The sequence below is a fragment of the Castor canadensis genome, chromosome X (genome assembly GCF_047511655.1).
Source record: "Castor canadensis chromosome X, mCasCan1.hap1v2, whole genome shotgun sequence".
In the NCBI taxonomy this organism is placed as follows: domain Eukaryota; kingdom Metazoa; phylum Chordata; class Mammalia; order Rodentia; family Castoridae; genus Castor; species Castor canadensis.
The window spans coordinates 77,654,715-77,798,893 of record NC_133405.1 but is presented as its reverse complement, the minus strand read 5'-3'; the positions used below and the strand labels follow the sequence as shown (position 1 = coordinate 77,798,893).

The window sequence follows — 144,179 nt, the reverse complement described above, 5'->3', positions numbered from 1 at the left end:
AGTAGAGGGGCTAGGGATATGGCTCGAATGGCAGAGCACCTGCGTGGCAAGTGCAAGGTCCTGAGTTCAAACCCCAGCACTGAAAAAGAAAATATACTTGTGACAAATAAGTAGAGAATGTGATGTTAGAGAAAATACCAAAACATGGCAGAAAGGTGAAATGAGATTCCTACTGTGAGCTTTTCACCAAACTAGCTTCTAGAGGGTTATGAGTGTATATATAAAATGACACTATTAAAATACAAGAAGAAGGCTGGGATGTGGCTCAGTGGTAGAAAACTTGCTTAGCATGAACAAGGCCCTTGGATTGATTCCCAGCACCACAAAAGAAAATAATAATAATAAAATAATACTAGAAGATAATGAGTGGTTTTCAAAATGACACCAAAGGCAGAACCTATGGCCAAACAATGATAATAAACAACATAATTGCTGCAAAAATTAAATAACTTGATTGCAGCAAAATAATCATAAAAGTTAAAAAAATGACAGGAAGAAAAAAATTTGTAATACAAATATATGACAGATAGGGTACATGAGGAGAAAATCCATAAAAGAAATACATAACATTGAGCCAGGTGCTACTTGGGAGGCTGAGATTGGGAGGACTGCATTTGAGGCCAGCCCAGGAAAATAGTTCTTGAAACCCCATTTCCAAAATAACCAGAGCAAAATGGACTGGAGGTGTGGCTCAAGTGGTAGAGTGCCTGCTTTGCACGCACGAAGCCCTGAGTTCAAACCCCAGTCCGACCAAAAGCAAAAAACAAAAAAAACATGGTATTGAAAAGATGTCCATGACTTCTATCCACAGCACCACACACACATAAAGAAAAAAAGAAAAAAGAAAGACGAAAAAGGAAAAGGTTTAACTTCACTATTAATCAAAGGAATACAGGTTAAAACATTACCAAGATACCATTTTTCAAGTATTAAGATTGTCAAAGATTAAAAAGAATGATAGCACTCAGAGTGTTGGCTGGGGTGAAGAGAAATGAGTACACTCATAGATTGCCCCTGGAAGCAGAAATTGATATGACATTTCTGGAAGGTAATTTGGCATTATAGATCAAAGCCCTTTAAAAAGCACTTATCTTTTGAAATAGTAATTATACCCTGGTAGAAATTTCCCCTATGGAAATGATCATGTCTATCTACTCAAAACATATTTAAAATAATATTCACCCTTGTATTATTAATTATAGTGATAAATGAGAAACATGCTTAAAGTCAATTGCTAGGAAATTATTTAAATTATGACATGCCTGTACAACACCTTGCTGGCACCAGAAATATTACATTAACATACAAAACTGATCAGGGGCTGGGGATGTAGCTCAATGGCAGAACATCCTAGCATGCAGGAGGCCCCGGGTTCCACCATCAGCATAGCAAGAAAGAAAAAAAGAGAGAGAGAGAGCTATCTAGAGAAAGAGAGGGAGAGAGAAGAAAGATCAGGCTACTAAATACTGTATAAAGTATAACATACTATTGCAGGTAATTCATCCTCTTATAAAGCATCTTGTACTTTCTATAAGATTATTTGCCAAAATTAAATGACTTTTTTTTCAGTGCTAGGGAGTAAACCCAGAAAGTATCTACTATTGAGCAACACCCGGTGGCAACCCCTCTCTCCTCTGGGGATGGAACCCAGGGCCTCATACATGCTAGGCAAGCACTCTACCACTGAGTTACACCCCAGCCCAATGACTACATTTTTTTCCACATTTTTATTAGCATATATTAATTATAAAATGTGGGTGATTCATTGTGATATTTTCATATATGCATATACTTTGATCATGTTCCCCCCTCTTTTACTTCTTCTTATCCCTTTTCCACCCACCTCCTTGCAATGACTAAATTTTTTAAGACCCTCTATTTTCAAATTTATAAATCACTCTATTAAACAACTGTAGGTTCAAAAGGCAAATTACGATTAGAACTACCAACAATTTAGAAGATGAAAACATTTTGCATTTCAACACTTCGAGAATCTACTCTTAAACAGTGGTGGTCAGACAAATGTTTTATTATAATTCAAGATTTTAAAGGAACTACAAAAAAAAAAGCCCTATAGAAATGACAGCATGAAAAAAAGAGATTAAAACAGGAAATTAGAATTAATTTTAAAAAGAAAAAGAGGTGAATTAGTTCCTGCCCTATCCTATGGGGGCTGTGTTGTGGGGGGCTGGGCTGTAGGCACAGGCTGAGCTAGGGCTGCTTACCTGTGTGGACCCCATAGGGGATCAGAGTGGCAGGAATGCAGGGGTGTGGGAAGGTGTGCAGTAAAGAGGGCTCCATAGAGAATTGGCTGATTTGTTTGAGGTCCAGTGCTCACTCTCAAGTATAATTGTCGTTTTTCAAGCAGTGAGGGCACTTGCCCATGTGTGGACAAGGGCCCCCATTCTAAGACTTGTGGTCTGCTGCCCTCTCCCATTCTTCTGTCCATTGCAAACTCAACCTCCTCTAGCTACAGGAGCAGAAAAGTACAACCATCCAGGCAGAGAGCCTGGTGCTGGGTCCACATGGGGCACCTGGGGTGTGAATTAGGCACAAGGCCTGCATTCCTGGAGCTGCAGGCAGGTGTAGCCTGCACAGAGGATTCACAGCTCCTGCTCTGGCCTAGAACAGCCCAGAGGTAGGTCTCTCAGAGGTAGGTCTCTCTGTGCCTCTCCCTTCTCTGTCTTGGGTTCAGGTGGGGTACGAGTACCCTCAGGCCCACTAGAGACTTGGACCAAGCCTTCCTGAGGCTGGGAGGAGGCCACAGGCAGCAGAGAGGATGGTTGAGTTTCACCCAATTGCCTTGCTGGAGTTTTCCTTCATCTGCTCCCCCACCTAAATTTGTACTTTAATTTGACCACCTTTGGAGACAGGCATTCCTGCCTGTTTTGGCTGTTGACAGAAGGGCCCTCTTTCCCCCCTATACTCCAAAGTACTCTTTGGCTGTGATATCCCCTTTTTTGTTTCTAATTTTATTAATTTGGGTCTTTTCCCTCCTCATTCAAAAAGAACCAACTTTTTGTTTCGTTGACTCTTTGTTTTTGTTTTTTTTGTGTGATACTGGGGTTTGAATTCAGGGCCTTGTGCTTACTAGGCAGGCACTCTATCACTTGAGCCACTCCACTAACCCTGTTTTGCATGTATATTTTCAAGATATAGTCTCACCAACTCTTTGCCTGGGTTTGGCTTCCTGATCTCTGTTGTTGTTTTTCTATGGGTTTGAGATACAACATTACGTGGTTTATTTGTGATCACCCTATGCTTTCAATATATGCATTTCATAGCTATAAATTTTCCCTTAGCACTGCCTTTACTGTATTCTGTAAGTTCTGGTAGATTATGTTTTCATTTTCCTTAGGTTCCAGAAACTTTTTGATTTCCTCCCTTATTTCTTTGATGACCCACTGGTCATGCAACAATGTGTTGTTCAGTCTCCAGGTGTTTGAGTATTTTCTGCTGTTTTTTTGTTGTTGTTGCTGAGTTCTAGTTTTATTCTGTTGTGCTCAAGACAGTATGCAGGGGTTATTTAAATTGTCTTATATTTGCTAAGACTTTATTTGTATCCTAAAATAAGATGTAATCTAGAGAAAGTTCCATGGACTGCTGAGAAAAATATGTATTGTGCTGCTGCTGGACAAAATACTCAGTAGATGTCTATCAGGTCCATTTGGTCTACTGCATCATTCAATTCTGAAGTTTCTTTGCTGACTTTTTTTGTCTGGATGATCTGTTGGTGACAGTGGAGTACTGAAGACTCCCACTATCATTGTGTTGGGGGGTCCATCTGTGTTTTTAATTTCAGTAGTGTGTGTTTAATGAAGTTGAATTCACCAACATTGGGTGCATATAAGTTAACAATGGTTATTTTCTCCTGATACATTGCTCCTTTTATTAGTATGAAGTGACCTTCTTTATCTCTTCTGACTAATTTAAGTTTGAAGTCTACTTTATCTGAAATAAGTATTGCTACTCCTGCCTGTTTTCAGAGGCCATTAGCTTGGTAAATCCTCTTCTCCCTTTTCACCCTAAAGCAATGTTTGTTTCTGTCTGTAAAGTGGGTTTCTTGTAAACAACAGGTTGCTGGATCTTCCTTTTTAATCCAGTTTGCCAGTTGGTATGTTTTGATGGGGTTGTTGAATCAGTTGGGTTAGTTCCTGCTGGGGTTTCCATCAGATGTTTTTTTTCTTTTCTTTTTTAGACGGGGTCTAGTTATGTAACTCAGACTGGCCTTGAACTCATTATCCTCTTGACTCTACCTCTGAGTGCTGGGATTACAGGCATGTATCAACACACCTGGCTCAGATGGATTATTTTTATGGAAATGTTTTTGTTGAAATATGGAAAAGGCCTGTGACCCATTAACCAACTGAAAACTTGAAGAAAACCTGTTTGCTTTTGCTGGCTGTAATTCCCAAACACAGGATGGAGATTTCATAGCTGTCTTTAGCTTTTACTACTGTTTCAGAATGGTGCTGCTGCAAAATTCATCTTTATGCCAGCCAGTAGGGTGGGGCTGGGGAGGTGTTGCCATATGGGTTACAGCTTGGTACCCAGCATGATTCTAAAGTGGCAAAATGAGCAGAGTGCTAAAAATAAAAATGAAAACGGCAAGGGTATTTTGATTTTGTTTATCCTGTTTCTTTGAAAAAAGGCAAAGTAAAATTTACAGACTCTAAAGCATCTAGATAACCTGTTCATATTCTAATCAATTGCCTCCATTATTAGGTTTGCATACAATTGTGATTTTTATGTTGAAAAGAAGCCAAATATTGCGATTCTATTTTTAGTAGACAAGAAAAACAACAACAAAAATTAAGTATAAAATGTATATAGCTCAGTGGTAGAGCACTTGCCTAGCATGCACAAAGCCCGGGGTTTCATCCCTGCCACCAGAAAGAAAAAGAAAAGTATAAATATTTTTGACTTGAACATTTAGATGGTACTGGGTATAAATACAGTATTCATCCTTTCAAAGAAATATTTGTAAAAAGGAGATGGTTGCCGGGCGCTGGTGGCTCACGCCTGTAATTCTAGCTACTCAGGAGGCAGAGATCAGGAGGATCGCAGTTTGAAGCCAGCCCGGGCAAATAGTTCCACGAGACCCTATCTTAAAAAACCTTTCACAAAAATGGGACTAGTGGAGTGGCTTAAGGCGAAGGCCCTGAGTTCAAGTCCCATTACTGAAAAAAAAGAAAAAAAAGGAGATGATTGTGGGGGCTGGGTATGTAGCTCAGAGACAGAGGATTGCCTAGCATGCAGGAGGCCCAGGGTTCAGAGGGTTGTTATAAAGGAACAGTTTAGGGCCTGGCCCACCAGTGGCTCATGTCTGTAATCCTAGCTACTCAGGAGGCAGAGATCAGGAGGATTGGCAAGGTTCAAAGACAGGAGGATCATGGTTTGAAGCCAGCCTGGAAAATAGTTTATGAGACCCTATCTTGAAAAAAACCCATCACAAAAAAGGGCTGGTGGAGTGGCTCAAGGTATAGGCTGAGTTCAAACCCCAGTACCACAAAAAAAAAAGAAAGAAAGAAAGAAAGAAAGAAATGCTGGGGGCATGGCTCAAGTGATAGAGCACTTGCCTAGCAAGTGCAAGACCCTGAATTAAAACTCCAATACTACAACCAAAAAAAAAATCAGCTTAATGAGGAACAGTAGTACACAAAACTGCTGATTCTAGAGATTGTATATATAGGCAGAAGTCTTTACAGACTGTTAAAATGTCACATTAAAAAAGAGAAAGAGAAGCCAGTATTGATAATACACATCTGTAATCCCACCACTGGAGAGACTAAGGCAGGAGGACAGCCAACTTGGGCTATATAGGAATACCCTATCTCAAAACTTGATAGAGAGAGGGAGGGGGGAGAATTAAATTATTTTAAAACTAATCTAGAAAAAATGGTTAGCGTTATAATTGCTGATAGGAAGTCAAAACATTTTATTCTGTTTGATAGCTGAATATGAATCAGATAAATAGTGAGAAAGTAAAACACTACTGCATGTCTGTATTAACAATTTAGGCTTTTGCTTTTTCTTCCAAGCACAAATCATCTCCCTCTGGCTAAACTAGTATAAAATCATATAGTGGTAGAAATAAATAAGGAAGAAAATTTTCATCATGAAACCAAAGCTTGTATAACATGTGTCCTGTTTGGGCCTGTGTGTCTGTATGACACCAATAGGGTGTTGTGGAAAGAAAAATGACTGAGGCCAAGCAAGAGTCCTGGGGTAGACCCTGATAGCCACTACCTACCTGGTGCTTGACAATTTGGGGCTGGTTCTCAAATTCTGTTTCATACTTTTAAATAATGTTAGTTTGTGACTGTAACATTAATGTGCTCCATTCAACACAGAAATCCAAGGACAAAGACTGAGACCACAGATTAATAGAAGAGCCGATTCCCAAGAGAAAACTAGTCTTTAAGTCCCACAGTCCCACAGGGCTTTGAATTACCTTTCCAGTGTCCAAATCTTTCTTTTTTTGGGGGGGGCGGTACTGAGGTTTGAATTCAGGGCCTTGAGCTTGCTAGGCAGGCTCTCTACCACTTGAGCCACTCTGGCAGCTCTAGTGTTCAAATCTTAGTATGAGTAGGCAACCAAGTATGCAAGACTAGATTATACCATCCCAAATATGAAGGATTGGGAACTGAAGACAATTAAAAAAGCAGATACAGGAAAACTCTCTGCCCTCCCTCTACTTCCCTGAAAGCAGGACATAGATTTACAAAGACAAAGGTATCCTATCCCCACCTCTTGCATGGAGAGCAAAGGTTAACCACTGAAGATATCTTTAGACTTATCATCTGGAGATTGTACAAAGGAATCCATTAATAAGGTTTTTACTAACTAGCTTTTATCGCCAGTTACTTGCCTTCCCACAAGTTGGCAACCCTAGAAATTCAAAACCCTTTTCTTTTGTCTTGTCACTTCTCTAAAATTTGTTAAAATGCTATATAAGTTGGAATTCAAAGCCTGACTCTTACATGTGGTGTGTATGCCTGTAATTCCAGCACTTGTGAGGCAGAGATCATGAGTTTGAGGCCAATCTAGGCTACATAGCGAGACCCTGTCTCTAAAATAAAACCAGAAAAAAAAGTCTTTGAGAACTACTCATTCCCTGTGTATATAAAATATACATGTTAAAAAATTTTTAGTTGTTTCCCCTATTAATCTGTCATTTGTTGCAGGGATCCATTCCAGCTAAGAACCTATGAGAATTGAAGAAAAACTTATTTTTCTTGCCCGATGGTAGGAGCACCATGAATATGAGGAAAAATCAGTTATGAATAATATAAAAGACAGAGAACAAAATCAACAAAGAGAAGTACCTTGGAAGAAGCAGAGGCCACTCATAGAAAAGGAAATTTAAAGCATCATAAACATTACATTTATCTAACATTTCTTCAACATATTTATTACACAGTTGAAAGTCTTTTTTCCTGGTCCTCACTCTATGAGTCCAGCAAAATCAAGAGCCACCTCCAGACCTGGTGTATGTTAGGTGTATGTTAGCTTCTTATCTCCATTGAATTGTTCCTATATGTGCCTTACCTCTCCAGAAGCAATTCAACTTTCAAAAAAATGCATCACAGTGAAATATTGAGGATTAAAGGGCCATGACATCTACAACTTACTCTTAAGTGTTTTAATAGTAGTAGTAATAGAAATGATTGTGATGGTATAAGGTATATGGGAATTCTTTGTACAATTATTGCAACCTGTCTGGTAAGCTTTACATTTTTAAAAATCAAAAGGTTGGGCTGAGGATGTGGTGGCATGGGCCCACCTACTCTGGAGGCTAAAGCAGGAGAATCACTTGAATCCACAAGTTTGAGGGTAGCCTGGGCACATAGCAGGAGCCTGTCTCAAACATATACACAGCCCTTTGCGGCTACCTTCTCTCGGGATTTCTCATAGGAAGTCCTATTCATAAACTGCTTAGCAAGCCTGGGTCCAATTTTCCACTTGAAAGGCTCCCTAGTTCCCTGAGTTTTTGGTTTTGTTTCGTTTTTGTGGTGCGGGGGATCAAATCCAGAGTGTATGCATACTAGGCTGTACCACTGAGCTATATCCCCAGCACTAAACATTGACTAAAGCAAATAATTCTGCTCTCTCCTATCCATGTCCATCTCCTCAGGAGAAGATTTTTTTTTTTTCTTTTTTTTAGTTCTCTTTTTGGCTAGGCCTCACCCTTAGGTTCTGTCCTGGCCCCTCTTAGTTCAGTTTTAGTAAGAATCCTGTTGGGTCAGTTCAGCAAGATTCCTCTAGCCTTGGTTGCTATCTTATCACCCTGGCCTGCCTTCAGCAAAATACTGTCAAGTCAGTTTAGTAAAAATTCCCCTTACCATGATAATTGATTTTAGTAACTTTCCACCCCATGTTCAGAATGGAGACTAGTTCTATGCTGGGATCTCTTTTTCCGTATTGTAATAGTTCCTGAATACAATTTGCCTTTATGCCTTTAACTTGTGTCCAGCTCTGATTTTCTTTGACACAATCCCTAAGGCAACTCAATTAATTCTGCCTGTCAGTCTTTTTCTGTCTTGGGATTGCTTTTAACAGACCAATCTTGCAGAAAAACTTGCCTCATAAACTCTTTAATAAATTGTATCTTAGGTTTTAAAATATAGAAAAATATAAAGAAGAAATAAAGCACTTATAATTCAATGCCCAGATAAACTCCCAATGACAGTTTTTTGCTTTGTTTCATTTGGTTTGGCTTGGTTTGGTTTTTTTCAAACTATTGCTCTGTTACTGAGCTACATCCTCAGCCCTTTGGTTTGGTTTTTTGAGATAGGGTCTCATTATATAGTCCAAAATGGCCTTGAACTCCCAATCCTATTGCCTCAGTCTACCAAGTGCTAGGATTACAGGTGAGCACCATCATACCCAGCTTCCAATGAATACATGCATATGGCCAGAAAATTCTAACAAAATAGAAAGAGATAAGATTTAGAACACTGTATCCCAAAATATGGCATCCTGGCATTGGAGAAAACTGTAGAAACAGGAAGGTCACTCTCACTTTCCCTTCTTCTCCCCTGAAGCAAGTCATAAACACTAGGATGGTCACTCTTTGACATTCTCTCACTCACCCTAAAGCAGGTCATCTATGACCCTTATTTGAGAGGTGTCCTCCCTATATTCAGAGAAAAGGAACCAAAAGCACAGAGATGCTAAGAATCTAAATACACAGTCCTTGCTAAGTTGCCCTCAGCTTCTTTCCATTAGATCATACCCTTGTTGTCTACTCGTACTTCCTTATGACTCTCCACTCTCCATCGAACTTAAACATGAAAATACACAGAAGGGGCTGGGGCTGTAGCTCATTGGGAATGCTTAACATGCAAGAGGTCATGGTTTTCTCCTGTCATCTTGATTTAAGAGAATGTTCAGAGTGCACTGTGGTCTACAGCTTTCAACAGGCCCCAGCATCAAAACATATGAACAGGGTTCAAGACTTGGCTTAAGTGGTAGAGTTCTTGCCTAGCAAGTGTAAATGGGGCCCTGAGTTCAAACCCCAGTACTGTTGAAAAAAAAAAAGTCTTGTTTCTTTCTTTGGTCTTCATTTTCAAAGTCTCCTGTATCAAATAAACTTTAAATAATTGTTAATCTGTCTTTTGTTATAGGGTACTCTACCATGAATCTAGCAATGGGTAAAGAAAAGAAAATTTTTTTTCTCCCCAAAAAATAGTATAAAAAAGAAGTTTCCTTCAATATCCTGTTCCCTTTCCTTCTCAAAGGTAAATGGCTAGTAACAGTTTCCTGTGTTTTCTTTCAGAAAGATTTTTCATGTATATGTTAGCACAGGTGTACTTCACAGAGATTCAGGACACAGTACCCCAAAATATGGCAACTTGGCACATATTTTAAGCTGAAGAAATTTGTGAAAATAGCAGAAACAGGAAGGTCACAATGACTTTCACCTCCCCCTCCCCAACCTGAAGCATGTCATAAAACCTAGAAAAGATTTTCTGACTTTCTGCTGAAGTAGATCAGGAGACCCTCATATGAGAGGATTCCTCCCTGTAAGTGGAGGTAAGGAACATCCTAGTCTCTTGAAAAGAATCTGAACAAACAAGCAAACAGGACTTGCTACTTTTCACCCAGTTTGTTACCATTTTTTCCCCTATCATATTTGTCCATGAGTCTTCTTCAAAAGTACCATAAAAAAGAAAATTCAGATTTAATCATGTCTTTGGGTCTTCATTCCATTGTGAAGCTTCCTATGTCAGCTAAAAAATAAACTTGTATGCTTTTCTCTTTTCTCTAGTTAATCTGACCTTTTTTTTTTTTTTTCAGTGCTGGGGATTGAACCCAAGGCTTAGTACATGCTAGGCCAGTGCTCTACCTTTGAGCTAAAGTGCCCCCCCCCCCCCCCCCCGCCCGGGCCCTTAATCAGTCTTTTTGCTGTTGTTTTGAGATAGTCTTGCTATGTAGACCAGTCAGGTCCCAGACTTAAGTCCTTCTGCTGGGATTATAGGCATGTATCACAACACCCAGCTCTTGATTTGTTTTTGTTGTAAGGGCCTCAATCATGAATCTAACATAGTAAAAGGGAAAATATCTTTTCTTCCACACAGTATCATCTCAAAAGCTCTACATAACAATGCACTCTAAAAATTCTTCTCCTAAATCAAGATGATAAGAAAAAACTAGAGACAATGTTTAACTGTATAGAAGTCCTTTGCTCCTGGAAAGTAAAGATGTTTGAGAAATCTTCCTTGCCCTTTTGTGTTCTGAGGTATAGGTAACCACAAAAAGCCATCTTATTCCTTTTATATTTCATTGTTTCCTCATAATTTCTTTTTTTTTTTTTTGCCAGTACTGGGGTTTGAACTCAGGGCCTCAAACTTGCTAGGCAAGAGCTCTAGTGAGCCACTCCACTAGCCCTCTGCCTCATACCTTTCCTCATGGTTCGGTTGCTTGCCTGCCTGTATAAAACCCCAGGCCCTCTTTCTCTTCTTTGAGACACTATTTCACAGAAATAAATTTTTCCTTCTGCAATGGCTTGAATAAAACCATCTTTTTAATTGACCTATTTTGTTTTTTACACTAATAGTTGAGAAATTCTGCTATCTTCTTATAAGCAAAAAAAAAAAAAAAAAAAAAAAAAGGACACACTAACCCCCAACACTAGGCCAAATTCTCTGTGTAATTTTTACTATTGGCTGTCCTGATTTCCAACTTTGAACTGCAAAAGCGAGGTGCCAAGAAATACTTTGGTTTCTTGACCAGTACTTTCACATTCCTAAGGATGCCATTCCTAAATCTTTTAACACTATCATATACACATAATGAGTCTCCAGGAATGGTTACTGATTAACAAGTCAGTATCTCTCTGCAAGGAATAATAAATACCACCATTTTTAAAAAGGCTCTTTTTCTGCAATCTCTCTCGCTCTCTCTTTTAAGTATTATTCCTACAGTCTTCAGATCCAGTCCTTCACTGTTTTCTTGTTCCATCATTCCTCCCTCTTCTTATTGGCAATGGCAACAGTTTATGGAGGGCAATAGGAATGACACAGGTCTTGGAGCTATAATCCTAGTTCCAGTGCTGCCCTAGATGCCATCACAAGTGAAGAGGACTGAATTAGCCAGAAATGGAAGTTACCAAGTTTATCACTGTGGCAGCAGAGCATCAATAAGGGTCTCATGGCTATAGCATTCTGAGTGGCCTTCATAGCTTCTGTCCTCTCTGCAAACAGTCCATTCTTGGCACAATTACCAGAGCGATTCAGTTAATGCTACTATCACATGATTTTACTCTTTTCCTGAAATTCTGTAATGGTATACCATTTTGCTGTGAATAAAAGCCAAAATCTTTACCATGGCCACAAGGCCATATATGAATTGACTCACTCCAATTCTCTCCCATTATCTTGTAACATTCTTGAAATACTCATGTGCATCTTTAAAATTTCTTAAGAAATGCCTTGGGGCTGGAGGTGTAGCTCAGTAGTACAGCCTTTCCTTAGCATGTACAAGGTCCTGAGGTCAATCTCCCCATCCCCCCTCCCCCATTTGTCTTATTTTCCTGGAATAAGAGCAAGTATTCTGTGGGCCTTAGTTCTCAGTAATGAGAAAAAAGGGGTTGGATACTGTCAAAGAAAATGAGAGCTGGACACTAGAGTAGTAAAGATAATTTTATTAAGAAACTATTAAAATAGAAGAAAAGAGACCTCACTGTGGTACTGGGCTAAATTCCAAATATGGCAAAGACAGGCAGGAATTTACAGCTAAGGAGCAGTTGGGGGTGTGTGTGTCAATGAATGGAAAAATTACTAAGAGGAGACATCAAGGGATCAAGGGTAGGGAAGATTCTTCAAGACTGACCAAATAGGATTCTTGCTGAGGGTAGAGCAGAGTGGGAGATGAAGAATTTGATTAGATATCAAGCAATCAGTTATCAAGGGTGGGGAATTCTCTGTAAACTGACATAGCAGGATTCTTGCTAACTGACTGGGATGCAAGAATGCATCCAGGTCTGGCTGGGATGGGACCAAGATTTTTTTCTTTGGCCAAACATTAGTCAGGTTCCTGAAACTTCTAAACCCATCTGTGCATGTCCTTATAAAATCCAATTTTCTCAATTCCTGCTAAGTTATTTTAAGAAGACCCTTTACTCCAGCTGACTGCCCTTGATATCTGAACAGGTTCCTTATCCTCCATCATCCTTCAGATGACACCTGATCACCCTGGCCACTTTTCAGCAAGAATCTTGTTAGGTCAGTTTAGCCAGAAATCCCTTAGCCCTGATGTTCCTCTTAAGATTTTTTTCTATCCACTGACTCCCACTATGTTCTTTTGTATCAATTCCCAATTGCTTGTGTTTTTGTTTTTCTTTTTTCAAAACTATGGAACATTTTATGAATTTGTGTGTCATCCTTGTGCAGGTGCCATGCTAATCTTCTCTGTATTGTTCCAATTTTAGTGTATGTGCTCCCGAAGTGAGCACTTGCCTATGTTTTATTCAGCCCAAATTCTCCTCCACTGCATTGCAGTGGTTGCTATACCTGAAAAAAGTTTTCCTTTCCATGCTTTAACATGTCACTAAATAATTTTTTTAGCATTGGTTATTGCAAAGATGGGAAATCAGATTGATCACTAGAAATAAACATTGTAACTGTTATTTTTGACCACTGAATATAGTGTATTCTAGGAGCATATCAAATTCTGTAGCTATTTTTTTTTTCTAAATTGACTTCCCAGAAATTAAGATCTCCTATAAAGGACCTGAGATAGCCTAGACAGCTCTTTATTTCTATGGTGAGAATGAGGTCTGGCAAGGACAGGGCCAAGGTCTAGGCATAGTCAAGAGGAGGACTTTGAAGAATCTGACTAAAGTTTGCAGAAGGAGAGAAGAGAGGATGGAACCTTGGGCCCAAAAGTCTGAAGACCCACTGGGCTCACAGTTTTCCATGACTGTAGGGTTCTTGTCAGGGCCAGCAGCAAAGAGAGAGCACTTGAGTGTATGAGAGTATGCGGGGTCATGCTAGAGACCAGAGGATCCACCCTCTTCTCTTCCAAGAAAATACATAGTGCCGCAACAGTATTTACAATCCAGCCTGAAAAACAAGAAGACCAAGAAACCAAATAAGAGTACTGACCTTACTTTTTCCTAGAAAGTTTCAGGGGAATAAAAGACAATTTTTTTCAGGATCATTGAACTTGTGCCATTTCTTGAGGCCTCTAAACCCTCACTTCACATCACCACAGCCAGTAAGAGCAAGAGCATCCGATTCACATGCAACTTCTAGGGCAAGAGTATAGCTCAGTGGTGGGGCACTTGCCTAGCATGCAGGAGGCCCTAGGGTTAATCCCCAGGATCAAAAAAGAAAAGAATATTATAAGAACTTTTGTAACTCTCACAACAATAATATGATAATAAAAAAAGAAAAATATGCAATTTGTTTGAAAAAAACCACTGAAACCTCAACAATGAGGTTTGAGGATTCAGCCCACTACTTGGAGAACTCTTGGCCTAAAAAAGGGAGCCTCACCTCTTCCCCAAACCCCAAAGCTGCCCAATTCATTGACATGACAGAAATAACCTGACACTCACCCATGTCCTCAGTCTTTCTTGTTTGACCTGAAGAGGAGAGACTAACTGCTCCCAAGGCTGCCTTTCTCAGCCAACCAGAACTGATCGTGGGCACAGCCAGGCCAGTGTCTGCAGCAGAGAACTGTTCCTGAACCCCTGAGATGTGCTCTTCTGGGTTCTGACTGCCTCCTGGCTTCCTTCAGCCTGGGGAGCAGCTTGGGTTGGAATTGCCTCCCTAGCCAGGCTGCCAGCTCTGAGAGGGCGGACCACATGCCTCTTCAGTTGCAAATAACCCGGCTCACTATGTGTTGAATAAGTGAAGCTGGAAGGAAGCTCAGTGGCTTCTAGGGGGGAGGAGTGACATCCAGGTAGAGTTCCAGCTCAGGCATCTGGTAGCAGATATGCTTACGACCTCTTCTGTGTGTGTGTGTGTCCCACGTGTCCTGTGTTCCCCCAAGAGCTACCTGAGGATAGGTTTCACAAACTGATTGTTGTTCATGCCCCACGACTGCTCTTTAGGTACCTGGCTCTCCTGTCTGCCATTCCCACCCCTGTCTAAGAAAGATCCCTCCTGAGGAGGTCCCCAGTTTCTCCTTGCCCCAGGCTCCCCCTGCCACAGCTCTGTGTAATCTAGGGTGAGCTCCTGTTTGCCTGTCTGGAAGACAGGGCTTGTTGAAGGCAGGAGCCGGCCTGTTCCGTGATCACTCATTTATGGGCGGCCTGAACACTGCTGCCCTCCTGAACCATGGGAATCAGGAGCAGGGACTTGGAAGTTGTGGACTCCACTCGCTCACCATTGTCACTTGAGTTGTGGTGATGAAAATGCTTGTCAGCACAAACTTCTGGGACAATCAACATCCTTGTCTAGACACAGGTGTTGGCCAGAGAAAACAAGGCTCAGACACAGTAGGAAGCGGGCAGGACACCTTCCTGAAAGAGAAAGTAACCCAAACCAGCCACCATTATCAAGAAGTGTGCGGGTCTCCTTTTGCTGAGATCATAGAGACTTGGAAGCTAATGGGTTCCTAGAGAGCCTCCTGTGTGGTCTCCACATTGCATAGATAAAGAAACAGGAAATGGAGACTCAGGCAGAGGAAGTTGCCCATCCAGGGTGACAGAGCTGCATAATGGAAGAGCAGAGACTCGGTCTAGTGCTAGGGCTCTCCAGTCAGAGCGGTTCCTTTACTCCAGGCTGAGAGGCCTCCTCAGCCACAGGACAGCTCAGCTATAACTTTGGAGTATGTGATGGCTGGCTCCTGCCTGTGGTCTGGGATCTCTCCTTCATTCCAAAAGCCCCTCACTCAGGCAAGCAGGAAGTTGGTCTCCATTTGGGCAGCGCCTTCCAAATAGCTCTGGGGGAGACCCAGCTGGGGCAGAGCACAGATATGCAGGAACCAAGGTCCCTGCACTCACAGAGCTTCAGGGTCGGGGGAGACAGAGGCTCAAGCATCTAAGGACAGATATCTGGGCTGACAGAATGGCTCAAGTGGTAGAGTACTGTCCTAGCAATCGCCAGGCCCTGAGTTCAAGCCCCCAGGACCATCAAAAAAGGAAAAAGAAAAGACTCAGCACTTAAGAGAGGAAGGGTGACTCTGCTTGAAGAATAAACATCAGGGAGGCAGCAGTCTGTAGCTGAGCAATAGCAGGGCCCACACAGCCCCCTCTTTCTGCAGCATCTCTATGGCTCCTGGTTGCTAGGAGCAGGCGCTTTTGTTGCTAAGCAACGGGAGCCTGGTGGATTAAAATCAATTTCCTGAGCTCACTGGAAGGGGGAGGGAGAGGAGGTGGAATGCAGATGCCTTGCAAAAGCTCCTCCCTGCCCCCAAGCTTTGCAGGAGGATGCAGAAGGGTGACTATGCACCAGGTACTCTGTATACAGACCTCTTAGAAAGATGCTGGCAATTAATGTGTTGATTATGGTGCTAATGATTAGTAATACTGCTCCTTTGTGAAACCCCAGAAAAGGCACTCAGTCCCTGGGGTCTTTCGGAACCGCCTGACTGGGCCAGATAGAACTTGGCAGAGTTTTTCCTCCAAAGACAGAGGTTTGAAGAATTTCAACCTCTATCTCTCTGCTTAGATAGCCTCAGCAATGACAGGAAGCGCACTTCCTCCTAAGGCAGCCCATTGTGTACTTTATATTTAGAAACTGCTTTGTCATGTTGGACCCAAATCTTTCTCTCTCTCTGGCTCCTTCCTGCAGGGGCCTAAGGATCTAGTCTATCCTGCCTTGCAGTAGAGACCTGTAGCCTCTCTATTCTGTAAGCTCTACTTCCTGTCTCTAGTCACCTCTCAAGGGACAGGCTTCAAAGCAGGAGGACCCTCACCATGACTTGTTACCCTTTATTCCCCACTCTCCATCTGGTCTTTAACCACCCTTTATCTCCTTAAAGGCTGAGCCACTAGCTTTGATGAATTTACAAAGAGGATTCAGGACCCAGTCTCCTCTCCTCTCCTCTCTTCTCCTCTCTTTCCCTCTCCTTCCCTCCTCTCCCCTCTTCCTTTGAACTATTTAAATCCAATTCTCATTCAATCACTATTTTTTTTTATTTTTTGCCATGCTGGGGATCAAAGCCAGGACCTTGCTCATACTAGTCAAGCACTCTACCACTGAGCTACACCTGCAACCCTCAATCACCTTTTTTTCATTAAGGGCCAGCTGAGCCTTTTGGTGAGACTTGGTAGTAGAAGGTACTTGGTTGGTGTGAATGATCAGACATTCAAGTGAGAAAAAGAAAAAAAAAAAAAACAATGATTAAAGGTGGGACCAGACTCCAATCACAGTTTCTGGGTCTGGAGGGCAGCTAGTTAAGAGATTTACAGATGTTAGTCTCAAAGTATCTTTAGATTGTGGAGTGAGAACAGCAAGTGGCAATTCAATGGATTTCCTGGCTTGCAGTATGAATGTCTTTGGTGACAGGATAGACATAAGTGTCCCAGTCATGGCTATTTCCTGGAACAGAGCATGAATTCTAGCTTCAGTTTACAGAGCTTCTTAAGATAGTCTCAATAAAGATCTAGGCAGTCAAGTTTTAGCTCTCAGTCAAGTCAGGAAAGTGGGAGAAAATTTGGAAATATTAATTTGGAGAGCAGGACTCAGACATTGGAGGAAATTAGATTTGATAATTTGGTAAAGACTAAAAAAAAAAATGTGTAAAGATGACATGATCCAAGCCAATTTATGGAAGATAATAACATAGAAAATAAAATGGCAATTACCAAGAGGTGAAAAATACCTCAATGGCAATGAAGAGGACTATCATCTAATAACACAGAAAGGTTTATGTGTCCACTGAGAAATAAAAATTCTCTCTATGGTCACCCTTATTTTGATTCTTATTTACAAAATAAGAATCATTATTTTGGTCTCATTAGGTTTGGCTTGATTATTTGCATACATGCAGTGAGAATGGTAATTGACCACATAGGGCTTTTGCTTATTTGTTTTGCTGGAAATTTTAGAAAGGAATCTCAGATTGAACTTTTTATTTTTATCTTTCTTCATTACTGTGGATAAAATCCAGGGCCTCACACATGCCAGGCCAGTATTTTACCACTCACTGAGCAAGCTATATCCCTAGTCCTCAGATTGGATTTTTAAAGCTTCTTAATGTTTAGGGGAAGGGGGTAGCCCAGTGGTAGAGCTCTTGCATAGCAGGGAGGAGGAGGCCCTGGGTTGGATCCTCAGCACCCCCAAAAAATAAAAGCCTCTCAAGGCCAGGAAACCAAAACAGGGCCGTGCCATGAAACTTTGCCTTTGATACCTATATATCTGGGTAAATTCCTCTCTTCTCAAGGTCTCCAAAAATCATCATTTTCCAGGGATTTAAACTTCCTTATTCACCTCTAAATCTGGGAACCTTGTAAGCCAGTTTCCACAAGGGCTCTTCGTAAGCATTGGCTCCATAAATTCAGCCTTAGTTCCTCAAAACTGGAGCTGGGCACTGGTATCTCAGGCCTGTAATCCTAGCTGGTTGGGAGGCTCAGATCAGGAGTATGGAGGTTTGAGGCCTGTCTGGGCAAATGGTTTGTAAGACTCCCATCTCCAAAATAGACTGGAGGTGTGGCTCAAGCAGTAGAGAGCCTGCTTTGCAAGTACAAAGCCCTGAGTTCAAACCCCAATCACACACACACACCCACACACACACACACAAACCCAAACAAAACAAAAACAAAAAACAAAACCCAAAACCGAACCAAACAAACAAAAAAAACTGGATACATCTGATTTGATGTTATAACATACTTAAATATGACATTGTAGTCAAAGTCTTGGTTACAGAACTAATGCTTCCAATTACAATTATGTCTTATTGCTAGAGGACAGATCCTTATTCAAATTACGGAAATAACTCTATTGCCATGAAAATAAAATACTCAGTACAAATTTCTGAATTTTGGAGGGATCAAATAGGGAAAAAAAAGCAATTGTTTCACCTTTGCTGTAAGTTATAGATTGTTTCTTTTAAGGAGAAAATGTTTTCCTTAACTCTGGAAAACAAAACAATAACCAGTAATGTCTCAAAAAAAAAGTTATTAGAAATTATAATGGGACGGGGCTGTAGCTCGGTGGTAGGAGCACATGCCTACACAAAAAAGGACTGCGGGCATGGCTCAAATGGTAGAGCACCTGCCTAGCAAGCATGAGGCCCTGAGTTCAAACCCCAGTGCTGCCAAAAGAAAAAAAAAACAACCAAAAAACCCAAAAGACTTAAAATGATTAAGTTAGAGATCTGATAAGAAGACTAGGGTGTGGTTCAAGTGATAGCGCGCTTTCCCCTGTACCATCCCCCCCAAAATCTGATAAGAGTTCATTTGATAAGGAATTAAGTTATTCTGTGTCTTACAACATTGTAACATAATAACTAGAATTAAGACAGATGATTATGCCAGACTTAACATTACTAGCAAGTGTATTGACATATTCCTACAAACTTCCTATAACTTCTGAAACATTTATATTACTAACATATAGTCGTACACCTATAAAATCAAGATTAGATGTTACTTTCATTTGATAATGCCACTCTTATAACTTAAAACATCATGTAACCTAGTTAGTTTAATAGCTCTTCCTTTTTTCTCTATTGTTGTGCTGGGGATGGAACTCAGGGTCTCATGCATGCTAGGTAAGTGTTCTACCACTAAGCTACATCCCCAGTACTATATCTCTCTTTTTACAGGGAGAGAGAACAAATCTTTTGCATGTTTTCAAGGGTTCTCTGGAAAATGCCTAATTTATTTAGAGGTTATATAATTGTGAACAAGCCTTAGTTCTTCTAAGATTGAGAACACTCAATTTTTTAAAATGTAATCAGAAGACCCGATAGCTATGCTTGGTGGTGTATGACTATAATCCTAGCACTTGGGAGGCTAAGGCAGGAAGACTGTGTGAGTTCAAGGCCAGCCTGGGTACATAGCAAGACCCTGTGTCAAATAAATAAATAAGGCCTGATGAAGACAACATGAAGCACAAGACTCAACATCTTGTTTTCCCTGACATATTACTGACAAGGTAAAGAAAAACTTTTCAGTCTCTTATCAGGAACACTCCAATAATTCAAGGAAACTTTATTCTTTTTTTTTTACTTTGAGACAGTCTCACTATGAAGCCTAGGCTGGTCTGGAACTCATGCTAAGATTGCAGGTTTGTGTCACCACACCCTGCTCCTTTTCACAGTGAGAAGATCCAAATTCTAGTTTTGCATCCATGTACTATTAATACTGTTTTGTTTTTGTTTTGAGGCAGGCTCTTGTGTTATGTAGGCTGGCATTGAGTTCCTGGGCTCAAGCAATCCTCCTGCCTCAGCTTCCTCAGTAGCTGGAACTATAGGCACATGCCATTGTCCCTGGTTACTAAGCCTAATTTTTACAAAAGTGTTATGAATAAATCCACCCAGTCCTAGCCAGCTTTTTCACCATAGGATAAGAGTCCTTTTCCAAGATTGTTTTCCCTCATAAACTTTCTACATTCAAGCTTCTATCCTACTCTACTAGTCATTCTACATTAGGATACAATTAGTCTCTCTTTACCAAAAACAATCTTCATTTTTTACATACAAGTACAAAGTTGTTTACCTTCACCTATGTGTTTCCTTGTTGTGTCAGTTACATTTATTGAATATTATTTTTAACCTGTAATAATGCTAATTTTCAGTGAAAACTAGAAAGCAGGAAATTATAAACTATTATATTTCCAACAGTAGACAGAACTCAATGACCCAGGACCCTAGGATGGGTCCAACGTGTAGATGGAACCCCAGTATTTTGTAGATTAGTAAATTTATGACTATACCATGGTGTAATTTGCAGAGGCACATTCCCTCCTAGTATAATCTTTCAGTGTGGTAAATGACATGTTTACTAACAGATCCAAATACCTTTTGTCTTCCTGTGAAAATTAAGAATTCAAAAGTAGATAAGCTTAAACTTTTGTCCAGCAATTAATGTTTTAGTATTTTATTTTATTTTATTTTTTTGTGATACTGAGGGTCTGAACTAGGCAGACACTCTACTGCGTAAGCCATGCATCCAGCCTTCAGTATTATTTTATTTAGGAACGAGCTAGATTTTTAATGAATAAATATTAGCTCTTCTTCTTTGTGTTTGGGCTTGAACTCAGGGCCTGGAGCATGCTAAGCGAGTTCTCTACCACTGACTCTCGATTAATTTAACTAGTATAACATTAAGGCTGCAAGTTGCCAAAAATATTTAGGAATCTATTTTCTTTTTTCTTTTTTGTGCGGTACTGAGGCTTGAACTCAGGGTCTCACACTTGCTAGGCAGGTGCTCTACCATTTAAGCCACTCTGCCAGTCCTGAGAATCTATTTTTAAGTAGACAGATATTTTTGTTTTTTGGTCTTGAGGATTGAACCCAGGGTCTTGCACATGCATGTGCCCTATCACTGAGCTACACCCCTAGACTTAAATAGGCATGTTATAAAACATGATTATTGTTGAAAAGCTCATTTCTATTGGAGGGACAGAGCAAGGTGGTGGAATAAAGCCCTCCAGCAATAGACTCTGCACAAAAACATCAATTTAAATAACCATGTATGCTTGACAGTATCTTCACAAGAGCTAAGGAAACCAGGTGAGAGGTCATAATATCTGCTTGTAGCATAATCATTAGAAAATACACATTGAACAAGTAGGAAGGACAGAATTGGATTGTCCATGTCACCCCTCTCCAAACTCCAAGCAGTTCAAGATGGAGAGAAATACTACCCACTTGGGGGAAGTAGAGGGAAATAAATGTAGGCTTTTGATTTGGAACACAGTAATGGGCCCAGTACTCAATATGGTAAAATAGAGTATTGAGCAGAGCTCCATAGCATTTGATCCCAGATCTTTGCTCACAGATGGAACGTCTGTGGGACAGTCAGACAGAATCTTGAAACCTCCAGCATGATGGACTTATAGTCTGGCCCATACCACTGCTGGCTGCAGCATGGTCCTGGGGTCTATTCTAGGACTGCCCTGGTCTCAGTGGATGTGGGTTTCAGGTGTGGTCTGGTTTAGTGTCAGCCCAACAGCCAAGAAACTACCTTTACCATCCCTCCCCCAACCCAAGGTAGCATAGCATGGAGACAGATTCCCCTCTGCTGGTTGGAATGAGAGAGGGGAATAAGTGAAAGAACTTGTTACCAAGCTAATCACAGTGAAACTCAATACCAGGAAGAACCCAAATGACCATGGATCCTAGGTTGATGACTATGGATAGGGTCTCTGAACCCACCATGGTGCCAAGAAATGATTCATAGCCTGGGTGGAATGAACTTGTGCTCTGCTCCACATGATCACTGGCCAGCCTTAAGCAGCCTTAGGTCACAAATAAATCTCAAAGGCAGGAGGCAGCAGCATGGGTCTTGGTCTTGTCCCCATGTTCTGCTGGTCTTGGTGGCTGTAGGCTTTGAGTGTAATGAAGTATTTATTGCCACTACAGTTTCTATGAGACTGCCTCATCCTTTCCCCAACACCAGGCAGCACAACATGGAGAGAGGTATTGTTCCCTTTGGGGAAGGAGAGGGAAAAAGTGCAGTTGTTTTGGAATTGAGTCCTGGCCCAGCATTGTGAGGCCTAGCTGTAAGCCAAGTACTGCCTCATATGACCAAGCCTCTGAGTCTTCTATGGCTGCTGACTCATAGAAAACCTGGGCTAAGAGCGCCATCTAGTGAATAACAGTGGCAATGACCGCAGGCTCAAAGAGCATTGTAATTGGCTTGCTTAAAATCTCTGGAAGGACAGGCACAAAGCCAGACTGCAAAGAATAGACTAAATAGCTAATCTTTCTAACCTTTTAATGCACAGTCATCAACATGTTCCTACAATAATTAAGAACGTTCAGAAAACCATGACCTACATACTGGACAAAATAAGGCACCAGAAACTGACCATAAAGTTATGGAGACTGTTTAACCCAGTTTCAGTCAGTGAAATAATAGCACAAAATTCCCCAAATCTTGAAAACCATGAAGAAATAGAAAACCTAAACAGACCAATAATGAGCAATGAAATTGAATTACTAATAAAAAAATCTTTCAACAAAGAAAAGACCAGGGCTAAATGGTTTCACTTCTAACAATTCTTTAAAGAAGAACAAACAACAAATCTAAAGTTATTCCAAAGAATTGAAAGGGAGAGAATTCTTTGTTGTTGTTTCATTTTATGTCTTTTTGAGACAGGGTCTCACATTGTAGCCAGGCTGGCCTGCAACTTGCCATCCTCCTGCCTCAGCCTCCTAAACTCTGGGATTGCAGGTATATGCCACTATATCTGGCCCGAAAGGGAAAGAATTCTTCCAGCCTAATTCTACAAGACCAACATTAACCTAATACCAAAGCCAGACAAGGACATGACAAAAAAAGAAAATAAACATCCAAATGAATTAAGGAAGGCAATACAGGATATGAAAGAATAATTAAATAAATGGGTAAGGACTCTAAAAAAAGAACCAAAGAGAAATTTTGGAAATAAAAACCCTAGTAAATCAAATACAAAACTCAGTTGAAGGGCTGAAGATGTGGGTAGAGCACATTCATACCCCCCCAAAAAATTCAACACTTCAAACACACATGACCAGAAAAGAACTTTTCCACATCATAACATAGTTAAACTGCTAAAAGTACAAAATAAAGAATATTGAAAGCTGCAACAGAGAAGTACCCTGTCACTTCTAAAGGCAAACCCATCAAAATAACAGATTTGTCAACAGCAACTCTAAAAGATGGCAGGGCATGGTATGATGTATTCCAAATGCTGAAAGAAGATAACTGGGAATTAGCTCAATGAAATCTCACTGTGTTATTAATGTAGGGTAAATCAAAAAGAAAAAAGCAGAAAAATAATTGCCAATGTCAATTACTATATCTAGAAAAGTTATCCTTCACGATCGAAGATGAAATAAAGATGTTCTACAGACCTTATAAGATAAACATAAACTAAAGGAATTTGTGATCATGAAACCAGCGTTACATGGTTTCATGTAAGGAATCCTGCACACAGAAGAGGACACAAGACAAATACAATTGCTACACCATGGGAAAGAATAAATTGCACTAGAAGAGTGGCATGTATATGCTTAGAATTGCTATTTACTCTTGATGGATTATTCCCTTTATTAATATGAAGTGACCTGTTTTTGGTCTCTTCTTGTTAATTTTAGTCTGAAGTCTGCTTTAGTAGATATGAGCATAGCTATTCCTGTCTGCTTTCGAGGTCCATTTGCTTTCAAAATATTTTCCCACTCTTTTATCCATGTTTGTTTTTGTCAGTGAGATGTGTTTCTTGCAAGCAATGAGTGGTTGGGTCTTGCTTTTTAATCCAATTTGCCATTCTATGTCTTTTGATTGGGGAATTGAGGTCATTCATATTTAGTGTTACTATTGAAAGGTATGAAATATTTGCAGTGGTTTTATTGTTTTTTTGATGTTACTTTTCTCCTATTCCTGTTTTGCTAATCTACTTGGCTAGTGGGGCTTGTTTTTTCTTGCATTTTCCTGGCTACATTTATCTTCTTCATTTATGTGTAGGATTCCTTTAAGTATTTTCTGTGGTGCTGGCTTGGTGGCCATTAAATCCTTTAATTTTTGTTTACTGTGGAAGGTTTTTATTTCTTCTTCAATTATGGAGGATAGTTTCACTGGGTAGACTAATCTAGGTTGACAGTTGTTTTCTTTTAAGGCTTAACATATATCATTCTATGCTCTCCTTGTATTTAGAGTTTGTGTTGTGAAATCTGCTCTTATTCTGAAGATTTGCTTCATATGTCACTTTTTTTTGAAGCTTTCAATATTCTTTCTTTGTTTTGTATATTTAGTGTTTTAATTATTTTACTTTTATTTTTATTTATTTATTTTTTTGTGGTACTGGGGTTTAAACTCAGGACCTACACTTTGAGCCACTCCACCAGTCCTTTTTTGTGATTTTTTTTGAGTTAGGGTCTTGCAAACTATTTGCCCTGGCTGGCTCCAAACCATGATCCTGATCTCTGCCTCCTGAGTAGCTAGGATTACAGGCACAAGACACTGGTGCCCAGCCATTTTTTAAAAAATTTTTTGATTGATGTTTCTTCCTTATCACTATTGTTTAAGTCCTTTGCTGTGGAGTTGTTGGCTTTTATTTATTTGATGGTAGTACTGGGGAGTGAACTCAGAGACTTGCACTGGCTAGGCAAGAGATCCTACCACTTGAGCCACACTCCCTGTCTGAGTTGTTGGGTTTTGAGGCAGAATGTTGCCATATTGCTTCATGTTTCTTCATTAGGACTTATGCATCTGGGGTCATTTTTGGCTGGAGTTTCAAATCCCCTGTGTCTGTCAGTTGGGGTTTTCTCAAAGATTATTTAGGACTGTGTAGTGGCTGGGTCATGGTGTATTTTCTTGTCTCCAGACTGGGGGTGTGTGGCTCAGTAGTCAAACATTCAGCCTCAGTTCTCAAGATGCTGGGTGCGTGCCCCATTCCACACAGGGAAAGGAAGCTTAGCTACTAAATCTCTCACAGTTGGCAAACTGCAGGCTTGAGATTGCAGCAATCCTTAAAGCAGATCAATCATTGCTGCTGTTCCAGTACCATTAGAAGCATCTGGGAGCAAAGATGAATCTTTGTGATTAGGAAGACCCAAGGTAAAAGGGTAGGAATGGGGAGGACAACTCTAATGAATAATATAAGGTATATCATTTTTTCAGGCAAAATGAGGTGGTGGCAAAGCTTAATAGAAGGGATTAATAAGAAAGTGGAGACCTTGACAGTTGCTGAGTACTGTGTGCTATTGTTGCTCACTGTGAGTTTGCAACCCAGGGGGTGGTGGGTCCATGTCCTGTTTACCACCAGTTGTACTCCATTCCAACTGGGAGTTAGAGGAGTGGGAGCTGCAGGAAGTGGACAGAAACTGACTCCTTCCCTGGCTTTCAGCCTGAAGCATGGTCTTTTGCCCTGGTGCTCCAGGCTAGGCTCCCTTGGTGCCAGGCATGCTGCCCCTGTATCCAGAACAGCCTTAGTTTCTTCTTACTTGTTGTCAGGGCACAAAGGCAAGTGCTCAGCTCCCTTGGGACCTCAGGTCTCTTTGTTAGTGACATTTTTTCATCACCTGTTTGAGTTCTGCATGCTTACTAGCAGTCATTGTTCTAGGTATAGGTTTCTGGGGTGGTGGACACAGCAGCTTTAAGCTAACAGTTGCCTTTGTGGACAAACAAGAGGGTTGGGCGCTCCATGATTTAGCTTGAGACTCTTCAAACACCATTTTGCTTCCATGCCTGGCTTTTATCCTTGGTTCTCTCCCCTGAAACACTAAAACCATAGAAAAAAGCAATCTGATTCCAGAAAATTTGGAGGCAAATGGAGGCACCACATGTCCTGCTCAGAACTTTGATGTGGGAGGTCATGGAGAAGATCTGGTATTTACATAAGGAATTTGCAGAGTCCTGGTCATTTCCCAGATTGGCAGAAGGCTTTGATGTCAGTCCCAGTTATCTGAAGGGTTTTGAAAAGTAAATTCTTACCCACTTTGGAGCAGAAACTGAAGCAGGATCAAAAAGTCCTTAAGAAAGCTGAGCTTGTCCACCAGGTCTGGCAGCTCTGGGGCTCTGGAGATAGCTGGAAGCCACTTATTGCATACCACTCTGTATGCAATAAGTGTCAGGAGATGAAGCTTCATCCAGAAGCATCAGAGTCACAACACAGCTTTGAAAGTGATAGACCTGAGCACTTGCAGTACAAATACACTGAGGAATAAAGAAATCCAAGGCCTGCAGAAGGAAAGCTTGGTGCCTCTCATTGTAGCCTTGGGTTATCGGAGACAGCTGCACAAATACCTCACCAATGATTATGATTAAGAGGAACTGACAGTGATGGATTGCCAAGTGATGAGGAGCTGGAAGAGTTGAAGCCAGGGGAGTCAGGTGACCAGAACTTTAGCAGCAAAGTACTACAGAGGAGGTGGGAATTCTTTGACAGTAAGAGGAACTTCCTGTACAGAATTTTACCTACACCTTCCTTGTGGAGATGCCATGTGAAAAACAGCTGGGCAAGTATATTTGGAGCTACTAGAATTTCTGCATATGATAGTAGGAAATGATTAGCCTGAAATGTGGGCAGAAGGAGTTACTTGGATAGAGTCAAGCTTCCCAGTGCACCTGCTCCCAGTCTGACCCTGATGGATCATCAGTACTCATTTACCTTGTTGCTTGGGCTTTCTGCATGTTGAAAACTAGTGTTCTATGTGTTAAAAGTATTTCTGTGATACTTGTGATATGAAATGAAAAGTTTGCCTTTTGACCTCATTCCCTTCTTGATCACTGAACACTAACACTGGAAATGTCAATTGGTTGTTTCCTTAAGTGCAAAAATAAAGTAAAATGTAGCAGTTAAAAAAAAAAAGGAAAGTGGAACGAGTTAGGTAGAAGAGATCTAGTTAATTGTGTTGAGGGAGAGAGAAGGAAGAGAAATGGGGAAAATCAAACAGACAAACAAACAAACAAAGCCCCTCCCCAGCAAAAAAGATGATCTGGCAATCTATGGGTAACACAGGAGGACCATGGGTGGGTAAACAGAGATAGAAGAAAATATGAGCTGGAGAGCAGTTCTGGTTGTAGATGGGAGGAAAGTAGAAATGGGGAAAGGGCAATAGGAAAGGGAAGGAGAAGAAAAGGTTTAACATTGAATATTGAAAGGCAGGTTTCCTGGCTCTCATGTGATGATGATTGTAGAGAAAAGGAAGCAGGGAAAGGTAGAACTAAAGAGAAAATGGGAGAAAGAGTGCAAAATTGCCCAATTTGATGTACAGAAGACAAAACAATACAAACACATAAAAATGTAAACATCCATAACTTATCAGGGACAAAAGCAAACTAGCATACAATTTCAGAGCAGGTGTTTTTTACCCCTCACTGCCAGAATCTTTCAGTCCATTAGGTGGCAGTCGAGTTGGATACCCAGCTCTGGAATGGTATCTCTTCACTGCCTTCTGCTCCTTTCCCAATGCAGGGGAGAATTTGGAGATCTGAATATTATCTCCAGTGAAGTGTCCTAGAGTTTAGGCCCTCAACTTGCCAGTCTCATATTGTCTCCCTTCACTTGCAGCTTTCCCCTTTCCCAAGACCCTGACTACTTACAGACTGTTATTGCAATCTGAGTGCAGTCCTTTGTCATGTGTCTACTTTGGTGGCATGCCTCTGCAGTGGGATGGGATTGCAACCAGGCAGCTCACAACAAAGATGCACGTTGTTGCAATTTCTTGCTCTACTGGCAGGATGGAATATGAAATCTTAGGTTGTGCTATGTTTTGAATATGTCCCCTCCAAAATTCAGGTGTTAAAACTTAATGGGCAGTGTGATGGCATTAAGAATGGGGCTTTGGGCTGGCGGAGTGGCTCAAGTAGTAAAGCATCTGCCTAGCAAGCATGAGACCCTGAGTTCAAACCCCAGTACCACCGAAAAAAAAAGTGGAGCCTTTAAGAGGTTAATTAGATCATGAGAGTTCCACCCTCTTTAAATGGGGTGAAAGCCCTTATAAATGTGTCTTCACATATCATTTTTCATTTGCCCTTCTGCCTTATGCAATGTGAGGACAGCATTCCTCTCCTCCAGAAAATCCAGCACGAAGACTTGCTGGTTTGTAGTTCCAAACCTTTAGAATTGTAAAAATATCAACTTCTGTTCCTTGTAAATTAACCCAATCTCAGGAGTTGAGTTATAACAGCATGAATGGGCTAGGATGGGTTGTAAGGAGGGTACAAAGTCTATCTGTAGTCCCCAGTCCCCATGTACCAATTAAGGAATTGTATTACCACCAGTCAACTGCTCAGAGGGTTGAGGGTTGGAGTCCATGACCAAGGCCTTTTCTGTCCCCTTTATCCTATACTTCTTTTGTAGTAGCTTGTCTAAAGCACACATTTGTAGTAAGCTGGTAGGGGGAATAGAAGCCATTTTTATCATCTATCAGGTTATAGTTAATGTTTTATATATATATATAAAATATACTTACATTTTTTGGTGGTACTGGGGTTTGAACTCAGGGCCCCACACTTGCTAGACAGGCATTCTATACCTGAGCCACTCTGATAGCTGGTTTGCTTTTGCGTTGGGTAGTTTCAAAATAGGGTCTCACAAACTATTTGCCCAGGTAGGCCTCCTGATCTCTGCCTCCCAAGTAGCTAGGATTACAGGTGTGAGCCCCTGGCACCTGGCAAACTTGCATTTTATATAGAAGCCAGATTCTAAAGGAGATTCAACATTTAAGGGAAAATCATGTAGTTTATCCTTTAAAGTCATTTATGAGAGCCTCATATCTATATAATGTCTATTGACAAGGCCAGTGTTGGAGCAGATCCCTATTTCATCACTTGAGTAGCAGATTCAGTAGCTGGCTTGTGTTTAGAGTCCTTGGTGCATGAAAAATATGTGTACTTAAACACAAAAACCACATTCACAGTGATGAAATACACCATGAGAAGCCCACAGAGCCTGAAGTGAACAGCAGACTCAGGTCTTCAACTCCCGCTTATTCTGAGACATAGACTTACTAAGTGAAATGGTAGGCAGATTCACCTCCATTATTTACATTATTATTTCCCACATTTGTGTATGATAGGACTCTAAAATCCAGAGAAGTCACAGGCTCCCAACAGGATACATTTGGGGACAAGTTCAGAAAGAACTTCTCAAATTGAAATTATTAACAATTAAAAGGAAATGGACATTAACAAAAAATAGCCAACCTGAAGAGATGGTGTGTGCTTATACTAATGTTACTTGAGCCTTTCCCACATTTCCATAAAGAAGATTGTATGTCTTCTGTACATAAAGAAAACAGGATCTTTCTAAGTTCAACTAGGCTAATTCTGAAGTAGAAAAAACTGGAATGGAATTCATTGGGGCAGGAGGAGTTGTCTTGGGTTCAACTGTAACAAGGATGAGGTAATTGTTGTGTTGTCATAACAAAAGGAAAGTTTGCACAGAATCTTGAAAAAGTAGGGCCCAAACCCAAGAATTTGTGTTTATCAGCCCTGTACTAGGAGGAGAACACTGTATGTGGCAGACCAAAGTTTTGGTTCCTAGGGAGGTGCGTATTCCACTACTTAGTGGGAAACTTTCCCAGGCTACTTTGTGCTCTGAAGCAACTATCTGCAAAGATTATCCAATCCATTTGGCTCAGAGTCCACCTGCACCCAGAAGCTCCTGATTATCTTATCATAATAACAGCTAACATTTTTTTGAGCATTTACTTTGTGACAGGCCCTAATCATATTTTGTTTGACTCAACACACTAAATAGGCTGCTAGTCACTTTATTTCACTATTTCAACTTCCTCACTCTTAAAGGACTGAAAGCTAGAGGCAGAGCCCTTTGTGCCCTCTGGTTTCTGAGGAAAAACTTCTTGGCTACTGGGTGAATCCCTTTTAGAGTGACTGTGCACTTCACATATCTCCCATTTTCCATTCATTAGGGTTGGGATCCTTGCAGAGAATGTGCTTTATTACTGCTGTCCCAACTCTGGGCCTAAAGACGAGCCCAGACTATTTAGGAAACACACACATATAAGAGAAGGGGGAGAGAGAAATAGAGATGAGAGAGAGAGAGGGAGTGAGATTTTTCCCTGTGACTGAACCTAGGAAAGTAAACAATAGTAACAATAGTGTCATGGCACTGTGGAGCTGTCTGAGGAGCAGAGAAGCTGCTTACTACAGAGAATGAAGCAAAAAGAAGCATTATAAACAGAAAGAGAAATGATGTTGTCCATTATCTGAGTTTCTGAAGACTTTGCAGTTGTCTTTTCTAGTTCATTCCTGAGATCCAGGATTAACTTTGGGTTTTGTGAAATACCTCTAACTCATCAATTTCCCACCCTGCCTGAGGTTACATTGGTTTCTGTGACTTGTAGTTGAAGAATAATGGTATAGACACCTTAGTTAGTTTGATCATAATGCTTGTCTTTGGATCAATTCCTTTCATTTTTCTTTTATCACTCTGTCAAGAACCCAGAACAATGCCCAGTAAAGCCCTCTAACCTGACTCTGTTCTCCAGAACCTTTCTTTCTACCAACCAACATGCTACTATTGAGTTAGTTACTCCTGCCAGCAACCAAAGGATTGAGCCAGAGCCAAGCCACAGTCAATGCCAGCAAAGTAGCTGCATTTATTTCCATTCTGTGGCAGTAGATAATTTTATGTATGTATTTAAGGTGAATTGGAAGGTTCTTGCAGAGAAAGTGGAAAGAAGGGGAGCTCCAGAGGGAATATAGACCCTGAATCAGTGGAGAAACGAAACATATTTATAAGCCAATCTGTAGGATCTCAGCCAAGGAGCCCAGAGAGAATACAGCCAGGAACTCGAGGACATTTCGTCAAAAATCAAGTTGCCATGATTGGCAAACTGCTTTTTGGTGTATAGTTTTGCTTCTAAGGCAGGGAGGGCAGAAATATAACAAAGAGCTAAAGAGTAAGCAAAAAACCAAGATGACAGTTAGTCTGAGGCATGAAAATGGGGCGGGTGGAAAAAGGTGGGGAGACAACATGTGGGGATGAAAAAGAAGTGAGGTAGAAGGCCCTAGAGATAAACCAGAGCATTCCAAAAGCATCAAGTCAGGAACCAGTAGGGTTGCTGCATGTCATGTTGATACAGCTAGCAGAGTCAAGAGCTTTAAAGACAGTGACTGGGCCTCTCCTAATCATGTCTGTGAGACAACGCCCCCACTCCCATATGTATATCAACATGATCTGGGTGAGCTCCTTTGTAATTGCCATTGTAGGCCCTTCAACCTATTTACATCGGTTTACATATTACATAGAATATTACATATTAAATTAAATATTATGTGTTACATATTACATATTTACATAGAATGATCCTGCATTCTATCACATTTCTGTTTCCAGGCAGAATATTCATAAAGACATCACAACTGTGCTTGCAAATAATATCTAGTGTTGCTTGGTGTAAGCTTTAGTGTAAATGAAGTCCACATTTATGTTTGGCCAATTTTTCCAAATGCTTCATTTTACCCGATGAGAAATTCAAGAAAAAGCAGAGGATGTACTCAGGTTCAGTTAGTTGCAAGAAATCCCCTCAAGCTAGCTCCAATAAAGTGAAGTTTGTTCTAAGGCTATGATGGAAGGAGTAGGAAAGAAATTTAAGAATATAAACTGTAACAAGAATGGACCACACCAAGATTGGAATGGGGATAGTTTGGGCTTCAACATAGCTCTTCTGGCTGTACTCTTAATGACTGTTTTTTTCCATCCTTCCATCACTTGACTGCTTCTAATTACTTTAATTACTTGTTATTAAATCTCATAAATCTCCTTGTACATGTGTTTTTTTTTCAGTACTGGGGGGTTGAACTCAAGGCCTCCTGTCATGCTTGCTAGGCAGGCACCCTACCACTTCAGCCACGCCACCAGTTCTTATCATGATTTCTTCCGCTCCAACTCTACCTTATGACCTTTTAGATGTAATAATTCACTACTTGTCTGTTATTGTTTTGTGTTCCATATTTTAGATATAGGAAAAGAAGCATCAGATTTGGCCCAGCTAAGTTTTTCAAGCCAGCCCCAGACAGGCCAGCTTCTGCCCTTGGAACAGATCTTTCTCCTCACTTCACCACAAAAAATATCTGAAGCAGGAGGAGGGAGAACAGATAGTGATATGATGGAAAACATGGCTATTTAGGCAGCACTGGCTGTGGACAGGGCCATTTTACTTAGAATAAGGTGTGAGTAAACTTGTACTTTAACATATTCATGAAGGAAAATTATAAAGGTTCACAAGAGCCTAAGATAGTGGAATCTAACATGGGGTGGGAGGAAGGAAAATGGCTGAGGCACTGCTGTTTATGGCAAAGAAAATGAACATGGGAAACTAACAGGAATGGATCCCACCAAGGAGTCTATTAGACCTGCAAAGTAGGAAGGTCAGGGCTTCTTTACAGGGGCATTTATTATACATCAACTTTGTGCCAGACACTTTACATTTACTCACTCATTTTTCTGGTCTCATATTATCCCTAAGGCATAATAATTACTAACCCAGTGTACAGACAAACTGAAACCCAAAGAGTAACAGCAAACTATCTAAACTTATGAACAAATAAATGACAGAGAGGGGATACAACCCTAAGGAGCACAAGATCTATTCTGTATGTTATTGTCAGGGAGCAGGAAGCCCCTACAGGTGAGTATAGAGAGTGATAGTTTATTATTATTATTATTTATTGTTGTGCTGAGTGGGGGTACATTGTGGCATTTATGAAAGTTCTTACAATATATCAAATATATCACACTTGAATTCACCACCTCCATCATTCTCCTTTATTCCCCCTCCCCCCATTCTTGGAATAGTTTCAACAGGTCTCATTTTTCCATTTACATACATGTAATACATGTGTACACAGTATTGGCATTATATTCACCCTCTCATTCCCTTTCCCCACCTCTTCACCCCTTCAACAGGTACCAACAACCCCAGCCAGGACCTGTTCTGCCCCCCCCCCACCCCGCCCCGTTCTCCAAGAGTGATAGTCTTTGTGGAGATAGGCCTTCAACTAGAAAAGTCTAGCCCACTAGACTAGTTGGGTTAGTCTTCTGGGATCATCTGAGTTGGCATGGGAAACTGGGGAAGTCATGTAAATTCTAGCAATAAGTCAGATGTGGGAGGATGAGAGACTTGGGGAATATATACTACCAGGCAGAAGATATGTAATAATAATTACGTTAAAACTGGGTACCAGTGGCTCATGCTTGTAATCCTAGCTACTTGGGAAGCTGAGATCAGGAGGATCGTGATTGGAGGCGATCTTTGCGAGACACCCATCTTCAAAATAACCAGAGCAAAAGTGGACTCAAGTGTTAGAATGCCCGAAGCCCTGAGTTCAGACCCCAGTCCCAACCCCCCAAAATTACTTTTAAAATGAGCTTCTACTCTCCCACCCAATAACAAACCCAGACAAAGGACCTTTTGAACAGCAATCAAGGCCCTGAAAATTAGCCCTTGGAGGTGACAATTTTATTGAGTAATGAAAGGACTGAGAGAGAAAAGGCAAAGAGAGCTGATTTTGGAGTTTTACCTTCATTTTGAGAGGGAGAACCCAGAAGATGATGATGCATACTCCCAAGGAAAGGCAGACCAGGGATTCTTAATGCCTCTCCACATGCCCTCCATGGGGGTGGCAGGGGTAGGTAGGTAGGTAGGGTGCAAAGGATTGTAGCTCAGCTTCTGCTGCCCTCATGCCTCCATAGTGAGACTTCCTGACCGAAGACATCAGTGGGCGCCAGAGTGGGCTTGCGAGAAGCAGGTGCTGACTCCAGAAGCAGTAGGCAGGCTTTCTGAGAAGCCAGAGGAAAAGAGAGATTTGCTCACATTCTGTGAAATGGGGTGGAAGAACCTTGGAGTCCACCTGGCATTCAGTTGCCCGGGAGGCCTCAATTCCCCCATGGGTAAAATGGGCATAGGAGCAGCTGCCCCCAGGGTAGAGGGAAGGGCAGTGTGACAAGGAGCAAGCGTGAACTCTAAATTGCTTATCCACAGGTGAAGGAGCCCTAATTACCATTAAAGGGACCTCTATGTCCAGATATGGTTTGTGGGGGAGGCCCCGTGTTCAAGTTGCTGAGGGATAAGGGACCATCTGTGCGTGTTTAGGGGGGCGTGGCAAAGGAGGGACAGGTAGCAGAAAGATCTGGAACTGACAGGAGGAAACGCTGGCCTTTGCAAAGCCTTAAGACAGAAGAATCTGCAAGGCCACCACCACCATCCCTCTCCAGAAGACTCCACCTCCAGAGAGGGAGAGTGTCTGTGGGCGCACAGGGCTGGGGAGCTCGTGGCAGGGCCTCCTTCACCCTCACTAGGCAAGCAGCTGAAAGATGCAGGCCAGTGGGGAGTCGAGTGGAGGGCTTTGGTAAGGAGCAACCTGAGGTGGCGGGTCTGGGGCACAGTATGGCCCGGCACCATTGCCAGAGCTCGGCACAGGTTTGGAGGAGGCTTCTCCGGCCTGGGCAGCCCCTGCCTGCTCAACTGTGCAATGCATGTCAGGGCAGCCGCTGGCCGGGGTCCCCCTCTTCCCTAGGTGGGATCCGGGGAGCTGTGTGGCAGGGGAGCGGGCCTGAGCTGGTAGCTCCCACCAGCGAGGTTGTCGCCCAGAGTCCCAGGGCAGGGCAGGGTTTTTTGTTTTGTTCTGGTGCTGGGGCTTCGACCAGCGCCTCGCACATGCTGCGCACGTGCTGGGGAGGTGGTCGAGGGCTGGCGGAGTCTTTGGCGGAAGTGGCCCGCTGGGCCGACCCAGGTGGAGGAGGCCCCGGGTGGGATGTTGGAGAGGAGGGTAAAGGAGGATGGTTGCCCCTTGTCCCCGCGGGTCCGGAGCCTGGGCAGCCGGTGCTCTCGGTGAAGGGAGGGTGGAGGTAGGGAGGAGGGGCCCCTGGAAGAGGTTTTCGGCGGGCCCAGGCCGGATCACCTGGAGGGCTCGAGACCCAGCGCTGGGGATGGGGACAGGACGCCGTCTTGTCACCACTGCGGCCCCTGGAGCAGGGCGGTGGTGGCGGGGCACGGAGGCGGGGTTGCGCCCGGGACTCATGGCAGCTGCTGTCTTTCCATCTGGCTCGCGGGACAGTTGGCAGGGCCCGAGGCCGGGTCCTCCCGCCTCTTTTGCCGCCCTCTTGCAGGCTCGGCCGGCCTCGCTCAGAGAAGCAGGGCCAGAGGCATCTCGGTGGCACGCTCCAGGCTTGTTACCCTGCTAGATGGGGAAATGGATGGAGGGAGCCCCTGCCTTCCTCTCCACCCACGTAGCTCCAGATTAGCCGCGGCACCGGGAGCAAGAGCCAGGGCCCGGACCCCGGTGCCATCTCCACCCCCAGGCGGTCCCAGAGTGTGGGATGCGCGTGGGGCTTTGGCGGGAAATAGTACTGATTAGCACCCCACCCCGGTCCCCAGGGCCCAGAGGTCTTGAGGGCATATGGAGTGGGTGGGGGATGGGAAAGAACAGAAGGGTGGCGGTCGCCTTGCTGGTCTGTAACTCTGTGTGGTGCGGCGGGGGCCTTGGCCACTGGCAGGAGCCGGGCAGCCAGGAGGCAGCCCGACAGGTGCTGTCGGTCAGTCCTCTGGTTCGAGTGGTCCGGCTCAGCTGCGCCTACCCCTCCCCTTCCCCCCAGCTAGACGCGGGCTCTGAGACTTGTTAGATGTGAGCAATGGGCTAATTTTATCTGGCTTGGGCTCAGCAGGAAACCGACGCTGAGGCGTGTAGTTCTTCTGGGGGGACTCTGGCCTGCGGGAGGCCAGTCGCGGGGGTGGCAGGACATTCGGCTGCCTCTTTCCGGGACGGGGCGTGTGGTTCCCTGTCCTGCCCCAGAGAGGACTGAATTTTGCGACCAAGGTCGGTACACTCCAGGCCTTGGGGCCCAGAAGAGGAAAAGGTATCTTGGAAAGAAGATAATACAAATTCCTTCTGTTCTCATTGTTGTCTCTAAATCTGTTCCATTCATTCCTGAAGTTCCTGGGTTCTAGTAGAGTGCCTGAGACACAGCAAGTCCCTGGGAAATATTCTGATATGTCTGGAAAACCACTGTGCTTGGTGACCACTAGAGAGAGCTGAAAAGCAGGCATCCAAGGGCCTTTGAAGCATGGACTCCTCAATCATTGGGAGAGCTGGGTATCCAGTCCCTTTCCTTGTTCCTCTGGGGTCTCTACATTTCAGCTTATTAGAATTTCAAAACTTGCCTCTTGTTCTAACTGGCACCCACCCTCTCCAAGCACCAGTAGTCAGACACTGGGGATTTGTAATCCCTGTCAGCTGGCCTGCTCTGCTACTGCAGAGAAATGGCAGGGAGCTGGCTGCCTTTTCAAACATGAAAAGGCCCTGGAGCAGAGCATATGCTCATAAAAATTATGGGATTCCACAGCTTTGAAATCTAATGATCCTGAGTGATCAAACACAGACTGAGCCCTTGGGGGTGCTGGGGGAGGGACTGAGGGGGCAGCAGATCTTGGGTGGGAGAGCCTGGGGCCTGGCACCAGAACAGAGTAATTAGCTCAGCATAATCATCTCAGGGAGGAGATGAGGAGGCCGCAGCCTGTCTGCACTGAGGTGGGATAAACAACAATAGCCAAGAGCTGGGTGGTAAACCACACTCTCCCAAGGGAAACTGGCCCCTTCTCTTTCCCCTACACAGCCCAGTGGATGATTAGAGGGAGATGGACTTTATTTGTACCTCTTGGGTTATTGGGAGTGGAAGGGCAGTCAGTGGAACCAGATCTCCAAGGCCAAGGCTGCATGAAGGTCTAGAGTGGCTGGGATAGAGAATAGCAAAGGTATCTGTCGGTTGGGAGTGCTCCCATACTTGTGAACAGGGATGGGGTAAGCTGGAAGTTAAATCTTGAACAGCTTTTTTTTTTTGCTCAGGTCTTATTCTCCTGACATCCTTTTGGAAATGGGCTTACTATGGTGTGGATGAATGAAGTGGGCAAGTCCTTTTTTTCATCTTAGGACCAGTTTCTTCATCTGTAAAACGAAGTGCTTGGCCTGAACTGAAGTCAATTACCTGAGTTCACGTCTCAGCTTGCTCTGTCACTGATGAACTCTGTGAACCTGTAGCAGTCCCTTCCTATCTGTAGGCTTCAGTTTCCCCACTTAAATTCAATGCAGAATATAGACAATGTTACTCCTAGCTTTGCCATTCTTGTAGGTCTCTCTCCTACATCACCAGGTTCTATATTCCAGGCTCTGTCACTGTGGAGTTATATGACCCAGCTAGACTAATCCTTCAGGTTCCCCAGCAATAACATAAAGGGAGACAAAAGGAAGTTGGAGCTTGAATTGTATTATTGCTAAGGTGTTTGCCAATTTTCAGTATGGCATATTTGTAGCAAGGTAGTAGCCTAGCCTTGCAGGGTTCCCACTCTGACTCAGCCAGTAACCATGTTCTGATTTTGTGAAGTAACCACTTTGCCACTTCAGAGTTCCCCCCCAAAAATCAATCTCAAACAGTGTACCCAACCCCAAACCTCCATGTAGCTCCTCACCTTTTCCATTGTCTGCTTTCACAGAGAGCACAGACCCTGGCAGAAATCTGATTTGGAATGAGACTTCAGTTCTGAAGCCAAACTTCCTGGTGTTAACCAGGTTAAGACTATTTTACCCTCATAGGCAACATACATACCAGAACCAAATGTTTAGATCTGTTTATTTTGTTCCAAACCCCTTGAGGAGTTAAACGTCCCAGGTCTGAAGCTCTGAAATTTTGTTCGTTCTCCTAGATTTTACTGTGGTGCATAAAAGGCTGCATCCTACTCTAATATTAATACTGTGCTGCTTTTTTGCCAACCAACATTCTCTCCAAAAGCACACAAGCCCACACATGCACATGTGTGGAAGAAGTAAATTGACACAATGTTATATGACACCTGAATGGGCAGATTTCATCTTTCCTTCATCTGGAGAGAAGTGGGTGGCAGCCTGATTCTTAAGAGCTATCCAGCCATGAGCAACAAAGGAGGCCCTGCAGAACCACCCTCCAGTGACTTGGTGGGGGCAGGGCAGGGAGGAATGGAAGCAAGGGCATTGTTGCTCTGGTATTTTCAGAGGTCTCTCCTGGGAGTTACAGGGCGCCTGGGGCCCAGCGTCTCCTGTTCCACTGCTGTTAGAGCTGACAGGCTAGTAACTAGGCCCCTTCCTGCCCACAGAGCCCAGAACCAGTGGGTTTTCCTTTGGGGAGTTGATAAGAGCTGGACTGGGACCAGTGGAGGGGGGGGCTCAGGACTTTGGCCTTGAATGAAACCATCAAAGGCCAATCATGCCCCAGCTGCCTGTTTGTAACGGAAAAACTCATGTGTGGGGACCACTGTCTTCTTTGGAGCCCCTCAGGGCAACCTCATCCTTCTGGCCCTGGGATGACCCTGGTGTGGGGTGGCAAGTTACTGTTGGCTCCAAGTAACAGCCAGGGATGCCTGGCAAAAAGATGATGGAAGGTTGGGTGACAGAAACACAATAGACAAAGGTCCAGAGGGGAGAAAGAGACACAAAAACAGAGTGAGGAGAGAGGATGAGCTCCTAATGAGGTGAGCTAGCTGGACATAGCCTGGTAGTGCCCTCTGCCCCTAGCTAGGGGCTCTTGGAATGCTCTTCAGTAAGACTGCTGCCCAGATCCTGGGTATAGGGAAGTATCTGGCACTGACTACAGTGGGATGAAGTTGATCCAGAGCCTACCTGTCCTGGCACCTTTAATACCCACTAAGCAGAGTGGCTCAGGATGCCCAGCATGGGGGACACACTGGGTGGTAAAGGCTAGGGTGGTTTCCCCTTCCTAAAAGAAATTGCCCAACCCTATAGCTGCTGCCTACCTTTTGGGGATCCAGGTGCTGAATGAGATTTTTCTTAAAATAGCCAACTTCCTGGCCTGGGTGGAATATGGACCTGTCATGAAAACTGACAGATGGAGGAATTGGTCCTTTACCATGTCAATAACCACTGCCCCTGCCCCACCATGCCAGCACACTGTCATTAGTTCTCCTCTGCCTGCTGAGATGAAAGGAGTTTCTTCACATTTTGACATATGGATACAAGGATGGGGAACTGGAAAGGCCTCCTGGTTAATGCATTTATTGGCTTGGGAGAAACATGGACTCATGGTGTTTAAGGTCTCTTCCCTGTGTGATAGTCTACTCTTCCAGTCTATGATTAGATCAGTTTGAGCCAAAAAAGTGAGATGTGGCTCAGCTTGAGATGAGTAGAATTACTGCTAGTGTTAGGACTGAACTAGGCCAAGATGAAGCTGATTGGCCCAAACTTTGGGTCCCTCCTTTCTCCAAGCACCTATGTGTCTATGACAGTTATAAAAAGAAATAGAGGGGGAAGAGGATAGAGAGGGGACAGTAGAGGAAAAATGAAAGGAAGGGAAGAGAGAAGCCGACTATTAACCAACTGCTTCATGGAGATGCTGCCTGTACACAGCTCTTGGGAAGCCATAGCACTCAGGAATTCTGAGGCTAAACAAGGTTCCTTGTCTTTTTTTAACATCCTTTTTTTTTTTGCTTCCCTTTCCCTACCCCACCCTCAATGGCTCCCAAGGATGAATGGCAATGAATTCCTCAGCAAACAGAGGCTTGAGTCTCCCCACCAGTTTCCTGGGGACACAGTAGCACCTTTGGCAGTTGATTTTAGTGGATGACTAACAAGCTGGGGCCAGAGGTCCCATCCTCCTCTCTCCCAGGGGTTAGAAAGAATAAGGAGAGGATCCAGAGGCCGGGGGTGATCCCAAGCTTTCCCAGATTCTGGGAGAAAAAGGGCCCTGGCAAGTTTAAAGGCATTCATAGGGAGAATTTGGTTAATGAGTTTGGAACACCTAGAGCTTTGGCTCCAAAGGGATAGTCAGGTGGCTGAAATGCTATGTGCACAGGTTTGGGAACAAGTGTGCTGGTGGCAAAAATGTAAATGCTGAGCAGGGTGGGATGAAGGGGAAGGGCTGGGGAGGAGCGCACAATGGCAAGAAAGAGGCATTAAATTGGTTCCTCAGGGGTAGGCGAGCCCGGCAGTAGCTCTCCGTTGGGGTCCAGATCATGCGGCAACATCTTATCCTTGCTGGAATCCCTCTGCTCTTTCTTGAACATTCTTTGATGCATTAGAGGCACAAAAAAGAGGATTACAGCCCCGATGATAGGGGGCACACCAGCAAAGTAGAAGGCCACGTGGTAGTCACCAAAACAATTGCGAAGGAGGCCTGAAACAGTCAAGAGACAGAAGTCAGTTTTGCCCTGTCACCCAAAGATGCTCTCTGCCTCTTCTAGGAATCATCCCAGTGCCTATCCAGACAGCTTGCATTGCCTTGATTCAGGTGCTCCCTCAACTTCAAGGCAGGGGGCTCCTCCCTGAGGTTAACTGGGCCATAGGCCCTTGTGGTAAGTGCTCATTATGAAAGAAACCAATGAAGCTGATTCATTGTGTGTGTGTGTGTGGCGGTGGGCAGAATTGGAAGTTGAACTCAGGGCTTCATGCTTGCTAGGCAGGCGATTTACCACTTGAGCCACTCTGCCAGCCCTGAAGCTTCTCTTAAAGTTTCTACATTTGTGACTTTCGCTCCCAGGGATGGAATTAGGAAGGAATCCAGTTTAAAAGAACTCCACAGAAGACAGCCACGCCTTTTCTTGGTTCATGGTGATAGTCCCTATTCCTACTCCCCACTCCCATATTGTCGTTGTGGAACAATTCAACTGAGTTCCTGTTTGCCTTTTCTCTTTAGAGCCCTTTCTCTGAAGTTCCAGTTGCCCTAGAAGGAAGCTGTATGTGTATATCTTTTTTCCAGTCACAGATATGGTTGGCTTCTTTGAATTCCTCCATGCTGCCAATACCATGGATGTGTTTGGCATGGGATGCAAGGCCTGCGCTGATTAGCTCCATAAGCTAATGTGAGGTACCTCATAGGTAAGATGAGCCCAGAAACACTACACAGAAAAGGCAAGAAGGCCCTTGGCCCTTTGTTTACTCAGTAGATAAAGCAAAATGGAGTTGTGGGTTCTGGGCACTCACTGTTGGTATCAAGGGTTGGTAAGAGTCTCTCTCACTCCCATAGGCAGTATGACTATTGCGTAAGAGCTTTGAGTGAAAGATTTGCCACTGTCACACAGTGCCTTCATGATGCCTTGGATATAATTGTTGTTCAAGGAGTATTTGTGGAATTATTTGACAAGCCTAGGAGAAGCTGACACATGAATTAATGTTTGCAGTAAATCCCTAGAAAGGAAATGTTTCTTTTCATTGGTTTGCCTGTTTCTCATATTCCCTGAGGTACCAACAATGCCCTTTTGTGATGGTGGAGGGAGAAGCTAAGAGTGCTGGAAGATGGCACGATAGCACTGCCTGCTACCTGCTGGAGATGAGCCTCATTGGCTCAGTCCTGGGATGTTTCCTTAATCAAGTCTCTTTACAGGCTCAGTTCCAAAGCCAGCAGAGGAGAAGGAGGAAGGTGTCTCTCAATTTTAATAAAACCAGGGTGGACTTTATCTTTTCCAGTTCTTTTACCCAACTACCTTGAAAATAATCATGTGATTGTGGAGAGAGTAACATAATATTGAATCAGAGCTGGGCACAGTGGTGTACACCTATAATCCCAACCTCAGGAGGCTGAGGCAGAAGGACCATGAGTTGGTCACCAGCCTGGGCTGCAACTCCATTTTCTTTCTACTCTCTGCCATTCTGTCTATAATAGAACCCCAGGGAAGCTTATACAGCCATGGAAAGCCCATCCTCCCAAATGGATCCATGCCTATGTACTGTGTTTAATCTCTTCCACCAGTAGTGGTTAGGAGTTTCATGTATTCTGACATAGAAAAGCAGAGCTACTCAGAAGAGCTACCACCCTCCCGGGGGGTGTGGTTGAAACAAACAAAAAACCCTAAAAAACCCCCAGGACTCTGATTCATGTCATCCCTGGAAATCAGCCTCACCTGCAATTGGAGGCCCAGCAATCATCGGCAGGGCCATCATTCCCAGGAGGTAGCCAATGGCCTGTGAGGCCTGCATTGGGCCTACCAGCTCAAATGCAATGGGGGCCATGATGGTGATGAAGAAGCCATCGCATAGGCCGAGGAAAAGACAGACAACGATGAGGCCCCCGAAGTCCCGGCACAGGGGAATCATCATGGACATGAGGCCCAGGAGCAGGAACGAGAGGACCTGGAGAGCAAGAGACTGAAGTCATGTGCTGATCAGCCCAAACTACATAGCAAATGATATCTTCTTTCTCAGATCTTCATTTCTACTATCTATGAAATGGAGCATGGGGTGGGGTGTCAACAAGGAGAGAGGTTGCAGTAAATAGTTACTCATGCCCCTCCTATATCCCACACTGAAGAATTCAGTTCTTATGACATCCCCTACTTAACTGAACTTAGCAGCATTTTTAAAAAGGATGGACATGCACTATTCACAATAGCCAAGTTATGGAAACAGCCAAGTTATGGAAACAGCCAAGATGCCCCACTACTGACTAATGGATTAAGAAAATGTGGTACTTGTACACAATGGAATTTTACTCAGCCATGAAGAAGAATGAAATGTTATCATTCACAGGTAAATGGATGGAACTGGAGAACATCATTCTGAGTGAGGTAAGCCTGGCCCAAAAGACCAAAAATCGTATGTTCTCCCTCATATGTGGACATTAGATCAAGGGCAAACACAACAAGGGGATTGGACTTTGATCACATGATGAAACGAGAGCACACAAGGGAGGTATGAGGACAGGTAAGACACCAAAAAAAAAAAAAAAACAAAAGTAGATAGCATTTTTTGCCCTTAACGCAGAGAAACTAAAGCAGATACTTTAAAGCAACTGAGGCCAATAGGAATAGGGGACCAGGAACTAGAGAAAAGGTTAGATCAAAAAGAATTAACCTAGAAGGTAACACACACGCACAGGAAATTAATGTGAGTCAACTCCCTGTATGGCTATCCTTATCTCAACCAGCAAAAACCCTTGTTCCTTCCTATTATTGCTTATACTCTCTCTTCATCAAAATTAGAGATAAGGGCAAAATAGTTTCTGCCTGGTAGCAAGGGGCTGGGGGGGTAAGGGAGGGGGTGGAGGGAAGGGGGGAGAATTGACCCAAACATTGTATGCATGTATGAATAAAATGAAAAAAAAAAAAGGATGGACACGGTCCCTGGCCCAAGAAGTTGGTCTTTGCGTCCTGAGCTAAAGGGAGGAACTGCCGTTTCTGCTTTCTGTTTCTGTGTCTGGTTGTCCCCAGGGGTTAGGGTCTAGGATCAGGCCATATTGGTGTTCTCTGATCCAAGTAAGGTATGGGAAGACGAAGGGGAGGAGAGGAGTGGGTAAAAAGGTTGGCATGATGATCAGATGAAGGCTGCAATGGAAGGTGCAGCTTCCTAAATTGAGGAAGGAGTCTAGTGGCCATTTTTGTTATTAGAAAACACCATGGCATGAACGAGACCATTGGAAGGTTCATCCAAGTTCCTTATGCTTTAGAATATGGGACACATCACCTGCTTCAGACATCATGGTTCTGGTGGCCTCTGGGCTTGGCTAGACACCCTGGGCAGGGGGCAACGAAGGAGACTTTATGGAGAACCAAGCCACTAGCAGGGTGTCTACAGATCTTAAAACCAGCCTAGCAGTACTGACTAGCCACTGAGCTTTTTTTGGGCCAAGCAAAATGACTCCAAAACAAACTGTCTTTCTAGAAGCTGATTTTTTTCCCTCTCAACAGGGAGGAGAGCCAGTGGAAACACAGCTGAGTTTCTTGAGGGTGGGGTACTGGCTTTTTTTTTAATCATATTTTTGTTGTACATTGAGGGTACATTGTGACATTTACAAAAGTTCTTACAATATATCATAGTTGAATTCACCCCCTCCATCATCTAAGGTTTGAATTCAGGGCCTTGTGCTTTCTAAGCAGGTGCTTTACCACTTGAACCACACCCCCCCCAGCCCAACACAGCTCTTTTTTTTAATTAAGGTCATTTGCAACCTGTGTCTATGAACCAGAATAAAGACGTGTGTTGGAGGCAGAGCCAGGTCATTCCAGGACCAGGGCTAAGGCATGATCTGTTTACTAAGGCCTTAAGAGACCCAAAGATTTGCCAATAGTTTGTAGTTGTCCAATAGGCAGGCCAGCTTACCCAGGGACACACGGAAGGAGTGGATGTAAGTTTGTTTCATGCCCTAAAAATTTTCAGTGTTGTTGCTGGCAGTGGTTTTGTTAGGTTGATCAGCTGGTTTTTGGAGAGGACAATACCATCTGAGGAATGCCATCTAAGGACATCTCTTTGATGGAGGGCTTCTGAACTTTTCTCAGGCCATTTTGAAGTAGCTAGGCAAAAGCTAGGAATAAGTACCAAGGCACCCCAGTTTCTCCTCTAGAAGATTCACACACAACTATGAGATAAAACCAGACCCACCTATCAACCAAGCCCATTAAAGCAATTAGAGTTATATAACACAAAGAACCCCATTAACTGATTTTAATCAGCTATAATTGCTAGCTATTGTATATAGCTGCCTCTTAAAATCCTCTATGAAACCTTACCAAGGTTTAGAAATTAAAAATCCCTCCTGGAACTGAGAATCGGGCCTTAAAAAATGGCCCAAAGTGAGGCTATCTTGAAGGTTGTCACCATTTCCTTTCCAACAGACTGTGCAAGGTCTAGATGCCAGACATGTGTGCCTGTCTTCACCAGCAGTAGCAACCACAAGGTGTAGTGGGTGACTCTTCAGAACCTGAGGCTAGGTACCCTCCTTTCTTCCCCTAGGCCTGTACTCCTGCATCTGATCCAGAGAGAAAAGGAGGCCGATTCTGGTGATGGAATACCTTGAGAAACCAGTGGGAAAGAAGTTCATCCTTTGTCTTGTTCTCTTGCCCTGAGATGCTCTGTTTCTAAAATGAGGGAGTTTCAGTTGATGAAGATGTTTCAGTTATACTATTTTAAGTTATTCTAAGTGGTAACTGGGTCACTTATGAGTAAAGAAAGGGAGCAGGAGCATAGGGTGAGTAGGGAAAGTCAGCAGAAGCACTGGTCCTAGCCTAGCTCACTAACTAGTTATATGCCTTCCTGTCCCTTTGAACTCCTGCTGAATAATAGAAAGCAAAAGCTGCTCAGGCCCTTCTTCTCACCTAGGGACTGTGATGAGAAGGACAGGAGCTATGTGGCTGGGCAGGGGCTGTTGCGTCTCCTCAAGATAAAGTTTTGGCCCAGTGCCGGATTGCCCTGACTTTCAGAACCCTTTGGCATCTTGGAGCTTCTTATACTGGCAGGGAAGACCTCCCTGGGGCAGGGTGGGAAGAGGCCTGTGAAAGAGTCCAGGAAAGTACACATCCTCCCATGCTTAAAAGGCCACCCAGATAAAATACTTGCTGATATTTGCACAGGAATTCAAATTTTCATAATTAGTTTGTCTCAATCACAAGCTCTTGATTTGACCTTGGTCAAGTCACTTATCATCTCTGAGACTTGGTTCTGCCATCCATCACTTAGAGAAAGATAGAATATGAGAAAAGTGCTGCATAAGAGTTTAGTTCTATTACTATAGCCTGAGAAGCCTTTCCCTCAGATTCTTCATCTTTGTGATGAGAAGCTGGACTGAGTGGACTGGAAGGGCTCTGACAAAGCAGATTCACCAGCTCTTGCAAAGTAGCATAGAGGTAAACACAACAGGAAAAATTAATCATGTCCTTGCCCAAAACACCTAACAGTATTTAGGAAAGCACTTGGCATTGTCAGAGATAGTCCCTTCTGTGAATGTAGTCAGGGTCCCTTGGAAATGCTTTTAGGGCTTTCCTAGGAGATGCATGAGTCCCAACTCAACTACCTTCCAGATGGATTATTTGTGACTATTTGTTTTCTGTGGCTGCCTTTTGCCTTTCTACAAGGTTCTATACTTGGGTACTTCCTGATAAGCTCAGATGCAAGAGGAAAAAGCATGAGCCAAGTCAGGAAGGGAGTATTGCTTCCAGGTAGACAAAAACTAACAACTTGAGTAGCAGGCTATATTTGAACCAAACCAGAGCCCAGTTCACACAGAAACGGGCCTCTGGAGCATCCATGTGGCTTTGATGCACAATATGAGGAAATCAGTGTCACTGTTCAAAAGATTAAACCTGTATTTCTTTTGATCCTCACCTGTAAGTTGAGATAGAAAAGAAGAATTATTCTCATTGCACAAATGAAGAAAGTGACAACCAGAGAGGGGAAATGAAGTCTGGCCTTTTCTGGCACCTTTTTGGTGTCTATTGATAGGATGGCATCTGAGAACCAGTGCCAAGTACTTTTGGAAGTATAGGAGGTGATGGACCTGGACCTAGAGGACAGAGACACCATGCCACAAAGTGCTGCAGATGCATAAGACCCCTCCCCCAAGAAAGTGTAGTCCTTACTGAGGGGCAGCATCTAACTTCTGGTCTCAGTTTCTTACATTAAGATAGAGAACTATTATTAGTAAAAACTTCCTGAAAAATGTTCTAAGAGGTTCCATATGTACCACACGCACTGAATACTCACTCTATCTTGGTGAAAGAGGCAGAACAAGGAGGACTACCTTTGTTTGAAAGCAGGGAGAACTGAAGCTCAGAGAATTTGATTGACTTTCTCTTGTTATACAAAGCTGATGTCAGAGCTGGGGTTCAGTGAGCTGCAGTGGTACACGCTATCATTCTGTCCCAAAGCATGGGGATAAACTCTTCTTTTCCACAGTGAACAAGTGTTCATACTCACCTGCAAGTAGATCTTCTTCAGTCCAGGAATGAAGTCACTGATGTGGCCTGACACGAGACGCCCAAGGCCTGAGGTTGCGCCGATACACACCAAGAGCACCCAGGTTTCCTTGATTTCCAAAAACTCTTCTTCCACATATTTCATCTGAAAAGCATAACACCGGACCCCCAGAACAGGAGGAAGAGGGGCTGACTAAAGGTTAACTGTTGTTATATGCAGAACCCTACACTGCTCACTTCCTTGGTCTAGGACAAGAGCGTACTCCCTTGTACACTTGCCTCCAGGATAAACTCTATGGCTTCTTTCAACATCCTCCAAAAGCTTCTAATTCTGAACCCTCTGCATTTGAGGCTTTTGGGCAAGAGTTTAAGTGGGATGGGCATTTCCAAGCCCCTTCTAAACCCTGATAGGTCAGAATATAGATTTGACAACTAGGAAAATCTAAAGACTCCTACAATCTCCCCATTTCCTGACCCAAAACTGACATGCTGGGGCAACATCAGGTTACCAGGGAGAAGGTTCTTCCAACTTCCAGGTAACTCTTCCAAACCATGTTTTAAGAAACACAAGGTCTAAGAGCTGAGAGTGTATCTCAGTGGTAGAGTATGTGCTTAGCATGTACAAGGCACTAGGTTCAATCCCCAAAGCACACACACACACACACACACACACACACACACACACACACAACCTTGAGACCTGTGGAGAATAACAGTCTACAACCATCAGTTCTATGGTCAAGTAAGTTTGGTGGATGCTCAGTTAAACACAGTTGAATGGGCCCTTCCCTTTCCCTTGTCCTTTCTTTCTTTCCTTTTGGTATGGGGTTTGAACTCAAGGCCTCATGCTTGCTAAGCGGGTGCTCTACCTGAGCCACACCCCAGCCCTTTTTTTTTTTGCTTTAGTTATTTTTTAGATAGGGTCTTTCGTTTTTGCCAAGGGCCAACCTTGGACTGATCCTCTCAATTACAGGCCTGTGCCACCATACCTGGCCTTTGAAAGGGCTTCTTTACTGAAACTTTGGTGACTAATGTAAACGATTACTACACATTATGAAGCTAGGGAGACCTATTATGTGTTATTTCCTAAAAATAATTTGACAGCAAGCACCAGCATTCCCTGAACATAGTCTTTACAAAGGTGGTTTTGGGTCATCCAAGCCAGGCTCCTGCATCCCAGCGATACTTATCTTTAAAAATCTATATAACTTTTACCATGAGGGGAGCCATGACTCATGGGCCTTCCCCTAAGGAACTCCCTTCATTTTCCATTAAGGTTCTCCCTCAACCTATGCTCTTTCCTTCCCTGGATATCTCCAACCACTGTTTTGCTTCTTTTTCTGGAGATCCCAGCTCTGCTCTTTCAGTGTCCTCCACCCCCACCCTCTGGACTCCAGGCAGGTTGAGGGCAGCTTCTTGGGCCACAAGGGGTGGGCCCACTCTGGTCTTCTCACCAGGTGTACATAGGGAACGAAGTAGCCAAGGGCAGCAGCAGCAATCCCGAAGGCCCAGATGCGGTAGGTGCGTTGGCGGAACACTCGCATGTTGAAGTACTTCCTGAGCTGAGCCAGAAAGCGCTGGTGCAAGGTATGGACACCTCTCTTGCTTGGGGTGTCCTGGGAGCTGGGCAGGAGGGGCCGGTAGGTGAGTGAAAGCAGCATAAGAACAAACATGAAGGTACTCAGCACCTGGAAGGTTTGGGCCAGCTTGATCTTATCCCCCAGCATTTTGATGAGGAAGGGGAAGGACATGGAGAAGATGCTACTCCCAGCAGATACCACACCATTGGCCAGACCCAGGCGGCGTTGGAAGTAGTGGCCCAGGATGACGAGGGATGGCTGAAAGGCGAAGGAACAGCCACAACCAAAGAGAATCCCATAGGTGAAGTAGCGCAGGCTTAGGGAGCTGTGGGAGAGATACCAAGAGCTATCCTCAGCCGCCTGACCAACAATATACCTACCTCTCCCCCGCTTCAGCCTCCTGAGACTTCCATTCCTTCACCTTTTACCCACAGCCCCACTTGCCACTGACCTTGACAGCAGATAGGGAACAGGGCCTTCTGAACCCCATTTTGCAGATGGGGACGCAGAGGCTCAGAGAGGTAATTTACCTAAAGTATAACTGGGAATTAAAAAACCTTGGACTTGAATTCAGGTCTGTGTGATTGTAGCATGAATCATAGTACCCTGTGAAAAAGTATTGTTTGAAAGTGAGCCAGAACCAGCCTTTGCAGCAGCTAGATGAGGGGTTACAGACAGTAAGTCAGTGCCTTAGAAAGGACAGTTTTACCTTAATGCTCACCTAGACATCATGGGTAGGCTGGGAGCCAAATCTTTATCCCAAGTGATAACAAAAGTCTGCCAGGAGCCAAGACCCTGGAAGCTTGAGACCCTCCCTAGGGACTCTTCAGCATCTTTCTCCATTCTCAGGACCCTTACTATCTCAGAAAATGGCTGAGGATTTCTTGAAAGACACCCCCTCTCCAACCTTGCCCAAGATTTACATATTCTAAGGTCTTTACCCCAAGTTCTGGATGATCTCCATGGGGACCCTAGGGTAAGGATTCTTTATTTTCCAGAATCTGCTACTATTGCTGGATGTGGTATGGATTAGTTCCCCCTGAGTAGTCTGGCTGCTTGACAAGAAGTGAACTTTTAAAGACATTGTGGGCCTGGCCAAATAAAACAGACCTTGGCTTAAAGCTCTGAGGCTCTGCTGTGGTCATAAGCCTCTGAAACAGAAGGCAAAGTGTCAGAAGGGAAAAGGCCGTGGGAAGGTCAGTGTGGCCAGCCATACGCCCCCGGACAATATTGGCACAATCTAGTGAAGAGTTTTGTTTTCATTTTGATGCCTCCATATATTTTGCAATAATTCTTATCTGACCACTAAATTACTCAATATTCTTTTTGGTCAGGCAGTTCTTCCCCAGGTACAGACCTGGTCTTTAAACTAAGGGACTGGGCCTATGCTATAGAGACAATGTGGTACTAGCCCCATAATTCCCATATAACTATCATCATTGTTGCTTTCCATCTGCTGTATGGGGTATGGGGTTAGTTTCAAATGGGTTACCTCCACTTAGAACATATAGCTTAAGCCAGTTGCTCCTCTTCTATCAGGTTCCTTGGAGTCTTTCTTCTTCCATTAGATTCTGGGTACCCAATGGGATGGGCCTGGGCTGGGGCCTTATCTAAGGTAAAGGAGCTAGACCTTCAAAGAAGGGGCCATGGGGGCAAAATGTGAGATTCAGTTCAGGGTGCTGTGTGGTGAATCTTTTTCTAGGTGGGCTCCAGGACAAGAGGCTCCTGAGTTGTGCTTGTCAAAGCCTCATCAACCCTGTTGTACTCTGCCCTGTTCCATGTCATTCAAAAGAACTCAGGGCTCTCAGCTGAGGCACAGGAAGGATGACTTGGAGCCCTAGCCACAAACAACTATTTTCCACTGGATGTGAAGCCATCCAGAAAGTTTCTTGGCTCTGAAAATGTTCTTGCAGAAAGAGCAAACGGGGTAGGGGGTCAGGGGATGGAGAACAGAACGCCTACTCCAATGTGCCTAAAGAAGAGTGCCAGAAGAAAACACCACATCTGAGCTCATTTTCCTCCTGTGACTGAGCCCATGTGGACTAGAAGGGAAATGAGATCCGTATGTTGCTAATTTGTTTACACTTTGCTCTGCTCCGCCTCAAGAAACAGGCCTCTGCTATGAAATGCTGAGACTGGAGCTGCTTCTGAGGCCTAGGTCCTCACCACAAGGAGCCTGGCACCAGCTTAATGGGAACAAATGAGGTCGACCACCAGAGGAGTCCTGAAAAGGTTTGGAGCTGCTACCTTAGGGGTGCTGAGCAGGTTCCAGGCAGGACATGTTTTTCCCCTCCTCTGTCCCAGTTGGCTGGGATGGAGCCAAGAAATTGTTGCAAGCCAAATCTAAGCTCTGCTGGAGGGTAGGCTGGGCAGCCAGAAATGCCCAAGTCATAAAGAAAGCTGGCTCACCCTCACAGGGCCCAGTCGAGGCAGAACATGTATTATCATTCTCCACTGTGAGTGGACCCTTAGGTCTAGAGAGCCATGACCCTTCTCTGGGGAGCAACTCTTTGACAAGTTAACTCTGCCTCCCTTCCAGACATGTCACTGTGGCCATTTCTGTGTCTCCAGGCCAGCATTCTCCTACATCAGTCCAGGCAGATTGGAAGTAGGAGCTTCTATAACTTGCAAAGAGTTCTTTAGGAATCCCACATTACTCTGGCTGTGATGTAGGGTCTTTATCCTCCCTCCTCTACACACAGGCTTCTGTGGGGCTGGCAGGAAAGAAAGCAGAAGAGGAGGGCAGTAGCCTTCTCCTCGCCTAACACTACCAAGTTCTGCCAGTGGGACAAATGGGAGTAGGGTTTGAGTTTAGCCTAGGCCTAGCTGGGCTGCTGGGTTCTACGTCTGTACCTAAGTGAAGGATGCTGCTAAGCATCCTTCTCATATCCAAGACATGAGTCTTTATTTGTCCCAAATCATCTATCCATCCACAGCCAAAGGTACCCAGAAAAGGGACAGGTATGCCAAAACAGCCTTGGACTCAGTTGACCTGTTTTTTTTTGGCATGAGATTCCTCTGGGAATCCTGGAATGCCAGGTGTTCACATGGGCTCACTCAAGTAGCTCATTCCTGGAATGGAAGACAAGGTCATGAGATGTGTGGCACATTGAAGGAAAACAGAATAGCAGAGCTGGAGGGACCTGAAAAAACCATCTGGTCAAATCCTCTGATGTTAACAGATACAAAACATTGAGGTTCAGAGTGCAGAATGGTACTTCTCAGTTTTCCCTAACCATTTGATGTCTAAAACATGGCTTGAGCCCAGATCTCTTGGGTATTCTTTGGGGATATTCCCTACAAATGTGTCCTGCAGATCCTACATAGATGAGCTCCACAGGGTCATGAATTCTGGGAGCAGGGTTTTTGAGGGCCCTACATGTCCATGACCACAGGAGATTCTGCAATGAGAAAAGTATCCCTAGATGAGCCCAGCGTGAAGCCAATCCTTGGCCTTGGGGGAACCCCTCGCCTTACCTGGTGAAGGAGCTGGTGTGGAGGCCAATGAAAGCAACAGCAGCCCCCGCGGTTGCTGTGATTCGGCAGCCCAAACGGTCAGTGAATATACTCACAATAGGAGAACAGAAGAAGATCATGCCCATCGCCAGGGCTCCTACCCACGCTGCAGAGAAAAGAAGCACAAAGGCACTGTAGCTTAGTGTGACGCTTCTCTAGCCTTTCAGAGGGACATTGTCAGCCTCTTAGTCCCTAATGGTCAGAGGTGTGCAAACAGAGGCTAGATATAAAACAGGAGCTTCAAACATGGGGGTCAGATTTAGATGACTCAACATTTCAGGTCCTTCCAGGAACAGTAAGCCAGATCTGTAGCCTTAGGAACAGAGCTGCTTGCATTCAGGGGAGAGGAGCATGGGGGTAAGATTTCAGGAGCTATGGTCAGGCTTGTTTCAGCTATCAAAACAATCCTGTGACGATGATAACACTAAGGAGCAGGGAAGGTCACAGACAAAAGCCTCCTGAAAATGCACTAGGATATAGAGCAGATTTGGGGGCCACCTAAAGATTTCTAAGGACACTATACAGAGGGCCATGTAACCCTCATGAGGAAATCCTTCATCAAAGCCCATGTTTGGTAAATCTCTGCCTCCAAAGTCAAGAGTTTATCCTGTTTTTACCTGTAGCAACCCTCCCTGGGGAGGAAGAAATTTGCCCCTTTATTTAGATTCTTCCAGCCCAATTCCCCTTTCTCAGTCCCTAGAAGTAAAGTCCAAGTTTTTTTTTTTTTTGTGGTTGTTACTTTGCTTTTGTTTTTTTGTTTTTGTTTGAAGGTTGTATTGAATTTCAGCTTGAGCCTCTCTTTTCTAGGCTAAATAATCTTACTTCCTTTAACTTTTCTTCTTAGCTTTCATTTCTAACTCTGTAATTATTTTCAGAGTTCTCCTTTGAACACCTTCCAGCTCTTCATCATCATCATCAAAAAGCATTCATTGTCATCTGAGCAGGGCACTGAGCCAACTTCTGCCTGTCTCCAATTGTAGAGCCCCAAGTGGGCCAGAGAACTGCAGTCTGACTGAGGTGAGTGCTTACTCCACTGCCTATGTCTTCTATTTGAGCAAGTAGGTTGCTCAGATCCCCATTAAAAATCTTCACTTTGCTGGTAGCCCTGAGCCCTAGCTGCCTGTAGACAAAAATACTGGCCAGGGATGGCAGGTGACCTGGACTTTCATTACAAGTTCACCTCCTATCAGCTGTGGGACCTTTCCTAATCAAATAGCACTTTCCTAATCAATATTCTCATCTGTGAAGTGGAAATTCAAATTCCTGCTGTACCTTTCCCCCTTAAAGTTTTTTTTTTTTAGTGCTGTGAATTGAACCCAGGACCTCACACATACTAGGCAGGCACTTTACCACTTATCTGGATTGTCACCTGGGCCTTCTAGGTTTCTTATTTTTTGGCAGTATGGGATTTGAACTCAAGGCTTCCCGTTTGTTAGGCAGGAACTCTACCACTTAAGCCACACCTCCTGCCCTTTCGTGCTTTAGTTATTTTTCAGATAGGGTTTCATGCTTTTTGTGCAAGGCTGGCCTCGGACCATGATCTTCCTACTATGCCTCTCATGGAGTTGTGATTACAACATGTGTCACCACACCCAGCTTGTTTGTTGGGATGGGGGGGTCTCACTAACTTTTTGCCTGGACTGTCCTTGAACCTTAATCCTCCTGATCTCCACCTCCAGAGTAGATGGGATTATAGATGTGCACCACCACACCCAGGCCAGTTTTTTTTAAAATAATGATCAGATATAATTATATGCATAAGAGACCTTTAGAAATATTAATAGTCACATTATATAGAAAATCAGTGCAAATGGATCATACATGTAAATGCAAAACTTAAAACTATAAAACTTCTAGAAGAAAGTATAGGAGAAAAAAATCTTTCTGACTTTTGTTTAGACAAAGACATCATAGTCATTCATGTAAAGTATGATCCATAAGAGAAAATTTTGCTGCACTACACTTATCAAAATTTAAAAATTCTCTTTGAAAAAAGTTACAAAAATGAAAAGGCAGAAAAAATAGTTGCAACATATATATCTGATAAAAGACTGGTATACAACATACAAGAGTGAATTGATTCTCACAACTCAGTAAGAAAAACACAAACAATCCAAATTAAAATATGGGTACATGCCTGCATACACATGACATGAATAGTAATTTAGGACATGAAAAGATGCTCTACATCACTAATCATTTGAGAAATCATATTAAAGCTACAACAACTGGCCATGGTGGCACCTGCCTCTGATCCTAGCAGTCTGGAGGCTGAGGCAGGAGGATTGTGAGTTCAAGGCGAGTCTAGGTTACATAGGAAGACCCTGTCTCAAAAACAAAACCAGCCAACCAACTAACCAAACAACCAAACAAAACACCACAATGAGGTACCCCTCTACATATGCACTAAAAAAATTTTTTTTTAAATGACAATACCTTAGTAGAGGGGAAGGATATGGAGGAATTGGAAATGCCCTACACTATTGGTGAGAATACAATGTTGGAAAAGAGTTTGGTAGTTTCTTGTAAATTTGTTTATACTCTTACCATGTTCCACTGAAATCCCACTCCTAGGTACTTAAGATAAACAAAAACTTATGTTCACACAAAAGCCTGTGCCTAGATGGTTATACCAGGTTTTTTCATAATTGCCAAAACCTGGCAACAACCCAATACATTTCAACTGATGAATGAACAAATGGGTAAATGGGTATACATATATACAGTGAAATACAATTCATCAATAAACAGGAGTGAACAACTGATACAGGCAACAGCTGGGGTAATGCTCAAAGGCATTAGAGTAAGTGAAAGATAAACAAACGACTATTCTTACAGGAAATTCTGGAAGAGGCAAAACTGTGAGAACAGAAAAACAAATCCATGGATGTTCAGGGAATGGGGTGAGAAGACTGATTACACAGGGGATGAGGGAACTTTTGGGGATGATGGAAATATTATATATATTGACTGTGATGGCACTATTCTTTTGGAGGTATGGCTCAGAGGTAGAGCACATGCTTAGCATGTGTGAAGACCTGTGTTTGATCCCCAATGCCCCCAAAATCATAGAAATAAGCAAATAAAAGTGTGACTATTACCATATGTAAATTATTTCTCTAAATCTGATTTTTTTTTGTGGTACTGGGGTTTGAACTCAGGGCCTCACACTTCCTAAGCAGGTGCTCTTACCACTTGAGCCATTCTGCTAGACCCTGATGTTATTTTTAAGAGAGGGCAGGGCTGGAGATAGAGCTCAGTGGCCGAGTGTGTGTTAGCATGTGTAAGGCCCTGGGTTCAATCTCCAGCACCAGAAAAGGGGAAGGGGCAGGAAAGCAGGAAGTATCGTTTATGGTATATACAAAAATACTTCAGTCATATTGTCAAAAAGGAAAAATACTTAAATTCAGTAAACCATCTTACTGACATTATACAACAAGAGCTCACTTTCACTTGGCCCTTTGAGTATCTAAAGTACAATGAAATCTGATGATTAGCCTTATAATGTATCTTTTTTGGTATTACATTTTTTTTTCACATTTATTTTAGCATATATTAATTACACAATGTGGGGATTTTCATTGTAATAGAATATACTTTGATAATAGTCATCCCCTCTATTACTCTTTCTTATCCCCTTATCAAACCCTCCTTTTTAATCTTTCTTGCAATATTTTATTTTTTTTATGTTTCAAAACGTTCCATTTTCATTTTATTAGTGCAAACCAGTGGAGTTTCATTATGATATTTCCATACATGCATATAGTGTACTTTAATCAAATTTACTATGACTTTTTCTTATACCTCCTCACTACTCCCAGATTTAAAAGTAAATTTTAGTGGGTTTCATCATGCTATTTTCATACATATAATATACTTCCATCATATTCATTCACCATCACCCTCTTCTTTCACCCTCCCCCTCCTGCTAGTTCACACCTCCAGACAGTCTCCCTTTTACAAGCATGTCATATTATTGTTATTTTTTTTAGGTCTAGTTCTGAGAGAAAATAGGTGATATTTGTCTTTCTGAGCTTGGCTTAGCTCCATTAATATGATGATTTCCATTCCACTCATTTTCCTGCAAATGACATAATTTCATTCTTTTTTAAGGATGAAAATATTTCATTGTGTACATAATACCATATTTCTTTCAATCACTCATCAGTTATTGAGTACCTAGGCTGACTTCATAGTTTGGTTATTGTGAACAGTGCTGCAATAAACATGAGTGTGAAGGTATCTCTATTGTATGCTGACTTAATTTCTTCAGATACATGCCTAAGGGTGGTATCGCAGGATCACATAGTAGTTCTATTTTCAGTTTTTTTAGGAAATGCCAGATTGATTTTCATAGTGGCTGTACTAATTTACATTCCCACCAACCATGTACAGGGTTTCTTTTCTCCCAAATCTTAGTCAATACTTATTGTTGTTTGTTTTCTTTTTTCTTCTGATAGTACTGGAGTTTGAACACAGGGCCTAATGCTTGCAAGGCAGGTGCTCTACCACTTGAGCCACTCCACCATCCGTGATTTGTGTTGGGTATTTTCGAGATAGGGTCTCGTGAACTATTTGCCTGCAGTTGGCTTTGAACCACTGTCCTCCTGATGTCTGCCTCTCAAGTAGTTAGGATTACAGGCCTGAGCTACCAGCGCTCTGGTGTTTGTTTTCTTGATGATTGCCATTCTGACAGGGGTAAGATGGAATCTTAGTGTCACTTTGATTTGCATTTCTTTTATGGCTAAGGATATTGAGCATGTATTCATGTATTTATTTGCCATTTGTACATCTTCTTTTGAGAACTATCTGTTCAATTCACTTGTCATTTATTAATTGTATTATTTGTTCATTCGGTGTTTAATTTTTGAGCTCTTTATATATTTTTGCTATTAATCCTTTGTCCAATAAATAGCTTGCAAAGATTTTTTTTCCCCATTCTGTAGATTGCTTCTTTAGTCTGGTAATTGTTTCCTTTGATGTGCCGAGGTTTTTAAATTTGATGCAATCCCATTTGTCAATTCTTGCTCTTATTTCCTGAGCAACTGAAGTCCTATTCAGAAAGGCACCATCTATGCTTATACCTTCAAGTGTTTTCTCCATGTTTTCCTGTGTAGTTTCAAAGTTTTAAGTCTTACATTGAGATCTTTGATCTATTTTGAATTGATTTTTGTACAGGACAAAAGATAGGGGTCTAATTTCAGTCAGCTACATGTGGATATCATTTTCCCAGCATCATTTGTTGAAGAGGTTGTCTATTCTTTACCATATGTTTTTGGCACCATTGTAAAAAATCAGATGGCTGTAGATGTGTGGGCTTATTTCTGGGTCTTCTATGTGTCTGTTTTTGTGCCAGTGCCCATGCTATTTTTGTTACTGTGGATTGGTGTTATAATTTAAGTCAGATATTGGGATACCTCCAGTGTTGCTCTTTTTTATTCAGGATTTCTTTCACTATTCAGGGTCTTTTATATTGCCATATGAATTTTAGGATTGATTTTTCTATTTCTGTGAGAAATGATGCTATTTTTGTGGGGATTGCACTGAATCTGTAGATTGCTTTTGTTAATATAATCATTTTCACCATATTAATTCTGCCAATCCATGAACATTGGAGGTTCTTCCATCTTCTAGGGTCTTCTTCAATTTCTTTCTTCATTATTTTAGTTTTCATTATAGAGGTCTTTCCTATACTTGGTTAAGTTTATTCCTAGGTATTCAATTTTTTTAAGGCTATTGTGAATGGGATTGTTTTCCTGATTTCTTTCTCAGCCCATTCATTATTGTTATATGCAAAAGCTACTGATTTTTTTAATTGTTGTGCTGGATGTGGGTATATTGTGGCATTTACAAAAGTTCTTATAATGTATCAAATATATCATATTTTGATTCACCCCCTCCCCTGCTCTCTTTTATCATAAAGCTACTGATTTTTGTATATTGATTTTGTATCCTGCTAGTTTGTCAAAAAGTGTTTATCAGATCTAAGAGTTTTCTGGTGGAGTTTTTTTTCATTTTTATTAGCATATATTCATTGTACAGGGGGATTCATTGTGATAATTCCAAATAGCCTTATATTGTACATTGGTTAGATTGCCCCACCATCTTCTCCCCAACCCTCTTCTCACTCCACTTAAAGAAATTGCAAGAGGTTTCATTGTCCTATTTTATATATATATATATGAAGCTCATCAACCTTATTCCCTCAAGTTCATCCTCTCCATTCAACCTCCCCTTCCTGTAAGTACCACCCCCACACTGTACCTATTTTATAGTCCTGTCTTTCATTAATTCCAAAGTCAGTGTTCAAAGGCATTTTTAGGGCCTTTGAAATATAGGATAACATCATCAGCCAATAGGTATTATCTGACTTCATCCTTTCCTATTTGTATTCCTTTCATTTCTTACTCTTGCCTTATTGCTCTGGCTAAGAATTTAATCATTATATTGAATAACAATGGAGAGAATGGACACCACTGTCTTGTTACTGACATTAGAGGAAATAATTTCAGTTTTTCACCATTTAGTATGATGTTGGCTATCATTTTGTTGTATATAGCCTTTACTATGTTGATGTACATTCCTTCTACAAATAGTTGCTTTGGTGACATTATTCTGAAGGGATGTTGAATTATTTTCAAAAGCTTTTTTTGCATCAGTTGAGATGATCATGTGATTTTTGTGCTTTATTCTGTTTATATGCTCTATTATGCTTACTGATTTGCATATGGTGAACCATCCTTGCATCCCTGGGATGAGATCAACTTGATCTTGGTGTACGATCTTTTTGATGTGCTGTTAAATTCAGTTTGTAAGTATTTTATTAAGAATCTTTGCATCTATGTTCTTCAAAGAAACTGGTCTATAATTTTGCCTATTCAGTTGTATCCTTTGTATCAGAGTAATTGTGACTGAATAGAATTAATTTGGTAGCTTTCCTTTCCTTTCTGTTTTATGTAATAGTTTGAGAAGTATTGTTGTTGATTCTTTCTTAAAAATCTGGTAGAATTTGGCAGTGAATCCATCTGGTCCTGGGCTTTTCTTTGTTGTGACACTCTATTACTACTTCAATCTTATTGTTTATTATAGTCTGTTTACATCCTCTTTGTTCAATTTAAGTGGGTCATTTGCATCTAGAAATTTATCAATTTTTCTAGGTTTTCAATTTTATTACAAAATAATTTTTTGAAGTATTCCCTAATGATCCTCTGAATTTCATTGGTATTTGTTGTGACATCCCATTTTTTACCTCTAATTTTATTAATTTGGGTCTTCTTCCTCTTTCTTTTGCTTAGTTTGTATAAGGGTTTATCAATCTTATTTATCTCTTCAAAGAACCGACTCTTTGAGTCTTGACTTCTTTGTAATTTTTTAAGTGTCCATTTCATTAATTTATGCCTTGATCACATTATTTCTTTCAAACTACTAATTTGGGGTTTGGTTTTTTCTTTTCTTTTTTTTTTTTAAAGAACTTGAGGTGCATTACTAGGTTATTTAATTGAGATTTCTCTGGTTTTTTTGTTTGGTAGGAATGGGGTTTGAACTTAGGGCTTCGCACTTGCAAAGCGGGCACTCTACCGCTTGAGCCACACCTCCAGTCCACTTTTTGCCCTGGTTATTTTGGAGAAGGGGGTCCTGTGAACTATTTACCCGGCTGGCCTCAAACTGTGATCTTCCTGATCTCAACTTCCTAAGTAGCTAAGATTATAGGCCTGAGCCACCAGTGCCCAGCTTCTCTGATTTTTAAGAATAGGCTCTCATAGTTATAAACTTTCCTCTTAGCATTGTCTTTGCTGTGCCTCAAAGGTTGTGATATTTGTGTTTTAATATCATTTGATTCTAGGAACCTTAAACTACCCTCCTTATTTCTGTGATATCCCATTGATCATTCAACAGTGTGTTATTCAACACATAGAGATGTGTTTGGGTTTTTTCTGAAATTTTATCTGTTGTTGATTTCTAATTTTATTCCATTATGGTCTCATAATTAAAAGGTATTTCAATTTTCTTATATTTGTTAAGATTTTCATTATGTCCTAAGATATGATCTATTTTGGAGAAAATTCCATGGGCTGCTGAGAAGAATATGTATTGTGTACCTGTTGGGTGGAATATTCTGTAATGTTTGTTAAGTCTACTTGATCTATAGTGTCATTTAACTCTGAAGTGTCTGTTGATTTTTGATCTGGATGATTTATCTGATGGTAAGAGTGGCGTGATGAAATCACTCCCTATTATTGTGTTGGGGTCTTTCTGTGCTTTTATGTCCAGTAGTTTGTTTTATGAATTTGGGTGCACCTATGTTTGGTGTGTATTATGCTTACAATTGTTATATCCTCTTCATGGATTGCTCCCTTTATCCATATAAAGTGATCTTTGTGACTAATTTTGGCTTGAAGTATCCTCCCTGCTGCTTAAACTTCTGTGTGCATCCATATCAGACCTTCTCTTTCACCATGACCTCTTAATGGATATGTCCAACCCAGACACTATGTCTGTGTGTCCCAAGAGTATCTGAGCCATGATTGTCCCCAGAGTAGCTCAGCCTCAAACAATAAGCCCCCTCTAAAGATGGTACCTCTCTATAGCTCTAGAAGATATGGGGAGTGAAAAAATTTCTCTGATGCTAGCCTGTCACACAGAATACACCGCCACACCAAATCTCCACACTGGGTTTGAGGCTTGAGGGAAGTGTGGGCTTGTCCCATAGCTAGATCTACTTATCAGTAAGCAAGGCTGCTTACTTTACCTTATAATGGAAGCTTCAGCTTCTCTTCCCCTACATAGGGCTAGGGGTACAACTTCAGACTGTTTCTTAACTTACTCTGTCACATTTCTGTTTCTCTATGCATTTCATCTGTCTTGTGCCTTCTTTCCTGGTTCTCATTGTTCTTCCTCTCTTCAGAATATAGTCTCTCCTTTGTTACCTTGATTCTTCTTATTCATGGAGTCAAATAGAGAAGGCATTCACTCCTTCATCTTGCTCATAGGCTTGTAATGTATCTTTTGTGAACTTCATGAAAGTTTAAATTTTACTTGATGTAGCCTTTAAAAAATTAATCTGGGTCTGGCAATGTGACTCAAGTGGTAAAGCACTTGCCTAGCAAGCACAAGGCCCTGAGTTCAAACCCCAGTACTGACAAAAAATTAATCTGTTTAATTTTTTTTAATTTTGAAAATTTGAAATAATTACTGATTCACAGGAAATAGTCAAGAGTTTAAAGGGGATCCGTGAACCATTCATTCAGGAAATGGCCAGTGGCACAAAGCATGCTTAAAGTTCTATGTCATTTTTATCATGAGTAGATTCCTATAACCACTATCACAATCAAGACACACAACTATTCCAACACCACAAAGAGCTCCTTTGTGCCATCCGTTTGGAGGCACACCCAGCCTATTCGCCCCATCTCCAGATCTTTAGCAACAATCACTAATTTGTTCTCCATCCCTATAATGTTCTTATTTCAAGAAAGCTATACAAACCCCATCATATAGTATGTGATCTTTTGAAAATTCTTTTTACCTGGTATAATCCCCTGGAAATACATATTTGAAGTAAGTTCCTTATAGACAACATATTGTTGGAGGATGGCTTTTTTCTGTCCACTCTGTCAATTAATTTCTGTCTTTTAATTAATGTAGAATTTACATTAATTAAATGTAATGCATAATTACATTGGATATATGCTAGGGGTTGATATAATTATTTATATGCTAGGGTTATTGTTTGTTTCATGTTTATTCTTTTTTCACTTTTTCTGTGGGTTATTTTAACAGTTTTTAGAATTCCATTTTTTTTTTGTGGTACTGGTGTTTGAACTCAGGGCCTCATGCTTGCTAGGCAGGCACTCTACCACTTGAGCCACTCCACCAGCCCTAGAATTTCAATTTAACTGATTCATACTGCTTTTGAGTATATATCTTTGTATGTCTTTTTAAAAGAGGCTACTAAAAAAAACTTGAAAAAAATCACATTATATGTATATAATATCCCAGCTGTTGACATTTTACTAATATAAATAGAGTGTAGAAACCTAACCTCTCTATGTCCTTTCACTCTTACCTATTTATAGTATAATCATCTCAAATATTTCCTCAATGTACATTGATATCCATAGCAGGTATTGTTATAATTTTTCTTCAGTTGTTAAACATAATTTAGAAAACACAAAAAGAGAAGGAAAGTCCATTATATTTGCCTTTTTTCTCATTATTTCTTCCTTCCTGATATTCCAAGATTTCCTTCTCTTATTGTTTCCTTTCTAATTAGAAGACTTCCTTTAGATATTATCTTAGGGTATGTTTGTTGGTGACAAATTCTCTTAGCTTTCATTCATGTGAGAATGTTTTTTTAACTTTTTTATTAGTATATATTAATTATACAAAATAGTGGGTTTCATTATAACATTTTCATATGTGTATTTAATGTATTTTTTATCATATTTACTTCCCCTTACCCTCTCTTGTCCCCTGTTCCCTCATGCTGGTCTACTTCCTCTTCCCAAATAGTCCCCCTTCTACTTTCATGTCTCTCTCTTTTTTAAAATCTAGGTTCTGCATATGAGAGAAAACATGTAATATTTGCCTTTCTGAATCTTGCTTATTTTGCTTAACATGATGATCTCTAGTTCCATACATTTTCCTGCAAATGACATAATTTTGATCTTTGTGACCAAATACAATTTCATTGTGTATATATACCACATTTTCTTTATCCATTCATCTGTTGATGGGCACCTAGGCTGGTTCCATAACTTGGCTACTGTGAATAGTGCCACAGTAAATGGGTATACAGGTATCCACATGAGAACAGTTTGATATAGCTTCTCTCATTACTGAAAGATATTTTCACTGGATGTGCCATTCTAAGTTGACATATATTTTCTTTCAGCACTTAAAAATATTGTCCCATTTCTTCCTTTTGTTCTCCATGGTTTCTGATGAAGAACCCACTGTCATTTGAATTGTTTTTCTTTGGAATTAAGGTATTATTTCTCTCCTACTGTTTGTTAGATTATTTTGTGTGTATGTGTTTGTTTCTCTCTGTGTGTGGCTTAGTTTTCAGAAGCTTGACTATAATATGTCTTGGTATAGATTTCTTGAAGTTCATCTTCTTTGTGGTTTACTCAGCTTCTTTTTTAAAAAAACCTTTTTTAGCAGGACTGGGGTTTGAACTCAGGGTATTGTGCTTGCAAAGCAGGCATTCTACCACTTAAGCCACAACTCCAGTCCATTTTGCCCTGGTTATTTGGGAGATGAGGTCTTGTGAACTATTTGCTCAGGCTGGCCTCAAACTGCAACCCTCCTGAGCTCAGCCTCCCAAGTAGCTAGGATCATAGCCACTGGCTCCTATAGATTTATGTCTTTTGCCTTATTTGGGGTGTTTTTGGCAATTAAGTCTTTGAGTATGTTTTCAGCTCCACCTCTCCTGAGAATCATCTGATAACAGGACTTAGATCTTTTGTTATAGCCATACAGGCCCCTGAGGCTCTGCAATTTTTCCAACCTATTTTCTCTCTGTTATTAAGATTGGATAATTTTTATTGTTTTGTTTTCAAGCTCATAGATTCTTTGCTCTGTCTTCTCTGTTCTGCCATAGAGTCCTTCCAATAAGGTTTATTTGATTTGAGTTGATATATATTTCAGTTCTAAAAATTTCCATTTTAAAATTTTATTTATTTATATTATTATTGTTGCACTGGGAGTATATTGTGACATTTATAAAAGTTCTTACAATATCTCATAGTTGAATTCACCCCCTCCATTTGTTTTGTCTTTGGATCCTTATTTATTTGCTTAGGTTTTTAATTTTTTAACTTCTGTGTCATCTTAGTTTTGGTATCAGTTGGCATTCTTTTTTTCATTGAAGGCAAGATTTTCCCTGGTTCTTGGTGTGACAAGTGATTTTCTGTTGTATCCTGGACATTTTTGGATATTATAAGACTCTGCATCTTATTAAATCTTGTTTTCAGCAGGGCTCCTGGGCAACTTGCCAACAAAGCACCATCTCATTACTGTCAAATGGGGGTGGAAATCCATGGACCTTGCTCAGCTTTCATTGATATGCTGGGGTGCCTTGCTATTGCTGATGGGGGCATATTTCAGATCTCCATTAGGCTTCTTCTGATACCTTACTGGTTGGGAGGGGAAGGGTCTCTTTTTGCTGTTTCCCATGTGGCCTCAACTAACAACTAGGTGATGTTGAAAGTCCCAATGTCCTACTTGGCCTTCACTGATACCAGCTTGGCACCTTGCTGGAAATGGGAGGGGTGGTCAGAAGTTACAGTCTGGCAAAGTGAAAGTCCAGGCTCCCTACATGGTCTCCACTAATACCATGGGGGAAGGGTAGGCCTTGTTACTGCTGAGAGGGAGGAAATTCCTGGTTCCCACTTGGTTTTCTCTAACACCACCTCAGCATGGGAGGGGTGTGTGCACGTTGGGGCACCTTGTTATACTGAATAAGTGTAGAAGTCTAGACTCCCTCCTAGGCCTTCGCTGGCAAAGATTAAATAGGGTGTATTTTCCCCATGGTGTTCAGCTGGGGCAGAGGAATTATTGTCTAAAGTAGAGGGTGTCTGTTTTGGTAGGCTTCCCCTTTCCTGGTCCTTTAGCTAGAGAAACCAGGCTTTTCTTAGGGCTTTTTTGTTTGGTCCCACTGGAATTTCTGGATTGTTGGCTTTTTTAGCTCTAGCTTTAAGATATATGAAGCAAAGAAGAAAGTCTAGGAAATCTACTGCCATGTTATTTCTCCAGTCCTGAGGTCCCTAGCTCATCTACCACTTTTCCATGGTATGTTATGTATAATGTTCAGCATTTTAGCTGTGTTCATGGGAGCAATTGGAAAAAGTGTCTTAATATAGTTATTAATGCTGTATTTTTAATGGAAGCATTCCATGTATGATATTCATTTATTGAACAGTTATTTAATACTGTCATAGGTTCAGACACATAGCTATCCCACAGACATTGAGGATGCCAAATGAGTGACAGAGGGATATGGTCCTTGATTTTAGGTATCTGACAGTAGAGTAGGGAACACACTTTTAAAATTAGCGTATATTAGTTGTACAAAGAAGTTTCACCATGGTATTTCACACGTGCATATATTGTACTTTGATCACACTTTTTAAAATAGGACAATAAAATTTATAAATCCCATGGTTCATGACCAGAATAAAATTTTCTCTTTAAAGATTTTCGGAGAAGACACTTCAAGTGAAAGAACATTTGCTATACTAAGTGAAAGAAATGTAGCCTAATATATTAATAATGGTAGTATAACATGATATAAGGCAATGGACTTAAAAGATTGCTAGTGAAATAGGTTATCAGAGGAAATTTACTAAAAATAATCTGAGAAAAGAACCAATAATCATAATAAAAACAATGGTGACAATTATAACCATATTGATGATATGAGTATTATTGGTTGCCCTTTACTTTATTGTACTGTGTCCTTTCCTTTCTTTTTTTTTTTGAAATTGAAGGAGTAGTAAAAGTTTTCTAGAACACTGGCAGTTGAAGCGAGGGAGTTTTTAATGTTCCCCATAATTACCCCTGCTTTCATACGAAGAAGACAAAGAGATTTCAAAGCAGCTGAGATTGTGGGGGAGTTGAGAAAGGTAAAAAGTAGATTTCAACAGAAAATGTATCATCTTTCTAAACAAACTTGGAAAAATCAGAGGTAGAACCCTATTAACTTTCCATCAGGCAGATAGTATTTTCAACTCACAGTTGTACTGCTAAGCAAGTGCCCACTTCCTGAAAAAAAACCACACAAATGTGCTGTCCAACAAAGTCCTGGACTTTGAAGATGAACTATATGTAAACCTACCATCCACTTCTTTCATCCAGTGTTCTCAGAGTTCTTTTCAACCTCATCCATTACCTTTAGGTGAGTGAAAGAGTTAACCCCAAAAGGCCTGTATGTGAAGTAAACACAATGTCCATATTCAGCAGGCAGCCCCTTCCTTTCCTCCTTTATGCATCTATCACCAGCAGGGCTTCTGTTGGGCCTGGGCAGCGCAAGGTCAAAACCCTGGACTTTTCAGTTCCTTCCTGGAACTGTTGGCCCTCAAGATTCCTCATCCTCAAAGTTTTTTCACTCAAGTGCCCAATTAGTGCCCTGGATCCTTACCCAGGCACTCAGGCAGATGTCTTTGAAGTACAGGGAGACTGCTCAGAAAAGAACTCAAATGTGGAACCAGACTCCTCATTCCTTGCTTGCCAAAAACCAAGCACTCCAAGCTCTCCCCCTGAGTTAAAAGAGGGAAAGAAGGTACTCCACGAGCCAAACTCTCCAAATAAATTACAGGTTTTCATAAATTTGTATTATTGTGGGAAACTAACAAAAACTTAAATAAATGATGGAGCAAAGAAAGCCAAAGGGGCAGAGGTGGGTAAGAGGTAGATGGGAGAAAGAGGAATGAGGGGTGGCATGGGTAGGGCAGAGAATGGCACCATGACTTGGAGTCTGTCTTGTTGGAAATATTCCCCTACTTCTGTTCTATCTTTGCACCTCTTCGGATTTCCCACAACCTGGTGAAGAGTCTAAATATAGCTGGGAAAGGGCTGGGGTGTGTGTGGCTCAAGTGGTAGAGCATTTGCCTAGTAAGCGTGAGGCCCTGAGTTCAAACCCCAGTACTGCACACCCCCCCACCGCGATAAATATAGCTGTGATAAGTGAGGTTGGTTGGAATGGTATAGGTAGGGTGGAGGAGAGTGGGGTAGGCGGCAGGCAGCTCAATACTGTGATGATTGTATACTGGCACATCTGGTTGGGTAGCCAGCACTCATTAGTCACACGACTGAAAGCATTAGTGGAACACATTTAAAAGGAGGCAGGTGAAGGCACTTCTGGACTTCTGGGATCAGCTGGGAGTGTGGGGCGGGGGGGGCGTGGAGAAATACAACACTGGTTTTTCTTGAAGACTGAGCTGTCAGAGCCCTTATCTCCAGTCTCCTGGTTAATCAGGAGAGTGACCTCCCCCTGGGCTTCACTTATTAACCATTTCCCTCCCCTTGTGTGTGGCCTAGAGTTAAAGGCCATGTAGCTGTTTATTCAGTGAATACATGAAATACTCTTGCTCAGGGAAAGTGATTCCAAATATTTTTTGGAATCTTCCTTCCTTCCTTCCTTCCTTCCTTCCTTCCTTCCTTCCTTCCTTCCTTCCTTCCTTCCTTCCTTCCTCCCTCCCTCCCTCCTTTTCTTCCTTCCTTCCTCCCTCACTCCTTTTCTTCCTTCCTTCATCCCTCCCTCCTTTTCTTCCTTCCTTCCTCCCTCCCTCCCTCCCTCCCTCCTTTTCTTCCTTCCTTCCTCCCTCCCTCCTTTTCTTTCTTCCTTTCCTTTCTTCCTTCCCTTTCTTCTTTGTAGTGCTCAGTATTGAACCTAGGGCCTTGGGCATGCTAGGCAAGCACTCTACCACTGAGCTATACCATTAGCTCTCTTTTCTATTTTCTGATAAACATTATGTTAAGAACCTCTTTCTTCCATCTCTCAGTTTCTCTCAGTCTATTTACCCACAATACATCCATTATGTCTAGGTAACTCTGCTCTAGATTTGTAGTAAGCCTTTATTTTTAAAAATCCCAAAGTATTTTCATGTTTATCTTATCATTTAGTCCTCCCAGTGTTTTTATTTTTATTTTTATTTTTTTACTAGAATGTATTTGGCTTTTTCTGGTGAGGAGCAACAATTCTGGAAAACATTCTTTTCCAATCATGCAACACCTAAACAAACCATTTTTATTCTTCCATACTTTGTCTCAACACATGCTAACTTGGATGGGTTGGCTACCTACTTTTGAGTTTCAAGATTTTTCAAGACAGTCACTGAAAATATGTTAACCTGTTCCTTTCTAATTTGGTCATTTGGCTTCTTTCCCCTTGCTGTTATTATTTATTTACTTCCATTTTTAGAGTCAAAAAATCAAGGTGTTCAGTTCCTAATTTTATAGATAGTCAAACTGAGGCCCAGAAAGACTCACACTTAGTAGGGTCCATGCCAAGTCTGATATAGCATGTCAATTCTTGACCCAGTCCTACAGGGCTCTGTAGGACTGGGTCCTACATGGCTCACTGATTTGGTGCCCCATGGTTTCAGACAGTGATCAGTTATTACTCTAGTAGCTTAGCAGAAAATAGGTAGTTATTTGATCAAAACCTACAACTTTGAGTTGAAACAGCTTCTTTGGTTTTCCTTTGAGGAGGCTAGCCTAGCACCTACAGCCTCAGATTGTCAGACATTCACTAGATAGAGGGTTTGGGAAAGAAGGAGGTAGAGATATATAAACAAGAAATAAGGTAACAGGAGAGACACACATCTAAAACAGAAAGGAGGATTGGAGATATGGCAAGTGGTAGAACTCCTGTACTGTAAGTGTGAAGCCCTGAGTTCAAACCCCAGTACCACCAAAAAATAGTGTAGAATCAGGTGCTGTGGTGCACTATTTAGCTCAGAAGTTTGAGAATAGCCTGGCAACATAGCCCCATCTCACACACAAAAAAAATAGTGTTGAAAAGGTTAACTTCAAAAGACCTCAAAAGGGGTACCCTAGTCCTTCAAAGTAAAACAGAAAGGATTTTATTAGAACTGAAGAATGCTAAAGATGAAAGAGCCATTAAGAATCATAGAGGGGTCAACCAGGATGACTTCATGGGTGAATTCTAAACATTTAAGGAAGAAATGATGCCAAGTCTACATAAACTCTTCCAGGAAGGAAACTTTCTATGATGCCAGTATTACCTTACTGCCCAAATCAGATAAAGATATGACAAGTAAAGGAAAGTATAGACATGTGTCCCTCATAAACATAGTTAAAAAAAAAAACCCTTAACAATGTTTTAGCAAATCAAATCCAACAATATATAAAAAAGACAAAACATCGTGACCAAAGTAGGATTTGGCCCAGACATGTATGGTTAGCTCAATATCCAAAAGTCAATCAATGCAGTATGCAATTATAACAAGACTAAAAATAAAAACATATAATCATGTCAATAGATGAAGTAAAAGCATTTTTAAAAGTTCAATATCCATTCAAGATAAAAAGAACTCACAGCAAGCTGTGAGCGGTGGTGCACACATATAATCCCAGCATTCAGGAGGCTGTGGCTGGAGGACCACAAGTTCAAGGCCAGCCTGCTACCTAGTGAGATCCTGACTCAAAAAACAAAAAGAATTAAAATATGAATACATTTGATTTTAAAAAAGATGTGTAAGGTCTCTACACTGAAAATTACAAAATGTTGATAAGAGAAATTAAAGAAGACTTAAGGAAATGGAAGGATTTACTTTGTTTAGGGTCTGAAGGTTCAATACTATTAAAATGTCAATTCTCCCCAGATTGTCCTATGGACACAACATGATCATAATTAAAATCTCAGTTAAGTTGATTTTTTTTTAATTTGCTGATTCTCATTTTTTTGTGTGTAAATGAAAAATACACAGAAATGAGAAAATAATTTTTTGAAACAAGGTCTTGCTAAGTAGCCCAGGCTGGCCTCAAACTTGAAATCCTGTCTCAGCTTCCAAAATGCTGGAATTATAGATGGATGTGTGTACCACACTTGGCTAAGAAGATAATTTTAGAACTAAATTTGGAAGATTTACATTATCTGATTTCAAGACTTACAAAATTAACAACATGTAATCAAGACAGCATGTTGTTGGTATAAAGATAGACATATAGATCAATAGAACAAAATAGAGTCCAGAAATGGGCCCATACTAGTTGATTTTTGACAAAAGTGCCAAGTCAATTCAATAGGGAAAGAAGAATCTTCAGTATTTTGTGTAGGGTCAGCTGGATGTACATATGGAAAAGAATGAAGCCAAATCTCTACCTTACATAATATTCTAAAATTCACCCAGAGTGACTCATAAATGTAAATGTAAGAGCTAAAACTATAAAACATAGGAGAAAATCTTAATTATAAATAGATATGAGGAAACTTTTTTTAGGGGGATGATGCATATGTCCATGACCTTGATTGTGTTGATGGTTTCTTAAGTGTGTACAGATGTCAAATGTCATCAAAATGTACATTTGAAATATGTGTGGCTTGTTGTATGTTAATAGCTCCTCCATAAAGTGTTGAAAAAACAAAAAAAAATTACAGATGAGGAAATTGAGGCTCAGAGAGGCACAAACTACTCAAGGACACACAGAAAGTCCATTGCCAGGACCAAAACCCCCACCTTTGGACCCCTAACCCAATGTACCTTTCACTGAACCATGATGCTGGATAGGCCTCTGTAAGACTGCTCTCCACAGACCTCCACTTCCATTGTCCTTCTGACTTTAATTTGGGTTCCACAAGAAAGTCCCTGAGGTTTCTCCGGAGATTTTTCCCCTGAGATCTGCTTCTCTTCCTGTGTTCACTTGGCCGTGTACTTTGACGTTTCTTTCCTTTCCTTAGACATTAACCAAATCCCAAGCTTGCCCACCTCTGGAATGCTCTTCAGGGCTCAATAAGGCAATGGCTCTAGGGCTTCAGCACTCCTGGATTCTAGGACAGTGCCTCCCAGCCTAGATCCACCTCAAGGTCTCCAAGTCCCACCCCCAAGCTCCCTGCCCCATATCACCAATCTTACTAGGCTTTTGGAGGCATTAAGCAAAGGCTGATCAGTGATGCCACTGTTGTTTGCAAATGACCCACAGACTTAAGTCATGACCATGTAAGGCCAAGGCCTCAGGACTCTCACAACACTGTGCCCCATTTATTCCCCATCTGCTCCTTGCCATTTTAGCATCTCTGCCTCCAACCTTTAAGTGCCGGTTTGGAGTCCTGTGAGGTTGGGAAAAGGAAACCTGAACTCATAGATGAGAAGTGAGTATGCAGTTAGGACTAGGCTGGGCAAAGGAGCCTAGAGCTCACCAGCTGCTTCCTAGTAGGCTAGCGAATCTCCCCACCCTCCTTGGAAGCAGGTGGCTGCTCAAATGATCTGTCCAGCCATCAGAGAACGAGCATCCTGGGTCAGATGGCCAATTTTCTAAGCTCTGCTTTCAGGAAGCATGAGTGCATTTGCAGATCTAAAATGACAAGAAACAAATGCCAAAAAGATGACCTCTTTCTACAACTTAAACTGCAACTAGACTGAGCCCTGTGCTAGCCTTTGAGGACACTTTTGAACTAAGGAGGCAGCAAGTTTAGGTAGCTACTTCTAGCAGTTACCCCAAGGAGACAGGTGATCACTTTGATCTCACAATCAGCTGTCCTTACACTTGTAGTTCAGCATTAGGAAGGAAACCTGGACTAGTCGGCCAGGGGCAGATGACAGGGTAATCTATCTAGGGAAGACTGGCTGCCAGGATCAATACGACTTTAATCCTCAGAGCTGAGCCAAGCATTAATGTTGACTCCACAGTTGGGCCTGCTGCTATGACTTCATGAAGCATCAAAATCCAGAGGCAATCTCAAGAGGTCACATAGGCCATGTTCCTGCCTCTGAGCAGGAATCCACTGACAATAGCACTGTTTGGATTCCTTATCAGAGCAGAGGAACGGAAGTAGGAGGAAGAAGGCAGAGAGACCGGGAAAATATGAACAGAGCAAATTTTAATTCAAAATACCTTTCTTAAGAATACTGCCCCTTTCTGTTGAGTGTTTTCTAAGGGAGATGAGGAAAATGAAGGAAAGATCAGAGAAGGGAAATCAAAAGTCCCTCTAGGACAGGGAATACTCTAATGGTTGGCAAGGTGTTTCCCAGCTGGGAAATTTCCTTAAGCCTCAGCTTGGCCATCCTGGAACCAGACTGGGACCTGTACCACTCCTGTAGTGACAAGAAGGTTCTGGGCTAGACTTGTCTTTCTGTAATATTTCTATAATGTTAAGGATGCAGGCTCTGGAGTTAGATGGATGTGGGTTTGTTTTTTGTTGGTTGGTTGAATGGATTTTGGTGCTGGGGATTGAACTCAGGGCCTTGCACACGCTAAGCATACACTCTACCACTGAGCCACACCCATAGCCCAGACAAGGGTTTACGACCAAAATCTACTTACTGTTTGACCTTGAGCAATTTACTTCACATCGCTAAGCATCAGTTTCCTCATCTGGAAAGTGGGCCTTATAAAAATAACAACTAAATGTTTGTTTTGTGGCAATGAAGTAACGTAAGAGATCTGGCATGTAGAAATTAAATTCTGTCCTGAGGTGAGCAGATGAGGATGGTCACTCCTCTGAGGCTGCTACCGAAGGGGAACTCATCTCCCTAACACAGACACCCCGCTTTGGGTAGCCCAGGTTTATGGAATGGCTGTTATGCAACAGGGTAGCTTTGTGTGCCGAAGTTAATAATTGCTTAGAGCAATAGGTCCTCACAGCACTGCCTGGGCTCCAACACACCCCCAAACCTGATATGTGGCAGGCTTGGTAGAGGGATGGGGTTAAAGTTCTAATCCCCTTCTCCAATTCAGTCTGCCAGAAGAGCCAAATCATCACAATTGCAGGACCAGTGAACACGAGGGGAAGGCAATAAGCACTGAGACCAGTACTGAGCAAGCCAGCGTTTGTAGACCCTTTGGCCAGGCATGGTGGGGCATATCTGTAATCTCAGCACTAGGGAGGCTGAGGCAGGATGATCATGAGTGTCTAGCTAGCCTGGACTACATAATCCCTGTCTCAAAAAAAAAAAAAAAGAGAGAGAGAGAAACCTCTAGGCATGGGGGGAAGGTCCCAAAACCTTTGTCTTTTAATGTTAATCCCACCTCACCTTCGAATAGTTCTTTTACCTTGCAAAACCCCCACTTTTTTTTTAGCATTATCTCACTAGATTCTCATAGTGAGTGTATAAGATAGATAAGCCAGCAAATGTCCTCCTACACATCTTCCTTTTCTTCATAGTGGTGGTATAGCACCATGGTGACAGGCACTGTTTCAAATTCTTTACATATGTTAGTTATGTTATTTAATTCTCACTTTTATAAGGTAGATAATATAGAGAGATTTGATAAGCAGTTTGCATCATTTTTCTTTTTTGCAGACCTAGGAATTGAACTCAGGGCCTTGCACATGCCAGGCAAGTGCTCTACTACTGAGCTCCATTCCACCAACTCTTTTTTCTTGTTGTTATTGTTTCTTGTTTTGTTTTTTTTGAGAGAGGATCTCACTACGTGGTGCTCATTATTGGCTTTGAACTGCCTCAGCCTCCCAAGTGCTGGAATTACAGGTGGGCACCACCACATCTGATTTATAGCTTGGATCTTAAAATGTTCCCCTAAGGCTCATGTGTTGGAGGCTTGATTGCCAATATGGCACTATTGAGAGGTGATAGAACCTTTAAGAGGTGGGGCTTAGTAGGAGGTCTTCAGGTCATTGGAGATGTATCCCTGAAGGGGACAGTGGGAACCCAGCTCTTTCGTCTTCTTCTCTCTCTTTCTCTCTTTTACTTCTTGACCATGAGATGAGTGGTTTTATTCTGCCATGACGTGCTGTCTCTCCATTGTCCAAAAGCAACATGGACTGGAATCTCCAAAATTATAAGCCAAAATAAATCTTCAGTATTTTTTATAGTAATAGAAAGCTGACTAACACATTAGACTAAATCACACAGCTAGTAAATGATACAGGTGGGACTCCAATGCAGTTCTTTTTTTTTAATTAGTTTTTTTATTAGTTGTACCTGGGGTACATTGTGACATTGATAAAAGTTCTTACAATATACCCTAGTTAGATTCACCCTTCCGTCTTTCTCTTTTACCCTCTTTTCCCTTTCTTAGAACAGTTTCAGCAGGTCTCATTGTTCCATTGTCATACATGAATACATAGTACTGCCACCATTTTCATCCTCCTTCACCATTTTCTTATGCCCTCCCCTTCCCACTGATACCAAGCCCTGTACAGGACTTGTTCTAGTTCTGACTGAGTTTAAAGTCCATGCTCTTAGCTATTATGTTATACATACTTTGTTTTGCAAAGGAAGAAATTGGGGCCAAAGAGGTTAAGTGACTTGCCTGAAGCAAACTAGTACCAAAAATAGGCCTAACTCTACATCTTCTGATCCCATCTCATGTTTTTCCCTTATTCCCAAGTATTATCAATGACATGCCTTCCCATCCATGGGTACTATGCTCTAGGTACCCTGTGGCCACCATGACCTTGGAATGCCAGGGCATATAAACATATAAACATGCCATCTTCTATCAAGGACAGAGTTTAATCTTTTCATTATTCGTGCTACCTGCTCTGTAGCTGAGGTAACCAAGGTGCAAAGAAGGCAAACAGCTTACTCTAGGCTTGGCTTCCCACTGTACCAGATCAGAGAAATTCCTCGAAGTTCTTAGCTCTCAAGTCTGGGCTTGTTTCACTTGAATATCTATGCATGTGTCCACAGGGCAGCAAAGAAAGCAGTGTGAGTTTAAAGAAAATCAGACAAGTGAAGTCCAGTCTACTCCCGGTCTCCTTTTAATTGGGTCCATAGAGGCCTTCTGGCAGGGATAAAGGGACCTGACCCATAAGTGAGATGGCTGAAGAGAAGGTCATGGGCCTGCGGGGATAGGGCGAGAAAGTCTTGAAAAATCATATAATTTAGGTAGAGGGGGAGGGAAGGCAATGTTAGGCTTGGAGTATACAAGATACTCCAAGAGTAGAGGCTCTGTAGGGTTCCAGAGGGGGTGGGGTGAGGGCCAGGGCATAGGCAGAGTTTGGAAACATGTTCTCACCCTGGTCTACAGCCATGAAACCCAAACTGAATAAGACCATGCTAGGATTTGGGCCAAGCACTCAGGACTGCAGTGGCTGTGGAGCAATGCAAACCAGAGGTCTGTCCAGTCCAATCAGGAGGCTAATGTACATGTAAATTGAGCTTGTTCAGTGGTCCCAAATGCCAGCTTGTGGACCATGCTTGGCTGCCTGTATTTACACCACCTGGGAAATTCAAGGGAACTACTAGGTTTGGGATGCACTGGATTGGGTCAACTAGCATTGTCCATTATCAGGGTCCCTTCTGGAGATGGGGCAAACAGAAGGAGGAGGTCAGAAAGACCATTTAACTGGAGCTAAAAAACGGGCTCCAGTGCAGACCCCATTAACCCTATAATTATTTGTGAATAGCATACACTGCATTGTATTTGTATGTTGTGTTATAATGTTTAGTTGTTAACCATACATAATTCAAAAGTGCTATAACATTTGATGCTGTGTTCTGACATTTCTCCATTTATAAATATCCAGAAAGCTTCTTGCTGAAGGCAGGCCAGAATGGTCAGATATCAAGGAGGGGAAGATATTTTCTTTTCTTTTTCCCTTTTTCTCTTCTCCCTTCTCCCCTCTCCCTCCTCCCTCTTTCCTCCTCCTCCTCTTCCTTCTTCCTCTTTCTTCTTCTTCTTCTTCTTCTTCTTCTTCTTCTTCTTCTTCTTCTTCTTCTTCTTCTTCTTCTTCTTCTTCTTCTTCCTCTTCCTCTTCCTCTTCCTCTTCCTCTTCTCTCTCTCTCTCTCTCTCTCTCCTTTCTTTCATGGTGGGGATTGAACCCATGGAGTCATTGGATTACTGTGCTCGAGTACTAAGCTACACCTTCAGCTCCCTAAGGTGGGTGAAAGTCTCTCTAAATTACTTAGTAGGAGTCTTCCTAAAATTGAGCTATGCAGGTCTGGCAAGGATGGGGCCAAGGTCTAGGCATACTCAAGAGGAGGATGTTGAAGAGTCTGACTAAAGTTTGCAGAAGGAGAGAGAGAACAGAGGTGGAATCCTGGGCCCCAAAAGTCTGGAGACCCACTAGGCTCACAGTTTTCCATGGCTGTAGGGTTCTTACAGGATCAGCAGCAAAGAGAGAGTACCTGAGTGGATGGGGAGAGGACAGGTTGACTTGTGCTAGAGACCAGAGGCCCATTCTCTTCTCTTCCAAGAGAATACATAGTGCCACAACAGCTCCATATTTACAAAGCAGCAGGAAAAGCAAGAAAACTGAGAAACCAAATAATGGCTCTGATGAGGCAGCTAAAAGAAGGTATTTATTTACTTTTCCCTTAAAAGTTTCACTTAAACATCTCTGCATATCACAGAGCTCATTAAATATAGAATCCTTAGGACACCTCCATGTTCTCCACCAATGACATACATAGGAGAAGTTCAGCAGAGATGGAGAGGTGGACAAAGTGGACACCTTGCTCAGGCACTTTATGTTAATTGTCATAGTCAAAGGAAGTCAAACAACAGACAGGTTTGAGGATGGAACCATTCTGAGTCTGCATCAACAGGGAAAGAAAAGACAACGTTTTTCAGGACCATTGAACTTGTGCTATTTCTTCAGGCCCCTAAACCATCACTTCTCATCACCACAGCCAGCAAGAGATGGGGCATCTGGTTCACGTGTAACTTCTGGGTCAGGAGTGCAGTTCAGTGGTGGAGGCCTAGCATGCAGGAGGCCCTAGAGTCAATCCCACAACCAAAAAGAAAAGGAAAGAAAAAAGAAAAAAGGAACATATGCAATTTGATTGAAACAACCACTGAAGCCTCAACAGTAAGGTTTGGGAGTCCAGCCCACTACTTGGAGAAACCTGGCCTAAAAAAGGGAAGCCTCAGCTCTTCCCTAAGCCCCACAGTTGCCCAATTCTTGCTGAAAGAACAAAAATAACCTATTGGTGACCCATGTCCTCAACCTTCTTTGTCTGACCTGAACAGCCTGAAGAGGAGAGACTAACTGCTCCCAAGGCTGCCTTTCTCAGCCAACCAGAACTGATCGTGGGCACAGCCAGGCCAGTGTCTGCAGCAGAGAACTGTTCCTGAACTCCTGAGATGTGCTCTTCTGGGTTCTGACTGCCTCCTGGCTTCCTTCAGCCTGGGGAGCAGCTTGGGTTGGAATTGCCTCCCTAGCCAGGCTGCCAGCTCTGAGAGGGCGGACCACATGCCTCTTCAGTTGCAAATAACCCGGCTCACTATGTGTTGAATAAGTGAAGCTGGAAGGAAGCTCAGTGGCTTCTGGAGGGGAGGAGTGACATCCAGGTAGAGTCCCAGCTCAGGCATCTGGTAGCAGATATGCTTACCACCTCTTCTGTGTGTGTGTGTCCCACGTGTTCTGTGTTCCCCCAAGAGCTACCTGAGGATAGGTTTCACAAACTGATTTTTGTTCATGCCCCACGACTGCTCTTTAGGTACCTGGCTCTCCTGTCTGCCATTCCCACCCCTGTCTAAGAAAGATCCCTCCTGAGGAGGTCCCCAGTTTCTCCTTGCCCCAGGCTCCCCCTGCCACAGCTCTGTGTAATCTAGGGTGAGCTCCTGTTTGCCTGTCTGGAAGACAGGGCTTGTTGAAGGCAGGAGCCGGCCTGTTCCGTGATCACTCATTTATGGGCGGCCTGAACACTGCTGCCCTCCTGAACCATGGGAATCAGGAGCAGGGACTTGGAAGTTGTGGACTCCACTCGCTCACCATTGTCACTTGAGTTGTGGTGATGAAAATGCTTGTCAGCACATACTTCTGGGACAATCAACATCCTTGTCTAGACACAGGTGTTGGCCAGAGAAAACAAGGCTCAGACATAGTAGGAAGCGGGCAGGACACCTTCCTGAAAGAGAAAGTAACCCAAACCAGCCACCATTATCAAGAAGTGTGCGGGTCTCCTTTTGCTGAGATCATAGAGACTTGGAAGCTAATGGGTTCCTAGAGAGCCTCCTGTGTGGTCTCCACATTGCATAGATAAGGAAAAAGGAAATGGAGACTCAGGCAGAGGAAGTTGCCCATCCAGGGTGACAGAGCTGCATAATGGAAGAGCAGAGACTCGGTCTAAGGCTAGGGCTCTCCAGTTAGAGCGGTTCCTTTACTCCAGGCTGAGAGGCCTCCTCAGCCACAGGACAGCCCAGCTATAACTTTGGAGTATGTGATGGCTGGCTCCTGCCTGTGGTCTGGGATCTCTCCCCAAAGACTGGCCCCTCATTCCAAAGGCCCCTCACTCAGGCAAGCAGGAAGTTGGTCTCCATTTGCACAGTGCCTTCTGGGAAGAGAGAGGTGAGACAGTGATGAGGCCACAAGAAGGGAAAATTGGTCTTTGACAGTTGCTGGGTAGGACCTGGATAGGCCTGGTGGTGACAGTGGTTGCGAATCTTCCCTGTCCCCTTCCTAAAGGGTTTGTTCATCTTACTGAAGGCAGGGAAGGTACGTTGGGCAGAGTGTGAGTGGCAGAGTGCAGGCATCAGGGCACACACAGTTAGGAGTCGGGATGGCTGACATGAGTTGACAACCTGGCCCAGTCCTTTGGTAGCTGGTGATACCCAGCTCTTCACTTCATTGCTTTGAGTCTCAGTCATATCTCAACATTTGGGAGCTGACATTCCCTTAAGCAGCACAAAGCAGAGATCCCTCAGATCTCAGGAGCAGCCTGCAGGTCACTGGTTCTAGGACAATCCTAGTTCCTGTCATTTCAGTCTATTCAGGAAGGGAAACCTATACATCAATTTGTAGCCTTTATTTAGATCCTGACTGAAATAAGCTGGAAAAGGCCAAAAAAGAAAGTAGACATTTGGACACAGGCTGGGTATTTGATGATATGGGTGACAATTAGGTTTTATAATGACAGCATAGCTAAGTTACAAAGGAGTTCTTATTTTTCAGAGCTGTATTCTGAAATTCTTAGGAATACCATGGTAAGACAAGTGGTCAGGAGTTGGGGATCATTGAAGCTGGGTGATGCATACAGGAGGGCTCATGACGCCATTCTACCTGTGCATTGGCCTTGCATTTTCCATAACAACCCATTTTACATATGAAATAGAGAAAGGTGCACAGGAAGGTGTTTACCCAAATGTGGCTTATCTGTCCCCTTGTGGAAGGCATTTCACATGAAGATAACATTCACAGAGGTGAGAGGAGCCTTGCATGTGACCACCACACAGCACTGTGGGTGGTGACTTGAGCCTGGAGACAGTCACTGTGCCCCCTCATCCCAGCCCCCTCATTCCGGCAGCATCTGTGCTGTTCCTCTCAGTCTGTGGCAGCAGGTTTGGTTGCCAGGCAATGGAAGGCAGAGGCCAGAGCCCTTCGTAGGAGGGAGAATAGGGAAGGGAAGGAGAGAAGCAAGATAGCTGCTTGGGAAGGCTTGCCCCTGTCTCAGAGCCTGCCTGAGGGAGAGATGGGGGTGGGGTGCCTCGATGACAGTTTCCCATGGTCCCCACTTTCTGTGATTTACTATCAGGGTGGAGGGTGAGGGTGGGGGTGAGCAGCTCTACTGTCAGAACTGAAGCCCCACAAAGGGGTGAGGGAATATTCACACAGCAGCTCCTGTGAGGGGCAGGGGACTCTGGGATTAAGGAAGAGGCCCTTTAGCACAGAGCACAGAGTCAGAATTCCAGAAAGGCCTCTCCTGGGCATTTCCAAACTCTTCATTATTTTCCCAAATCCTGGGGAAGCAGTTCCTCACCTAGCTAATCTGCACTGGTGACAACACTGTGCTGGGGCCATCCCAGAAGGCAAAAGGCAGGGGCTTCTGTGGGGGTGAGAAAACTGTTCTCGCTGTCCTTTGCAGGAGAGGAAGCAAGTGAAAGTCTCTGTTCTGCACAGTGGCCAGGTAGTGTCAGGGAGGCTGACCATGTTGGGGACCCTGTGTTCTGGCATTGCTCCAGATCCAAGTGTCACTGAAAGGCTGTGTGGGCCAAAGCCAGGCTCTGACTCCCAGTTTCCTGAGCTCTAGGAATGAGTGATCTTGTAAGGTCCCTGGCCCCTTTCAGGCTTAGATGGGCTAGGATTGCAATGTGCCCCCATCCCCACCCAGGGCAGGAATTGCTCTCACCCAAGGAGACAGGAGCCTGACCTCTCCCATTCCCATCCACCAGGCCAGACTAGAGGAACCAACACAGCCAGTGGCCTGTGTCCTTCTTCAGTGTTTCCTAGCTAGAGCCACCATTGTCATCAGGAGCTGCCTCCTGCTGTCCTGAGCAGTGGGTTTTTGAGCACTGACAGTGTGTTGGGGGGTAAGATTATCCAGGTGTCCCAGAAATCAGTCTTTCAAGACCTAGCATCTGGGCTGACAGAATGGCTCAAGTGGTAGAATACTGTCCTAGCAAGCACAAGGCCCAGAGTTCAAGCCCCCAGGACCATCAAAAAAGGAAAAAGAAAAGACCCAGCACTTAAGAGAGGAAGGGTGACTCTGCTTGAAGAATAAACATCGGGGAGACAGCAGTCTGTAGCTGAGCAATAGCAGGGCCCAGACAGCCCCCTCTTTCTGCAGCATCTTTGTGGCTCCTGGTTGCTAGGAGCAGGCGCTTTTGTTGCTAAGCAACGGGAGCCTGGTGGATTAAAATCAATTTCCTGAGCTCACTGGAAGGGGGAGGGAGAGGAGGTGGAATGCAGATGCCTTGCAAAAGCTCCTCCCTGCCCCCAAGCTTTGCAGGAGGATGCAGAAGGGTGACTGTATATACAGACCTAGAAAGATGCTGGCAATTAACATGTTGATTATGGTGCTAATGAAAAGTAATGTTGCTCCTTTGTGAAACACAGGAAAGGCTCAGTCCCTGGGGTCTTTCTGAGTCAACAGATTGGGCCAGATAAAACTTGGCAGAGTTTTCCCTCCAAAGACAGAGTTTTGAAGAATTTTAGGGCTACTGTGAACCCAAGAGTTCTAGGATCTAACCTCTAAATAAATGACAGAGGTCCATCGACATGTAGCCCTCTGCCCTTTGCCTAGATTATAACTCCCATGAGTTATAATCATAACTTCCTCCTGAGGCAGCCCTCTCCAAACCTTCCCCTTAGAAAGCACTTTGTTATATGGAACCCAAGTCAGTCTCCTTGTGGCTCCTTATGAGGAGCCTCTCTGGAGGGACCTGCAGCCTCTCTCTTCTGTGAGTTCTACTCTCCACCTCTGTCTTCTCTTAGGGACAGACTAGTGATAGGGACTATAGGGAGGTGACTTCATTTGCTCCACTTTGATCTCACACTTCCCACTTTGTATTTTGCTTTCTTAAAGGTGAGCCATTAGTATAAACACATTTGAAGGTTCTTGTCTCCCCCTGGAAGACTTCCACAGGTTCTAGTCTTCTCCTGTTGCCCTGCTTAAGTGGGAACTTCCTGGATCAGGGCAGGGTCTGCAGGTCAGAGGGAGAGAAGATATCTATGTGGGACAAGTTTAGAAATTTACAAGAGAGGGTGCATTTCCAGAATGGGCCCTAGATAAACAACTATAACTGGTGAAATTTAGTTTAAAAATCAACCACTTAAAATCTATGGAAATTGTCCTAATTGCCTGCAGAAAACAGAGCAATCTTTAGTTAAGAAACTCAAGTAAATCTTGGTAAGAAGAGCAATAGTCTATAGCATTCTGTGCCCTGATCTGCTCCCATCCCCTTGTCCTGGAGCTCAGTATGATGAAAGTTCTACTCTGGTTGGGTATAGTCAATAACATAGAATTTTCTCTTTCTCTAGCTCCTACTACAGGGCAACAGTTTGATCCAGAAGGGATGGACTTCTGGAACCTCTTATCCCTATCAGCTCTGTGTTGCAGAAACTTCATTCCATTCAGGTGGGGCCCAGAGGACTAGGAAGGCCTTCCCCCATTCAGCTACCCTTGGTAAGCCAGTAATATTGTGTCTCTGATAATCTCTACCCCCAGCTCACTCACGGGATGAAGGTTCCATGCTGGGAAAGACGAGTTGAGAAAAAGCAGGGGCTACCATTCCTACCCAGCATCCTGTCTCACTCTGAGAGAAGTAGGCTGCTTTCCCTGCCTCCAGTTCTAATGCAGTAGAGCAGAGATTCTGCTCTCTGCTGGGAGACACAAACTTTGAGAATAAAGAGCTTCTTAGCTCTCCCTAAGGAGACTGCCTTTATTTGGAAGAAAAAAAAAAAGTGGTGCAGTTTTTGCCTTAAGGAACTGTCAGGAGGAAGGAAGCCCTTAGTCAAGAGCAATTAAGAGGGGACTGGAAGCTCTATAATTCTAGTACCAACTGAAGAATGGTAGGAACTACAAGTTGATTAGAAAGAACCAGAGAAAAAACTAAGAAGAACCCCATGACACCCTGCCCATTCAATGGGCCCAACTTTAATTGGATCAGATGGTGGAATAATTTATACCCCAGGGCATTGTTTAAAAAGCAGTAGTAGAATTAAGAAGCAATTAGTAGAGGTTAATTAGCTGTGTGTGGTATTACTAGAGATAGGATTATCCAGAAGCTAAAAAGAGAACTCCAGGAAGAAGTCAAGAGAACCCAGATAAAATCAGTAATCCATGGTGGCAGATACATACATACCCAAAACTGTGACCTCTGAGTGACAATATAAAGACTATACATTGCAAGGGAATAGACATTATTGAACTCATCTAAAAAGTCAGTAACAGTATCAAAAGTTGCTGCATTATTTGAAATGCCCAGTTTTCATAAAGAATTATGAGATGTGCAAAGAAATAGAAAAGTATGATATATAAACAGAAAAAAAGCAAGCAATAGTGCCTCGAGGGGGCCAGATGTTGGACTTGGAAGACAAAGCAGCTATTATAAATATGCTCAAAGAACTAAAAGAATGTCTTGTTAAGTACAGAATATCAATAGAGATTCAAGGACTAGGAGTGTGGGTCAAGCAGTAGAGTGCCTGCCTATCAATTTGAACTTAGGGCTTCATGCTTGCAAAGCAGGCATTCTACTGCTTGACCCACACTTCCAGTCCATTGCAGAACACTATGAAGCATACCAATATACATGCAATGGGATTCTAGCAAAAAAGGAGAGAAAGGGACAGAAGAAAATACTCAAAAATAATAAAAACCTCCCCAAATTTGAAGAAAAACATTAATCTACATATCTAAGAAGCTCTACAAATAACAAGTACAATAAACACAAGGAGAAACACCCAGAAACACCACAGTCCAAATTATAAAAGCCAAAAACAAAGGAAATTCTTAAAGCAAGAGAAAATGATTCATCACATACAAGAGAAATTACAGTAAGATTAATTGCTGATTTCCACCAGAAAGAATAGAGGCCAGAAGGCAGTGGGATGATATATTCAAAGAAAATAACTGTTGACCAAAAATCATATATATGAATTGTCCAGAATACACAAATTCATAGAGACAGAAAGCAGATTCCCAGTCACTATGGACTAGGGAATGGGAGCTACAGGAAAAACTGCTACTAGGTACAGAGTTTATCTTGGGGGTTATGAAAATTAGGTAGTGGTAACGGTTGTATAATACCAGAAATATATTTTTAAAAAACCATTTGATCATATACTTCAAAGGGGTGAATTTTTTGGTCTGTGACTTTTATCTCAATAAAAAGTTTTGAATTTTTATTGTCATGTATTAAATAGTACATAGTAAGGGGTTGCATCATGACATTTCCATGCATCATATAATGTACTATTACTCTTTCTTAACCTTCCTCCCTCTTTTTCCCTTCCCTTCCACCTTCCTAGTAGTTCCCCTTTTACTTTTATGACCTTGGTTTTTGTTTTGTTTGTTATCCCTAGCTTCCACAAATGAGAGAAAGCATGCAATCAATGTCTTTATGGGACTGGCTTATTTCACTTAACATGATGATCTCCAGTTCCATCCATTTTCAAGCAAACAACATAATTTCACTCCTCTTAGTGGCTGAGTAAAACTGCATTATGTATACAGACCACATTTTCTTTACCCATTCATCAATTGATGGGCACCTAGGCTGATTCCATAATTAGGCTATTGTGAAGAGTGCTGCAATAAACATGGGTATATAGGTATCTAACTGATTTTTCGGGGTATATACCCAAAGGTGGCATGACTGGAACATACGGGAATCCTATTTTTTTTTTAACCATATTGATTTCCATAGCGGCTGGACATTCCCACAAGCAGTAAGTAAGAGTTCCTTTTCCCACATATCCTCAGTATCAATATATTTCCTAAAAAGATCTTAAATTAGTAACCTAACTTTCTACTTAAAGAAACTAGAAAAAGAAGAACAAACTAAATCCAAAGAGGCAGAAGGAAAGCAATAAAACTAGAACAGAAATAAATAAGAGGATAAAAACAATGGACAAAATCAATGAAACTACACAATAGTTCTTAGAAAAGTTCTACAAAATTGACAAACCTTCAATTAGATTTACCAAGGAAGGAAGAGTAAATACTCAAATTAGTAAAATTAAGAATAAAGAGGAGGAAGTCAGTACTGACCTTACAGAAATAAAAAGAGCACAAAGGAATGCTATGGACAATTGTATATTGCCAAATTAGATTACTTAAATGAAATGGAAAAAAAATTCTAGACAGCCTCAAACTATTAAAATCTATGCAAGAGACAGAAAATATGAATAGAACTCAACACATAAAGAAATGGAATTATTAATTAAAACACTCCCCATCCTGCTCCCCCAACCTGCAACTCAAAAGCCTTCATTGGTGAATTTTACCAAACATTAAAAAAAAAAGAATTAAGCAGGAAGGAAATTTCCCAACTCATCCTATGAAGCTAGTATCATCCTGATATCAAAACCAGACAAAAATATCACAAGAAAGGCACAGACTATATCTCTTTTAAGTATTAAAAAAAAATCTCCTCAAGGAAATTCAGTAAATTAAATTTAGTTACATATACAAAATATTATACACATGACCAATTGGGATCTATTCCAAGAATGCAAAGTCGACTTAACATCTGATAATAAACTAATGTAATACACTATACCAATAGAATAAAATGGCAAAAACCACATATCATTTCAAGAAATGTAGGAAAAAGCAGCTAACAAAAACATAACTCTCTTTCATGATTCAAAAAAGCATTCAATGAATCAGGAATATAATGGAATTTCTTCAATGTGACAAAGAACATTTATTGAAAAAACCCAAGGCTAATGTAATAATTATTGGTGAAAGACTGGTTGCTTTCTCCCTAAGATAAGAAATAAGATGACAATGTCTGCTGTCATCATATCCATTCACATTCAGACCAATACAAGGCATCCAGACAGGAAAAAATAAATAAAACTATTTCTCTTTACAGATGACATGATCATATATGTATATGTATATGTATATGTATAATGTATATGTATATATAATACTAAAGAATCCATAAAAAACTAAACCTAATAAAGTCAGCAGTGTTACAAGACACAAGATCAATATGCAAATATCAATTACATTTCTATACACTGGCAATAAACAATCTGAAAAAATTTAAGAAAACAATTCCACTTATACTAGTATCAAAAAGTACAACAAATTAGAGCCGAGTGTGGTGGCACACACCTGAAGCCCCAGCACTTGGGAGTTGGAGGCAGGAGGATGGCTAGCTCAAGGCCAGATTGAACTACATAGTGAAACTGCTTCAAAAAACAAAACGAAAACAAAAAACAAACAAACAAAAAACCCCAAGGGTCAGGATATAGCTTCATGGTAGAGCATTTGCCTAGAATGTGCAAGGCCCTGGGTGTGGATCCCTAGCCCCACAAAAAAGTAGAAATTACTTAGAAATAAATTTAACAGAATTATAAAACACATGCTCTAAAATTTACAGTGTATTGTAGTTCTCTTCTTGAAAGAAAGCAAAGAAAACCTAAACAAATGGAAACATATCTCAATATCATGGATCAGAAGACAATATTGTTAAGATGGTAACCTCTCTAAATTTGCTTACAGATTCATCAGTATTCTTATCAAAATATCAGCTGCATTTTCTTTGCAGAAATTGACAAATTGATCCTAAAATTTGCATGGACTTGCAAGAGGACTAAAATAACCAAGATGATCTTGAAAAATAAGAAAAACAAAGTTGGAGGACTCACATGTCCTGATTTCAAATCACTTCAAAGCTACAGCAATCAAGAGAATGTGGTACTAGCACAAAAGTATACATATAGACTAATGGAATAAAATTGAGAGTCCATTAAAGATTTATGTTTATTGTGAATTGATTGTCTGCAAGGGCACCAAGATAATTCAATGTGAAAAAAATAGTCTTCTCAACAAATGGTGATGGGTCAACTGGATATTCATATGCAAAAGAGTGAAGTTGAACCTTTACATGGCACCATAGACAGAGATTAGCTCAAAATAAAGCACAGACCTAAATGTAAGAACTAAAACTATAGAACTCTTAGACAAAGTCACAGAAATAAATCACCATGGCCTTAGATTAAGCAATGGTTTCTTAGAAATGATTACAAAAAGGGCTGGGGATGTAGCTCAGTGGTTGAGTGTTTGCCTAGCATGCACAAGGCTCTGGGTTCAATTCCCAGTTCTGGAAAAAAAGAGAAATGATTACAAAAACATGAGCAACAAAAGAAAACAATAGATAAATTGGACTCAATGAAAATTAGAAACTTTTTTTCCAGTGGTACATATCCAAAAGAATTGAACTCAGGGACTTGAACTGGCATTTGTATACGTTGTTTAGAGTAGTATTATTCACCATATCCAAAAGGTGGGGAAAAATCATATGTCCATTTACATATGAGTAGCTAAACAAATGTATATACGTACACTGGAATATTGTTCAACCTTAAAAAAGAAGAAAATTCTGGCAAATGCTATGAAATAGATGAATTTTGAAGATTTTATGCTGTTAAAAAAACAGGCACAAAAAGAAAAGTATTGTATGATTTTGCTCATCTGAGATACCTAAAGTACTCAAATTAATAGAGATGGAAAGTAGAATGGTGGTTGTCATGAGTTGAGAGGAGGAGAAAATGGAGGAGATGTTATTGTTTAATGGTACAGAGTTTCAGTATAGGAAGATGAAAAAGTTCTGGAGACAGATGATGGTGATAGTTGCACAACAATGTGAATGCATTTAATACCACTGAAATGTAGACTTTAAGTGGTTAAAATTATAAAGTTTATATTATGTATATAATAAAACAATTTAAAATGTGTGTGTTTCAAAGGACATCAGCCAGAAAGTAAAAAGACAACCCGCAGAATGGGAGAAAATATTTGCAAATCATTTATCTGGTAAGGGTTGAATGTCCAGAATATATAAAGAACTCTTAGCTGGGAGTTGTGGTACATTCCTGTAATCCCAGCCCTTAGGAGGGAGGCAGGAGGATTGTGAGTTTGAGGGCAACCTGGGGTACATAGTGAGACCCTATCTAAAAAAAACAAGCAAAAAAGCTGGTCAGAATGGTTCACACATGTAATCCCAGATACCCGAGAGGTGCAGATTGGGAGGATCTTGGTTCCAGGCCAGCCCCGGTAAAAAGTTCATGAGAGCCCATCTCTACAAATACAAACCTGGGCATGGTTGTGTGCACCTGTCATCCCAGCTACATGAGAAGGATATGTAGGAGGATCACAGTCCAGACTGGCCCAAGCATAAATGCAAGACCCTATTTGAAAAATACCTAAAACAAAAAGAGCTGGATGCATAGCTCAAGTGGTAGAGCACCTGCCTAGAAAGTGCAAGGCCCTGAGTGCAAACTCAAGCACTGACAAAAGAACTATTATAATTCAACAATAAAAAGACAAATAACATTTCAAAATAGGCAAAGATTTCTGGTCTGTCACGTAAGGAGGTTGGAAGTCCTCATTCCATTGTAACAAATAAAAAGCTAAACACACTGAAAAATAAACAACTCTTTTTAGAGCCATCAGAGAAATTACTTCACAGGATAAAGTACTGTACCTAAAATATTACAGAAACAGACAAATGAGTACAAATCACACCACCAGAGCAGAAAACTCTATGAGAACTACACTGGAGTAGGAAAAACTGAACTGTGACTGGGGAAGTACTAGAGGCTTGTTGTACACAAGTCAGAGAATTAAAGCCTCCAGGGAGGGTAGTTATAGAAGGACCCCCACATTTTTGTATTTTACCTCTAGGAGCTCTAGAGGTACCAGGTTCTCACAGTTAAGACTGGAGAAAAATCACCTCATGCTTCCAGCAGAAGCAGAGGGGAAAATAGCTATTTTGAAATATATCAGAGTACTCTGTTCTTAAAAGTCCTGCCTCTGCTCAAGAGGAACTATTTTAATAGAACTTAAACTACTGGAGGTTTTAATTGGATCCTAACTGATCTAGGGAAAGAGAAACTCTCAACTCCAGCCCACTATCGCCAACCTGTCACTTTTAGGGATGAAAAGAACTGAGAGGCACTTTTGAAGTTCACAGCTCAGGATGCAGACTCACTAAAGACAGATTTAATTGTAAGACTGGAGAATGCTTTTTATCCCCTGCATACCTTATTGCCACACCACTAAAGGCCTATTTAGTTGAGCTCTTTTAACCCAGTACATCATGTTCAGCTTTCAACAAAAAATTGTAAAATGCATTAAAAGGTACCTCCCCGACACACAAACAGTTTGAAGAACAAAGCAAGTGTCAGAACCAGACTCAGATATGGCAGGGATGTTAGAATTTATAACCTCTATGGTAAATATGCTAAAGACTCTAACAGATAAAAATAAACGACAAGTAAGAACAGATGGGCAAAGTAAGTGAAAAGACAGAATTTCTAAGAATCAAAAAGAAATGCCAGTGATCAAAAACACTGTAACAGGGTTAGGGATGCAGCTCAGTGGTAGAAAGTTTGCCTAGTACATGCAAGGCCCTGAGTGTAATTCATAGCACTGCAAACCAAACCAAACCAAACCACTATAACAGAAATGATGAATGCCTCTGATGGGCTAATAGACTGGACATGGATGAAGAGTCTGATCTAGAGGATAAGTCAATAGAAACTTACAGAATGGAAAAGCAAAGAAAAAAAAGACTGAAAAAAATGGAGCAGAATATCTAAGAACTGTGGGACAACTACAAAATGTGTAATGAGTAATGGAGAGAAAAGAACAGAAGAAATATATGAAGCAATGATAACTGAGGATTTCCCCAAATTAATGTCAGACACCAAACCACAGAGCCAGGAAACTCAGAGAACACCAAGCAGGATAAATAATTACATGTAAGCATATAATATTCAAACTGCAGAAAATCAAAAATAAGGAAAAATGTTGAAAGAAGCAAAAGAGAAAAAAACCACCTTACCTACAGAGAAGCAAAGGTTAAAATTACATCTGAGTGGGGTGAAATGTTTAAAGAATTGAGAGAAAAAATACCAATCTAGAATTCTATACCCTGTGAAAATATCCCTTAAAAGTGAAAAAGGAAAGGGTTTTTCAGACAAAATATTTGTTGCCAGCAGAACTGTTATACAATAAAATTAGGGATTCTTCATAAAGAAGAAAAATGATATAGGTCAGAAACCAAATCTAAGCCAGGTGTGACGGTGCATGTCTATAATCCCAGCTACTCAGGGGGCTGACGTAGGAGGCTCATCAGTTTGAGGCCATCCTGGGCAACAATAGCTAGACTCTGTCTTAAGAAAAGAAAAGGGAAGAGAAGAGAAACGAAAAGAAATGAAACTTCAGGTTTAGCTCTTTGTAGAGCACCTGCCTAACAAGTGTGAGGCCCTGATTTCAACCCCCAGTACTACCGAAAAAAAAGATAAAAAACTTTCAAGTCTCCATAGAGAAAAGAATAGTACTGAAGAAGGTATAAAAGAAAGTAAAATAAAAACTTCTAATTTTTATTATTAATTATTCTAACATATACCAATTTGTTCAAATAATAATAATAACATCAATAATGTATTTGATATGTACTTATGTATAAGTAAAATGAATGATAGTAATGATACAGGGATGGGAGGAAGAATTAGGATTATTGTGTTATGATAAGGTACTTGCACTACCCTTGAAGCAGTATGGTATTACTTAAAAGTGCACTTGGGCCAGGTATAGCGGTAAAGGCTTGTAATCCCAGAACTCAGGAGGCTCAAGCAGAAGGATCACGAGTTTGAGGACAGCCTGGACTACCTAGCAAGTTCAAGACCAGCCTGGGCTACATAGTGAGAACTCATCTCAGAAAAACAGAGGGAGCTGGGTAGAGATTTAGCCCAGTGGCAAGCATGAGTCCCTAGGTTTGATTCCCCAGCACTATAAAACCCCACAAGACTCAAATATGTGTTGGCTGCAAGAAACCCACTTGTGATATAAATACATATAAATGAAAAGTAAATGGACGAGAGAAAGATATACTACACTAACACTAATCAAAAGCTTGTGGCTAGGCATGGCAGTGCACACCTGTAATCCCAACTACTCAGGAAGTATGGGTACGAGGATAGCAGTCCAGGGCTGGCCCAGGCAAAAGCACAAGACTCTATCTGAGAAACAAACTGAAAAAGCAAAAGTGACTGGGAGTGGCTCAAGTAGTAGAGTGGTTGCCTAGCAAGCAAAAGGCCTGGAGTTCAATCCCCCGTATGCCAAAAGAAAGAAAGCTTGAGTAATTATATTAGTTTAAAATAAACTAGAAATAGTTACCATATGACCCGGTAATCCTACTACTGGGTATATATCCAAAGGAATTAAAAAATATAGCATGTCAATGACCTATCTGCACTCACATGTTTATTGCAGCACTATTTACAATAGACAAGATATGGAATCAATCTAGTTGGATCAGTGGATGAATGGATAAAGAAAATGTGGTACATATACACAATGTAATATTATTCAATCATAAAACAGAATGGAATTGTGTCATTTACAGCAACATGAGTGGAACTGGAGGACATTATGTTAAGTGAAATAAGTCAGGAAGAGAAAGACAAACACTACACATTCTTACTTATATGGGGAAGCTAAAGTTGATCTTGAAGAAGTAGGGAATAGAATAGTAGTTACCAGAGCCAGAGAAGTGGGGGTGATGAAGAGAGTATGGCTAATGGATACAGGAGTGCAGTTGCATATGAAGAACAACTTCTAATGTTCCACAATTCAGAAGGATTACTATGATTGGCAATTAATTGAATATCTCAAAGTTGCTAGTAGGATTTTGAGGGTTCCCAACACAGTGAAATGATATATGACTGAGGAAATCGTTATGCCATTTACCTTGATCTGATCACTATATGTTGTATATAAATGTATGGGAATGTTACACTATATCCCATAAATATGCACAATTACTATGTTTCAATTAAAATTATATATATAAAATAAAATTATATATATAATAAAATTGTATATGGATTTTTGGCCTGGAACTTGCTATATAGTCCAGGCTGGCCTTAAACTCACAATTCTCCTGATCATCCTTCTGAGAGCTGGGATTACAGGTATGCATCATTATATCTAGCTTAAAATATATTTTAAAAAGTTTCAGATAGAGCAAATTTCAGAGTAAGGAAAGTTATCAGAGATAAGGAGGAGCATTACACAATGGTAAGTGGGTCAATTCTCTACGACATAATTCTGACTGGATATCTGCTTAACAACAGGGTATCAAAGTACAAAACTGGAAGAAGAAATAAATAAATCTATTATCATAGTTGAAGACTTCAATATTCCTCTATCAGAAATGGACAGATTCAGCTGTCAGAAAACCAGTAAGGACATTCTTTTCACTTTCACATAGAACATTAACCAAGATCAGCCGCATTCTGGGCCAAAAAATATACCTTAAATATGGATAACTTGTGAATCCTACTGGAACATTCAAGGAAGAAATTATATCAATTCTCTAAAATTCTTTCAGAAGTCAAGGAACTATTTCCTAACTCATTCTATAAGGCCAACATTAGCTTAATACCCAAACCAGACAGATATTACAAAAATAACCATATTTCACAGAAAGGTACATGCAAAAATTCAATGAAACATCAGCAAATTGAATCCAACAATTATAAAAAGAATTATACACCATGACCAAGTGGAATTTATGCCAGGTATCTAAGGCTGGTTCAACATTCAAACATTAATTAATGCAATCCATCACACCAACAGACTACACTATGGCATCAATAGATGAAGGAAAAGTATTTGACAAAATCTAATCCCCACTTGTGATAAAAACTCCAAGCAAACCAGGAATGGAGGGGAACTTCCTCAAATTGACAAAGAACATACATAAAACTGACAGCTAGCTTCACACTCAATGGCAAGGAACTAGTGCTTTCCCACTGCAATCAAGAACAAGAGAAGGATGTGCCCTCTCACCACTTCTTTTCAGTATTATGCTGAAATTTCTAAGCTAATCCTGTAAGACAATAAAATAAAATAAAATGGATGTGATGGGGAACAAAGAAATAGAATTGTCCTTTTTATTCCTGCAGTGATGAGCACTGAACCCAGAGCTACGCAAGTGCTCTACCACTAAGCTACACCCCCAGAAAAACTTTTTTTGCAGATGACAGCATTGTCTAGGTAGAAAATCTGAAGGAATACTCAAAGGGAAAAAAAAAACCTTCCTGACATGGTTGCAGGATACAAGGTTAATTTGTAAATCATTTTCATACATACCTGTAATATACAAGTAGAATTTAAAATTAAAACATAGTATTATTTATATTTGCATTCCCCAAAATGAAATACTTTGGTATAAATATAACAAATTAAGTGTTAAGTGAGTCATGCTGGCATATACCTGTAATCCCAGCACCAAGGAGGCTGAGGCAGGAAGATATTGAGTCCAAGTCCAAGTTACATAGTTCCAGGCCAGCCTGGGCTACATAGTGAGACCTTGTTTCACTATGGCTATGGAGATATAGCTCAGTGGTAGAATGTTTGTTTAGCATTTACAAAGCACTGAGTTCTATTTGTAGTAACCACACACACACACACACACACACGATCTACATGAGGAAAAGTACAAAACTCCAATGATAGAAATCAAAGAACTAAATAAAGGAAGAGATATTCCAAGTTCATAGATGGGAGGACTCAATGTTATGGTGTCAATTCTTCCCACTTTTGCCAATGTAATCCCAATTAGAATCTCAGAAAGTTATTTCGTGTATAATTAGCAAACTAATTCCAATGTTTATATGGAGATGCAAAAGACCCAGAATGGATAACACAGTATTGAAGGAGGAGAACAAAGTTGGAGGGCTGACACTACCCAATTTCAAGACTTCCTATAAAGAAAGCTAAAGCAATCAAGACTGTGGCATTGTTAAAAGAGTGAACAAGTTAGCCAGTGGAACAGAATAGAGAGGAATAGAGAGCCTAGAAATAGATCCATATTAATAGGATAAACTGATCTTTGCTGAAGAAGTAAAGTCAATACAATGGAGCAGTAGTGTTTTCAACAAAAGGTCCTGGAACAATTAGACATCCACATGCAAAAACAAACAAAAATGAATATACACACAGACTTTATATCTTTCACAAAAATTCACTCAAAATTAATTGTACTCCTAAATGAAAAACCCCAAACTCCTAGAAGATAATACTAGAGAAAACTGAGATGACCTTGGGTGATGACATTTTAGATACAACACTAAAGTGCAATCCATGAAAGAAAAATTTGGTAACTGTGCTTCGTTAAAATAAAAAAACCCTCTGTTCTATGAAAGATACTGTCAAGTGAAATGAGAAGTCTCAGATTGGAGCAGGGGTGGGGGATGTATTTTCAAAAGAAATACCTGAAAAAAGACTATTAACCAAAACATACAAAGAACTCTTAAGCCAGGTGTAGTGGTGCACACCTGTGTGCACACCAGCAATGGAAGGCAGAGACAGGATGATCATGAGTTTGAGGCCCGCCTAGGCTACATAGTGAAAGCCTATTTCAAAAATAGAGAAATAACTCTTAAACTCAGCAAAAAGAAAATCAACAACTTGATTTTAAAAAGTGCAAAAATGCTGGGCACAGTAGTGTATGCCTGTTATCCCAGCTACTCAGAAGGCTGAGGTAGGAACACAAGTTCAAAGTTAACTGGGCCAAGTTAGCAAGATGCTGTCTCAAAATAAAATTAAAAGGGGCTTGGGAGTGTAGCTCAGCATAAAGCTCTTGCCTACTAGCTTGTAAAAGGCCCTGGGTTTAATCCCCAGCAATGCCAAATAGTGGGGAGGGGTAGGCAAAAGATCTGGACAAACACCAGAGATGACTGCATAGCACATAGATGATTTTTCGGGTAACTATTTTTGTCTGATACTGTAATGGTGGATACATGTCACCATACATTTGTCAAAACTTATAGAATGTACAACACTAAGAGTGAACCTAATACAAATGATAAACGTTGGGTGAGAATGGTTTGTCAATGTAGGTTGTTCATGGACTGTAACAAACATACCACTCCAGTGCAGGATATAAACGGTAAGGAGGCAGTGCAGGGGTGGGGCTAGCAGTATATGGGAAATGTCTGTACCTTTTGCTCAACTTCTCTGTGAACCTAAAACTGCTCTAAAAAATAGTCTTTAAAACAAAAAGACAGACCAATGATTTTGATAGACAGTTCTTCAAGAAGATATACAAATGGCTAGTGAGCACATGAAAAGATAGCTAACATCTTTAATCATTAAAGAACTACAAGTCAAAATCAAAATGAGATAACACTTCATACCCACTAGGATATTATTTAAAATAAATAGCAAGTGTTGGTGATCATGTAGAGAAATGGAAATCCTCAGGCACTGGTGGTGGGAATGTAAAGTGGTTTAGCTGCTTTGGACAGATCCAGAAAATGTTAGACGTAAAGTTACCATATAACCCAACAATTCTACTCTTAGGTATATACCTAAGATGAAGAAAAATATATATCTAAAAAACTTATACAAAAATGACAGGAAAGTAAAACAGGTCTTGTCTGGGGGTTGGTACCAGTGTGTGTGGGAGGATATAAGGAAAGGGTGTGGGAGGGTGAATATGGTGGAAATATTATGTACTCATGTATGAAAATGGAACAATGAGACTTTTGAAACTATTCTAAGAAAGGGGGGAAGGGGAATAAAGGAGAATGATGGAGGGGTGAATTCAACTATGATATATTGTAAGAACTTTTGTAAATGTCACAATGTACCCCCAGTACAACAATAATATGACAATAATAAAAAATATTCACAGCAGAATTATTCACAATAGCCCCAAAGTGAAAACAACCCAAATTCTATGAATTGATGAATGGATAAACAAAATGTGGAATATACAAACAATGGGTATCATTTAGTCATAAAAATGAACTAATTACTGATACATGCTACAATATAGAAGAACCTTGAAAAATGCTAATGGAAAGAAGATAGTCAAAAATATCATATATTGTATAGTTTCATTTATATAAAATGTCCAGAACATACAAAGGCTGGGAGGGGGTTCTAGGAAAATTGGGAGCGATGGCTAAGGGATATTTCTTTCTTGCTTGCTTGCTTGCTTTCTTTCTCTTCCTTCCTTCCTTCCTTTCTTTCTTTCTTCATTTTTTGGTGGTACTGGAGTTTGAACTCAGGGCCTCACACTTGCTAGGAAGGTGCTCTATCACTTGAACCACTCTGCCACTCTTTTTTTATGTTGAGTATTTTTGAGAGAGGGTCTCCTGAACTATTTGCCCAGGGTGGCCTCAAATTGCAATCATCCTGATCTCTGCCTCCTCTGTAGCTAGTATTACAGGCATGAGCCACTGGTGCCCAGCTATGAATTTCTTTTTGGCTGATGACAATATTCTAAAATGGATTGTTGTGGTGGGTGTACAATTCTGTGAATTTACCAAAAAATCATTTAATTGTACACTTTAAGTGGACCAACTATATGGCAATGAATTTTATCTCAATGAGCCTGTTTTTTTCTAAAAAAGTTAATAGAATAGAAGGTGATCTTTGAGTTGAGCTCTGAAGGAAAGTCAAATAATCAAAAAGGAGACAGAGTTGGTATATCTATCTTTAAACTAGCAAAAACACCATGTTTTTCTTATTATCTTTTATGTTTTTTCTTCTACAAAATTGGAGAACAAGAGGTAGAACACGTTCTGCTCAGAGGCAGGGAGGTGGGGAAGGAAGATGGCCCAAATAATGTATATACATGTAAGTAAATGTAAAAATGAGAAAAAAATTTTTTTTCAAAGTTGGTGATGGAGGTTTAAGATGTGCATGATATAATTTGAGTGAAAAGGGTTATGTGTGGTGGCTTAGGTAGTGGGTGAAAGAAAATGGGAATGTTACCTGGGAACTTGAATGGTGTACTTAACAGTTTGGAATGATTGCTTTAACTCCACAGATTTGGTGAGAATGATAGGGAAATCCAGGATGATGGAGGAGAGGGGTAGGCCCTTAAAGAGCCTTACACCTCTCTTTCTGGATGAGAGCTAGATATATAGTGACCTAATTTAGCTTGGGAAAAGTGAGAGCTCTTCCCAAGGCAAACATGCTTACTTTAAATTGGGAATTTCTACTTTTAAATGCAAAATGAACTTCATAGTTTCCTGCATCCCTAAAACTCAGGAAAGCATATTGCCCAGGAGAGCATATTATTTGGAGTTAAGATAGGAACCCATAGGAAGCATGTCCTTCATTAACAACTTGAATAATCCACTGAACAATGACACAAAGACCAAAAGGGCATTGGAGCTTAGGCTTGAAAGAACTGCAGACTGAGGCACGTGATCCCACTTGGAGAGCAGCTGGGGCACACTGGTGAGTGGAATGTGTGCAGCAGCCTTTGTCCAGCATGAGGTCAAGGATCAAGAAGGCCTTTTGGAACATAGGAGTCTAGGAGTTTTAAGGGGCAGTCTGAGAAGAAGAGAAGGTTCATCCTTCTGGGAAGCCACCAGACCAGAGGTTGAAGGGTCCCATGGCTGCAAAATCCCCCACATGGGACTGCCAGATCCCCGCTCTGCTGGGCTCCCCACCCCTCGCCCCCTCTGGGCTCCTTGCCCCTCAGGCCCCACCAGGCCCCAGCACTGCAGGCTTGCTGGATAGCTGCTCCACTAGGCTCCCGCACAACAGGCCACCACAGGAGGGCTCCAAACCTGCCTAAGAGGCACAGACAGACAGGACTGGATGCTAAAGGAGTAACATCTAACAACTAAGAGTGTAATTCTACTGTTCCAGAACCAGTGATTTTTTTCCCCTTCTTTAAAGATTTGGCTGTCTAGTTTGCTGTTTGATTGTCCACCATCTCTCCCATTTTTTCTCTTTCTCTTTTTTCTCCTTCTTTCTTGGTTTTGTTAGTATTAATATTGTAACTCAGTTAAGACTAAATTACACATAGTCCAGGGACAGAAATGGTACCTAGTGGAAATATGGGAAGATGAAAAAAGGATGGAAACCATTGTCCTCCCAGAAATAAATTAGTACAGGATTCAGAGCAAAATGAAGAAAACAGATACCCAGATCCAGACTCCAACAAAACAAAGATAAACTATACCAAGGAACCCAACAAAGCCCACAAGAACACCCTGAAAGAAATCCTGCAAGTAATCAATGACAATTTCATAGAGATGTTACTAGACATGGTCAACCAAAATAAAGAATATGAGAAAATACAAAAACAAATAATTGAAATCATAGGAGCCCTAAATAAACACCAAAGTTAAACAGAAAACACCATAAACAGAGAGATAAATGAATTAAGGATGAAAATTGACAATATTAAAGAGGAAGTGACCCATGATATGGAAAACCTCAGAAAAAAGAATGAAACAGAAATACAAAACAAAATAGAAGGCTATTCCAGCAGAATAGAACAAATATGAGACAGAAACTCAAAACATGAAGATGAAATGGCAATTAAAAGAAAAACTGAAGACTATTAGTAAAACAACTCAAGACCTATGAAAAGAAAATGCAAGAACTCACTACCTCCATCAAAAGACCAAACCTGAGAATCATGGGCATTAAAGAAGGAGAAGAGGTACAAACAAAAGGAATGTGTAATATATTCAACAAAATAATAACAGAAAATTTCCCAAATCTAGAGAAAACTATGCCCATTCAAATACAGGAAGCCTCCACAACACCGATCAGACTTGACCAAAATAGAACTACCTCATGACATATTATCATTAAAGGAACAAGCACAGAGACTAGAGAAAGAATACTGAAGGCTGTAAGAGAGAAAAAAACCAAATAACATACAAAGGTTATGTCAAAATCACAGCAGACTTCTCAACAGAAATATTAAAAGCAAGAAGAGCATGGAGTGAGGTCTTCTGTGCACTGAATGTAAATAACTTCAATCCTAGGATACTCTACCCAGCAAAACTATCATTCAAAATAGATGGAGCAATAAAAGTCTTCCATGATAAGCAGAAACTAAAACAATATATGACCACCAAGCCACCACTACAAAAGATTCTCCAAGGAATTCTGCACACAGAAAGTGAAAGCAAACAAAACTATGAAAGGACAGGCAATAACAAACCACAGGAGAAGAAAAGGCAAAAAAGTAGAGAGTAACATTGACTCAACTGTACACAATCAAAACCTTAAAACAACAAAGACAACTAAATGACAGGGATCACCACATACCTGTCAATACTAACACTGAATGTTAACGGACTTAATTCCCCCATCAAAAGACACCAATTGGCAAACTGGATTAAAAAGGAAGATCCAACAATCTGCTGCTTACAGGAGACCCACCTCATTGACAGAAAAAAGCCCCAGCTGAGAGTGAAAGGCTGGAAGAAGATTTACCAAGCCAATGGTCCCCAAAAACAGGCAAGGCTAGCAATACTTATCTCGGACAAAATAGACTTCAAACTTACATTGATCAAATGAGATAAAGAAGGACACTCCATACTAATAAAAGGGGAAATACACCAAAAGGAAATAACAGTTATCAACCTATATGCACCCAATGTCAATGCACCCAATTTCATCAAACATACTCTGAAGGACCTAAAAGCATATATAAACTCCAACATAGTAGTAGTGGGAGACCTTAATACTCCCCTATCACCAATAGATAGGTCATCCAAACAAAAAATCAATAAAGAAATCCTAGAACTAAATCACACCATAGAGCAAATGGACCTAGTTGATGTCTACAGAATATTTCATCCAACTTCTGCACAATATACATTCTTCTCAGCAGCCCATGGTACGTACCTTCTCCAAAACTGATCATATATTAGGGCACAAAGCAAGCCTCAGAAAATATAAGAAAATAGAAATAATCCCATCCATTCTGTCTGATCTCAATGCATTAAAACTAGATATTAACAACAAAAACAGCAGTAAAAAACATACAAACAATTGGAAGCTGAACAATGCATTGCTCATTGATGAATGGGTTATTGATGAAATAAAAGAGGAAATTAAAAGGTTTCTGGAAATTAATGAAAATGAAAACATGACCTACCAGAACCTATGGGACACAGCAAAGGCAGTCCTAAGAGAAAAGTTTATAGCCATGAGTGCATATATTAAAAGGACAGAAAGATCTCAAATCAATGACTTAATACTATAGCTCAAACTCCTAGAAAAACAAGAACAAGCAAATCCCAAAACAAGCAGAAGGAGAGAAATAATTAAAATAAGGGCTGAAATCAATGAAATAGAAACAACAAAAAATAACCATACAAAGAATCAATGAAACAAAAAGCTGATTCTTTGAAAAAATAAATAACATTGACAGACCCCTGGCAAACCTGACTAAAATGAGGAGAGAAAAAACCTAAATCAGAAAATCAGAAATGCAAAAAAGGAAATAACAACAAACACCACAGAAATCCAGGAAATCATCAGAGACTACTTTGAGAGCCTATACTGTAGTAAACTCGAAAATTCTGAAGAAATGGACAGATTTCTAGAAACTTACAAACATCCAAAACTGAACCAAGAGGATATTAATCACCTGAATAGATCTATAACACAAAAAGAAATTGAAGCAGAAATCAAGAGTCTCCCAAAAAAGAAAAGTCCAGGACCTGATGGATTCTCTGCTGAATTCTATCAGACCTTTAAAGAAGAACTAATACCAACCCCCCCTTAAACTGTTCCACAAAATAGAAAGGGAAGGAACACTGCCTAACTCACTTTATGAAGCCAATATCACTCTCATCCCAAAACCAGACAAAGACATCTCCAAAAGGACATCTACAGACCAATTTCCTTAATGAATATCGATGCAAAAATCCTCAATAAAATAATGGCAAACCGAATCCAACAACACATCAGAAAGATCATACACCATGACCAAGTCAGCTTCATCCCAGGGATGCAGGGGTGGTTCAACATACACAAATCTACAAATGTAATACAGCACATCAGTAGAAGCAAAGACAAAAACCACTTGATCATCTCAATAGATGCAGAAAAAGCCTTCAACAAGATCCAACACCACTTCTTGATAAAAGCTTTAAGAAAACTAAGGATAGAAGGAAAGTACCTCAACATTGTAAAGGCTATATATAACAAACCTATAGCCAACATCATACTTAACGGTGAAAAACTGAAACCATTTCCCCTAAAATCAGGAACAAGATAAGGGTACCCACTATCCCCATGCCTGTTCAACATAGTACTGGAATTCCTAGTCAGAGAAATTAGGCAAGAAGAAGAAATAAAAGGAATACAAATAGGTAAAGAAACTCTCAAAATATCCTTATTTGCAGACGATATGATCCTATACCATAAAGACCCAAAAAACTCTACCCAAAAACTCTTAGACACCATAAACAGCTATAGCAATGTGGCAGGATACAAAATCAACTTACAAAAAATCATTAGCTTTTCTATACACCAACAATGAACAAACTGAGAAGGAATATATGGACACAATTCCATTTACAATAGCCTCAAAAAAGAATCAAATACCTAGGAGTAAACTTAACAAAGGATGTGAATGTCCTCTATAAGGAGAACTACAAACTTCTGAAGAAAGAGATCAAGGAAGACTACAGAAGATGGAAAGATCTCCCATGCTCATGGATTGGTAGTATCAACATAGTAAAAATGGCTACACTACCAAAAGCAATCTACATGTTTAATGCAATTCCTATCAAAATCCCAATGACATTCAGCACAGAGATTGAAAAATTTATCCTAAAGTTCATTTGGAAGCACAAGAAACCAGGAATAGCCAAGGCAATACTCAGCAAAAAGAGCAATGTTGGAGGTATCACAATATCTGACTTCAAACTATATTAGAAAGCAGTAGCAATAAAACCAGCATGGTACTGGCACAAAAACAGACATGAAGACCGTGGAACAGAATAGAAGACCCAGATATGATTCCACAGAACTATACCCACCTTATTTTTGGCAAAGGGGCCAAAAATATACGATGGAGAAAAGACAGCCTCTTCAAAAAATGTTGCTAGGAAAAGTGGTTATCTGTCTGCAAGGAACTGAAACTAGATCCATGTCTATCACCCTGTACTAGTATCAACGCAAAATGGATCAAGGACCTTAATATCAGACCTGAAACTCTGAAGTTAGTACAGGAAGGAGCAGGAAACACTGTGGAACAAATAGGCATAGGCAAGGACTTCCTGAAGAGAACCCAGGCAGCTCAGCAACTAAGAGAAAGAATGGACAAATGGGACTTCATAAAATTAAAAAGCTTCTGCACAACAAAAGAAATGGTCTCTAAACTGAAGAGACCACCCACAGAGTGGGAGAAAATATTTTCCAGCTATATATACATCAGACAATGGACTGATAACCAGAATATACAGGGACCTTAAAAAACTAAACTCTTCCAAAATCAATGAACCAATAAAGAAATGGGCAACTGAACTAAACAGAACTTTCTCAAAAGAAGAAATTCAAATGGCCAAAGAACACATGAAAAAATGCTCACCATCTCTAGCCATAAAGGAAATGCAAATCAAAACCACACTAAGATTCCACCTCACCCCTGTTAGAATAGCCATCATCAAAAACACCACCAACAGCCTGTGTTGGTGAGGATGTAGGGAAAGAGGAACCCTCGTACACTACTGGTGGGAATGCAAGCTGGTGCAACCACTCTGGAAATAATTTGGAGGCTTCTTAAAAATCCAAACATAGACCTGCCATATGATCCAGCAATCCCACTCCTGGGAATATACCCAAAGGAATGTGACACAGGTTACTCCAGAGGCACCTGCACACTCATGTTTATTGCAGTGCTATTCACAATAGCCAAGTTATAGAAACAACCAAGATGCCCCACTACTGATGAATGGATCAAGAAAATGTGGTGTTTATACACAGTGGAATTTTACTCAGCCATGAAGCAGAATGAAATCTTATCATTTGCAGGTAAATGGATGGAACTGGAGAACATCATTCTGAGCGAGGTTAGCCAGGCTCAGAAGACCAAAAATCGTATGTTCTCCCTTATATGCGGCCTTTAGTTCTAGGGCAAATGCAGCAATGTGGTTGGTCTTGGATCACATGACAAGGGGAGAGCACATATGGGAGGTATGGGGATAGGTAGGAAACCCAAAACATGAAAGCGTTGATTTCCCCACTCCAGAGGAACTAATACAGAAACCTTAAAGTGACAGAGGTTAACATGAGAAGAGGATCAGGAACCAGTATAAAGATCAGTTAGAGATGAATCAACCTGGGTTGTAACACATGTGTACATGAAAGCAATGCTAGGAATCTCTCTGTATGGCTATCCTTAACTCAACTAGCAAAAACACTTTGTCTTCCTTATTATGCTTATGTCTTCTCTTCAACAAAATTAGAGATAAGGGCAGAACAGGTTCTGCCTGGAAGCAAGGGAGGTGGGGGGGGAGTGTTTCGGGGACAAGGGCAGAGGGGAGAAATGACCCAAACAATGTACGCATATCTGAATAAATGAATAAGAAGAAGAAGAAGAAAGAAAGAACTACAGAGAGGATCCTTGCCCTGGTTCCTTCTTGCCTGTCTGTAAGGGGTTTCTGGGTTCCTTAAGTTCCTACTACTAGAGAGAAATGACCCAGAGAAAAAGGCCTACCATTTCCACACTGGGGGGAGGGTGGGATTTGGCTTTGGGACAGAATAGGCAAAGGGAGTGCGAGAAGCCACAGAGCTGGAAGGAGCTTTAGGACCATCACTTGAGCTACTCCTCCAGCCTGCAGTCAGAAGTTCTGATTGGCAATTATGCCTTTGGTTAGTAAGGCCAGGAAATAAATTATCATTTAATCAATATATTTAGTAGTAAGAAAACTCTTAAAAAACACATGTACCAGGAGAAATATTTTAAAGGGTGGAAAAATTTAATAACTACCATTTTACTCATGAAGAAACAGTGAGCCAAGAAAGAGAATCAACTCATCCAAAGTCACATAGTGAGTGGTCCTTTGGACTTGGAGTCCAGATCACTCAACCATTAGCCAGAACCCTTTTCTCTCTACTTCACTGTACTCTATTGTGAGGAACTCCTCATGATAAAGTAGATGCTCAGGAGAGAGTTTCTGAATTGAGTAAAACCCATCAGTTTTGCCAGGAAAGTGTGTGGCTCAGAAACCTGTGGTTCTATGGCCACACAGAGGTCTCAGCTGACAGAATGAAAGCAAAAAAGCAGAACCTGGGTGTCTTTGTTTTCTGTTAATATAACAAGATTCCTGAGGTGGGGTAATTAATAAAGGAAAGAAATTTTCTTTTGGCTGGGAAGTCCATGAACACGGAAGCAGCATTTGGTGAGGACCTTATGTTGCTTCATGCCATGGCAGAACAATGGAAGGGCAAGTGAGTATGTGTCAAAAAGAAAAAATCCAAGGAGCAGCCTCACTTCATAACAGTCTGCTCTTATGGTAACTAATCCGGTTGCACCCAGAGCATGAACTCATTTCAATGAGAATTAACCCGGTCCTTCAAGAGTGGCACTAATAACTCCCATCACCTCTCAACACCACTGCATTGAGAATCCAATTGCATCATGAGTTTTGGAAGGGACACACCAATATTCAATCCATAACACTGGGCTAAAAAGTCTAAAACTTGTCTAGGGCTATGTCACTAGCTCTTGAGCATTGTGACAAAGCCCGGGGCTTCTGGACTATGTTAAACCCGAGGCAACTCTAACTTAGATTAGGACAACACCATGTCTAAACTCAAACTATAGGTTCCAGAAATCTCGGATCCCTTTTACCAGGTGTTTTCTTGTGCCTCTAGTGTACTGAACTGGGTCTCAGAATGACCATGCAGGGGTGGGCTTGATAAAGGAATTCAGAGAAGGGAAACTTTGTTTTTACCAGGTATAAGAGGGCAACTCTTCTGTGGCAAGGAGGGTCACACAGAATAAGAGCCCTGCAAGAAGCATGGATTTGCTGCAGATGCCAAATAAAGTACATCTGGGTGAGCAGAATGGTGAATAGAGAGTCAGGGAAGAGTTATCTGAGAACACTGTAGCTTGAACAGTTGTTTGGCTTTCAAAGCTTTTTAGAAGCCAGGTCTAGAAAAATCTCATAAAAACAATGAAAGCAAAAAATTCACACCAGCCACAAGCACCAGGGCTTTGAAGCATTGGTGGGAGGGTATGGAGTCTGAATCCACCGCCCATCCGGGCTCCTGGAACCCTGGGGTCCTTGGATGGAGTCTGTCCCCTTCTTCCTAGGCTTTCCCCAAGAATGGTGCTGCCTGCTGAGTTATGGTTCTCTTGGCTCCCTTGGATCCCTTCTCCTTTCTCCTTAGAGGTGGTATGGACCAGCCCTCTCCCACCAGTTAAGGAAGTCTTGTTCTTCCTGATCTAGGAGAGCAAAACAGTTCTCATTCCCTGGGGGCTGGGAGGGCCGGAGAGGGGAAGTTCTGATGATTGTAAGCAGATCAGTCAGTGGCCTGGGAAGCCCCAGGGGCTCCTGGTCCTCATATCCTACACTACCTCCCTCTGTGTCCCCTCCCCATCTTTATCCTGCTCCCTTATTGGCCATTTGACTACTTTGTTCATTGCCCAGAGACTTGTAGCAAGCAAAGAACAATGCATGTCACCTCTCTAGAAGTGTCACCCCAACATGAGGGTTGGCTGGGGAAGAAAATTGCAGTGTGCAGCCTCTCTTCAACCCTGTCCAGCCCTTTCCTGCCTTCCAGGGGAGACTGTTCTGGTGCACAAATGCTGTCTCCAATCTACAAAACAGGCCAAACACCACCTCCAGCCTCCCTAGCAGCCAACAATAGTAAAATACCATTCAGGCCCTCCTTGAGGCCCAGGTGAAAGTCTGAAGGGTGGGCAAAGACCATAAAACCCTGTGGCATAGCAGCAGCTCATGGGCCAGTGCTTTCCAAAGGGCTCTGCTCTTGCCTTTCTCTACAGTGATTCTTTCTCAAGGACATGTGCAGGGACTCCAGAGTCAAGGGCAGAGCTTTTGCACTTGGATTCATTATTCCAGGCTTCCCCCTTCCACACTGTGGCAAAATCTCAAGCCACACTCTTTTCATGGCCTGAAAGAGTTGCCCTTGGACTCCAAATAGCCCCACGGGGCCATTTTAGGTTTTATTGAGGAAGTAAATAAGAGTGAAATGAAAGTATGGCCATTTCCTTGGGGAAGCCTAGAAGAAAGACATGAGATGGATCACATATCCTGTTAACAGTTTTTACACCATGCAATCTCTCTCTGAACTCTTTTCCTAAAACAAAAGCTTTTGCTTGGCCATAGGCCAGAGTCCTCTGTGCTGCCATATTCCCTGGCTCAATGGAAGAGTGACAGGTCTGAAACTACCTTAAGATTGTCACTCGTTTACTTGTAGTCTTCTAGGCTCTCCTCTCTAGGTGAAGACTCTAGCTTTTATGTAGGCTGGTAGAATTAAAAGGGAATTAGTATCCTCCATATTTGGTATTATATTTATTGGTTTGTTTTAGTAAATATAAAATATTTACAAGGGTTTGCCTCTTATTTCCTCCCTAGACAACTTTTATACACAGTATAAAAATTTTCTACTGAAATTCTTCCTACGTAGGTTTTCAGAATTCCATTGACAATGCCGAGGGAGGTGCTACTGTGGGATCAACAATGTGTAATAACATCAAAGGATATAAAATATCAAGAACAACAAATGCCAAAATGGCCTTGAATACAAAAGAAAAACACCAATGCAGCATTTGCTAAGTCATTGTCTACTAAAAAACATTTTGAAAATGGAAGTCATCCATGAAATAAAAAAAGTACTTGTAAATGACTCATACATGAATGTTCAGAACAGCTTTATTTTTAATAGCCCCAAACTGGAAATAATACAAATATTTATCTACAGGTAAATAGATAGATAAAACAAACTGTGGTATAGCCACACAAAGGAATACTACTCAACAATAAAAAGAAACAAAATGAGAGCAGGGCACATTGGTACACATCTGTGATCACAGCACTTGGGATGCTGAGGCAGGAGGATCATGACTTTGAGGTAAGCCTGAGCTACATAACAAGACCTTGTCTCAAAAAAAAAAAGAGCAGGAAGAAACTTCTAGGATGATGTCTATGTAGTACATTATTTAGATTATTGCACTGATTTAATGGTTGTATATATTTTGTCAAAATTTAGCAAATTATATACCTTAAATATATGCTGTTTTATTGTATACCAATTATACCTTAATAGGCTGTAAAAAGATTATTATATTTACAGCAAGAAATTCATTGTAGTAGGTGCTGTTGAACTAAATATCCATTTCCAATTCTCTTCTCTATTTTACCACCATTACAGAAGCTACAAAACAAAATGCTTACTTTTCCAGACTCACTTGTAGCTAGAATTTAGAAAGTTAAACTCTTTCTAAATTCATGGAACCCACTTTCCTTTCTACTTGCATAGAAAAGCAGGAATGCTCTAGTGTGATGGGGGTGCTTTCAGCCTAGTAGAACCTCCACTGATTTTTTTTTTACCTTCTCCCCACCCATTCTCTTCTCTGCAGTAATCTCTGGTGATTTCTGAATAATCTTTAGTTATGTAGCGCTCTTATTTCCCAGGACAGCCACTTTCTTGCTCCAAAAGATGATAGATTTTATAGATGGAGAAATTGAGCCACAAAGAGGTGAAGGGAGAAGGCACTGGTGGCTCACGCCTGTAATCTTAGCTATTCAGGAGGCAGAGATCAGGAGGATCACAGTTCAAAGTCAGCCCAGGCAAATAGTTAATGAGACCCTATCTTGAAAAACACTATCACAAAAAATTGGGCTGGTGGAGTGGCTCAAGGTGAAGGCCCTGAGTGCAAGCCCTAGTACAGCAAAAAAAAAAAAAGAGGTGACACGACCTGTACATGGGCTCACAATACAAAAGCATAAGTTGGTGACCCAAATGTTTTAGGTGTCCCAGGCCATATCTGCTGGGCCTGTAAGTGGTGTTTCTGAAAGGCTTTTCTTTTGATGGAATTTTTCTTCAGTTTCTTCACAGGTGTCTTGAGCCCCTAAGGAATGAATCTCAAGCCCCTAAAGGAGCCTGGGCATCAGAAAGCACCAACAATCATGATTCCTAGTTGTTCTCGGGATGTCTGCAAGGGCTCTCTCTACACAAATTCAGAGGCGCACCTCACAACCTTCTTTAAAGACACTGGGTCAGCAGAAGTGGGAGTTCTGCCACTACAGGGAAGAGGAGGCAGGAACGGGGAGTTCAAGGGGAAGGGCGGCTATTAAAGACCTGGTCTAACAGGCTCAGGAAGAGACACTCCCTTGAATGAGGAGATAGTAGAGAATGGAGACCACTGCAGGGGACAGGGTTAGATTTAGAGGAGTTGGGATTAAGCCTGAATGCCTCCTAGGAGGAGTTGTAAGTGATTGAGTTTCAAATTTCTGGGGTAGTTTCTAGAAACACAAAGTGAACCAGAGCTGGAATGCCTTTCAACCTATAATTTCTTTAATTTGCTAATTATACCAGAGCCACAGATCCTCTGTTCCTTATATCTATATCTGTCATTTAGTGGAAGACTCATCCTGGGCAAAGGAGCAAGGTAAAGAAGACTGTAACTCCAAAAAGAGCCTTCTTGCAAAAGTAGGTCACCACGTGTGTTGCCTAGCACTGCATGTGAGGGAACCGCCAAGCAAAGCTGGGAACAAGCTGCACAGAGATGTCTCGCTTTTGAGCTCCTTCTCCCTCTTCTCTCTCCCCTTCCCTGCTTCCAGTCCCTTCTCTTTCTCTTGTCTATCTACTTGCCTGCCTTTCTGTCCCTCTGTCTTTCTCCATTTCTAATACACCACTATCCTTTAGAAGAACTTGAGCACTATAAGTTCTGTGGTAACAGAAAAATTGTAGTCACAAAAAATAAGAGCTGAAGGTCAGAAAGGGAAGGTCCTGGAGAGTGTAGAGACTTGTCCAAGGCAACATGGTTTATTAGTGGCAAAACTGGAGCTAGATTTTCCTGACTCTCAGTCCAAAATGGACAGCAGGAAGAAATTAGTGCTTCTTAGGCAATATACAGTTAGACTAAAGAAAGATCTTCTTAAGAAGGCACACAATACTCTGAGTTGGATAGTTGAGATAGTGATCTGGAGTAAAGCAGAGCAATAAATTTGGATCACTCATAAAGTCTCTCTAAACCATAGGGCTACTTCTCCAATGTTTAGAAACCTACTGTTTTCTGATAGGTAACTCAACGTTTTCCATTACACAGCACCTTGGGTACAGGTTCAGATTCTAGGCCAATACATTTAATTTCAGCTTGGTCAGAATTTGTATTAGTCTGGGACCTCAGAGCAACAGATAATAAAGTGAGTCTGGGAAGGCAGAGCACCATGACACTGGGATAAGCCTAACCCTCAGTGAAGAAGACAGGGAGGGAAGGTTGGGGAGAGGCATCCTAGCCTCCCCTGTACCCCAAAGGAAGATTTGGCAAGGCCATCAGGCTTTCATGAAGCCAAGGTCAGTCAGCACTCAGAGGAATTCTATGTCTCCTTGGAGCAGGCCTACCTTAGAATCTCTGCTGTGCAGCAAGGGTCCTCAGCACAAATGCTGGGGTAGATTTCAGAGTGCAGGGACCAAGACCTTTGGCCAATTATGCTCCCTGTAGTTGGAGGTCTGCAAGGCATATTCTCGTGGGTGCTACAGAGCTTCACCTTTAGTGTCTACCATGCCACTTATTTTTCCAGCTATGGTCATCGATTTCCCCACAATCCACAGGCCCAGTTGGGGCCTTGACTCTTTAGAGGGGAAGAATAGAAGAAGATAGGGACCAGCAAGCCTCTGCCTGAAGCATGAAGTCAGAGCCACCTTGAGCCCTTGCTCAAGTCCTGACATCCCAGTACTTCCTCTGTTGTAGACTACCATGTTCATTACTACCCAAGCTAGTGGTTGAACAAAGCCGTTCAATTCCTGTGGCCCTTCTAGGTACCCTGAATGTATAGACCCTTTCCTGCTCCAGATACTCCTTATTCTTCCTTCCCTATTCTCCTCATCATCTAGGTCTGGAGAACACAGAATGAAACAAATCAGCCAAAGATGTGGAGTGGGAGTTGGAAAGTGTCAGATGCAACTCTTAATTTTTCCAACAGTGGGTATGACTACTGGAACCAAGATAGAGAAAGTTTAGGAAACTAACATTTGGTTGACATCCTCCTCCCCACCTCTGGCATATTTTACCTGCTTTGCTCCATACAATCACCCTAAGAGGTATTAGTATACCTGCTTGATGGATAGGAAAACAGAATATATGTAACTCATTTGCTCACAGTCCCACAACTCTTAGTGGCAGAGCCCCACCAGACTTCACAATGAACCAGAACCCCAGTGGGGGATGGGCAAACTTCCCCCTTCAGTGAGTGTTTTCTCTTCCAAAACTCCAGAAACTGGCAGGACTACAGCCCTCTCTGAAAGCTGTTTCCACTGGAGGCCACCACTAATTGGCCTTTCTGTCCCATGACTGACATGATTTCAACTCAACTCCAGCCTGGATGTGGGAGGGATGGAGACAGGACACACTACCCTCAGCCTCTCCTTCCCAGGAGACCTCTCAGCTGTGGCCTTGATAGTAGGCAGAAAATTCTCAATTAACACAAAGTCAGGACTCAGTTACAGGTAGAAGTCTGAGCAGAGGTCTATAACTGCCATGAGGGGATCCAAGGAGGGTTGTGGTGAACTAGATGGACTTCTGGGCCCTTCAGACCACCTGCCACCACTGCATTGAATAGAATAAGTTATTCTCTTACAACATTGGTCCAACTGGATTCCTTTATTGCTCTTTGATTTTTACATTTAAAAAGCACACAGAATATCAGTCCAGGAGATATAACAAGCACATATTTAAGGCACTGAGTCATAGGTGAAGGAGGTAGAGGAAGGAGCAAAAATTTGACCATGGGAGGGAATTAAAATACCACTTAAAGTTATAATAGCATCAAAAACAATAAAATGCTTAGGAATAAATTTAACCAAGGATGTGAGAGATCTGTACACTGTTAAGACATTGATGAAAGAAATTGAATAAGTGTGTAATTTTGTTTGTGGGATAGAAGAATTAATATTGTCAAAATATCCATACTACCCAAAGCTATCTACAGAGTCAATGCAATTGATTTCAAAATTCCAATAACATTTGTCACAGAACTAGAAAAAAATTCTAACATTTCTATGGAACTACAAAAGATTCTGAATAGCTTAATCAATCTTGAGAAAAAACAAATTTGGCAGCATTATTTTCAAATTATATTACAAATCTATAGCAATAAAAATAACATGATAGCACAAAACAAACACATAGACCAATGGGATAGAATAGAGAGCCTAGAAATAAATCCAGGGCATATATGACCAACTAATCTGACAAGGATGACAAGAATGCAAAATGGGGAAATAATTGTCTCTTTAATAAATGGGATTGGGAAACCTGGAATACACATACAAAAGAATGAAATTTGGGTTGAAGGTATAGCTCAGTGGTAGAACACTTTGTTAGCATACTCAAGGTCCTGAACTCAATCCCCAACACTGTTTAAAAAAAGAAAAGAAAAAGAAAGAAAGGCAAATTGACCCTTACACAAAATTAACTTGAAATGTATTAAAAACTTCAATGCACAATGCATATATGCTAATAAAAAATAAATATTTAAAAAAGACTTCAATGTAAGTTTGAAACTCCTACAAAAAAATAAGGAAAAAGTTTCTTGACACTGGTCTCTGCAATGATTTTTTGAATATGACATGAGAAACATAGACAACAAAAGTAAAAATAAATAAGTGGGACTGCTGTAAACTGAAAACCTCTGTACAAAAAAGGAAAGAAGTAACAAAATGAAAGGACATGTACAGAATGGGAGAAAATATTTGCAAACTATATGTCTGAAAAAGGTTAAATCCAAAATTTGTAAGGAGCTCCTACCACTCAATAGCAAAAACAAAACAACTCAATTTAAAAACAGGAAAAGGAACCCAATAGACACATTTCCAAGAAAACATACAAATGGTCAACAGGTATATGAAATGGTGCCCAACACCACTAATCTGGGAAATACAAATTAAAACCACAATGAAATATCATCTCACATCTGTTGGGATGGCTGTTATCAAAAAAAAACAAGGAATGCCAAGTGATGTTGAAAGTGTGGAGAAAAGGAAATCCTTATACACTGCTGGTGAGAATGTAAAGTGGTACAACCATTAGGTGTAATGGTTTGGAGTTCCTCAAAAAAATTAAAAGTAGAACTATCATATGATCCAGCAATCCTACTTCAGTATATATCCGAAGGAATTGAAATCAGTGTCTTAAGGAACCATCTGTACTCCTGTATTTCTGCATCACTGTTCACAACAGCCAAGATATGGAGTCAACTTAAGCTTTTATCAATAGATGAATGCATAAAGAAAACATGGTACATATATACAATGGAATATTATTCAGCCTTAAAAAATGAAAGAAACCCTGCTATTTATGACAACAACCTGGAGGACATTCTGCTAAGTGAAATAAGTTAGACACAGAAATGTTCTCACCACAAAAAAGAGTAACTGTATGAGGTAATGGATGTATTAATTAAGTTGATTGTGGTAATCATTTCACAATGTGTACATATATCAAATCATCACATTGTAAAACTTGTGTATATGTGATTTTTATTTGTCTATTAACCCTCAATAAAACTGGGAGGTAAAAAGACCACTTAAAATAGCAGAGTGACTACCTGTTGCTAAGCATTATTAATAATCCCTTTCAGCCTCATTATTAGAGGATAGATTTATGGTAGTAGGCTGAAGAAGAAGATGTTTTGTTTATTTAGTATCACTAATGGTTAACTTTACAAGTGCGATATTTCAACAAATCTTGTTTTATGAAAAAAGAAAGACCAGGAGTAGTGGAAAAGACACACATCTCAACTTTCTCATCCCCAGGCAAGTCAAGCTTACACATTACTATGGGCCCAGAGCCAGCAAGTCAGTAAGGTAGAGAGTGGAATGGGCATCTGGGGCCCCAAGGCCCAGTTTCTCCCTTCTCTCTGCTCTGTACTGGCCTCCTTAAAAGTTCAGGGCTTAGGAGGGAGCCCAAGAGAATCTGTGCCTTGCATGGAGACCTCCAAGAAAAGTCGGAAACTGGGGCAAATAATTTACAGGCTTCCCACTGGAGGCAGGCAGTCACTTCAGAGGCCTTAGTGATGAGTGGAAAAAAATAAAGAAGGTCGGAATAAAATATTTCTGAGCTAGGATAAGGGGAAATGCAATGACAAGAGGACCAAAGTGGCTTAGGACAGCACTAATGACCCTGAAACGCACATTTCAAACTCTTAGACCCTCCACATACCAGAGTTCAGGGATGTACTAAGGGTCAGGATGACCTGGATTTGGTGGAGCCCTGGTTAGAAAGCCTGCTTCACTGGGAGACTGTCCTTCAGATCTCCTCACAGATGCTAGGTTTGTTCTCTCTAGAACAGTGATTCTTGATCTTGACTGTACATTAGAATCACCTAGGGAGCTTTTAAAAATATCACCCCATCCCTCAGAGATGATGATTCAATTGGTCTGGGGTAGGGCCAGGATACCAGTATTTTTTTAATGCTCCTCAGGGGATTTCGATGGGCTGCTGTGGTTGAGAACTACTGCTCTAGAAGACGTTCATAGGCATAGTCTGAAGCCAGCTTGGGTGACAGGTCACATAACTAGAAGTTGGTGGAAATGTAGAGAGACAGAAGGTAGAGAGAAAGGGATGCTGTGGAAAAAAGCACAGTGCCTATAAGCTAGGAGAAATTGGTTGGGGCCATTTCTGTCACTGCTTTACTATGTGATCCTGGTCAGGTGTGTATCTGTCTCTTAGCCTCCATCCCTCTACCAGTACAATGAAGTAGTTAGACTTGATGGCCTATAAAGGTCTTTCTGAATTCCTCAGCATGCTAGGAATTTACCAGGCAGAAGGACCAGTGCCTTTGTTCCAGCTGCATGAGTAAGCCTTGGCCTGCAGAGAAGTACAAAAGAGCACTACTAACCTACTGGGAAGGGCTGGTCCCAGGGAATTGCCTACTCAGATTCCAGATCAGATTTCCATGGAAATGGTCTTCAGATTCTCCTCAATTGTGAGTCCAGTAGGCAGGGTCAGTGCCCAAGGGTAGGCTCTTTAGAACGCTGGGAGCTTTGGGGCACCACATGTGTAGTAGTAGTAGTAGCTGCGGCAGCAGCAGCAGTAATAATGATCTTCATTTGTATCCAGCTTTCCCATCCCATGTAATGACAACTGAAATGTGTCTGTGCATCATCCCAAAGAGCTCAAAGCACCTCAACTGCTCGCTCTCTATTATTCCTGCTATCTCCCTCTTGGGGAGATGAAGTACATGGGAACTTATCTGTCAATTTACCGTTTCCCAAGTTCAGGCCTGGCCAAGATTCTTAGCCCACACATTGGACTCTAAGGCTGACTTGCTGCTCGGTTGAGAAGGGAGTGAAGTGCCTTCTCCCACCACCAATCCAACTCAGAGCCTCCTTTCTCTTCTTACTTCCCAGTTGGTATCCTTATGCTACCTGGCAGTTTCATCATCCTCTTCTTTCCTCTTTCTCCATCCTCAGCCCCCATCCTACTTATAAGTTACAAAACACAGTCCATTAAATAGCAACTTCACCATGTAATAACCACAACTCACACATAATCAGCTACAGTCAATTACTTACACAAGAAGCTCCTTGGAAAACACACTTGTTTTCTCCCTTTTCCTCAGTGCCCCATAGCCTAATATAAAACTGAGCGGGCAGTGGGTTCCTTTGAAAGAGGTCACCCGGTTCATTTGACAAGGTAGCCGGGGTAATCAATGGAGGATTGTGAGAGTACAATGCAGTAGCCAAACAGACATGGATTTTGTAGGTAGGTAATTTGGAACATAAGTCTAAATCTTTAACCTGCCACTGCAGGCTCTCTTCCTCTCCTGCACAGCTCACGTCACAGAACTACTCCTCACATGGCCACCATGCCCTGGCATTTTCTATTCAGGTCCCTTCTCCTCATGCTTTGGCCCCTACATTTTACTAGGAGCCATACCTCATGTTACCCACTACCCAACTGGGCGCCTTCTGCCTGGAATGGTTACACAGACCCTTATCAAGGGCATTCTCCTTGCTTCCAGGTCACCATCAGCAAGCTTTCCCTGCTCCCCAGAGAGAAGAGCTTCCAAATTCCCAGAGTGCTTTGTTCCCCTTTCTCATGGCCCTTAGCATTTTCTATTCTATAGTTAATTCCCCAATAACTCTAAAATAGCTCACTTGTGAGCTTAACCCCTCAAGTTTAAAACAGGGATAAAAATCCCTCTTTAACCTCCTCCCAGATCAAATGAGGTAAAATATGTGAAAGCATATAGTAGATATAAAAATAGAATAGTGACTGAAGGCTTATATGTGTCAGGCATTGTTTTAATATATATTTCCTACGTATCAATTCACTAAACCCACCAAGCAGCCATATGCAATTTATTATTATCCTAATTTTTTAGGAAACTGAGACACACAGAGAGATTAAGTAATTTATATAAGGATACACAATTTAGTAAATTAGAGAACTGTAGAATTTTATTGGAACTCAGGCAGACTGGCTTTGAAGTGCTCACTTCTATGACTCGCCACACACCTCTAATGTGCACAATAAAATACTCATCTATATTTGTATGTACTGGTCAGAACAAAGAAGGACATAGTTGTGTTTTCCTCTGCTCTGGACAGAAAGCACCTGCAAGGCTGCTTGGTTCTGAGATCCCACACTTTATTATTCTGTTTTGGCAGTACTGGGGTTTGAATTCAGGGCTTTGAGCTTACCAGGCAGATGCTGTATCACTTGAGCCACATCTCCAGATCTTTTTGCTATGGTTGTTTTTGAGAAAGGACCTTGCTTTCTGACCAGGCTAGCCTTGAACCTCAACCCTCATATTTTATGCTTCCCACATAGCTGGGATGACAGGAGTATGCCACAGCTCCAAGCTATTGGTTGACATGGGATGGTCTTGTGAACTTTTTGTCTGGGCTGGACTCAAACTGCAATCCTCCCAATCTCCACCTCCCAAGTAGCCAGGAGTACAGGCATGAGCCACTGTGCCTGACTGGTACTCCACACTTCAGAACCAACTTGGGTGTACCCAGAGAAGTGTAGATTGTAGGCTGGGGACACCTTAAACTATGTCATGTAAGCATTAGTGAAGGAAGATCTGTATATATTTATATATCTATGTGTATTTCTAAATGAAATAATATATGCATTACATACACATTTATATAGGTCACATATTCATGATATAAAATGTACATATATATCTATATAAAACTGATATATATTTAAACTATATATGTGATCTATTTTGTTTCTTGATATAGGATCTTACTATGTAGCCCAGATAGTATGGAACTCGCAATCCTCCTGCCTCAGTCTCTCAAGTGCTAGGATTACAGGTGTGCACCATCATACCCAGCTCTATTTGTGATATTTATATATACCTTAAACAAATTTCACAAAACAATAATTATCCCAACTCTGTGTGACAAACTGGTATTTTCTAATGTATTTTATTTTTCACATGCAAATTGTGACCTTTCTAATTTCATGACGTGTTAACAGGTTATAATGCACATTTTGAAAACATCATACTAGATGAACATTAAGGGACCAACGTGCATTAGGCCTTACTCCCTAATTCAAAATGATACCTGAGCCATGGGCAAGTTCCTTCTCACTTTCCTAGAATGGAAACTGACAATAGTGCTTCCCATAGAACAAGGGGGAGGCCTGTTACTCTCCAGGCCACTCCCCAAATCCACCCTTCTGAGAGCAGTGGTGGTGGTACTCCAGGGAGAGCACACTGGCAGTTGGAAAGGTGGTGGGAACTGGCTGGCCCAGCCTTAATGCACTTCCAGTCTGGAGGGCACCTGGGGGGCTTGCCAACTCTATTCTGGTCATTTCACTGTGGTCCAAGAGAGTCAAGGACCAACCTGTGCTAGTCATTTAGCTCAAATTGTGCTCTGACAGTGGACCGGGACATTGAACTTTTCCCTTTCTTGAAATAGAGGGCCTCCTTTGGCCCTTTCCCCAACTATGGAATCCTCCAGGCCCCTTACTAATGGTAACACATCTCATCTCTTTCTAACAGCATGACGCATTTGAATCCAGGCTCATTCTCTCCTATTTATAACACCAGGAAGGCTCACATACGTCAAAGGCATTTGATCAGTGTAACACATTTACTGTCACATTCTCCTATGAGACATTTGTCCCATGACAGGTGGGATGGACTCCTGAGGGATCACATTTCAATGCAAATTGGCACATCCCTATAAGAAATTACACACACACAGGATGCTGGTGGCTCTTGCCTCTAATCCTAGTTACTTGGAAGGTTGAGATTAAGAGGATCTCAATTTGAGACCAGCCCAGTCAAAAAGTTCACAAGACCCCCCATCTCAAGCGCCTGTCATCCCAAGGTACATGGGGTTTTGAGATTGGGAGGTTTGTGGTTCCAGGCTAGCCAAGGCAAAAAAGTTTGCAAGACCCCATCTCAATGGAAAAAAAAGCTGGGTATGATAGCATATGCCTGTCATTCCAGCAACAGCAGATAACAGGATCACAGTCCAGGCCAGCTTGGTCAAAAAAGTGAGACCCTGTCTCCAAAAATAACCAGAGTGAAAAAGGGCTGGAGGAGTTGCTCAAGTGGTAGAATGTCTGCCTCTGAGTTCAAACCCCAGCCCTCCAAAAAAAGAAAAAAAAAAAAAAAGAATTTCCACATACAGCCTTACGATCCTATTTTTTTTTTTTTTTTTGGTGGGAGTAGGGTTTGAATTTAGGGCTTATGCCCTTGCAAGGCAAGTGCTTTATTGCTTGAGTCACACATCCAGTCCATTTTGCTCTGGCTATTTTTTTGAAGATGGGGTCCCATGAAATATTTGCCCAGTTTGGCCTCGAACCAGGCTCCTCCCAATCTTAGTCTCTCAAGTAGCTAGGATCTCAAGTAGCCAACAGAGCCAGGCTTATAATCCATTCTTGAGCTAATGTGTCCTTAGAATCCAAATAGTTCTCCCTAACTGACCCCATCACTAACCATTAACCTTTCATGTCACTTTATGGCCAAGCATACCAAGGTCTAGCCACTTTACAGTCATTTGTTCCTTGCCTGGAATCAAACATTAAAATTAACCACAGAGGAGTCACTGGAAAAACACACTGCAAGTCTGAATAATCTCACAGAGTTAAAGAAAGACCATCAGAACCAGAATGAACCTCAAAGATTGTTTAGCCTAAATTTGATGTTTGATCATGGAGTCTAACTATAGAAGGGAGGGAGAGAGGTTAGGATGATCAGTTTCTCAGATTGATTAAACATTTTAGGCTGCATAATTCTTTGTCTGATAAAGAAGTATGCTTTGCCTTTCTCAAATAGCAGCCTCTATCTCCACTCCGAAACTCAAGCAAATACTGAAATAGTCTTTGCCCAACCTCAGATCCAGCCTGACTCACCACACTGAAAGAACATACACAAAACAAACCACCTTTCTATTGGTTACATATTTGGAATCAGAGAACCATAGATTTTGAAGACTGCAAGTTCTCTTAAAGGTCATCCCTAATTTTAAAAAGTTTTTGAAGTTCATGTGCTTTACCCACAGAGCCCTGTGGAAACCCAACCCAGAGGGTAAGAAGGGAAAGGCCAACTAAGAAGGATTCTACCTTCTCTGTTTTTTTGCCTGGTTCTCTTTTAATCCCAGTGAAGTTGGCCTCTGTATATTTTCATGGATGAGACATTCAATATCAAGATCTATAGGGGACAAGGATTTTGTTCTACCACGTCCAGGACTCCCAGGAGCCTATCCTCTGCAATCACTACCGGAGCCCAGTCAATACTGAACACACGTTTTTTGGTTGGTTGGTTGTTGTTTTTGAGACAGGGTCTTACTATGTAGCACAGGCTGTCCTCAAACTTGTTGTCCTCCTTCCTCATCATTCTGACTGCTGAGATTACAGGTGTGCACCACCATATCCAGGCTCACCATACTTTTCATGGGACATCAATAACAGGGTAGAGGAGTCAAAGGTGGTCTTTAAGTCATAAAAGTGAAACTCAATCAGCAACTCCATTAACACGGTGGGAGGCAGTGGCTTCTCTGAAATTCTGAGTTTCATGAAATTCTACTTGGAGCCAGGGAGAGGGAGGAACATGCTCAAAGTTACAAGATGTGTTTGTGGCTGATTCAGCCTTCTAACTCAGCAGGAACTATTTCCTTTGGCCTTTGGGTCTGTTTAGTATTCATTTGTTCAGTCATTATTCACTCAACAAATGTTTATTGAATATCTATTGTGTGTAAGCCAGACATTGTGTTAGGCCATATATGGGGTTCATATATGAGGCATTGAAGTGTTGGGGGGAGTACATAATTTCTCGGTAGACTTAGTGAAAGCAAGGGCTTAGTGAAAGCAATTGATTGGAAGGAGGTGACTTAGAAGACATGTCTTAATGCTTACTGCCTTAGCAAGTGCGTGAGTTTTGCTTAGATTATCTGTTTATTAGTCATAGTTCTGGGGGATGCTAAAGCTCCCCAAGCTAGCCTTTGATGCTATCATTAGTGATGGAAGGAGGGTAGACCTTCCTGGAAGTCTATAGTGTCCTGTTTTAAGACAAAGACCATACCCTTATCCCTGGGAGTTGGGGTAGGAGAAGGGAGGGAGGGTTGTTTGGAGGAGAAGGGTTAGGCAGAGGAGAAATCCTTAGAGCAAAAACAGCTGCCAAACTGAAGAGTTCCCCACAACAGGATGAATCAAGGCCTTTCCAGTCAGAGAAACCACAGGCTTCTGGCACTGAGCCAATGCCAGCAGGTGACCTAGTTAGAGGGGTGTGTGGCTAAAGGAGTCAATGTGTTGAAAAGCCCCATAGATGTTGCAGAGCAGGGCAAGAAAGAACCATGGAGGGGATCATGAAAAGTGGAGTTAGCTACATTCCTGGAACCTACATCTGGAGGGAAAAACAGTCTTCAGTTGCATCTGGTTGCCTTCGAGAAGCTGAAATATTCAGAGCATAGTGGAGCCAGCCTGCACTGTGACATGGCCACTAAAGCCAGTACCGTGGGGAATGAACATAGCAAATTGCTTTGGAGGTCATATCTCTAGGCTTTGGGGATAATAACATATCTTGTCTAAGAGTAGACTCAGGATATGAGATGAATAGGGTATGAGGGTAGAAAATGAGCAGCACCCATTAGGTGTCCACCTCTGCCCCTATCATTTGAATAATTGAATTAGCATCGTTCAGTTAGAACTGGAAGGTTCTGAGTCCAACTTACTCACTGTGCAGGTAAGGAAACTGAAGCTTAAAGGAGTACAGGCGTAGCCCACAGTCACACGGCAAGTGAATGTGACAGTGGTAAGGCTAGAACCCAGGTGTAATGACAGTCAATGCTTCTTCCATTCACCTCTCTTCAGCTTGGTACTGAGCTCATCTCAATGCACAAAAATACACACTACCAAGCAGTTGATCCTGCCTTGCTTCCTACCAGCCATCTTTCCGTTCTCCTGCCTACCTTGGCCCTGAAGAATAGCAGGCCAAGGTGCTGGGAAGCCCTGGAGACTTAGGCACAGACTCAGTGCTGTGAGAGTGATAAGCACAGCTAAGGATGTAGACATGAAGAAACAACTCCCGGGGGTTGTCTCAATGCTGGGTAATTGAAGTTTGAGGCATTTTTCAAACATGTCATTATCCTTGCACTTAAGGCTGCTGCCGGCAATAGTATGATGGGAATGAGGCCAAAATTCCCCGAGATAAACAAACAGACACTCAGCTCCAGCCTGAGCTTCAGGTAGCCTGCTGCCACTAGACATTCCGACTCCCTCAGCACAAGAACTGGGTTCCCAGCTCCCACACAGCTCCAGACAGAGCTGTAGCAGCAAACATACTTGAAACTTTGCAGCCTGCCCTACTTTCTGAAAGACAAGGGACACTATGGCTCCTGCTCTAACCCCGTGCCTCTGGAAAAGCTGAAGTACGGGGTCTATGAATGTGCACCTGCCCAACAAATTAAGAGCTTGGTTCCAAGAATCAAATTCAAAGAGGTATCTGGATCTGACATGGTCCCACTATGAAGGTACTCACAATTCTGAAGATATGGAAAGACAAGTAATTAATCAGGCAGAGTGAAGAAATACAATATGGGTGTTCTATGCAAATAAGGGATGGTGAGAATCAAAGCACAGGATTCAGCCAGATGAATGGTTCTCAAACCTGTCCGAGTAGCTTAATGATCTGATGAGATTATTTTAAATACATAGTTTGGGGTCCCACATCAGCAATTCTGATTCAGTAGGTTTATCATGAGCTCCAGAGAAATTGTATTTTTAACACAGTCTCCAGATGATTTTTATGGTCAGCCAGGGTTTGGAACCATTGGACTGGATGACTACCGAGGACTTTCTAGTCCCAACCTTCTATGAATTTAAGGCAAGTCTGGACCAAGGAATTTCTCATGGCTATCAGTGTCACCACCTAAAAACCTTTTTTCCTATAACTACCTCCACATGACTCAGGGCTGGGCATATCACAAAGGGAGCTAGTAGGCCCCTCTCAAAACTCACAAGGGTTGAAATTGACCACGTGTTCAGACCCAAAACACATACCTAAGGTATCTTGAATATCCAACAATCTTTTATTGGAATAAGTAAATCTTTTATTTAGGAAGAGAAGGGCAAAAGCTTATTGAGGGGTGGCAGAGGAAAAGGTATTAAGTTGCATGTTGGGGCAGGATCGGGTGGAGAGGAACACATTCTCTGTTGCAAACAGTTAGGTAACTCTGTCATTCTGTCATCCTCATCTTCACTGGGCCTTAGGCACTTCCGACAGTAAGAAAACAGACAAGAGACCTTCATTTCTCAGGCATGACTGGAAGCAGGAGGCTGAACCCAAAGGCTTAGGGAGAACTGAATCTGTTAGTGTGTCTTAGAATTCTAAGTTGAGAAATTCTTTCTTCTAGCTTGATTTTCTTCTGCTGCAAGTTTACCTTATGAGCAAGGTCTTTATGTAAGAGGTAGGCAAGCTTAAGTTACCATTCCATGGATAATTATGTTGCTGTTGCAGAATCCACTCAAACTCAGGATGCTATCTGCCTGTCCCATTCAAACTGTCATTGGGCTGGCAAGACAGGAGCTTGTCTCCCTTGTCAGCTTTTCTCCTAAAGGGAAATAATGCAGAAAATTAACTTAGGTTAGATCTGGAAACTGGGTGTGGGGAGGCCAGGCTGCTAACGGAAGCACATGACAGAAATATGGGAAGTCCATCCTGTCCAGCTGCACCTGGAGTGCAGATGAAGCAGATGGTGTTTTGGGAATTCTGGACTTGGTCAGAGGATGGGGAAGAGTGTGGCTCTACTCTGGAATTCAGAAACTTGATTGGCCCCAGGGGAAAGAGAAGAGGAAAAAAAAATCTTGGCCCCCACAATTCACATCAAAGTCCACAGACAGGGCAAGGAAATGGGACAGTCATTTGCCAGGTGTCCAGGAGCAAAGGTGTTCAGGGGCTTCCTGTGGGATTTCTTAGCAGAGGGGTATGGTCATCAAAGGAAAAGTCAAAAACTCTGACCTTGGTTGCTAAGAGCAATGATTTGAAAAACAAATCCAAACATATTTCACTTTAATATAGCCTTGCAAATAAGGGTTAAGAAGTTAGCAGTGGATGCTGGCTTTGGCTAACATGCCTGGAATGAGAGGCATGAGCCACTTGGGCCACCTTGCCCACAGTGCATTAACCTTTTGCCATGTTCTCCCACCTCTGGCCCTCATTTTCATTTCAATACACATTGAAATGTGTACTTACAATGGATAGCGCATTGTGTTAGGTGCTAGAATCGCTATTTTTTCTTCTTTATAAAGCATTATAGTCTATTGTTAGCTTATTATTGTCTGTCATGGTCTAACATGATTCAAGTATGGTGTTTGTGTTCACTGTTTCATACAGATGTGAGGCTTAGTTCTGTTTCTCCCCTTGGCCTTTTCCCATCTTAGCACCTAGCATTATGTGATATATTTAGTGAAATGTAATGAGTTTTCTTAAAGAAACCCAAGCCAAATAGAGGAGGCAGGAAGGTAGTGCACAGTCATTATCTTTTTGTGCTGCCTAATTTTTTTTGTTCTTTCTTTGCGGTGCTGGGGATGGAACCCAGGACCTTGCATGTGCTAGGCAAGCATTCTATCACTGAGCTACATCTCCAGCCCTACTGCCTAATTTTTATTAGGTTTGTTGCCTGGTTTTATTTGATCCCTGGAGACTGATGGTTATCTTAATAGCAAATACAGATTCCTCACCTCTCATCTGCTTTCAAGTAAGCTTCCCACACACCTCAATGTGCACACACACACATACACACACAAAACTTAGAACTTGCCACTTATTGTCTCTGTGTCCTTTATATCACTCTGACTGGACTAATTCTAAGACAAGCCACATCTTTCCAAGTAGATCTGTCCTACTGGTTTGCATCGACCCATGATTTTCACTGCCCCTGTGGGTGAGATAAGAAGGTCTTTCTGTGCAGAAAAACCTAGCTAAATTTGTCCCCAGTAAAGGAAAATGGAGCTTATGCAAAGCCTGTGATTCTCTGCACGGATATCGAGATAGCAGGTGGCCACCCTACTTTTCAGAGCAAACAAGGTATGGGAACAGGACATTAGTTAGAATGGGCAAATTTGAATATTTGAATTCTTATGTGTATAGAAGGGCAGCCAGGGAGCAGAGAATATCAATAATAGCAACTCGTCTTGTGTGAATGGGGCTTCAAGGCTCACCAAACATTTCCAGATCATTCTCTCATTTGATCCTCAAAATAATCAAGTGACATCTAGATAGATTTACCTTTTTTTTTTCATTTAAACTCTGTCAACCCCTTAAAAAATTGAGTGGGTTTTTACAAAGAGGGACGTGAGGTTCAGGGCAATAAAGCACATGGGGGATATCACTGAAATTTGCAGACAGTGGCAAAGCCCATGTTTCTAATTTCTTGTGATGTGCTCCTTCCCCTGTACCAAATAGCAAATGTGGAGCTCAGGGGCAGGATATAGTGCCAGGACAGCAAAGACTGAAGAGGAGACAATGTGCAGCAGGAAAACAGAAAATGAGGACAAGGGACAGTGAAGAGGGAGTGGGATTGGTGTCTTAACTACAGACCCTCCCCCCACAGTAATTTTCCAAGTGCTGCTTAGGGCTCTCCCATGGACCTCATCTTCCCCAGATGTTGCCTCTACAAGAAACTTGGCTCATTCTAGAGCCTGGACACTGAGCACATCTAGGTAGTGTTCTACTGAGCTCAGACAAAAACCACTACCTCTCCCTGGCCCTAAACACACACACACACACACACAAACCAGGCACCAGACCCTAACCAATATCACTTTGTGAGCCAAACTGCCTTACTCTTCTGCTAGAGGTCCAGAAGAGGATGGGAAATCCATCAGCAGCTTCCAAGAGGAAAAGGTCTGATGAGATGGACAGGGAAGGAAATATTCATCTTAGCCCACCAAGGATGATTGTGGATAATACAAAATCAAGGTTGACCTCTGTCTATAATTCCTCCTGACTGTATCACGCATACACACAGACATGGGCATGGGCATAGGCACAACCACAAATGGAATGGAGGCAACTTCCCTGGTGCCCTTTAGCAGGATTTTTCTCATTTGCCAACTTAAGGAGATGCTTCCTGTTTTTCACAGAGGGAATGAGTTACAGGCCCCAGGCCCAGAGCCCTGAGCAGCTTCTGGGTGTTGTTACAGAAAGCATCTCAACTGGGACCTGGGGCCAGGAGTCAGACTGAGTTGACTGGGAACTATTCACCCACCCTACCTTTGTGCTATGCATGGGGAGTCCCTAGTGAGGAGGGGAGAGTGACAGGAGACCATAGCCAAGTGACCCAGGTTACTTGAGTTCATGGGGAAGGATTACCATAGAGTTGCTGACCTTTAGAATGTCAGAGCTGGAAGGGGCTTTAAGAATCATCTAGAAGTGGAATCTGGTTTCCACAGAGGAGCAAGGAAGAGAGGACTCCAGGCATTGGAATCAACAGGTTTGTATCTGAATCCTGGCTTTAAAAAGAGTGCTAGCACCTGACCTTGGATAAGTTACCTAACATTTCTGTTCCTCAATAACCTTATGTGTCAAAAATGGGAGGGAGAAGTATCCCCCCCCACTTAGAGCTATTTTGAGAATTAAGTGAGATAATCCACGGAAAAATTTTAACATAATGCCTGGCATGCTGTGGGTTCTCAATAATTTCTTTTAGCAGAGCTGTGACTGATTCTCACTCCATTACTAGCTATTTTACTTTCAGCAAGCCTCTTTACCTCTTGGAGTGCCTTAATGGAACTAATCTTATTTCACAGGGCCTTTGTCAGAATTCAATGAAATAATTCATATATATAAAAGTCTAGTGTAATGCTAGTTATGGTAAATGCTCAATAAATATTGGCTGAGTCTAAACTGGCATATTATTGGGACAAGAGACCTGGGTAGTTTTCCCAGACCTGTGCTATAGCACCCCATAGTCTTGTCTCATTCTTCATGTATCCGGTCAGACAAATGGGTCCAATTTAAACATGAGGCTCAAGCAAGCTGAATTTGTTCAGATGAGGACTGAACCCTGATTTAGGATTCTGGGCTTCATTAGTACAGAACTATCCTCACTTGCATGATCAATTCCTTACCCACAGATAAAACAGGCCAAGGCTAATAAGGTTACCCCCTACCCTTCTCTTGGGGCATATATTCTCATTCCAACAGCTAACCTTAACCCTCCTGGGACCTATCCTATCTAGCTATTTCTCTTGTCTCAGAGCCCAAGGTGAGAGGACAGGAGCAAGAAGGTCAGGGGTTAGGGGGGAGGTTTTCCTGACTCTTATTGGCCTATCTGGGGGCACTTTCAGCTTCTGTCTGGCCTGCATCCAGTGAAGGCCTCCAGTGGATCTCTAATGGAGATCAAGGTTTGGCTCCAAGGTAAATCACACCTGTAGGTTGTGGGATGGTAAGGAGGACATTAAATGATATTCAAAGCACTGGAAAGCTTCTATTGCTCGACAGGATCCTTCAGGGGGGCAAGTCATGGGGAACAGGCCATCTGTCAAGTCTTCCTTTTGCATTCAAGTCTAGGAAGGCCTAGACGTTACCCAACATCACCTCAATGTTACTCTTAAGAAGTTCTTCTTGCCCTTACCAAGCACCCATTATTTGTAAAAATCCTTAAAGAAATAACTGTACTTCTGCTGTAATTGATGAATTGACAGCTGGCTCCCAATCAGGATTATTGCTAGTCTACCCTCTACCATTGCCAAGCAAATAGCAAAAGTGTGTAAATCTCATTATACATGCCTCAGTTTCCTCACATGTAAAATGAGGCAGTGGGATATACAATTGCTCTCTGGAAGTTCAGTTCCCAACTCAATGAACAAGGGGTCAGGCCTGGCTATATCCTGCATATGCACAAATATACACATCCTCATTCTGTCCATGTTCACACACACACATCTATATGCACATACATACTCATAGTTAAAGTTGGATATACTCACATTCCCATTCCCATTCATACATACTTTCACAACTTTGACACAAACACATAGTACATACTATGTGTACACACACACACACATACATACACAAAATCTCATCTAAAACTGATCAGGAAATAAACACTTGGAAAGGAGCTCTGTTATTTATTTATGGACAGCAATAAAAAAAGGAATTCATATTCGGAGTAAGTAATTCTTAGTCCCAAGGCTGAATCTCTTTGCCTTACTCTCCACCCCCCACCCCAACACCACACACACACACATACTTCTCTAGGCATCTCGTAAGGAGCCCTCAAAGCTTGTCCTTTCCCAGAAATATATCCTAAACCTAGAATGAACACTCATTTTGGTTCTCCAGGGACAATCCTGTTTTATTCCTATTGTTCAAACAAAACATTAATAGTGTCCTCTGTCACCCTCAAAAGCATCCCAGTTTGGATAATAAGTGATATGATAGCCCTACCTGGCCATGACTGGGCTGGAAACCTTGGATAAGGCCTATCATATCAGGCCCAGGTCTGCTCTCTCCCTAGGATATTTTATTGTTCTCTAATTATTGTTACCTCTGCAGCTCTATCACTAGGGATTCTTTTTCGTGTTTCAACCTTGCATATAAGCAAAAATAATTTACTGGACCACATCCTCCTTAAGGAGAGGCTCAGACACTGCCATTTCATTTGAGAAGTTGTTCAGTCACCAAAATTCTAGTTAGCCTCAAAGTGGGAATTAGCCCTCTCCCTTTTGCTCTAACCCCCACTTAATTCTTCAGTTAATGCTTCTCCTGCTTATAATCCTCTATACCATTTCCTACCCTTTTTTCCACTCAAAACATTAGGCATGGATGACCTTAGGCTCTCTCTGAAGAAAATACACTTATGCGACCACACTCCCACAGCCTAGGCTCAGAGATTCTTGGAATAAAAATGAGTGGCAAAGGAATGAAGAGAGAGGGGTGGGGGTAAGGAGAGGGAGAGGAAGAGAAGAGAGATATTCAACTTCATTTAGGCTCTGTAACTAATTTTTTTTTGAGATAGGGTCTTGCAATGTAGTCCAGGCTGGCCTTGAACTTGAGATCTTCCTGCCTCAACCTCCCGAGTGTTGGGATTACAAGTATATACCATCACGCCCAGAATTCTTTGACTAATTTTCATTAAGCTTATTGCCTAATTTCTTTTAGTTTCAGGGTATGTGGGCCAGTGACTATTTTTGTCACTGGATTAACTGTTTTGAAAAAAATCTGAAAATGCTGTCAGCTCTTTGCAAACATGGCTATAAATATATTGTGCAGGATAGAGTTGTAGTGCTATTCACAGAGCAAAACAGAGACAGGGATTCATGTTCTTCATACATGTGTATACCACATACTGCAGTATGAATTTTAGCAGCAGCTGTGCTAATGTGTAAACAAGATGGAGGCTCAGGCAAGGGCAAAAGAGACATTATCAGTATGAAGTGGGGGAACTTATAAATAAGGTCTTTCTCATACCCTTAGAGAACTAAATAGTCCCAGAAAAAGCTGAATGATGTGGTGTGCTCATCTTATAGCTATGAGATTGTACATATACACACATATGCATGTACATGCCTACACATATATTTTTTTCTTGTGTGTGGGTATGCGGGTGAAAGGAAAAGAAAGGATATTCATATGGATAAATGTGAGTGTGTGCCTATGGGTATGCACTTTTAATTGTCTGTCATGAGTCCAGGCATAAAGTCAGATGTATATGTATAGTTTTGTATATAGGTGGGGTTGCTTATATATGTGTGCATCATGGGTAATGTCTCAATCCACCTATACATGCATGAGCACATTGCAAGTCTGCAGACTAACGTATTGATGTGGTGACCATGATGATAATTCATATGGAAGATTCAAAGAAGTTTTCAAAGGATCATCACATCCATTCTATCATATGACACTACCACTGCCTGTGACCTTTTTTTTATTTTTCATTTTTATTAGGATATATTTGTTGTACAGGGGGGATTCATTATGACAATTCTGAATAGGCTTACATTATACATTGATTAGATTGCTCCTACCAATCCCCCCTCAACCCTTCCCTGCCCCACTCAAAGCAATTGCAAGAGGTTTCATCATTCTATTTTGTGTATGTATATGAAGCCCATCAACCATATTCTCATCTTCATCTCCTCCATTCACCCTTTCCCTCCCACAAGCACCCTCCCCCACTGTACCTGTCTTATAGTACTGTCTTTCGTTATTAATTCCAAAGTCAATGTTGAAAGGGGTTTCTTGATGTATCCCCTCTGTGAGCATACTTTACTTTGGTCAGTTCAACCCCTTCTGTTACTCTCCCTTACCTCTGAAAAGAGAATGATAGTCAATAATATCAAAATACTCTGCCTGTGTTTTACAGATAGGAAAGTGAGGCTCAGACTTGGCCAGGATTACAGATCAGGTAAATAGCAAAGCCAGTACTCTACCTGATGTCAGATCCTGTGCCTTACCCAGCACATGGAGAAGTTGTAATGGGAAGATACATCTAAATATACTCACAACTCTAGTTTTCACCTAATAACTAACTCAATTTACTAGCCAGTCTGCTTTTAATTGTGCAAGTTTTTTTTAAAAAAGCTTTAAAAGACATTTTTTACTTTTCTTTCCCTCCTTGCCCCCCACTTTCCCATGAGAGGAAACTCAAGAACATCTTTTTAGCTCCAAGCAAGGTTATTACATTCCCTTCCTTATCTTACTCACCATAGGAGTGAAGAAACATTCAGGACAACAAGTCGTACAGCTTTGGAGACTAACCCAGTACATCAGGAAATAAGCAGGCCCAAGGCTTCCATCTGACCCCAAGTCACGCCTCTCAACGCATACATCCAGAAGCCAAATTCCTGGGCTTTCCCTAAGCATCCCCTGCCTTGGGAAGAGGATGATAGCTTCTGAGATGGAGGTCTTTATCCTCCACATTTTGCTTGGCAAAATTAATAAACTTTTAATTCCTTTTCTCCAAAACCCTGCTCTTGTTATTCATAAGTTGGCATCAAGTCCAGGGGACTGAATTTTCAGTATCAAAATGATGCCAAAGGGAGTTGAACTTTAGGATTTTCTTAATGACCTCTCATCCCAAAGCCATCTTTTATATCAGTGCTGAAATGAATTCCATAAAAAGGAAAAGGGCTCCAAGGCCAGGTTTCGGGTCCTGTCTGGAGATATTAGCCAGGTCCACTCAGGAGGCATAGATGAGCCGTGGCCTCCTTTGAGCAGTGTTCATTGGTGATACCCTGGAGTCCAGGGTTTCCTGGGGTTAGGAGGTGAAACAATATATTTGTTTCCTCCATATTGTCTCCTCTGGCTGTCTGCAGATCTATCTTTCTCTTCCTAAAAATCACAGGCTCCCAACATCTGGTCTGACCGGTTCCACCTGAGCCTTCCATGTTTGAGACATTCTATGAAGAGGGCAGGTAACACAGACCTGACTAGGCCTGAATGTGAGTGCTGCCATCCTCAGGCAAGACAGCAAATGAATTCATCTAGGGTCCTGCTGACCACCCTCACCCAGGCCACCAGATTCTTCTACCTATTTGGCCAGCAGATATGGAAAATGTGCTTTGGATTAGTGTTTCCATAGGCGAAATTTAGGTCAAGGCAAAAAACACTGACTCTTAGAACACACAACTATCCTATTGTTTGCCATTAGGATGGTTAGTACCTGATTAAGCCTCATAGAATAAAAGAGACATTGAAAGTGGATGGTAGAGTGGCAAGCATGATGCCCTGAGTTCAAACCCCAGTGTGACAAAAACCCAAAAGAGATACTGAAAGTGATTCCAAGGTGTCAGGATCACTGACTTGAAGACCTTGGAGCAATTAGGGCTTAAGAGGGACTTGGTCTCCTAGTCATAGTCTTCTCTGTGACCATGATCAGTCATGGTCACAACTTGTCACCAGAGCCTTCACTTGCTAATGTTCAGAGCTTCCCGCCAGGGGCATTATTGGGATTTCCAGGTTATTTGTCCTCCCTGTCTCCAGAAGATAAATCATCCTTCCATAGCAGATGGGAGGCCCAACTGGAAAGAAGTTCATGCAGCTTGCCAGGATAAGCTCCTAGGAGCTGGGATGCAGAGCACTCTTTGTGGATGGAGCCGCCTGGCTTCTGAACTGTTGATTGTGGAAGTGTAAGCCACTCACGGTCATTGGTTCCCTTCAGAACTTGGGAGGAATTTACAGGCTGTGGTGGTCAGTGTAGGATTACTCAATAATGTGGAATGAGCATGACTTAGGGTACTAGTGAAGCAGGACCACTCCATAATTGGAAAAGTATGGATTTAATGAATTTTTTCTCAGAATTTAGCAGTCTCAAAAAAATTAGTGCTTAAGGACTCTAAAGGTCTTAATCTGGTCCTGGGCACAGGTGACATCAGAGCAGCCCAGATGGTGCCTTTTCTTTTCTTTTTTCTTTTTTTGGTGGCACTGGGGTTTGATGGAATTCTCTAAGGAGATAGGCCAGAAACTATGAGATAGTGTTTCCAAAAGTCCTTATTTTTCTTTTTTTAAATTATTGTATATTAATTGTGCAAAGTAAGGGTTTTCATTGTGATATTTCCACACATGCATATAATGCACGTACTTTGATAACATTAATCCCCTCTATTGCTTCCTTAGTCACCTCCTTTTTGTTTTACAATTTTAATGGGTTTCACGATGACATTTTCATAGGTGCATACAATTTACTTCTATAGTATCCACCCCCCCATCATCTTCTGTTTCCTCCCCACCCCTTCTGGTTCCCCTCCCCTAAACAGTCCCTCTTCCAAAAGTCATCTTACTCAAATCTTGGAGGATCTGTTTTCCATTTTCATCAGATAAATTGTTCTGTTCACCACCTCACCATTCTCCATCACCCTCATCCCTTTGCTAGGAAGTACCCAAGGCCTCCTTGATTTACAGAAACCACTGGTCCTAGTGGTTTCTGTAAACCTCCTAGCTAGTATTTGAGAGATCCAACTTTCTCATTACACAAGTAGAGGAATTTGAGGTCCATAAGGGGGAAGGGACTTGGCAAGGTCACAAAAAGACAGCATAGCCATTAACAGAGACAGAACCAGAAGTCAGGTCTCCTGACTCCCAGTCCAGTGCTCACTCTTTCGCCCTCCACTCACTCCCTTCCTTCCTTTGTGCAGGAGATAGCATCTTTCTCTTTTTCTATTTATGTAACATTTTATGTAACTCATACAATGCTGCTTGTATAAAAATTCACACAATGACAATATCTTTCTTGATCCTAGCCAGGAGGCCTTAGCTATATGCTCAGATCCTTCCTTCCGTATCCCCATTTTTATGTCCTTGAACTCTGTGACTCTTGGTTTTTGTTTAAATCACACACACACACACACACACACACACATACATACACACACACACACATACACACACACACACACACACACACACACTTGTATATTGCCCATACACTTAAGCTTCAGGTTGCCACCAAATCTAGGAAAAATTCTATCTCAGCTTTCATTTCTAACCCCACGGAACTGGGAGACCTGGGTTCTGATCTCAGCTGAACTTGTTTGTCCTCAGTTTGCTATCCGTTTTCTGGCCCTGTCAAATGTGGTCATGAATCTCCTTGCAGTAAACTTTTCTCTAACAGATACAAACCACATTGACTTTTCATCTTCTAGACCTCCTCAACACAGCACTTGATGTGACCAAAGACATTGGCACATGATGAGATCCAACTAGTTTATTTCCTAACTGTCTCTGTTACAAAGATCAACAAAAATTAAGGTATAAACCATAATGTGCCACACTCAGAGGGGATTATTGTCACTCAACAGACTTCTCTTTCCTGGAGAAGGATCTGGACACCCATTTGGGACCCAGGGTGAGGGGCTGAGAGCTGCTGCTACTCATGCTCTTCTTCCCCTCGGGCCTCTTACAAAAAGTGCCTGTGCTGCTGACATGGAAAAGCAGGTGGTGTGGACTGAGCAGGCTATGCCACAAGCCACTTGCAGGCACCTCATTTTGTGGCCTGACGCCCAGACATACCCCCGCCCTGTGCCCTTCTCTCCAAATGTCCTCAATATTTTTCTTTCTCCTGCCCCTCCACCACACACCACCTGCTGGGTAAGGCCTAATGGGACACAGTGACTCACTGGGCTCCCAGAGGGCAAAGACCCAGAATCTGAGCCACAATCAAACTGTCTAATTCTCAACTCCTATCCTGCCATCGCCCAGTTCTCCATTTAACTAAATCCCATTTCAAGTTCCACTCTGCCAGCAAATCATGCTGACATCCTCTGGTCCTCACATTCATCTCTCCTTTTCCACATCACCACATGAAAATAGTAACATTCAATTTAATACGCACACATTTTTTACTACTTAGCAAAGAGCCATAGTTGTTTGGAATGTGATGTCTTATCAAGAAATTATAAACTTCTTGAGGGACCCTTCTTCTCTGGCCCAACTAAAAGTCAGCCCCGAATACAGTTAACAACCTGTTGACTTGAATTGAACCAACATTAATCAAATTGAAGGTGGACAGTATGGTGGGGGGGGTGTTATGAGCAGAGAGACAACCAACACTTACTGAACACTTAGTAGGTGCCAAGTTGTATATTAGGTGTTTTACATGTGTCATCTCATTTAATCGCCACACTGGTAATGACAGATGTTATTGTTATCCTATGTGTGAGAAAACTCAGACATTTTCCAAGAAGTTAAAAACTTTGTCAAGGACAGCGATGTAGTAAGGCATCTGAATCTAGTGCTATTTGATTCCAAAGCCCATAGTCAAAGATTGGTAACAGCTTGAATGTCCATTAGTAAGGCATTGATTAAATAAATTATGATATATTCATATAATGATGCCATTGTAAAAAGGAATGAGGGCTTTATGGACTTAATGTATAACAATATCAAAGATACATTTTGAAGTATAAAAGGCAAGGTAGAAAATGATGTGGATTATAGTTCACCACTTGTGAACTATAAAAGTAGGGTATATACACACAATTGCTTGTACAGATACAGAATATCTCTGGGAGGACATACTAGATAACACTGGTGGCCTCTGGGGAGGGAAACAGGGTAGTTAGGAGACAGGAATGGGAGAGGGACTTCACACCATTATACCTTTTAAATTTTGTCTCCATCTCTTTCCACAAAGTACTGCCTGGGGATCAACTCTGGAAAAGTTCAGGGTGAGAGGGGCATAATGCCAGTGATTGAGTTGGAGAATGCCTAACATGCCAGCAGTCCATCCCTTACAAACCAACCTCTACTACAAATAGCTATCCACAATGTTGATTAAAGTCACATCTTTCCACATCTCAGTTTTGCACCTCTAAGATAAGAAGCAGAGGGAGTAGGATTAGGTGATCCCTAAAATACCTTCTAACTCAGACATTTTCTTTCTTCTTCTGCTTCTTTTTCTTTTTTGTTGCATGCTGAGGATGGGACCCATGGCCTTGCACATGCTGGGCAAATACTCTCCCACTGAGCTACATCCCCAGCCCTTAAGCTCAGACATTTAAATAACTGAAAATCAGTATATTTAAAATCTTTGTTTCAAAGAAGGACTTGGAGATTTTGTTTTGTTGTTTGCAACAAATCATTTCCATTCTGACTTGCCAACTAGCTGGTCTTAATGGAGGCTCCTTAAGTGGCTGCTGAAATGCTTGCTCAAACTGCTACTGCAATCCTTTGTAAAGGCCACAATCCAGTGGCTTCTGTTCTTTGGGGCTATCCTGTTTAAAGCACAAGGAAACTGGCCCACTCCAAAGCTGAATACAAAGGAGCAAGTCTTCTTCTATGCTTAATGTCCCCTGGCCCAGACCTTCTGACCCTAAATATCCCTTTCCTTCTTCCTCACTACCTGCAGAACAGAGGCTCTGTGAGAGACCCTCGGGAGGAAGTGACACCCTAACTCCACCCTAGCCATAGCTCCCCCCACCTAGCAATTCCTACTAAAAAACTCAATCCTTGATTTGTAGAGAGGTTTGTGAGTTCCTGCCAAGTGCTGTAAATATTTCAACATGCCTTGTTTCCTTGAATGTATATGACCTGGGATCTGGCCCCTCCTCTCCCTGGGCTCTCAGATTGCTGAGAAACAAAGAAAACACAGCTGAGTGCTTAACTACAGAACACTATGAGTCAAACTGCAGAGTACAGAAGGAAGATGGGAAAGAGATGGAGTGGGGAGATGAGAGGTGGAGAGGAAACATTTAGAGAAACATTTAGAAAAAGGTATAGTGACTCCATTTCTAGGGGCTGGAAAAGAAACATATTATCGGCAGCAACCACTTCACAACTTACGAAGATCTTTCACATGCACACAATCTCATTTGACCGTTCACAGTCTTATCAAAGGAGATACTATTTGTCTCCTTTTGATGGAAAATACTGAAGCCCAGAAAGTTTATGTGTCTTGTTCAGAGCTAAATGACAAAGAAGTAAGTTTCCTTCTTTTCAGACTGAAGGATTATAACCCTTTGCACACTGGTTCTGGGGTAGAGTAAGATGGGTAGTTAGAGGAAGATAGCCCGTATCATGAGACTGTCCATCTTTTGTTCACTAAACCTCTTCTTGGACATCTCTTTTTATTCCTTGGTCATAAGGATGCACAGAGACTACAAGAATGAGAAAGCTTTGCAATAGCTTTCCTTGGTAGCTGCCCTTACATGTGCACTATGTATTGGGTTATATCTAAAAACAGGAGTTCTGGACTCAGACTGTCTAGGTCCAAATCCTGCCTTTGCTATTATGTGTCATACTTAACTTCTGTGGCTCTCTGTATCTACAAAATGGAGAAAATGTACCTCACAGGGTTGTTGAGAATGAAAATGAATTGTTAAGAGTGTTTAGTATAGTGCCTTACACAGAGTTAATTACTAAGTACTAAATAAATATGGGTAATTGCTACTACTACTACTACTACTATCATTAGTAGGGTACTTGGCAGAGGAAAGGAACTAAATGACAAAGAAATCCCACTGTGGAATGCAGCAGAGGCAGCCATCACTAGGCTGTGTGCTTCACATTTTTTCCCAGCAGCAGAGAGGACTTATAGGGAATTATCTCCATTCTTTATTTGTTTTGTTTTGTTTTGTTTTCTTGAGACAGGGTCTCACTATGTAGCACAGACTGGCCTGGAACTCATTATGTAGCCCAGGCTGGCCTTGAATTTGCAATCTTCCTGCCTTGATCTCTTGAGTGCTGGAATTACAGGTATATACCACCATGCCTGGTTTGAGTCATCTCTATTTTTCTACTCGGTTCCCTAGTGATGATCTGCATGAGGGGAACAGGCTGTGAAAAGAAGAATTCTTTTGTTTGTGAGAACCTCAGTGACCTGAACAAGTGGTTGAAACTGTGACCTCAATCTCATAGGCACCATGTTCTAAGCAACTGTGCTAATTGGCCAGATAGACATCACACACCCAGCTATACACACGAACACACAGGTCTAGACACATGAATGCATGCACAAATCCTTTTGGCCTGGATAAGAGGGTAGGCAGGCAGATCCACAGGATAAGTTGGCCAAAAAGTCTGTGTGGGGACTGCTTATTTAGCAACATTTCCCTTCCCCTTTTCCCTTCAACCACATAGAAGCAGGGGAGCAACTAACCTGGGAACTCCTCTCCCGCTCTCCCCATTCCCTTAAAGGGGCTTTTGACTCTAGCTAGGACTTAACTATCTGTGTTCTCCCTTCTCTGACCCCTTTGTAACCAATTGTGCAGCACTTTTGGCAAGAAGAGACATTCTAGAGACTTAAAATAGAATTAATGAGAACCCCTGAAGCTACCAAAACCCAATCTGAAATCTCTGGAGGATCAATTGGCCCAGGAGATGGAGGACAATAACAGTGAGTATTTGAAGAGAAGGGGGTCCAATTGATGAAGATATTTGTTGAACATTATTAAGGCCCCACTATAATAACATCTCCCTGGGCTGGGGTTCTAGGGCATGGAAAAAGGAGGTGTGGAGAGCAAGAACAAGGGAAAGGGAAGGGGAGAAGGGAGGCCTCTCTAGGAAGTACAGAAGTGGGCTGAGACCCAGGTGGAGTTGGCTTGTATAACATCCTAAACTTCCCAGTTGTTCTAACTGAGCAGTTCTAAGAGAGAGAACAATACTGGGAGGAAGGGAAATGGCACATCTAGAAAACCTGATAAAAATGCACCATGAAAATGGGAGGAGCTGAGAAAATACGTAGTTGGGACAGCCACTTTTATACTTTCCTCTCCTGCCAACCCCAGAAAGAAGTGAAGTAAAAGATAGAGGAGGGCAAGAGTGTGCCAGGTGAAGAAGCTGCGCTCTGTCAAGGCACTCATACAGGCCATATTCCCCACCCCCAAGTAGATGCCAAGCGATTTTGCACGAGCAGCCACAGCACCCACCTTCAGAGCAGGTAGTTACATGTCCCTTAGTCCTCTGTCTCCCCTGAAGCCAGAGAGGTATGGGTTGGCCTAAACCCTCTTCTCGGTAATGTTTGAACACTAAGATGAATGCAGGATAAGCTGCCCATATTGTCTCCATCATCCTCACCTAGCAAGTGTCCCAGGCCCTTTGCATAAGTCCCCCATGAGCCCCTACAGAAGCCCGATACATTAAACCTGACTCCATATACAGATGAGAAAAGACTTCTTTCAGGTGGAATATTTATAATCCATGGCTTTGTGCATGTGTGCATCCATGTTTTAAGAAAAACCGTTTCTTGGATTTATTCATTCAATCCCAAGTGAGAGTTCCTTCCAAGACAGGAAATTCCACTCCATCATTCATATAATCTGAAAAGAGTAAATAATTGTTTCTTTTCAAAATGCAACAAAACAAAAAATGCTGGTGGGAAAAGCAGTGCATCCTCCTGGGAAATTGATCTGCTCAAATGGTTGAGATGAAACCAGGAGTGGGGCACAAAGCTATAATCCTGGCACTTGGGAGGCTGAGTCAGGAGGATCAGGAGTTTGAGGGCAGCTTAGGCTACATAGTGAGATCCTGACTCAAACAATAACAACAACAAAAGGTTAGGATGGCATCCTTTATATCTGCAAACGTTGCCAGTCTGGCTGCTTGTTTATTCTTCATAAGGGGAATTATTGCCAGTGACAAGAAACTATAAATCCAAGGAAAAGGAAATAGAGGTCTATGCCTGCTAATTCATTAGGCACACTCTCAGCTAAGCCCTGAGTGAAGCTGAAGTTGACCAGGGATCAAGGATACCCAGCAGGACTTTCTTTAAGGGCAGCACCCTTTCCACCCCCACTACAGTGGGATCCTGAGTCAACTATAAAGATGCCCTGTCTGACTGAAGCCCCCAAAGGGAACCTCTGTATCACATTTAGCAATCTTGGTTTACTCTTGTAGCCTGAACTTACAGCAAACCAAGGTCACACTGACCATGCATTTCTGAGAAATGAGAGCAAGCTGTGGGAAATTAAATTTTAAGAGAGGGGTCCAAACCAAGGCCTGAGGAAATATTTTTCAGTCCAATGCTTTTGAAGAACAGATTCACATGCTGGGAAACAGCAGCGTAGGGATCCACCTTCCTAGCCTGCAGCAGGCCAAATTCAGAGAGTTCTCTTGCAGGCCCAGCTCTCTTCTGACAGGGTATTTTGGAAGAAGAAACTGTATACTCAGAGTTACCTTTACATGGTGGGTAAAAAGGAGTGGGTCTTTTCAACAATGTCTACATGCTGGCTATAGTGATGAGCATCTGTCATCCCAGCTTAGGTAGGAGTGTAAATAAAAGGATCGTGGTCCAGGCTGGCCTGGACATAAAAGTGAGACCCTATTTGGAAAACAATGAAAGCAAAAAGGGCTGGTGGCATGGCTAAGTGGTAGAGCACCTGCCTAGTAAGTACAGGCCCTGAGTTTAAACCCCAGTACCACCACCAAAAATAAATAAATGAACAAGATACAACTGTATGCTTGGGTAGCCCCATAGTTTTCAAATATGAAAGACATAGGGAAACGATGTGTTTATGGCTTTCCATGGTTTTCCAATCCTGCCTCATCCCTATTCAGGAAGCTTAATAAATTTTTATGTGCTTGAATAAGACAAAATTTATGCTAGGTGAATAGTAAAGACTAAGATATTATATAATTCTCAAAGAATATAATGGCAGAACAAGAAAGTTCATATAGTAAAAGCCTATCATTTTATAGATAGATAAACTGAGGTACTGAGAGACAAAGTGCCTGCAAGTCACAGAGCAAGTTAGGGGCACAGATTATCTAACTCCTAATCACTGCCCAACTGCTATCACTGAGATGACCAGCTTTTGTGGTCTAGATTTGGCCTGAGGTCTTGCTGTTTTTACATTTAGAATGAGCACTTGAAGCCATTAGACAGTGAGTCAGGGATCCAGACTCACCCAGCTGTCCCAACTCAAACAAGCATCCTCCTGTCTGGCTTCCAAATGCCCCAACTTCTTGTTCTCATCCTTTCTAGTATCAATCAAAGTTGCAGTTTGGGACCCAGTTTGGTTGGAGAGGAGACAGGGGAATAACTTGAAAGATGCCTGACCAATGGCCCGGTAGCATGCAGCTCCACAGCTGTCTCTAAACTAACACGATCTAAGCCTTCAGCCAATGCCAAGAGATTGGCAGATTTGCTCAAAAGATACCTTACCTTAAATCCCAAAGTCAGCAATTTAGTGGTAAATCCAGTGGGACACCAAATCAAGCAGTAAAAACCCCTAAGATGGTGAGGAAAAATACAGCTTACTCTTCCCCTGGCCCCACCCATCTTTGGGACTTTTGATTCACCCAAAGGCAGGGTAGACCATTCTTCCCAATGCCTAGAAAATTCTGTCTCCATCAGTGGGCCATCAGTCTGAACCATCAAGTAGTAATAGTGAACTTTCCTGGCCAATGTCACTTTCCCTGGTAGTGAGAGCCTTAGCCCTGCCTGCCCCAGGAATTTTCAGGGGCCATGCTTATAAACTGCCCAATAAAAAACCGCTTTGACTGCTAGACTGGCAGTTAAGGTGGAAAGTGCGAGACAGTGGGTTTACACTGAAGCACTTTCAAAAAGACTTCAGTTTGGATCCAATGTCAGCAACTCTGGTTTGTTCCGCTACCTCCCCAATTCTAACCTCACCACGCTTAGGATTTCGATAGTGAGCTGGGGGCCGCAACCAATGCCACCTGGTTCCTCTTTCCCACAAAAGGCTCCCCTATCATCCCAGGAAACCAGGCTTGGCCTATATTTCCCGCAAAATTGCCTGGTTGCCTCCTGTCCTGTCTGCTGCTTGGTTTGGGTTGGAATACTCCCAAATTTCCCACAATCTCTGTAAAAATATAGGCTCATTTCTCTCTTGATCTTTTCCCTTTTTCTCCCCAAACCAGATCTTGGACATTTGCTTCCCTCTCAAGAATCTTTTGCTTGCCAGTCCTCCCAGGCCTAGAACCCTGGGAAAGTTGCCTTCTTTCAAAACAGGTAAAGAGTACACAAAACATATTGCTGGTGACACCCTACCACTGTGCACATTGCAGAGTTCACAAAGATCATACACTATATGCTCTCTTATGGCTTGAATTCCACTTCCCTTCTATCTCCTGTGGGGCTTTCCCATGACCAGAGGACTCCCTAACATTAAATTACCCCTCAAACATCAAAACTACCTTTCTCTGGGACTCTCTCACATCTGCAGAATCTTGGACTGCCAGGCAGCACAGCTTTAGGGCTGTGATAGTATTTGGCTTAACTAAAACCAACTTGGGTTTTGGGGGTGCCTCCAAGCACCAAATTAATAGATTTTTAGACATGGAAGTCATATCAGACATTAATAGAAAGGGATAAATCATCTCATTAATAGAAAATGCATGGACCTCCTTGAGTGTCCCCCAGAAAGGCTATTGGGTAAATACTGTCTGATAAAGAGGCTAGCATACTTCGTCTAGCTTTTTCTAACCTTTCGAGACACTGGTGCTGTGGTACAGATGGCCAGGACATTTTGAGTAAGCTGAAGAAAGTCTGTGGCAGGCAGAGACATTTGGAATGTCAAATTCTAAATGGTGGCTTGGGAAAACGGAGGGGCTCAAGAAAGATTGTCCCAAGGATGGGATTTTTCTGGGAGTTCTGGAATGTAGTAAGGTGCGCCTGACTTTTCCAAAATAAAAATCTGAGGTGCTCCTGAGAAGCTTCAGTATCAAAAATAACTTTAGTGAATTCAAGATACAGCACAGTAAGGACCCTGGGGATATACCAAATTCCTTTCTGTTGCTTCCTGACCTACACTCTCCATAATTTAAGCCAGGAGCCTCAGTTCCTCAGTGGACCTGGTCTGTGTCAGAGTACACACTAGCCACACCTCTGCATATACCACAGCACCGCCACCCCCTCCAGCTGCACTGTGAGGTCTTGACCGGAAAGCCCCAGCCAGCCCTCCCCCTGAGTCCCCTATGATCACCTACTTTGAAGTTTGTTCCCCAGCAGTGAACCTCTTCCTGGTAAAAGAGTGGTTTTTCCAAGTTTTATTACATACTCCAAAGGCCCAATGCTAGGCCTGTTCATAGCACATAAATGCCAGGCCCTAGCTTCAGCTCAGCCTCCACAGTTTCCCTTCAACTTTCACCCAAACTTGCCACTGACCCTGAAAGCCACCAGCCTGCCTTCAACCAGGGTAATGCTCAACAGGTGCCCCCTGAACCCCCACAAATCTAGGTAACAGCTTGAGGCCCTAGCTTGGCTGCCTTCGCGAGAGCGCCTGAACTGCATCAAAGCAGGAAAAAGGTGGTCCCAGGAAAAAATGTAGAAGCGACCTCCATCCCCCTCCCCCGAGTTGTTCCACACAATCCAGGGACCCCTCCACTCTAGCATCAGATAGCCTAGGTAGTGGTGAGATTGTCCTTGATAGCCACTGACACACACTTGAGCTTTCTTCAAGTGAGGCATGTATACTGCTGCTGTGCCAATGGGTCACAAGGTCTGAGGCACCAAGAGCCCCAAAGCCCCTTCTGCCAGGGCAGTCAAGTGAAACTGCAAACTAATAACAAGTCCTTGCTTGGGGGCGGTAAGAGGCTTGCCAATAGGAATCCACAGGTGGACGCCTGAGAATTCAAGGTTTCTACGTTCACTTAATAATTCCCAGGCCCCCTCAGAGGGCAACGGAAGTAGATGTTGGGGGTTGGCAAGAGGAAAGAAAACCCCTAGGTTCCAGGGAAACATTGCAGAAAAGCCACATTTTCAAATTTCAGACTTGAGGTGGTGGCCTGACAACAGCTGTCCTAGACAGCCAAGGGGAGGGGAGTGAGAAACTTTCCAGAGTATCCCAAACCCCCAACTCGGTTCCAAGACCTGCGGAGGGGTTTCTCCTGCAAAGCGAGGTAGCTCAGTTGATTTTTCCAAGTTTGCAAGGGTCTACCATGCTAGGAGTGAACGCACACTGGATCTCATAGACAAGGGCCTGGTGGGCTAGGGCTATGCCCCCAACCCTGCTTAGTCTTAGGGAAGACCAAGTCCACCAGAGTCAAAGTAGGAGTGGCGGGGCCAACATTCCAGCTTCAGGCGGAAAGAGGCACCCCGCGGATAGCGGAGAGGCGCGGGGCGCCAGAGAGGGCACAGTTGAGATTGCCCGCGGCGCGGAGTGAGCCTCAGGGCCCAGCCTGCCCGCCACCTCACGACGCTTTGGCAGGAGACCACGGAGACCGCCTCCCAGATCTGGGGCTCGGCTGGGAGGGCACGGACATCTGCACGCTCCCCCAGGGCGGCAGGAGACTGTCCGGCCTGGCTGAGCCATAACCACTACGCGCAAAGGGACGCGCGCACACCCCCCTTTCACTCCCTTCCTTTCTCTCCTGCATACACACGTCTGCCATGTGTTGGACTGAGCAAAGAGTCAGCAGGATTCCTAAAGTGTTTTTGACAGAAAACACCTCTACTCCACCAAAACAGCGTGGGCTGCTGCGGTGATCGCCTGCCCCGCCTTCCAATTCTCTCTTCTCTTCATGACTTCGTCCCCCCACCCCGCCCAAAAGCTTGCAAATATTTTCCCCCAGCACACGCGCGAGCAAAGTACTTTAAACAAATCGAAAAGGTGAGCCTGGATTTGTCCTAGGGCAAAAAAGTTCATTGCTTGCCTGTGATCAAAGAATGTCCCAGCTCTCACCCCCGGGACCTCTTGTGCCTGGTCTCCACAGCCCAGGCTGTCCAGAGCCGGCTACCCACGTCCTAGGAGGGCCATGGGCAAGGAGCAAGAGGAGTTTGAGAGACGCCTCTGAGGGGCGTCTCCGACCAGAAGGTACGGGGCTGGCAGTAGGAACCGACACTCTGGCCAAGAATGCCAGGTGAAGCTCGTGGGGCCACTCACCTGCTTGGAACTCCACTTGACGATTTTTCTCTTTTTCTTCCTCTAGCAGCATGGAGTAGAGGATCCCGACGGAGTTATGGATGCCGAAGATGGAGCCGTTGCACCAGGTGGCAGCGAACACCACCATCCAACCGAAGCCACCTTCGGGAGGCTGGAAGCCACGCGCGGTGCCGCGGGTCTCCACTGTGGGCGTGGGCTCGGGTTCGTGCACCGGCTCGGGCTCAAACCCCAGCTCCGGCAGGGGTGCGGGGTCCGGTAGGGGCTGAGGTTGTGGCTGGGGCTCTGGCTGGGGCTCTGGCTGGGGCTCGGGCGGGGGTACTGGCACCGGCTCGGGCTCAGGCTCCGGCTCTGGCTCCGGACTATCCACCGGCTCCTGCTGTTCCTGGTCTGCCTCCTGCCAGGGCCCCTTGGCTTCCTCGCTCACTGGGCTTTGCAGCGCCATCGCGGCCAGGGGACTGTGGCTGCTTTGGCCAAAAGAGCCGCTGTGTGGCTGGTACTTGTTTCTGCTGCTGCCGCTGCCGCTGCCGCTGCCAGTGCCTCCTCTTCCCGGCTCCGCGCCCGAGCTGGCCAGCCCGTCCCGCGACAGACGGTCCCTCGAGCCTTCTCCTCCTCCTCCCCCGTCCAACCCCCCTCCTCCTCTCCCCGTGTCATCTCTCTCTCCTCCCCCTCCTCCCTCCCACCTCTTCCTCCCTCAACAGGCAGCCGCTACAGCCTCACTCTTCTCCCCAGCCCTTCCTCCTCCTCTTACTTGCCTACTACACCAGCCGCCGCTGCCTCCCCCAAACTCCCCTTCCAAACTACTGAATCCTGCTCTCCTTGTTCACATGCCCAGAAGAGGGAGAAATAAAGTGGCAAAAAGAGAGCACTAACTACCCTTTTTCCCTGCCCTCTCCTCCCTGCAGGTTCCAGAACCAGCACTGATCAGCCCCAAGTCTCCATGGAAGACATTGTTCGTCGTTTCCACTCCCTCCTTCCTCACAAGCAGCCTGCAACCCGGGTGACCCTGGGGTCCCCAAAACACAGCTAGCCCGCGAAGGACTCCGCCCTGCCCTCGGAGTCACTACGTCCCCACTTGGGCTTGAGGGGGCGACCCAAAGGGGACAGCCTGAACTTCGGACAGAGGATGGACACAATCTTCTCAAGCTCGGGACTCACCCCCCCCCCCCACTGACCTGCGCACCCCCCCCCCAGAGTCTCCTGCTACCCCCGCCCTTCCCGGCAAATCCCTGGCGGGGAGGGGAGGAGGCGGCCCCGCAGCGAGGCCCGCCCCTCCGGGCAGTCAATCAGGGCTTTGTTTGCGCCAACCTGGAGCCCAGAGGAGCCGCAGAAGGCTGGGTCTGGGCTGGGCCAGGGCAGAGTCTGGCCCGGGGGCCGGGCCACAAAGGGAGGGAGATGCAGTGGCACCAGAGGGGGCCGGGCCCTGGCCGGGACGGGAGCCAGGACTCAGTTCAGACTCCTCCTATCTCTCTGTCCCGGACTAGGGAGCGAGAAGTCGGGGCCGGGTCGAGCAGTCGGTTTGGGCAAGGGCTGCCCGGTCCCTGATAGCCCGGCTTGGTTGGTCCCTTGGGCCTCAGTCACTGCTTTTCTGATGCTTGGGACTTGGTGGAACCGCAAGCGCAGGGATGTCTTCCTAGCACCCATCGCCCCTTTCCGCCCACACCTTGGGCACACAGACCTGGGAGTCCCACTGATTGTCTCAGACTCAGGCCCCATTCCTGCTGGGTAAGGGAGACTTTGTTCCCCAGGGAGCGCGTGAGTTCTTAGAGGGGGAAAGGAGGACCTATCCTGTGGGCAGCAGAGCTCCCAGCCGGGGTGCGTGGGGGTGTCGGCCTCAGCCCTCACCAGCCCGGCGATTCTGGGCAGCTGGGCCTCCTCTAAGGGTCTGCACGTTTAATGCACTAAACTCGAGGCCACAGGAGTTGGGGGGCAAGCACCAAGTTCTCATTAACCCTCCTGTCAGGTGAAAGACTGCATGGCCAGTGGAAATGTAGCCGAGGGCTGCCTCGCTGTATCTGATGCCAAAGAATACAGAGTCATTAAGCACCCGAGGGCAAGTAGAGCTGGGTGGGAGGATAGAGGCTTCCTGAGGGGCTTGCGGTGCCTCAGAATCGGCGAATTCACAAATCACGGACCATGCCAAATCACTGGCCTTGCCAGTCAACAGTTCACATTGTGTGAACAAATAAAGCTTGTCCTTTATTACCTACCCCAAGCACAAAAACTGAAGCTCAACTGAGATCAAGGCATTTATCAGCCTAAGGTCATGGGGCACGTCAAATTCAAGGTAGGTCTCCACACAGCAAAGCCTCACGCTGTCTGTGCTTCACCGAAGGAGTCCAGAACTTGCTGCTCCTGGGGAAGAAGATGGAGGAGGGAAGACAGGATCTGACTGTGCTATGGCAGTAGGCTTCTGGATAAGGTGGTGTCCAAGATGGGCCTTGAATATTGAGTGGAATTTTAGCAGGCTGGATGGGGGGTGGGCCTATGCTTCAGAGCCATGCCCTGAGCTCAAAGCACAGAGACATAGAAGGACTCCA

General features: G+C 42.3%; 1 protein-coding gene, 1 non-coding gene and 1 pseudogene across 2 annotated transcripts; 1 reads left to right on the top strand and 2 right to left on the bottom strand.

Annotated features, from left to right (window-relative positions):
• Positions 1–12,851: 12,851 nt before the first annotated feature.
• LOC141420017 (U6 spliceosomal RNA) lies at positions 12,852–12,958 on the bottom strand. Its single transcript, XR_012444724.1, has one exon. It is a non-coding gene; the product is annotated as a U6 spliceosomal RNA (small nuclear RNA).
• Positions 12,959–25,357: 12,399 nt separating this feature from the next.
• Positions 25,358–26,619, top strand: LOC109675819 (neugrin-like; annotated as a pseudogene).
• Positions 26,620–37,689: 11,070 nt separating this feature from the next.
• Positions 37,690–142,260, bottom strand: Slc16a2 (solute carrier family 16 member 2). Its single transcript, XM_074064031.1, has 6 exons — positions 141,643–142,260; positions 51,801–51,945; positions 48,198–48,648; positions 46,745–46,888; positions 41,962–42,190; positions 37,690–40,238 (listed from the first exon to the last, which is right to left on the bottom strand). Exons 1-6 carry the CDS (start codon positions 142,082–142,084, stop codon positions 40,018–40,020), a joined length of 1,632 nt encoding a protein of 543 aa, XP_073920132.1. The 5' UTR covers positions 142,085–142,260; the 3' UTR covers positions 37,690–40,017.
• Between the last annotated feature and the right edge of the window lie 1,919 nt (positions 142,261–144,179).

Coding starts and splice junctions, on each gene's coding strand:
- Slc16a2 (XM_074064031.1), bottom strand. CDS start 142,084: ATGGCGCTGCAAAGCCCAGTGAGCGAGGAAGCCAAGGGGCCCTGGCAG. Junction 48,649..51,800: donor CACACCAGCTCCTTCACCAG/GTAAGGCGAGGG, acceptor TCTCTCCCACAG/CTCCCTAAGCCTGCGCTACT. Junction 40,239..41,961: donor TGCTGGGCCTCCAATTGCAG/GTGAGGCTGATT, acceptor TGACTGTTTCAG/GCCTCCTTCGCAATTGTTTT.